The 144179-nt window shown below is 35.4% G+C and overlaps 7 protein-coding genes across 8 annotated transcripts in view; 5 read left to right on the forward strand and 2 right to left on the reverse strand.

Moving 5' to 3' along the window:
* Positions 1 to 18941: 18941 nt before the first annotated feature.
* LOC133304687 (uncharacterized) lies at positions 18942 to 19559 on the forward strand. The gene has a single exon (XM_061504748.1). The coding sequence runs from the start codon at positions 18942 to 18944 to the stop codon at positions 19557 to 19559; it is 618 nt and encodes a 205-aa protein (XP_061360732.1).
* A 15707-nt stretch (positions 19560 to 35266) lies between these two features.
* LOC133304671 (protein translation factor SUI1 homolog) lies at positions 35267 to 38158 on the forward strand. 2 transcript variants are annotated; one of them, XM_061504727.1, is made up of 5 exons: positions 35267 to 35407; positions 37128 to 37226; positions 37359 to 37564; positions 37776 to 37829; positions 37924 to 38158. In XM_061504727.1, exons 2-5 carry the CDS (start codon positions 37190 to 37192, stop codon positions 37966 to 37968), a joined length of 342 nt encoding a protein of 113 aa, XP_061360711.1. In that variant the 5' UTR covers positions 35267 to 35407; positions 37128 to 37189; the 3' UTR covers positions 37969 to 38158. The 2 variants fall into 2 exon arrangements, with proteins under 2 accessions (XP_061360711.1, XP_061360720.1); XM_061504736.1 differs by having other exon boundaries at positions 35292 to 35312.
* A 6425-nt stretch (positions 38159 to 44583) lies between these two features.
* On the forward strand, positions 44584 to 45590 carry LOC133304733 (transcription factor CPC-like). The gene is made up of 3 exons (XM_061504785.1): positions 44584 to 44694; positions 45020 to 45104; positions 45210 to 45590. Exons 1-3 carry the CDS (start codon positions 44646 to 44648, stop codon positions 45307 to 45309), a joined length of 234 nt encoding a protein of 77 aa, XP_061360769.1. The 5' UTR covers positions 44584 to 44645; the 3' UTR covers positions 45310 to 45590.
* A 10862-nt stretch (positions 45591 to 56452) lies between these two features.
* Positions 56453 to 59413, forward strand: LOC133304739 (isocitrate lyase 2). Its single transcript, XM_061504799.1, has 3 exons — positions 56453 to 56482; positions 57602 to 59204; positions 59319 to 59413. Exons 1-3 carry the CDS (start codon positions 56453 to 56455, stop codon positions 59411 to 59413), a joined length of 1728 nt encoding a protein of 575 aa, XP_061360783.1.
* A 19635-nt stretch (positions 59414 to 79048) lies between these two features.
* LOC133304708 (secreted RxLR effector protein 161-like) lies at positions 79049 to 79771 on the forward strand. The gene has a single exon (XM_061504761.1). It carries the CDS (start codon positions 79049 to 79051, stop codon positions 79769 to 79771), a length of 723 nt encoding a protein of 240 aa, XP_061360745.1.
* An 11663-nt stretch (positions 79772 to 91434) lies between these two features.
* Positions 91435 to 92376, reverse strand: LOC133304749 (vascular-related unknown protein 1-like). Its single transcript, XM_061504807.1, has 3 exons — positions 91996 to 92376; positions 91783 to 91851; positions 91435 to 91670 (listed from the first exon to the last, which is right to left on the reverse strand). The coding sequence occupies exons 1-3, from the start codon at positions 92314 to 92316 to the stop codon at positions 91530 to 91532; spliced, it is 531 nt and encodes a 176-aa protein (XP_061360791.1). The 5' UTR covers positions 92317 to 92376; the 3' UTR covers positions 91435 to 91529.
* Positions 92377 to 140858: 48482 nt separating this feature from the next.
* Positions 140859 to 144179, reverse strand: part of LOC133304723 (uncharacterized) — a 3809-nt gene continuing 488 nt past the window's right edge. The window contains exons 2-4 of the mRNA XM_061504774.1: positions 143579 to 144114; positions 141703 to 143470; positions 140859 to 141613 (exon numbers count right to left, since the gene is read on the reverse strand). Coding sequence (XP_061360758.1) covers positions 140859 to 141613; positions 141703 to 143470; positions 143579 to 144114 — 3059 coding nt within the window. The remainder of the gene's footprint in view (positions 141614 to 141702; positions 143471 to 143578; positions 144115 to 144179) is intronic.

A 144179-nucleotide genomic window follows, 5' to 3' on the forward strand; every position in this document is an offset into this window, starting at 1 on the left:
GATAAAAAGAACACTGGAAATGGATTCAGAATGAAAAATTGAGTGGATAGAGAAGTTTTAGAAAAATCAGTGAATAATGTTTTTACTGAGTAAAATATATCGCGGTACAGTTGCACTGTAAACGTGTCGATTGAGTTTTGAGCTCTAGGTTTTGAATATGAGTTATAAATGGTCTATAGAACTAGGAAATATGATTTCTGATAAAATTTGATGGAAGTAAGTTAGTTTAGGGAAGCATGCCAACAGCGCGCAACAGCTTAAAACTGCAGTATTTCTGAATAACCGGAAAACTCAGGATTCATCTGATCAAGTGTAATTGAAGGACAATGGTTAATGTTAAAAATTAGAGTTTCTAAATAGGTTATAAATTTACGGACGTTAAGTGGATTAAACGAGAGTTAAATCACTTTGAAAACGCGTGAGGTGGCGGTGGGACCCACCCCACTTAAACCACATAAGCCTAAGACACTATTCATCATCACTTCCCTCCTCTCCTCCAAGCCAAACCCGCGGCTCCACCTCCCCATTACACATTTCCCTTTCAAATTTTCTTTTCCTTATAACTCCACCAAATCCAACAAAGTTTAACTTGAATGTTGTTGGAAATTGTCCTCTAAAGCCATTGGTGGTACCCTTGGACCATGAAAGCGACTAGATTTTGAGGTATTTCTCCCCAAAGGTCGCGGCTCACATAGGTAGATGTGTTCATGTTGCTTCTAGATGCTCCAATGGTGGAGTATGTTTAGGAGGAGTCTTGTGCCAAGCATTTGGGTGAGTTTCCTTGCATTTTAACTACTTAATCATGTGATTGAATTCATGAACCCTAAAGGGGGATTTTGTGATTGATGTGTTTAGAGAGCTCAATTGGCAAATGTGTATTAGATGATAATGTCTTAGAATGATGTGTTAGAGCTAGAAATGCCATGAAAATTATTGATGAAAATTGTGAAATTTTAACTTAGAAATTTTTAGGGTGTCATGACCTTGAGTTTTGAAATTGTTGTTAGGATTGTATAATGGGATTGTGGTATGGTTGTATGATGATATAATAGGATTTTATGTATAACACCTCGCATTTCTAAGTTTAAATATTAAAATATTATATGAGAATTAAAGAGAAGGATTAGTGAAAATCCTAAAAGTAAAGCCAAAATACAAAGAAAGGGCAAAGTGGTAATTAGCCAACACGCAACCCTAGGAAGATAAAAATTGAGTAGAAGGCATCAGATGGTAAAAATAACCCTGGAAATGGATTCAGAATGAAAAATTGAGTGGATAGGCAAGTTTCAGAAAAAATCAGTAGATAGTGTTATAACCGGGTAAAAGTACTGCGGTACGATTGCACCGTAAAATGTGCCGATTGAGTTTTGAGCTCTAGGTTTTAAATATAAGTTATAAATGTTCTATAGAATTAGGAAATATGATCTCTGATCAAATTTGATGGAAATAAGTTAGTTTGGAGGAGCGTGCCAACAGCGCGCGCAACAGCTTAAAACAGCGTTTTCTCCGAATAACCGGAAAACTCAGGATTCATCTGATCAAGTATAATTAAAAGACAATGGTTAAGGTTAAAAATTAGAGTTTCTAAATATGTTGTGAATTTACGGACGTTTAGTGAAAGTTCAGATTAGTTTTAAATCGCGTGAGGTGGCAGTGGGACCCACCCCACTCAAATCCACTTAAGCCACATCTTCTCCCCTCACTATTCATCATCATCTCTCTCTTCTCTCTCCCTTGAAGCCATACCAACCTCCTTCCCCATTGTTCTTCACGCAAGTTTTGGTTCAAAACTTGTCTCCCTCCTAACTTCATCATTTCTCCACCAAAACAAGCAAGATTTGTGTTGAAATTTGTTAGAAACGGCCTTCCAAACACATTGGTACTAGTTTCAAGCCTTGAATCCAGCTGTATTTTGCGAAAATTCCTCCCCAAGGCCGCGGCTCACTGGCTTAGATCTTGGAGCTTCTAAGTGCTCCAATGGTGGAGTATGTTTAGGAGGAGCCTTGTGCCTTGCATTTAGGTGAGTTTCCTTGTATTTACGCGGTTGAATCATGTGAATTGATTTATGAACCCTAAAGAGGGCTTAGTTGATTGATGTGTTTAGAGAGTTCAATTGGAAAATGTTTGTACATGAATGTGTCTTAGAATAATGTGTATTAGCTATAAAAGCAATAAAAAATTTTGAGGAAAAATGTGGATTTTTAACTTGGAGAAATTTTAGGTTGTCATGACTTTGGATTTTGGAAATGTGTTAGGATTGGATTGGCGAGTTGTTGCATGATTGGATGTTGATATAATGAGATTGTATGAGGTATGGAGTGATTAAAATTGAGTGAAAATCCTTTGGAATTACCTAGTTTACAATTCGGCCATGTAGGGAATTTTAGGGATTTGATGTTGTTGGCATGGATTTGTTGATGTATCATGTGTTAAATGCTATTTAGATGGGTTGTGTGGTGGTTCGAAGGTAGAAGAATCGAAGAAAAATAATTGATGGTGTTAAATGTCATAAAGGATCCTAGAGTAAAATATTAGGCAAAACGTTGTTTAAAAGACGTAAAGTGAAAAACGGCACTTGGTATGGCCTTTTGGCAACCTAAGGAGGTATAATAAAATGAGAAAGAAAATTTAGAAAAATAAAATGTGAAATAAGCCTAAGAAGGCCGAACCTACAAGGTGTAGTGGTGATTTTTGGTGTTTTTCGTATTTTGATCGAATTACCGTGTACTGATGATTCGTACATGGTATTGTAGGTTGTCGTACGTCGATTTGAACCCCGAACCATGAGTCGGTGGATTGCCCTTGGTCTAGGACCAAGTGGGATTGAGGTAAGTGATTGAATCATGCTTGTATAATTGTTAACTAGCATATATTCGTATGAGTTTTGAGTAATTGGGAATGCCCTCTGTGTAGGCATTCTGTTGAGTGACGAGCACGGAGAGTATACTGTTGTGGAGCTAAGTGGAGGAACTTATTAAGGTAATCTCTTGGCACTGAGGCTTGTTCCCCTTGTGTGTTTCACCATACCCGTTGAGGGTGATGGTAGAAAGTGTATATGAGTAGAGTAGAATAACATGATCATGCATGTAGTATGTATGTTGGTACGTAGGTACCGAGTCTCTGGCCAGTAGATGGTTTTTGCCTTCGGGCGTTTCGGACTTCCACTGGATAGGTTTCCGAGAGGGAGTTCTAGTTGACCCAGGGTCGTGGTGTGTGATCCGAATAGGAGCACACTAGGAAGTCTCAGGTGTATGCGGATGGGAGGGGTACCTTGGTTAGTTGTTCTTGGAACACGCCTTGGATGAGACCCGTAGGCTTATATGTCAAGCCATTAGGCAAGGCGTTGCGTGGTATTGGTAGCTACTATTCCAGCTTCGTCGTATTTTGTATTCCTATATTCCCCAGTTTCTCTAAATCCCTTGTTTTATCCCATTTTTAAAGAGGTTATTGTATATTATTTATATGCATCAAAGTGAGCCATTGGGCTGAGTTTTCTCCAGAACCTCTGGGTTACTGAGATATATTTGTATATCTCACCCCGTCTTGGGGGCTTTATTTCAGGAGGTAGCAGTGGCACAGGAGTGGCGGGCAAGAGGCCCGTAAGATGAGTGTTGGAGAGCATTTCTACTTTTTACATTTTGATGGCCATGGGGCCTAGGATAGACTTAGGGCATGAACATCCCATATGTATGTAGGATGAGTTTCATGTCATATTTGTTCATGCTAGTTTGCCTAAGTCTAGGTACATGTTGTATATGTTATTTTATGCTTTATGTTTCAAGTTGTAATTTAAAGTTATGAATTTGTAAGTTGTAATATGTAATTGAGATGTTGTAATTGTACAATGAGTACTTGATGTAATATGATGGAAGGGCTTTAGGCAAATTTTAGGATTATAATTATGTGTATGGTTAGAAGATGCATGTAAATGGACATTGGTGATTGAAATAAGTTAAGGATTAATAAAGTGAGCAATATGATATGAATTGTGTAATAACTATAAACTGAGTTGGGTTGTAAGTTCTCCAAGGCATTTTTGGTCCTTGTGTGTGCCACCCATTGGTTATTAGGTACATTTGAGGTATTAGAAAGCATTTGCAAACTTTGGGATTTTGTAAAAACAAAGGAAACTCTGGCGAATTTTCTGTAGAATTGGCAGAATTTAGGTGAACTTCGGGAGAGCATATCTCCCTCCACAGAGGTCCGATAGGGACATGTCATACGCCATTTTGAAGGTTGTGATGTCCTCTAACTTATGGTAAAATCTGAGAGAATCCTGGGTTGGACGCCCACCTGGAGAAGGCAGAGAGTGCAGACTGCCCAATTGCTCATTGCACTTGTGGCACATCTGGACCAGTTTTGGGAAATTAATTCCCGCTTTGTTTCTAGGTCAAACTAAGTGTATCATATATCAAATTGAAGATTGATGTGTCTAGTTTATTGTATAATAATTTAAGAGCAATTGGTTTAGTGGAATTTCTGCATTATTTCGTGGAGTGAAGGATGTTTGGAGCTATTTTGGGGTTGGTTGGCAGTTTTGCTTCTCCAACTTCAAACGGCGATATCCAGAGTAAACGAGATCGAAATGACTCGTGTGATGGCTAATTGGAAAGGTATTTAAGTAAGAAAAAAGATAGGTAGAGATGAAGGACTGGTTTTGTGCGGTGTGTCCGCAGAAAAATAATAATCGGACCATGTTCGGAAGGGTAGAAAACGTAAAAGTGAGAATTATGCTAAGTGAGTTTATGGGAACCCCTTAGTGACTTGTAATAAGTAAAATAAGTTACAAAATTAGTTTAATTAAGTATTTCGCAAAGAGATTACAGTTACGGTCACAACTTTTAATTATTACGCTTTTTATTGTTTTAAATGCTCGCGTAATAACGGAAAAAGTTTTCTCGCATTTTTATAAATGAATTGTTGTGATTGTAACTACGCTTCATATCATAATTAATGTTAACAATATCAATGTACAACGGGCTGTTACAGTATGATGTGTGGAGTAGTTAGAATTGATGGAAATTCCTTGGAATTACACCATTGTGCAATTCGACCATAGACAAAAAAAGGGGAATTTATGTTGTTGAAATTGATTGGATGATATATTATGTGTTATATGATAATTAGATGGGTTGTGTGGTGGTTGGAAGGTTGGAGAATCAATGAAAAATAATAAATGGTGTTGAGAGTCATAAAGGATCCTAGAGTGAAATATTAAGCAAAACGACGTTTAAAAGATGTAAAATGAAAAACGGCACTTGATATGGCCTTTTAGCAACCTAAGGATGCTTAGTGTAACACCCTCTCTTGTAGGCCTCCAAGAGAGTTGTTTGCTAAGCGGAATTAGAGTTCTTTAATAGTATTTTAGAGACTAAAAAAATTTTGCTTTTACATTGCCAATTAAAACTAAAGAGGGGATCTGGTTAATTACAAAAATCAGAGTACACAGAATTTCTTAAACTTATTAAAAATATAAATTTCCTGATAGACCTTGCTGTCTTTAAAAATTCGTATAAAATCCAGTTCAACGATTCAAAAATATATTCTTTCTAATCTGGAAACTAGACATCTGGGTCTTCACGTTCATATAAAATAATAGTGATTTGGAGTTCGTTTTCCCCTTGAAACATAACTCCCAAAATAAGAGAGAAAACAGTGGAAATATCACAAACGTCCTGGCTGGTAAAATTCATAATAAATCGAGTTTTCAGAATTTCTTTGCAAGGTTTATATATAATGAAACTAGACACCTGGGGCTACGCGTGCATATAAATTACAAGAAAATCGGAGGTTCGTAGCCCCAGTACGACAACTTACAAAGTGCTCGCAAAGACTTTTCAAAACTCAGCATTTAGATAACATATCAAAATCCTTTTCGCAAACGTTTCAACATTTGTTTCCAAAATACTTGCTGGTCATAAAATCGTAATGCAATAATAAAATCATAGTTCACAGTAATAAAAGCTTCTCAATTTCATACAGTCATCCATAAAATATCACATCAATAGCAGCATGCCCAAACAGTAGAAGCCAACAGCAAATATCCAAGTCCTCAAAAGCTTTTACGTCCTCCTGCCATTTTGTAAAAATAGCAGCCCCAAAGGGGTGAGAGAAAATCCCAGTAGTGTGGCAACAAAATCATAATGCAACAATATTAAACTAGGCACAAAATCATAAACAGTCGCTTCAAACATAAAAGCCTTTTCATCATTTATCATTTTCATCATATATCATATTGCGTATATAACGCCTTCATCACGCTCATAGCACCGTCGTGCGCGTGCATACACAGTGGAAATTTCATGCAACAGCACCCTCATTTATTGAATCCCACTGTGACCTATGTGGACGGATGTCAAGTGTCCCATACCCTGGTACTGAGGGATGCCTATATGATGCGTGCTCATCCACATGATCCTGTATATAACTATTCTACAATTTCAAAGCCTACTTGGATCTAATGCATACATGCCACGAAATGCGGTCACACACCAAACAGAAAAATGCATCATGATGTAAAAATGCATACACATATCATTATCATCATTTCATGTTCTTACCGTTGCCATATCATCATGATACAACAGTGGATCAGGAGCCCAAGTCAAGGAGAGTAGCAGGGGCCCCTTCTTGGGCCAAGGACTTTTGTGCTTACTAGGCCCATTAGCTAAATGACTATGTTGATGAGTTGTTGTAAATTTGTAAGTTTGCCTACGTGGCTTAAGAGGGGAACGATGGGTGTATTGGGATCAGGGTATTATAATGTGAGTCAAAAAACCAGAAGTATTCATTCAAAGAAATAGATTCAGATTTGTTCTCTTGTTTTTCCCTGATTTCCACTGTTTTCCCAATTGATTTCCATTGAAGGGGTTCGCGTCCCTTATCATTGGTGCTTTCATCAATTTCGGGCTCAACAAGTGATTCACCATGCGTGTTCAAGATCTTGCTGAGGAGTTTGGCTCATTTCAACTTCGCATTGATCGAAGTTTGGAGGAGATGCAATCGAAGTTTGATCAGCGTTTTCAGGAACATCAGAGCCAGTTCGCTGGGCTCAATACGCAACTCCAGCAGATACATGCTGCGGTTGTTGGAGTGGAGAATCGTCATGGTGACCCTAATCAAATACGTGGTACGAATTCGTCTTCCTCTTCTGATTCTTCTGGAACACATCTATCACGATTGGATCCTCATGATCCAAGGGTTTTATTGAAATCAATTCGTATGGAGCTTCCTATTTTCAACGGCACAAACCCTAATACTTGGATTTTTCGTACGGAGTTATACTTTGGCTTACAACAAGTTCCTGAGGCGGTTAAGGTGCGGTTAGCTGGAATGAAAATGGAGGGCGTAGCAGCACCATGGTTCCAGTGGTTGTTTAATGGTGGCTCTATTCATTCTTGGGAGAAATTGAAGGTTGCGGTTAATCAAAGGTTTGGGGGAACGGCGTATCAAGATTTACGAGGAGTTTTATCCAAGTTGAAACAGGAAGGTCAGCTCAGTGATTATATTAGGGATTTTGAGGCATTGATCAACCGAGTAACGGAGTTTTCGGATGAGGTTCTCATGTGCTTCTTTGTCTCCGGTTTGCTACCTGATTTGAGGAGGGCTATTCAGTTGCATTCTCCCAACATCAACTACATAGACTTAGAATCTAGTCATCAACACCACAAAAGCATGGAATCCCAACATGCAATATGTTCATGATCTAAGTCCAATTTGCTAAATGTGATACTATGTGCATTAAATAAACTCCTCCAAAATGTCATGCTATCCATATGCACCTCATGATCTAACTCCACCACTAAGCGGACCTCTTGCCCAAAGCTCCTCCATGCTCGCTATAGCCTAAAATGATGTCCCCCAATGCGGGGTGAGATATACAAATATATCTTAGTAAACCAAGGGTACTAGAGGATTACTCCACCCCATGGATCACTCAATGTGCAACAATAACATCATGTAAAATGCATAACATACAAAATTACAACAACTGGGCACAAATCCAAGAACATCCACTAAAGGATTCCGATCAAGACCCCATCATATAACTCCTGGGAAGCTTCCTGGTGCCTCACCCATGGATGAGACAACCCCATGGAAAAACCTAACTGGAAATCCTCATGAGCCCTATCCAGCGGAAGTCAAATGTTTGGATCATCTTGGTGCTGCTCCCAGAGTCGGCCCTACGGCAAAACCCGATCGGAATCTCCAAAGGATATCTCTAGCGGAAGTCCAAACCACACACATCTACTGACCATAGATCACAAAATTTCACACACAACATGCTCCAAGCATGTCGCACAATCAAGCAATAATGCATGAACATACATATTCACACAATGTAAAAAACACAAAATCCAACCACAACCTTCCACTAGGTGTGGTGGAGCACACAAGGGATTAAAACCCAAGTTACAAAAGTTTACCTCAACTCCAAGCACAATGCTCCAAAATGTATGCTCCAAGTTTAATCCTCCTCTATTGGTTCCGTGAGAGGCAACCTATATGATCAACAACAACGACCATCAATCAATTGCAAACAATTCATCAATTTCACAAGACTTATAACCAATTTTAGCCATTTAGGCCTAATGGCCCTCTCACCATTAATTCAACTATCTCAACCACTTGAATCATCAAACTTACTCACCTACCCAATAATTATACACTAAAACATCAACCATTGATTAAACCATAATTTCCCATCAACTTTTCCTTACATTCTCCTTATGGTTCGAATTCTTCCAAGAGGCATACACCAAGGTTTTCAATTCAATTTAACACTCAAACACATCTTTTAATCCTATAATTAATTCATACCAATGGTCCACAACTCAATTATTCAATTCCATACTCATGCCAATTCATAAAGTCTTGAAACTCATCATAAAATTGCCTAAATTAAACTTCCCAATTCACAATAATTTGTATTACATCCATCATCATCATTTATCATTCTAAGCATTTAATTCCAAAGGAGACATACCATTTAATGCTCCTAACTACCATAACTCAATTTACAACTTCAAACCCTCATCCAATTTATGATCTTATGGAAAACTAAATGAGAATGTGAAATCTTACCACCAATAGCCTCCAATGGTCCAAGGGAGTGATCTCCAACCAATGGTTCAACACAAAAGCCCCAAAAATTCTCCAAAAACCTTCAAAATTTGTGGCTGAAATAGGGCATTATCTCCCTCCACAAAGCTCACCACAAGGTGCACTCTATATGAAAGTCACTCACAATCTCAAGGGGAACAACTTTGTAGTTGAGAGTTTTTCCTAAAAGTGGCTAGAAATGAAAGTTGTGGTTCAAAAAGCTCTCTTGCCCTTCAATGGAGAAAACTCACGATGGAGGAGAAGGAAATAGGAGAGAGAAGATCAGATTTTTCTAAACAAAAGAGTCACTCTCTTAAACCCATAGGTGGGTCCCAAATGCGAATTAACTTTAATAAGTCACCTAATTTAACCCACAAATTCATAACTTACATATTTTTCTCGTTCGCGCCATATTTTTACTTCCTAAAAATACTGATCATATTTCACGCTTATCGATACAATTATACGGCAGTATTTTACACTGGTAAAATCATTATTCATCAAATTTTCCGACACTTGCCTATCCACTCGATTTTTCGTCCTGAATTCATTTTCGGCATTATTTTTATCATTTGAGACCTTCTACTCAATTTTTTATGCCTAGAGATATGTGTTTAGTAAATTACCATTTTACCCTTTTTACGTATTTTGACTCTAATTTCAGGATTTTCACTAATCTTACCTTTTTAATCAACATTACCATATATAGTTATACATTTAGAAATACGAGGTGTTATATTAATAGTGAGGCCACTAGTTCTTAGCCTAACTTGATTCTTAGGAGATTGAGAAATCATGTTGAAATACCATGAAATATAATTTTGTAACCATAATTAGTCTCAATTTGAGACCATAAACTCATCATATCATCCATTCTTATTTTTAAAGTGAAAATGTCATAATTAAGCTTTTGACAAGTTTGAAGTTTGAATGACCGCTCATCAAAACCTTCCTGCAATATGAGACATGGCAGGAGCTTTATATCTTTAGCTACCCCTTATTTAGCTTAAGATGTCTACTTATAAATCCTAATATTGATTTTCATTTGTTATCTTATGACAAATAGAACATTGTTCCAATTTTCATCCTTTGATGTTCAGCTCATGATTTGATTTGGAGAGTCCTGATTGTAGGTATTTTGTGAGATTTGAAGACCCTAATTTTAACTTGTAACTGTTGAGATTTTCTTTTGATTTCTATTCTCATTTATATTTCTGTTCTCTTAGAAAACCGCAAATAATCTCTTGTGATTTTGCTGCAGCCTATACACAAACCCAAACACACTCAAGACCCAAGAGCCCCACAAAGCTACCAAATTATCTCAAGAATTACTGGCTTAATGTGCTTTAGTGTAACACCCTGTGTGCACTCGATGTATTATCTCATTATGGTTTTAAGCGCAACATTAATAATTTTGAATCAATAGTGAAATTGTCTTACTTCGTTACTTATACTTGTAACTTAGTCAATTATTCATTTTATGAAATATGAGTAATTTTTTTCTTCGGGATTAAACACCTTTGGTTTAGCTTTACATGGTTTCAAGCCTCACTCAATTTGGAGCTCTATAGCTTAAACAGTCACCCTAACAAAAGTTAAGGTTTCACGACAAATAGTGTAAATAGAATTCTGGTAGTTTTGGTTCCTCCTCAAACTGGGAACGCATTTGTTACCCAAAAATTCTCAAACTTGGATACATGATTCTAGACTTCTGTGCTTTAAAATGATATATAACATGTCCCGTTTGGTTAAGGGGCGAATGAGATATGGCCTTTATAAAAACTGACCTAGTATAAAATATGAATTTGAATAGCACCTACTCTTTCAAAAACTGGGAATGACTTAGTAACAAGTAAATTCTATAATTTTAGGAGGCTTCAAACTATTCCCAAATTCACATCAACACATCCATCTAACTATTCATAAGCTTAAAACATATAATTCATCCATGGATTCATTAAAATGAGGCTTCTAGCCATGCATTTAAACATCAACTAAATGAATTCTAACGCATGATTCTCAATAGGAAATAACGTAAGTCGCATGTACATGTCATTTGGGCACTTGAATGACAAAACATAGTGCTTCATTCAAATGAAATTACATATTCATCATAATCTCATACATATCCATCATTAAACATTAAAATTACATAAATCATACTTGTGCTCCTACTATCAAATATACATCAAAGATTTACAAAAGGTGTATGGCCATATACAAATCTCTCAAAATACATCATATTTCCAAAATAATTCCTAACATATGATTACATGTATATCAAAATGGTAATCATTATCCACATGCTAAATAATCATAATCTAAGCTAGTTTCTTGCCATGTGAAGATCCAACCCCACCTAAAATGTAATCTCCAACATGGGGTGAGATAAAATATCAGTAAACTAAAGGTCCTTGGAAGAATAGTCTACCATTAAGTTCACTTCTTGTGCATCAATAGTAAAATAATCATAGTATATCATACATCATATAACCCATGTAACACTTCCAAAAGGGATCCTCATAAGGCTGTTCCTCTCAGGTATATATACCACAAGGAGATCCTTATAAGGCTATTTCCAATGGAAGTTCACACTAATATAGTACTTTCAAGAGAGATCCTCAAAGGGTTATTTCTCTCATGTGTTAACCACAAGGAGTTTCTCATAGGGCTAGTCCAAGGAAAGACTATATATATATATATATATATATATATATATATATATATATATATATATATACATTCTACTGGCCAAAGAAACATTCAATCATCCATTCATATTATTCATCATTTGTCAATCAATGCATTATACTATGTTCTAATACTACGATGCATAATCATTCACATGAACCATTACTCCAATGAAGTATGGTAGAACAACAAAGGGGACTAACCTTAAAGTCTAGAAGTTTACCTCTTGGAGTAATGTGCTATAGTCCTTTCCTTATCCAAGCTTTCCTTTATAACCAAGAAGTCCAGGCTATCAATTTTCCACACAAGTCCAACTATTTCAAGGATGTGAGCTCAATCAACATCACATTATACATATAACACATCAAACTAGTAATCATATTTTTGCCAAAAGTTCAAGTTCAACAACTTACCCTATACTTGAAATATTCAAGAGACTATAACTTGGTCAAATGGGTGTTCCAAGGGTTGATTCTCCACCAAGATGTCACTAGGCTCAATACTACATCATTAAACACAAATAAAAATACTATCAAAATATATTTCAAAGCCTTAAATCATAATAACTCTCCACTTTGTTCATGACCAATATTTCAAAGTGAGTAGAATGGTGGTTTCTATGCTTTTTCCTTATCAAGAATAACTCTCTAGCACACCTTACAAAGGAACTTATATCCATGTCAACACTCATTCATTAAAACCATGAAAACCCTCTCTCTCTTTTTTTGGTACATTGCCAGGAGGTATCCCCATTCAACCTTCTCCGGCCACCATGCCCTCGGGGTACGGCCCGTTTGGGCTAGCCCTTCATTGTAACAGTGGGTGCACTAAGCTTCACAACCGGAGAAAGGACGAGACTAATCCCCCAACCGAAGATTTTTTGGCTTATCCTCTGGCCCCCAAAGATTTTCCAAGCAACTGCTTGAGGCAGGGTTTGATCCCTGCACCAAGCAATCCCTTGGGAGCTCAGCTGCCAACTTAGCTACCCTTGGGGGTTATACCTAAACTATGAAATATTCTGTTATAAAAAAAAAACAAAAAACTATGAAATATTCATGAAAATCAAAGGCATTTGAACTGCATTACCCTAGAGGCTTCAACCAAGCTAAAATGAGGGACTTTCATGCTTTAACAACACTTTCCATGGCCATCCATGGGGAAATCTTAAAATAGGTATTTCTTAGATGTTTTCTCTCTCAAATACAAGCTTCTAAGATGGATGTGGTGTGTGGGTTTCACTCACAAGGAAATTTGGTAGAGATGATGAAAATTTTTCAACAATTTTTCCTTGCCTTTGTCTATGGATATTCAAGCAAATGGGGAAGGGAAGTTTTCGGCCAAAAAAAAGAGAAAGAAAAGAGATTGCCGAGGGAGAGAGAGTTCGTGTGAGAGGAAAGAGAAAATGAAAGGTAAGTGAAATACTTGACTTGTTAAATTAGGAAAATATCTAAGTGGTCAAATACTCTTTCATTCTTCATGACCTACTCACACAACCACTAACTTAGTGTATTTTTTGTTCATAAAATTTATGGAGCGGTTCCCACTACATTATTTCTAAGTTCCGAGTAATTTTGTCTGATTGCATTTTTACCCCAAAACTTTCACTATTCACACTTTTACCCTGGAAAGTGATTTAATTTTAATAATTATATTTTTCATCTAATTATCCTATTTTAACCATTAAATAACACTTAATGATTTAATCTAATTATTTGGGCTATTATACTTTTGTGCCCAGAAACGTGCTTTAGCACATATTTTTCCTAGCACGCTGTAACGCGCTTAATAGGTATTTCCATCTTAATTAAAGCGCACTGTAGAGCGATCAAATAAAGAGAAATGTTCCTAGCGCATTTTAGCGCTCACTAACGCGCTCTAATGCGCTCGAGTGAGCCTTTTTGTGATTCCCAAGCATGCTTAGTCTCTCTCCTACGCTGTAGCACGCTTAACCAGAGGGAAAAGTCCTAGAGCATTTTATCGTGTTAAGTTTGAACTTGAAAGGTTCCATTTGATGTCTTAGACCTCTTCCTAGGACTTAGACCCCCTTCATTCACCTAATAGACCATACCATCAATGTTTACAAATAATCAACCTCAAATACATCCATTTCATCCATCAATCATTATCTTTGGCATAAAGCCATTAAATTAAACATCACATAGAACCTTATACATGAATTCTAATGGAATATGTCATACATTTCATATACATAGCATTTGAGCAATTGAATTACAAATTATGAATATTAAACTTGAATACCATTACATATGCCATAATTACAAGCTTTGAACTAAAAGAATACAAGCTTCTAAAAATATATGGCTTTACAAAATGTTCTCCAAAATACAAAATAACACCATAAGATACTCCACGGGGATTATGCATGCTTATTTTCCCTATTGGTACTAGCTCCTCCTCCTTGAGGTCCTGAAACATATTCCCAAAAAAGGGTGAGATAAAAATCTTAGTAAACTAAGGGTCCTTGGAGAATTACTCCACCTTTAAGTTCATTTTCTTGTATGAAGGGTTAGATCACATGGCATAATAACAACATATATCTAGAGGCAAAATAGAAATGATTGAACTTGTGCACCCATAACATTAGGATCACTCAAATGAGCCGTCTCTCAAAGTGAGTGTCTGTATGGAACTTCCAAGAGTCGTCATTCTTAGGATAAATCATGATGGGAAGTCTATACAAGAGTTCAATTGGCCAAATAACTAAACAATCAAATCATCACATAAGTTTTTAATTGCATATTAGTTTGTCTACTAATCCTAGCTCAATGGTTGTTCCAACTCAGATTCGATACACCCAACAACAGTCATACACATAATACTAAGGATTCAAGTATTAATTTCATCCTTAAGCTCATTTTCTTGTATGAAGGGTTAGATCACATGGCATAATGACAACATATATCTAGAGGCAAAATAGAAATGATTGAACTTGTGCACCCAGAACATTAGGATCACTCAAATGAGCTGTCTCTCAAAGTGAGTGTCCGTATGGAACTTCCAAGAGTCGTCATTCTTAGGATAAATCCTCATGGGAAGTCTATACAAGAGTTCCATTGGCCAAATAACTAAACAATCAAATTATCACATAAGTTTTTAATTGCATATTAGTCTGTCTACTAATCCTAGCACAATGGTTGTTCCAACTAAGATTCGCTACACCCAACAACAGTCCTACACATAATACTAAGGATTCAAGTATTAATTTCATCCTTAAGTTCATTTTCTTGTATGAAGGGTTAGATCACATGGCATAATAACAACATATATCTAGAGGGAAAATAGAAATGATTGAACTTGTGCACCCAGAACATTAGGATCACTCAAATGAGTCGTCTCTCAAAGTGAGTGTCCGTATGGAACTTCCAAGAGCCGTCCCTTTTAGGATAAATCCTCAAGGGAAGTCTATACAAGAGTTCAATTGGCCAATGAACTAAACAATCAAATCATCACATAAGTTTTCAATTGCATATTAGTCCGTCTACTAATCCTAGCTCAATGGCTGTTCCAAGCTAGTTTCGCTACACCCAACAACAGTTCTACACATAATACTAAGGATTCAAGTATTAATTTCCTCATTCAATCGCTCGTTCATAAAACCCTAATTTTCCATGAAAACCTAACTTATATACTCATGAAAACCAACAAAACCCCAAAATAAACCATAGAAACTTACCTCAAATACTTTACAATTGGAAGGAACTAAAATCCCAAGCATCAAAGTGGAGAAACTCCATCTTTCCCTTCCTTGAAGGTGGCACACATCAGTGGAGAAGGAGAGGGATTAGGTTTCTTCTTGGTTTCCTACTAAGTCGGCTATGTGAAGGTGAAGTAAGGAAAGTTATGGATGATTGATGGTGTAAGGTGGTGGCTTACTTTAAGCTTCAAGAAGGAAAAATGAAATTTTCATGGGGTGAGAGGGAGGGAGTGTCACTAGTTTTGGAAGAGAAATGAGAGAGATAAGACTAGGGGTGCTAAACGAACCAGGGGCCTTTCAGGAGCCTTTGACTCGGCTCGTGAAAGCCTGAGCTTATATGTCTAAAATTGGTAGTTGGCACCAGGCTTGAACTTGTATAAAAGCTCATTTAATAAAAAGGCCTTAGGCTCCAATTTAAAAGCTCAGCTTTAGAGCCTCTCAGGCTGACCTAGTATATTATTTTTTATTTTTTTTTTTATTTTTTACACTACTTGTAATAACCCTTTCTTTCTTCCCAATCCATTTCACCATATTTTATTGGTTAAACAGAATTTCTGGATTATTTTGTTCTATATTATGCTGTTTGGATATACATTGAATTTATGAATATTTATAGAATTACTAGTGTTGTTGATTGTATATTTTGTTTTGATAAATTTTTGTTATCTTACTTTTTTAAAACAGGCTAACAGGCTTAAACCAGTCTTTTAATTTTTGTAAATAAGTCAGGTCACAAGCTGATAATTATATTTATAACAGGTAACAAACTTGGTCAGACTGACACATTTAAACACAGACTTAGCCTTTTAAGATCAAAGCTCGGCTCGGCTCGTTAACACCCCTAGATAAGACTCAAGGGAAAAGTGAGGGACGAGAGAGTGCTTCAACTTTTACAAAATATCTCTTGGGATGAAATGATCGTTTTGCCCTTTAGCTTCCCTTCCTTTTACAACTCTACCACTCACTCACTTAATCATTAATTTTAACATTAATTATGATTATTGGATTAGTGTGCAGTGTATCACAAATATTTAATTCTATATGGGACAGTTTTTACATAATTACAATTTTACCCCTAATTAATTTAGCCCCAAAATCAATTTTTTTTTTTTTGGTAAATCAATATTTTTTATTTAATTAGCCCTCTAATGCCCATTTACTAGTTTTAATTACTTGGGTTATTATAATTTGCAAGTTTAGAATGCAAACATCCTATTGAAATAGAAGTTGATGTCATGACTAACACAAACAAACTCGAATCAACATCAAGAATTCTAAATGAACATAAGGCAATTGATATAGTTTGTGAGAATCTCAAGCTTTTCCATCCAATTCAATACAAACAGACAATATAAAGCCTGTATACAGTTAATGGACTAAATTTAAAACATGTGAACTCTTTAAAAATAAAATAAAATTAGTTTCACAGAAATCTAATCCAAACATGCATTTTAAGCAAGAAATTCATTACGTATAGAATTTTTTTTGAAAAACTCTAACTAATGAGGAGGGAAAAGGGTTGTAGATTGGTGGGTTTAACCAAGAAAAACATCTGGCCAAGTGAACAAAAAATGATCATTAGAATCATCTTCAACAGGATTAAAGAAAAGGTAAATGTGGGACCCATCTTGGACACCACAATCAACAAGAGATGCCTTTTCTTCCTCTTTGCTCATCAAAGGCCTACAATCAGCATCAAGAACAAGGATCAGACGATCACAAGGGAGTTTCTGCTGGGCCTCAATTTCCCTCTTAAGATCTTCGACCGTGGCATCATTTCCCACTTGCACATAGAAGAGTGTTCCTGTCAAATTCTCCACCACCACCTTCATGGTCCTATACACCAACAACAACTATATATTACTAATGCTAATTCATCTCTAAGATGTTTATACTTTGAACTTAAAAAACAAATGGATTTGAATATGGAAGGGGGAGTTACAGTTGAAGTTGCACACAAATGCTGAAGGGTGTTCATGTGTGCTGCATTCTCGGAAGTTAGTTTATCCGCATTGAATTGAATGAATGCATACTAAACTTGGAATGGCAAAATTGTCCATTTATCATTTTTTTTCATCTTAATAATATTATTATTTTTTAAACATTAATATAATATCCAAATCATAAATCTTTTGAGTAAGTATAAGTTGAGCTACAAATTAAGCTCATTGGCTTTTCCATGCAAATATTTATCCTCTAACCATCCGGATAAATAAATTTAAATTTTTTTAATCTTAAACTTAACTTTTAATCAAAAATAAAGTTAACTAACACGAATGAAAAAAAAAAATTTGTATCTATTATTGTAATTGATTAAAGGGTCAACTCAGATTTGACCGTGTGTGCAAGTTAAAATTAGGGCATGTGTTTCTTTGAAATTCTCTTTTACTTTTTCATCAAACTTTTTTGCCCCGTCTATGCTAAGAAAAAGGATCTTTAACTCTCTTGGATCCGATATATATGATCGCTTATATATAATTTTAGAAGGCTAAAAAACCAAATAAGAAAAAAAAAAGAAATTACTAAAAGATATAAAAAGAATAATATACTAAAGTGAAGATGTTTTGCGCATACGAACCTATCATATATGTAAAACATTATTTTACATGGCGTCTTCGCATTGTGTGACGTGAAATGGTGTTGATCTTTTCAAATAAAATTTACTATATCTCAAAAAAAAAAAATATATATTACTATGAGTGTCACGTGGTAGCATAAGAGAATACGCTACTCTATCTACATATTATAAAATGCCAGCACTATCAAATGGTGATAGCTCAATTGGCGTATGAGAGTTGAGTAAGTATGGGTGAGAATATGTGTTCGATCATTCTCAGTATCATCATTGAGAGGGATTTAAAGCCTTAATTCTAAACCTGTTCCAAATCAGACTAGTTACGAAGCGATGAATCGATTAGAATATTTCTTAAAAAAAAAATGTCGGCACTCCTATGGCATCATTATTGAAAGTGGGTTGGGCTATCTTTTGAAAGAGGGTTAAATAAGCCGACTTTTTTTATGGCAAGATATTAATCCATTGAATACATATAAGCAAGATATAGATCCATGTGACTTCTCATAAAATGCATATGGACCAATGTCTTACCCAAACACAATCCGCATGGCACTATAGCAATTTTTTAAAGGGTTATCTTTATCTTATTAGAATATACAATTTTATTATTTTTAATAGTTAGTTGCTGATGTATGGTGTTCTGTTATTAGGCCCATGTGCCATACGCACCACACACACTCTTTAGTGCAGTTTGTTATCTTTTCTCTTTCTTTTCTCTTACACAGTGAGTGATATAAGAGCCCTGCTCCATATACAGATACATATGAGATTTTCAGAATGAAATCAGTAACAAATTCTCTCAATATTCTCTTCTAATATGGTATCAGATGAATTTATTTGACCTCCGAGCCTCTCTTCATGGCTCGTGGTGGCAAAAACACCATCCCTACCTCATCCAATTCTTCCGCTACTAACGCCACTCCTTCCTCTACTCCTATGGAGGATTCTGCAAGTCCTTACTACCTTCAGAATGGTGATCATTCTGGTCTTATTCTGGTTACCCACTCCCTTAGTGGTCCCAATTTTAACTCCTGGAATCGAGTAATGCTTATTGCTCTTACTACCAATAACAAAGTGTGTTTCGTTGATGGCAGCCTTCTTCGACCTGAAGCTTCTGAACTTTTATTTGCAGCTTGGAACCAATGCAACTCTATGGTAACATCATGGCTTCTCAATTCTGTCTCAAAAGAGATTGTTGATAGCCTTATGTATTTTTCCACAGCATATGATTTATGGGAGGATCTTCGTGTGAGATTTCATCAAGCCAACGGACCACGAATATTTCAATTAAAGCAGCAAATCTCTTCGTTGCATCAGGGGAGTCTTGATGTCAACACTTATTACACAAAGCTGAAAATTCTCTGGGATGAACTCCAAGATTATTCTCCTAATTTCAATTGCACTTGCGGTGCTTTCGTATTTATCAATCTCCCAACAACAAGATTATGCAATGCAATTTTTAATGGGGTTAAATGACTCATTCTCTTCAATCAGAGCACAGATCTTACTCATGGAACCACTGCCTCCATTGTCTCACGTCTTCTCCTTGGTCATACAAGAGGAACATCAGTGACAAATCACACCCATTTTCCAACCATCTCTTGATACTCCGATGGTGAATACATCATCTAGTGCTCCTGCAAGTTCTGTTATGGCTTCATCGCCAGTCACTGCCGCCGTCTCAGCCCCACGACACTCTCGTCCTTATTGCACTCACTGCCAGAATTGGGCCACGTACGTGATAAATGTTTCAATCTCCATGATTTTCCTCCGGGTTACAAACCCAGAAGCCCTAGACCCCTATCTGGCCCATCCCAACACCAGGCACAAATTCATATGACCACATCCCAACCTATTCATTCTCCACAACACGATCCCATCACTCCCACTCAGTACAACCAACTACTTTCCCTTCTCACAAAATATCCTGATCCCACCACCGCTACATCCTCGTCCGATTTTCCATCTGCTACCTCCTCTACTGCAAATCCCATGATCGCAAGCTTCAGTGGTAAGATTTCCTCCTCCATTTCATCGAATTTTTGGGTACTTGATACTGATGCCATACACCATGTCACCTACCTTTCTTCTCTTCTTTCTCATCGTTCCTTTCCTTCTTCTTCTGCCTTTATTTCTCTTCCTAATGGTTCTAGCATCCCGATTTCTTCTATTGGAGATGTCCCTCTTTCTTCATCGTTAATTTTGCATCATGTTATTTTAGTTCCATCCTTTACACTAAATCTCATCTCTGTTAGTGCTCTTACACGGGATTCTAACATTGTTGCTCTTTTTTTCGGTTCCTTTTGTCTTCTCCGGGATGCTACAACTCACAAGACGATTGGGATTGCTAGGCGCACGGGTGACTTATATTTTTTTGATTCTTGAAACTTTTACCCCATTTCAGATGTCCCCCATCCCCTTTGCTCTTCTACTAATTTTCCTTCTTCTGTACTATGGCACACTCGTTTGGGCCATCCATCCCCTTCCCTTTTACAATCAATGAAAAATACCTTGCATTTTACAGACACTTTATCACATACACCATGTTCTGTTTGTCCTTTATCTAAGCGAAAAAAATTACCATTCATTTTAAATCCTCAAATGTCTTCAAATGCTTTTAGTTTAATACACTGTGATATTTGGGGCCCATTTAACCCCATTTCTGTTTCTGGTGATAAATATTTTCTGACCATCGTTGATGATGCTACACGGTTTTCAAGGGTTCATTTCTTGAAAAATAAATTTTCCACATTTTCCCCTTCTTTTTTTAATTTGATTTTTACTCAGTACTCATCTCCTATAAAGTCCATTCGATGTGATAATGCCCCTGAGTTCAATCTTCCTAAATTTTATTCTTCTAAAGGCATTCAAATATTTCATTCTTGTGTTGAAAGCCCTCAACAAAACTCTGTTGTTGAGTGCAAACATCAACATATTCTTAATGTTGCCCGTGCCCTGCATTTCCAATCCCATATTCCTCTAGCATACTGGTCCGATTGCGTTCTTACTGCGGTTTATCTGATTAACCGTATTTCATCCCCACTTCTTCATAATAAAACTCCTTTTGAACTTCTCTCCCACAAACCTCCATCCTATACTCATCTTCGTAACTTTGGGTGTTTATGTTTTTATTCCACTTTGTCTCGGGTCAGTCACAAGTTTTCTCCTCGCTCTTCTTCTGTTGTCTTCCTGGGATATCCCCCTGGATACAAGGCTTACAAACTTCTTGATTTGTCTACGAATCAAATTGTCATCTCTAGGGATGTTGTATTTCATGAATTAATTTTTCCCTTTGTCTCATCCAAATTTTTTTCCACTCCTTTAACTTCTTTACCTTATGTGTCAAATTCTGATCCTTCAAATATTACTACTGAAGCCTCTGATCATCATCCCACTAGACCATCTCGCACCAAATGGCCTCCACCACATCTCTCAGATTTTGTTTGCTCCACTTCTACCATACATCCCATTTCAGCCCATTTATCATACTCCATAATAAAACCTTCCCACCTTACCTTAATTAACAATATCTCCTCCTATTTTGAACCCTCATCATATGCTGAAGCCTCTCAATTACCCGAATGGTGTGATGCCATGGATGCAGAAATCATTGCTCTTAAAGATAATCAGACCTGGTCCATTGTCTCTCTCCCTGCAGGTAAACATCATGTTGATTGTAAGTGGATGTATCGAGTCAAGTACAACTCTGATGGATCTCTTGAGCGGTATAAAGCTCGTTTGGTTGCTAAAGGATTCACTTAACTAGAAGGCCTAGATTACATGGAGACCTATTCTCCTGTTGTAAAAATTACAACAGTCCGCCTTCTCCTTGCTCTTGTTGCCATACATAATTGGCATCTAATTCAACTAGATGTCTCTGCCACCAGGCTATCCTACACAGGGGGAGCTACTACCATCCAATGTTGTTTGCAAGCTTCACAAGTCACTGTATGGTTTAAAACAGGCTTCTCGCCAATGGTTTGCTAAGTTCTCTTCAATCCTTTTATCCTTTGGTTTTTCTCATTCACAGACTGATCATTCTTTATTCACCAAACATTCAAATGACTCTTTTGTTGCTGTTTTAGTCTATGTTGATGACATACTAGTAGCCTCCAACAATTCTGATCAGGTCCATCATCTTACATCTTTTCTAGACAGCAAATTCAAATTAAAAAATCTAGGTTCCTTGAAATACTTCCTTGGTATTGAAGTTGCTCGATCTTCTGTTGGTATATCCATCTGTCAACGTCATTACACATTACAAATTCTCTCTGATGCTGGCTACCTTGGCTGTAAACCAAAGTCTACACCCATGGAGCCTAATCTCAAGCTATCATCCACCAATGGTGATCTTCTTCCTGATCCATCTCAATATAGAAGACTGATTGGTCGCTTATTGTACTTAACAATAACTCGACCTGATATTTGTTACACGGTTAATCATCTAAGTCAATTCATGTCTGCTCCTAGAGCTCCTCACCTTGCTACTGTTTACAGAGTATTGGCCTATTTAAAGGGTACTCCAGGTCAAGGCTTATTGTTTTCTTCTTCATCAAAAATTCAGTTAAATGCCTTCTTTGATTCAGATTGGGCTTCTTGCCCTGATACCAGAAGATCTGTCTCTGGTTTTTATGTTTTCCTGGGCAATTCACTCATCAGTTGGAAATCAAAAAGAACAAGCTACTGTGTCCAAATCATCAGCTGAATCTGAATATAGGTCCATGGCTGCTGCAACATGTGTACTCATTTGGTTATTCTCCTTACTTAGAGATTTTCACATTAATCATCCTACTGCTGCTCATCTATTTTGTGATAATGTTGCTACCCTCCTTATAGCTGCCAATCTTGTGTTTCATGAAAGAACAAAGCACATTGAAATTGACTGCCACTTGGTTCGACAACAAATTGTTCACGACTGCCTTCAAACCTTTCCAATTGCTTCTGCACAACAGTTGGCTGACATTCTCACTAAAGCATTGCATCCTGCTCAGTGTTCTTCTCTGCTTTCCAAGATGGAAGTGCACAATATCCACTCTCCATCTTGAGGGGGAGTATTAGAATATACAATTTTATTATTTTTAATAGTTAGTTGCTGATGTATAGGTGTTCTGTTATTGGGCCCATGTGCCATATGCACCACACACACCCTTTAGTGCAGTTTGTTATCTTTTCTCTTTCTTTTCTGTTACTCAGTGAGTGATATAAGAGCCCTGCTCCATGTACACATACAGATGAGATTTTCAGAATGAAATTAGTAACAAATTCTCTCAATATTCTCTTCTAATATATCTCATTTTACATAAGATAAATAATATTCCTATACAAACAAAAGGGTTGGGTCCCATAACTCTTTTTTCTCTCTCATCTTATCTGTGGGTTCCACTTGTAATTTTAATTCTACAACATGAGATAATTATTTTTCTACAACATAAGAAAAGTATTTCCCTTTTTTAAAAGGAGAAATGCTATTTCATGTGATGTCATGCAGGGTGCCACGTGGAATAGTATTTTACACACATCTGCAAAACAAGCCCATTTTGGTATATTATATAATTTTGATAATTTTTACTTATTTAGATTTTAGCCATATATAAGAAAGCACAATGGCTTACATGTATGTTTGGCTAATATTTTTTTAAAAAATACGTTTAAAATATTTATTTTTTTATAGATTTTTAAAGAGGTTACTATTTTAAAAAAAAATGAATAATTATAATTAATAAGAATAAAACAATACAATAATTATTATTAAAAATGAATAATTTTAAAGAGGTTACTATTTTAAAAAAAAAAATACGTTTGACACCTTTAGATTTCGTTGTTTGAGAGAGAGAAAAGACCGAATTAAAGTGTAAAGCAAAACATAATTTTCTCTTTTTTCACGTCACATAATTATTATAATTAATAAGAATAAAACAATACAATGAATCAGTATTATTAAAAGTCAAAAAAAAAAAGTTTAAAACAATAGATTACCAAAAAAAAAAAATTAAAACAATACAATGAATCGATATTATTAAATCTGGTTTGGTCATCAACTCAATCAAGATATTAAATGATAGATTATTGATTCAACTAATGAGTTTCACGTTGAAAAAGTTAACTGGTATATATTAAGGAAAAAATATTTGTCCTTTTAAATGATACAATTTGTGTCATTTCACTCTCACAAAGAGGTGGGACCCACACATTTATATTTTTTTATTCACTCTCTCCTCCTTTATCTATCTCTTTCTCTCACTTAAAATGACACAACTTTACATCTTTTAAAATGATACACACTTTTTCTATATACTAATTCATATTATGTTCTCAAAATTCCTTCCGCATAATTTCTATGTTATGCGCCAGAACCCAAAATTATACGTAGCCCCTTCCAAAGGAAGCAAAGAAAAGAAAAAGGGTAGAGCAATAAACTTCAAGGGACTAAATGAGTAGCCAAAATTCCAAACTTAACATCCACAGCCATGATAATGAAACCATATTTGCTTTTGCTGCAATATTATCTGACTCATTATTCCATGTAAAACATAAAATAAAATAAAAAAGCTAAAAAATACCCTAGTATTTAAAATATCAATATGCATTTATGCACAATAGATGCTACATAGTAAACTACATTACCTAAAGGAGGAAATTGTAACACAAACTCAAGCCATGCCTGCCATTAACTTTAAACCAGCCTCCAAATACCTCAAAGAAACAACGTTATAAAGAATCAATTTAATCTATAAACTTTAAGTTATTGAGTGAGATTAATTAATAGTTTTATATTTACCCAACACGCCCCTCACACAAAAATATATTGGATTTGAAGGATTGATGATTTATTAGATCCAATCTACTTGTACTAATAAATTCCATTATATTTAATTTTTTTATTAATAAAATAAAGGCAGTTAGGATCGAACTCATGACCACTTAATTATATCAGCTCTAATAGCATGTAATAAACCATTTTAACCAAAAAATATAAGCTGTTGGGTGAGGTTAATTAATACTTTTATATTTCTCTAACAAACACAAATCTCAAAAGATCAAGTATCAAAACAATTGCAGCCTAAACAAACATTCATCAGCTAATGTTTATTATGTCACCTGTTCGTATATAATATCCAGCTACAAACAAGGTTATTTTTGTTATTCCGGATTATAAGCTGAATAGACTTTTAACTCAAAATATGTTTAATATTCAAAGAACAAAAAGGGAAACCAATAGAGGATCTTACCTATTATGTTGCTGCTCACTCATCTGAAGAAATTTCAAAGCTTTGTTATTTCAACGGAGTAGGCTAAAGCTATAAAGTTCTACGACTTCTTCAGAAGTATTTCACCTATCAAAAATCTCTTCAACGCATTCCTCACCATGGCAAGTGCAACATTACAACATAGCAATATATTAAAGAATGAAAAATAAAAAATCCCAAGGCATGAATGCTTTAAATGCTGAAATGAATGACATGAACATTGGCATGCTTAATAACAAATGGAAATTAAAAGGAAAAATAGGGGTATCGAGCACACAAGTGTAAACTTTATGCCCTTTACGGTGTAAACTTTTGCACATTATAAAATTGAGGATAATATCCATCCAAGCTTTTTATGTCTTAATTAAAATGGTGTAAACTTTTGAAAGTACATAACTTTTGACTCAGTTGTCTGAATTGGAATTTTTTTTTATTTCGCATAACTTTTTGATATCTAAGCGCTGACAAATTTCGAAGGGGATTTAGTCAAAAAAAATTCCAAAAAAATGCTTCCTTTGTGGATTTTGGGAATGACAAAGTAAATAGGCATAAATTTTTAAAAACAATGCCACATGAACATAAATATGTACAAAAAAAACTTAGTTTAGGGTATAAAGAGGGCTATTTGACTATTTTGCCCTTTTTAATTTAAAAATTATCACTTTAACCCCGTTCTAAACTTATACATCAATCTACCCTGGTTTGATCGTTGAGCGACCAATATACTCGAGTATATAACCATATACTTGAGTATATCAAGTCTCATTAACATATACTCGACTATATGACTCCGATACTCGAGTATTTGCTGTTTACGAGCATGTACTCGAGTATATATTCAAAAAAAATTCTACAATTTTTTTTCAACACGTAGCTCTCGAAAAGTTATGTGAAATAAAAAAAAATACCTAATTCGAACACCCGAGTCAAAAGTTATGGCCTTTCGAATTTTTATTAAAAAATTTCGAAAATTTTATAATACCAATAAGTTTTGTGATACCCACAAAGCTCCTTCTTATCTTATGAAAATATTTTTAAAAAAAAAAAAGTTTTAATGCATTAAAAAATAAAAGATCCTTGGCCTTGGAAAGGTATGAAGCTCAAAGATTTAGGTCCATAAGAGTGATATTATTATTATTATTATTATTATTATTATTATTATTATTATTATTTTTGAAGAAAAACTACACAAATTAAATAATTTAAGTACCTAAATTCTGCATATCCTTTGTAAAGAACCTTGGATACACCACCCCAAAAGCTAGCTCAAAGGGTGGGAGTGCCCAAGGGTCTTATAAAGGCCACATTAGTTGCTCATACAACCAATGTGGGACTATGTATCTCAACACGCCCCCTCACACGAGAAATCATTGAGCTTGAAGAGTGGACAATGCACAGGCCCACCTACCTGTGCGAAGAAAGAAATTCCACTTGAAAGAAAGTGGGGGGCGACGAGGATTGAACCCGGGACACGACACGAGACTCTGATACCATGTAAAGAACCTTGGGATAACCGGGACACGAAGGCTCTGATACCATGTAAAGAACCTTGGGATAATGTAAAGAACCAATTCAACCCAAAAGCTTAAGCTATTGGGTGAGGTTATATTAATGATTTTATATATCTCAACACGCCTCCTCACACGAGAGCCCACTGGGCTTGAAGAGTGGACAATGCATAGGCCCACCTACCTGTGCGAACAAAGAAATTCCACTTGAAAGAAAGTGAGGGGCGGCGAGGAACGAACCCGGGACACGAGGCTTTGATACATGTAAAGAACCTTGGGATACACCACCTCAAAAGCTAGCTCAAAGGGTGGGAGTTCCCAAGGCCTTATAAACTCCACATTAGTTGCTCATACAACCAATGTGGGACTATATATTTCAACACGCCCCCTCACACAAGAGTGGATGATGCAACAGGCCCAGCCTACCTGTGCTAAAGAAATTCCACTAGAGAAAGTGGGGGCGGCGAGGATCGAACCCGGGACACGAGACTTTGATACCATGTAAAGAACCTTGGGATACACCACCCCAAAAGCTACCTCAAAGGGTGGGAGTGCTCAAGGCCTTATAAACTCCACATGGGACTATATATCTCAACACGCCCCCTCACACGAGAGCCCATTGGGCTTGAAGAGTGGATGATGCAACAGGCCCAGCCTATCTGTGCTAAAAAATTCAACAAGAGAAAGTGGGGGGGCGAGGTTCAAACCCAGGACATGTGGCTCTAATACCATGTAAAGAACCTTGGATACACCGCCCTAAAAGCTAGCTCAAAGGGTGGGAGTGCGCAAGGGTCTTATAAAGGCCACATTAGTTGCTCATACAACCAATGTTGGACTATATATCTTAACATCCTCATTTGTTATTAGGAGAGGTTGTTTTTAATTTCTCAAATCACCCCCTTTTTCAATAATAGGGAGGTAAATTGATTGTAGCACAGTGTCCTAAAATTCCTTTTATTTGTCTACTTAAAAAAAATTCCTTTTAATTCGACAAATATACGTTAGCATATTTGTTATAGTGATGCTTGTTAATTTTGGTGGCTAGAAAAAATGGATATAAATTATTTAAGAAATTACAAAATAGTATTATTTTAAGGGATAGAATATTGTAACAACCAATTAGTGTTACTATCAATGTTACTACCAATCAATTTCAATGTTAGATCGATTATGTTAATCCAACGGTTATATTTATTTCTTTTTTTTTGGTAAATGGTTATATTTATTTCCATCTTTGTATGGTTATGATTCCCCATATTTAATGTGAAAGCATTAAATAGGAGAATCATAACCATATAAAGGTAAAAATAAATATTAAATATCAGAAATCATATTACAAAGATGGAAATAAATATAACCGTTGGATCAACATAATCGATCTAACGATAAGATTGATTGGTATTAATATTAATAATAACACTATTTGGTTGTTGTTATAGACCCATATAATGGGCTCATTAAGTGGTAAGCCTAACAAGGGGCAATCCAAGATACAGATTGATATTAACAAGGGATAGATATCCATCAAGGATACTAATCCTAATACGACAGCATAGCAAGCAGGCATAGGCCCTCACCAGAGGCACCAAAGGCCCATCCACACTACCCATAGGTAACCTCTATAAATACAAGGTAAACCCTAAAGGTACGGGAGGCTCTCTCTCTCTCTTACTGTTATGCTGTCACTGTGTAACATCCCACGTAACAAAGAAAAATACATAAAATACGATAAGGCATAAGATTGCATGTGTGGAAATTCGAATTATATATATATATATATATATATATATATATTAATTGTTGGACTTCGATTTGCATGGTTACTAGTAGGGAATTAATTTTGAGTTAGGAAATTATGTGAATTATTAGAATAAGTGAGAAATTATTTTAGGCGTGTGAGACCTTCGTTGGAAGAGGTAGAAACAAATTAATAATGATATATTTAAAGATTTAAAAATATTTGAAAGGCTCGGGAAACCATTATTTTATGGGTGAGTGCTTAAGTTAGCAACATTTGGGCTTGTATATTTTTGATCTCCCAAGTCTACTTGGCCGAACCTTTCGGGCCTTAGGGAGTATCCATAAGTCAGCCCAAGCTCCTTTGCACCATGCCCTAATCTTACCTTCTCCTAGTGATCCAACAAGGCAGTTCTCAATTGGGTAGAAATTACACATGGCAAACAACTCAGCCCTTATCTTCCTTGTACAATGCGCTGCCTTGGGCAGAAAAGAGGGCTGATGACTTGTTACTTTTATAACCCATTCAGCTTTAATTCAAATTTACTCAACTTTAAGACATGCATCCTATAGGAGTAGAGGGATGCAGTTGCATGTTATGTTATTGGCTGAAAATATCTCACTCATTCTCACCCTCTCATGCGCTGGAGAGAGAAGAAAGACTTAGACATTTTCTGATTTGCTTAGCCTTTAAATCAGCTCTTTAACCCCTCACCCGTTCATTCTATATGCGCTGATGTTGTAGAAGAGATAGGTTGAACTTGGAATATTGAAACAGAGACAGAACCCTTACAGCCACTTTTATTCCTACTCATCTTCTTCCCTTGTGCACACTCTTGAAGAAGAAGAAGAACAACCTTGAACCCTGATTCCCCTTTTTGAAATAAGACTCAGCCACATGTTTTTCCCCTCATCTCCTTAAAACTGTAACCCTCACCATACAGCAACCCCAACCGAGTTGTGTTGCCATTTCCCATTCCTTTCCCTCATCTTAGTAGAACCGTGTGCTACTTGAGTAAGGAACGAAATTATTCAAACATCTTCTCTTTGTTCTTTGGTTCAGCCGAAGGTTCACATAAGAAGGTGAGCTATTTTTCTTGTATCGTATCCCTCTCTTCACTCGAATCAGTCCTCATGGATGGTTATGTCGATTGACTAAGGTTTTGTTCGGTTGAGTCAGCCCTCCGTTGAATACGCGTGGGTTAGGAACTTTGGAACGTTGGAGAGGAAGGATAGACCCCCCCTTTTGGCTGATTGAGAGCTTTGGTGTTTAGAACCAAGAACAGTAACTAATTTTCCCTTCCTTGGTGTCTTTGTTGTACGGTCCTAGAGAATTTTTAGGAGAGCTTGATTATCCTCTTGTTTTGTTAGAAGCCTTGACCTTCTACTGTATGCACCTCTCTTAGCAAGTTGTGTTTGGAAAATATAACTCTTGAAAATTTTGTCTTAATAAATCACTAGACTCTAGATTGAAAGCTTGAGAAATAAACTTATGAATGTTCTCTTAATAAATTTTGGGGTTGTTGGTTGTGATATAAATCAAATTAATAAAACAGCATGCCTAGACCCCATTTTTGTAGCGCACCATGCATGGGCTAGGAGAGTTCTTGAAATAAATTATCCTTGGTGTTTGGTGTAGATAAACTTGATTCTGACTTGGTAAATATTGTTATGAACTAAGCCTTATTTAAATTAAGTGCATAGTATAAGCTTAGGTTTCCTCCACGTACACTTGGTCTTGTCGAACAAAATTTCGAATAAATGTCTTGAGCCAATATATACTTAAAACAAATTCTGTTTTGAGCCCAGATGTGTACTAAGTCTCAATTAATTTATATAGACAGCATGGTAATAGGTTCTCTTTGCGCACATTTGAGTAGCAAAGTAAAAATTGCATAATTTATTCGTGAGGATCCTTTATGTGCTAAAAACCGATTCTGTTTGGGTTGATTAAGTCATTGTTCAACGTTAGAAAATTGTTATTGAAATTAGAATGTTGTTGGTAAAAGAGCCTTGGAAAACCAATTGGGTTTTGGGGTAGAAAGGAGTAAAAACGTTACTGTGTATAAGTCTTTATGCAGCAAACGATTCTGATTAATAATGCCTCTGTTTAGGTGCGCATATTTTGTGAGACTTTGGACCATCTTAGTTGCTGCCTGGTAACTTATTTTGTGACGAGCGAGGTAAGTGTTAGGTGGTATTACCTAATATGACTATTAACTAGTGTATAAAATTGTGACATGTTGCCACATGTGCCTAACAATTCTTCTGCCATTTATGATGAAAGTATTCTGCCTATGTCTTGATCGTAATTTTGTTATGAGGTTAAACTGTTATATGGCAGCTTGAAGAATATGTTATGATACTGATGATTTAGTCGTGCACAATTACATCATACCGTATCCGTTTTTCTGTTGACGTGTGAAAGCATAGCATGGCATACGTGCATAAATTTCATGTTGCATTGGCTAATAATAATATCTATATAAATATGCATTCGTTTGAGCACGCATCATATAGGCATCCCTTCGATACCAGGGTATGGGACACTTGGGTTCCGTCCGCATAGGCCACAGTTGTAATTCACCTTTGAGGGAGCCATTATGGAATATCCACTGTGTATGTTGTACGTGCACGATGGTGCTATGACGTACTTTATGATGGCGTTATATACGCACTATGAAATGTTAAGATTTATCAGGAAAATAAAATGTTGATGCGACTGTTTTATAATTGTGTGCTTAATTTAATACTGTTGCATTATTGGTTTTGCTATCACACTACTGGAATTTTTCTCACCCCTTTGGGGCTGCAATTTTTGTAAAATTGCACGAGGACGCAAAAGCATTTGAGGACAAGATTTTATGGATATTTGTTGTTATGTGCTGCTGTTTGGACTTTTGTTGTTGCTGTTTATTTGATGGATCACTGTATTAATTTGAGAAGTTTGGATTACTGTGGAACTATGATTTTATTACTGTTTTCAGACTTTTATGATCAGCAAGTACCTTGGAAACAAGTTCTAGAAACGTTTTGCGAAAATAATTTCTGACGTTTTATTAAGTGCTGATTTTCAAACAGTTTTGCGAGCACTTTGCGAGTTACGTTACAAGGGGCAAACGAACTCCGATTTACTATTATTTTATATGCACGCGAAGCCCCAGACGTGCTCTTTCTAGATTATATGGAATATTTTTTTGAATCATCAAAACTGATTTTATACGATTTTTTAAAGACAACAAGGTCTGCCAGGAAAATAATATTTTCAGCAACTTAAGAAATATACTCTGATTTTTTGTAAGGAACTTGGTTTCAACTAATAGCTTTTATTAGGAACATTAAAATGATGTAAAAAACTCTAATTCCTCTTAGCAAACAACTCTCTTGGATGCATACAAGGGAGGGTGTTACACACTGTGCGCACACACACCTCATTGGCTAACGCTGTTATAGTATTCTGTGCACAATAATCTGCTTGACTCAAGGGTATCTCATTAATAAATACTTTGGAGAGGGCACTAGATCCAAGATAAACCTACCAGCCTATTGGGCTGGACATCTCTGTCTCAAGGACAGAATAGTTGTTATATTATCTTTCTCTTATTTTAATTCTAAACTACAGCAGTTTTCCTAATTTTCAATTAGTCAATGATGTTGTGGGTAGCATCGCCTAACTATAAATTAATTTATTTGCTAAAAGATGCACATTGTGCATAGAAATGCATGCTTTGACGTTTTAAAGTGTTAAAAATGGTACCTTGGATGGATATCTTCGTGAATGCAGAAGCTGCTGTCTGTCGCGAAATATCCGGATATGGATATCCGGATATGATATCCGGATATGGATATCCGGATATGTCCCCGACAAATATCTGGATATTCTGGGATTTCGGAGAACAGTAGCTGCACTGTTCATGCAGTAGGCTATTGGGGGTTTGTGGACTCTAGATTGATGAAGTTGAACTTCTGTAATAGTTGAACTAAGACGTAAAACGTAAAGTAAAGGCGTTGTCTTTATGATGTATGCTTGTAGAGTATGTTTGTTGATATATTACTGGTCCATAACAGATTGTGATACTGTTGTGTTTGGGCTTTGAGACTCTTGACATTGGATTGTTAGCTTGCAAGGTAAGCTTTCATGTCCTCAGTTTAGCCATTATTTGGTTCCACCATTTCCCACGGGGGGATGGTTGTATGCATGATGTGTTTTCATGAACTGTTTTATTGAAATGTTATGGAGCTGTTAAGTGCAATTGCTTATGATATGTATGTAGTGTTACGCCTACAGGAGGCCAGGGGGCGATCCTGTGGGCGGGTGCAGCGAATGGCTAGTACCGTGTGGGTTTATGGATTCCTACACTTCTTTAATCAGTAGAATAGTTAACACACATGTCATGATTATATGCTGCATTTCACTATTTTGGAAATTATATTGTTAAACTGCTTTTGAACTTATATTGCACATGTAAGTGAGCTTGGGGTGAAAGATCCTTGAGGACCCCTTGTTTTACTGAGATTTCTTCTTTAGAGATATCACCCCACGTTCGTTTGGGGACGCTTATTTCAGGTTCAGGTAATTCGGGGGCTGATGCCTCTGGCGGCAGGAGGGCGGAGCTGAGTTAGATTATGCTGTTATCATGTTATTATGTTGTATGCTGACATGATGTGGACTTGGTTGTTGTTTATGTTCCCTGTCATTTATGATTATTGAGTTGAGACTGCTGTTGGGCTTGTGCCTTATATGGGGAGCATATGGTTTGTCCATGCCACTTTGATTTCCGTTTTGTTTAAGTTTATCTGTGTTGTATAAACTACTAGATGGTTCGGCCTACGTGTTGTAGTTCCGTGACTAGAGACATATTTATGATATTAATTAATGAGGTATTTCAGTTAGCTGTCTTTTGCAATATTCATACAGGCGATGTTTTTATGAAAATGGTTAAGTAATCAACTTGGCTAAGTATAATGACGTCATAATTGAACAGAAAAAGATATTCTGCATATTTAATTAAGCGTGGCTTAATACGATGGCATGTTAACAAACCGGGTATACACGGGGTGTTACAATAACCGTACAAAGATGGATCAATGGTGATAAAGGAAGAGAGAGAAAAAGGGAATCATAACCATTCAAAGGGTGAATCAATTAATATAAGAAAATAAATAAATAAAACGACGTAGTTTTGGGGTAGCTGAAGATAAACTTATCTCAAGCTGTTTGAGAAATGTTTTTCACACACACACACACACATATATATAGGGAAAAGTGTTTGTCATTTTAAATGACATAAAGTTATGTCATTTTAGGAGAGAGATAGACACAGAATAAATTTTTTTATTTAAAATTTAAATTAAAAAACTCGCTCACTTTCTCTCTCCCATGATTTCCATTTTCTATGTCTATCTCTCTACTAAAATGACATAACTTATGTCATTTGAAATGACAAACATCAAGCCCATATATATATATATATATATATATATATATATAGAGAAATATTTCTGCAGTTATTTTAGATAAGTTATCTGCATTTACTTCCAAAATGACGTCATTTTGGGATTGAAAGATTAGAAAATTATAATTATAAAGACTATAATAACTCTGAAATAAATTAAAATTACAAAAATACCATGATTTCCGTTCCAAAACGATGTCATATTGGGCTTACTGCAGATAACTTATTTGCAATAACTGCAGAAAAAACGAACCCATATATATATGGGTTTGGTGTTTGTCATTTTAAATGACATAAGTTATGTCATTTTAGGAGAGAAATAGACACAAAAAATGGAACTCATGGGAGAGAGAAAGTGAGTTTTTTTTAATTTAAATTTTAAATAAAAAAAATTATTTTGTGTCTATCTCTCTATTAAAATGACATAACTTTATGTCATTTAAAATGACAAGCATTTTTTCCTATATATATATATATATATATATATATATATATATATATATATATATAGGGAAGATTATACTTACAACCTATTTTCGTTTATAACTTCTTACAACCATATCTTAACCGTTGATTTCCGTCAATCAACGGTTAAGATTTTCGCAAATCAAATTTTTTAATTAATTATTAATTCACAATAAATGACAACCATTGATTGACGAAAATCAACGGTTAAAATATAGTTGTCAGAGTTTGTAAACTATTTGGGTTGTAAATATAACCCTCCCTGTTATCAAAAAAAAAATATATATATAACCCTCCCATATATATATATATATATATATGGGTTTTATAAGAGTTATGTTGTAGAAAAAGTGATTCTGTAATGTTATAGAGATTCGTTTTGCGTACCTTAATTTTTTTTTTTGCTTTAAAAAGTACAGGTCCCACAAAATATTGTGCGTGTAGAAAAAAAAAATTTGTGTAATGTGACATGATAGATACAAATTCATATATATATATATATATATATATATATATATATATATATATATGAGGTAGGATAATCATACTTCCTAATTTTTTTACTACCACTTCACTACCATTCTAATCACCATTGGATTAGAGAAAAAGTTGAATGAAGAGAGAGAAAAGAAAAACAACTTTTGAATCCAATAGTGATTAAAGTGATAATGAAGTAGCAGTAGAAAAATTAAATAGTATGAATATCCTAGCTCTATATATATATATATATATATAGACACACAAGGGAATTGCCGGAAGTTGTGTGGTTGGGAGTGCTTTTCTGACCGCCTTATATATAAACTTGACCCAGTTGAGGTTCGTATTTTTCTCACTTCATCGTCATTTGACTCATTTCATTCATCCATTGTTCGTTCTTCTCCTTCTTTCTCTTCCCCCTTCCCAAGTGTGAGGTATTTTCACTATTCTCCCGGTTTCTTTTATTTTTTTTATTTATGAATTTCTTGTTTTGATTGCTTTAGCTGCGTATTTTTTTTATTTTTTTTATTTGGTCTTTCCTTTGTGAGTTTCCTTGCATTCAAAATGAGGTATACGTAATAAAGATTGTAACTTTAACCCCTCGATTCTTGTGAATGACGATTTTCTTTGATGCCCAGTTATTAATTTTTATGTTGTGGGTGCAATTCGTTCATTGTTAGCATAATAGTGCTTTTTAGATTTTGAACATTATTCTCTTGTATTTTCACTTTGCAGAAAAATTTCTGTTTCAATCTCTTACTGAATTTTGATGAATCATGATTTCTTTTCTTTTAATTTGGGGTTCAATTTATTTTTGGCGTTTATTTTATGGTCGTGCAATTTTCATTTGGGGGTTTATTCTCTCTGCTGATATGCTCTTTAGGCTTTAGGTGAATGAGATGGCTGACGAATCGTGTCTCTTTGTGGTCAATTTGTTGGATTTGAAAGTTCAATCGTTGTTATTTCGTTCCCGTATTTATTCTTTTTTGTTTTTGGGTTAGGAGCGGGTTAGGTTTATCTTTAGTTCCATGGATTCCTTGTAGATTTGTTTCAAATACGTATAAGATCCCATTTGAGTATAGTATAACGTAATTAACTTTTCCGTGATTGAATATATTCGAACAACTGTGATGGGGTGACTAGTGAGGGAATCAGATTATGCATTTTCTTTTATTTTTTGGGAATGTACTGATTATGTACAAGGAGAGGGGGTTGTCGTAATTATTGGACACAACATTTGAACATGTATGTGGTAGGCTTTGTGTTTTGATGTCAAGAAATGGGATAAATCAAAATTCTGTGCACGATATGATGCAAATCTCATAATTCCTCCTCCCCCTTAGTGGCCCCTACATTTTCTTTTAATGACAATTGAACTGTTGATGATGGTGGAAATGGGAAATTTTGTGTTTTTAGATGCAATAGTTTTGTACTCAGCATATCTAAGTTTGAGACCATGTAAATTTGAGGAGTCTAAGGTGCTGTGGAAAAGTAATTGTTGCAGTCAAATTTTGTGTCCATGTGTAATAAAACAATTGGTCTAGTTGTGAGGAGGAGTGTACATATGGGGCAGATGTTTGGAAAGAATATTACTGAGGCCTCATGTAATTGCTGTTGTTAGAGATATGAAATCATTCATGAGCCTTCACCTTACAGCATAAGTTTTAGAAGAGTTGGTCGTTGACGGCTATAAGGATAACTTGGATTTTTTGTTTGGCATCATGTTATTGTTGTGTCATTTTTGACTGACCAAAAACAAAAGCATGTCGTAAAGGAGAATTAGGTTCCTATTTATTATAACTGCAGGAAATGTTGACCTTTTGAAATATTTTAGTGTATGGCAAAATATTGATGTTAAATATGGTTTTAATCAATATGAATGGCTGCTGTAATTTTAAAACTGCGGAGGATCTTGATCCCATAATGGGATGACTAAGTTTCTAAATCACTGTGTATGCCTTTGTTCAATAAAATCTCATGTGCATCAGACATTTCCTATTTTTGTAGAACAATTTCTGTTTTTTCTGTTTCAGTTCATATTTTCACATATAAAGAAATAGGGAGTATAATTTAGATAACAGTAACATCTTTGGAATGTCAATTGGTACCCGTACTTCTCATATCTGACTCGGTATATATTTGATTTCTTTCCAGTGCTTAGTGGTTGATTGCATCAGAAGGACTTTGTTTGTTACAAGTTACCAAGGGCAAGTTTCATGTCTGAATTCGACACAAACATCCCAACTACTTTTGGTGGGTGTCTAATCTCCGTATTCATATATTTTTGTGGTATCCAAAAATTCAATTAGATCGAACCAAGACATTTAATAATTTCTTGTCAACAATTTATCATTGATTACTGAATGTGGTTTGGTAATTGAATAGATCCCTTTGCTGAGGCAAATGCTGAGGACTCAGGTGCTGGGACGAAAGAGTACGTTCATGTGCGTGTACAACAGCGTAATGGAAGGAAAAGCCTAACAACTGTTCAAGGATTAAAGAAAGAGTACAGCTATAGCAAGATACTCAAGGACCTGAAGAAAGAATTTTGCTGTAATGGTACTGTGGTCCAGGATCCTGAGTTGGGCCAGGTTTGTGTTCTGTTCTCAATAAGTAATGTATTATTAATAATTTTATTTGTGAGTGTAGGAAAAGGAAATAACATGATATTTATCATCCAGTGGATTGCCCCCCATCCCCAGCACATGGACATTCTCATTTTTTGTGATTTTCAACAGATGTGTCACTGGGTGCATCTTTTTTCTCAATGAAAGCCTAAACATAAATTTTGTATGGATGCAGGTCATACAGCTTCAGGGAGATCAAAGAAAGAATGTTTCTACTTTCCTTGTGCAGGTAAACATTATGTTGATAGTGTTATAATGTAGCTATTGTTCTTACTATAAAATTGTAATGTGATTTCTAAATTCCTCTGTGCTGTTATAAACAGGCTGGCATAGTAAAGAAGGAACATATCAAGCTTCATGGTTTCTAAGGCCTAACCAATAGTGTGAAATTTAGCTTCATGTTTAATGTATAGCCTGCAGACTACAGTCAATAGCAGTAGCTTATAAATCTGAATTCAAGCAGTCAATCGCAGCAAATTCTGTTATATTGTAGCCAAGTGTTCTATGTAATTTACTGTATACTTGTTTTGGATCGTTATTTACTGGGTTATGTGGTAAGGATTGTATGTCTGCTTCTATGAGAGCTATCTTGAATAAATTTGTCATTATTCCTCCATGTGCAAGTCGTAACTTATGTTGATTGCTTTTTGTTTTGGGCCTTTGAAATCCACAACTTTTAAGTGCTTTGTGAACTATTAAGTGTGCGAAAATATGAGATTGAGGCCAACCTAGGTGATTATTTATTGGAAAGGATAGTGTTAAATACCAACAGTTCTGGTGTTCAGTTTAATTTTTGAATTGAATTATCAGAATGAAAAGTTATTTAGTCCTTATTATACTTGAAATTTCTTGACTGGTTTGTTGGTATTATTCTCTGAGATTTTATATCCTAATTGGTCCTCGGTCCCTTTTTGATTTATGAAATCAGGACTAAAAGTTCTTAGTTGACCATGCCTCACATTAAAGTTAACAAATTATTATATTATCCTTGAAATATAATGAAAAAGAGAAAATAAATCGTATACGGTTGAGGATTAAACTTAGTACATATGAGCAGATAAAATCAAAATCATGAAACCGCCTGTTTGACCTTTATAAAATTGTCCTAATCGTTCACATGATTCTGTCATTTGAGCTAAATAATGTTACATCCAATGCTTTAAAATTTATTGATTAGCGTTATCATAATCGGACATATATTTATAATGTGGAGATAAATTGCATATTTCATTGTGGTTCATCTATATATATGTATGTATTCACACATGCACACACCCTAATATGAAATGCAATTACTAAATTATATGTCAAATAAATCGTGCAGATATTATCCTGTTTGTTGTGAATGTTCGCTAATGGGTAATGATGATGCAACCGGGGAAGTCAAATTAGATGAGTGAACATTAGAATCAAAATCATCATCAACTTGAGTGTCAGACAACTCATATATGGAATTTCGCCTTCATATGACAAATGTTGCACAAGCACACAAGTAACATTGAACTACCAATAATGTCGATGTTCCCATATAGCTTAAGTATTGCCATAAAAGATTGCTCAAAAGCGTTGATCACGCACTCAACATTTTCATTATTACATACTTGTAATGTATCATTATAAAAAATCTACATGTCGGCTTGACATAATTTGGTTGGTTTAACGAATTATTATCAGATAATTTTTTTCTTCATAAGATTATAATGAATACCACATTTTATTTAAATTGGTCTCATGTCACCTTCGAACCCAAAGCCTTGTCATCTTTCAAATATCATGCATTTAATAGGAAAAAACAATAAATTAACTCAAAATAAATATAGAAACAAGCATAATAAAGAACTAATATAACTTTGTAATAGGTTAAAGCATAGTATAAAAGAACGCAAAAGCAAGAACACGAGCAGGTCAGCTCTATTTGATTATTGTTTTCAAAAACAGTTTTTAGTTTTTTAGTTTTCAGAACAAAAAAATTAAAAAACTCGTTTGGTAACACATGTTTTGTAAAAAATGTTTTGAAAACTATAACTATTTTTTTGTTTTTAGAATCAAATTTAGAGAATATATCTGAGTTATTTTTGTTTTCTGTTTTAGTTTTTAACTTTAAAAAAAATATATATATATATATATAGAAAACAACTGTTTCCATAACTATTTTTCAAAACAATTTTAAAAACAAAAAAATCAGAACACAATCAAATAGAGCCTATGTTTGAAATGAATGGCATGAGACTTGCCTTTAGATAACATCACGCCGGTGCCATTAGTCCATGTGACTATACGGCACCAACATGGGATCTCATATATTACGTTATTACGATACCAATGATCATATAGACTAACACCACTTAGTATGATACTATGTCACTGAATTTTCTTTTTTAACAATGTAATTCTATGTGATGACAAATATAACGTGTAAGTGACAAAAAAAATAAATAAAGAAGAAGCTGGTAGCACTCTAAAGGAGTAGTTAATATTCAGCATTTTGGTAAACCCTTCTAAAAAAGGTCCCAATTGGTCAAAATTAACGCTTTCGTAGGGAAAAACATTTTTTCAAATTTTTTTATTTCAGAAAAGAGGCATTTTTTTATTTCAAAATCTGATGATAAGTGGTCTTTTGTGTATTCATCAAAAGGAATAATTCTTTCGAATCTTAACAATTGTTTTTTTATTATTTCTTTCTATTTGTGGAGCAAAGTTAGTGTGCTCAACAAAAGTTTGGTGGAACTAAAGTGAGAGAAAGAGAGAAAAAGTTGAGGAGAGAGGAGAGAGGAGAGAGAAGAAAAAAAAAATTAATGTAAGTGTCAAATTTTTAATGAAGAAACCATGATAATCCTGGACCGTATTACAAATTTTTCTATTTGTGCAATGTGGATGGAATCAGATTCGTAAAGAACCAATACTCATTAAATATTGTTTATAGCAAAACTTTTTAATTTTACTATTATTTATATTCTTCTAGAAGCACTATGCCATCAAATGAACATGATTCAATAGTCAATGGTCTTGCCAGGCTTACAAGTACGGAATCCAGGGATTATTTTTTATTTAGTAAATTTTTATTATTATAAAATTGAAAATTAAATAAATATTTAGTAAAGAACCTATACTCATTAAATATTGTTTATAGCAAAACTTTTTAATTTAACTATTATTTATTTTCTTCTAGAAGCACTGTGCCATCAAATGAACATGATTCAATAGTCAATGGTTTTGCTAGGCTATTTACCACTGATATCGACACTGGACACGTGACACGACACGACACGATACTCTGATACGTTAATTTTAAAAAATGTTAGATTTTCGATACGTTAGGACACATTTTAATATTAAATAATATTTTTAATTTATGTAGTGTATATTATATTTAAGAAGAAGGATCCGTTTACAAATTTTTTAAATTTTTTTTAATAAATTACACTATGTTCTCCCGGGAGAACATAATGAAATTAGTGTTCTCACGGGAGGAGATAGTGTAGTTTGTAAGAGTTTGTAAACAAAAAAGTTTGTAAATATAACCTGCCCCTATATTTAATATTCAATAATTTAACAAAAAAATGAAACTAAACTTAAAATATTCATCAATTTTGCAAAGAAACATAAGATATCTCAAATATTTATATTAAACTCAATAAAATGGTAATTGTAATTCAATAAATCTAATAGTTGGAACTAAAAACTCAACGCAATGCAACCTTTGAACTTTCTTTTGAATTTCTATAACACGTGTTGGAGGGTCGGGGAGTGTCGGAGAGTGTCAGGAAGTGTCGGACACGACACGTCAAATTTTTTGAAATGTCGATGCTTCATAGTTGCCCTACAAGTACGGAATCCAGGGATTATTTTTTATTTAGTAATTTTTTTATTATAAAATTGAAAATTAAATAAATAAATATTTAGTAAAGAACCAATACTCATTAAATATTGTTTATAGCAAAACTTTTTAATTTTACTATTATTTATATTCTTCTAGAAGCAGTATGCCATCAAATGAACATGATTCAATAGTTAATGGTCTTGCCCGGCTTACAAGTACGGAATCCAGGGATTATTTTTTATTTAGTAATTTTTTTTTATAAATTTGAAAATTAAATAAATAAAATGAAATATTATTATATAAGTTCTTAAGTTATTTTTTTTATTCATGAATTTTATAATTTAAGAAATTGATTTATTTCCTTTTAATTTTTTTCAGTTTAAACATATCCGTAGGGCACAAATATCTCAAAATCAATCAATATTTGATAATTCAGACGATACTCATGAGGCTATTATAACAACTTTTAGTTTTAGAATATGATTTAATTAAGTGTTTATTGTTTCTTATATTATATAAGAGAAATTTATCTCTTATATATAAATAAAAATATATGAGGATCGTATTTTTTTCTTTCTTCTTTTTATATGAGCTCCATATATATTTATGAGGAGAGATATTCTCACTATCAAAAATTTTCACTACCAATTTACTACTCATCTAATCACCATTAGATTAACATTTTCTCTCTTTTCAAAAACTTTTTAACATTCTCTCTCTTTGATCCAATGATGATGTGATGGGTAGTAAGAATTTTTGGTAGTTAGAATATCCTCACTCTATATTTATTATATGTAAGAGATAAAATTTATTTCCTACTACATAAGAAATATTAAATCTTTAATTAAATGTTATTTTGTTGAAAAAAAAAACAACAAACTATTGACTTTTCTAAGCTGCTTCTAGACGCAAGGCTTAAAGGCATCAAATAAATTATTTATTTGACAAAAATAAACTAGGACTTGAGTGGGACCATTGGTTGTAATTACGAAGCATCGACACGTCAAAAATTCTGACGTGTCTGTCTTGTCTGACACTTCTCGACAATCACCGACACTCCGACACTTTTCGACACTCCAATACTCGTTGCAAAGACTCAAAAAAGGTTCAAGGGTTACGTTGAGTTGCATTTTAAGTTCCAACTATTAGATTCGTCAGATTACGTTTACGATTTTATGGAGTTTAATATAAACATTTGGTATATCTTATGTTTCTTTGTAAAATTGATGGGTATTAAATGTTTAGATTTACTTTTTTATTAAATTATTGAATACTAAATATAATATTAACTACATAAATTAAAAATATTATATAATATCAAGATGTGTCCTAACGTGTTAAAATTTAACATTTTTTAAAATTAACGTATCGAAGTATCGTGTCGTGTCACATTCCATGTCCCGTATCGATATCGGTGCAATATCCTAGGTTGTAACTTGTAAGAACTTTGCAGCTGTTGTTCTGGCAGTGTCACGGTGTTCTTATCCCTTTAAAAGATGAGTCACCACCATCTGGCGCTATGTATTCTTACATTGCACTAGAAAACAAAACAAAGCAAAATTTTGTTTGATTCTATTTGTGTTTGATTATGTTTTTTAAAATTTATTTTTATAATGTTATTTTTACATACAAATAATTTTTTCTAAATTAATTCTATCAAAATGTAATACAATCCAAAATGATAATAAATCTAGTCAAGGGCGTTGAACTAAATGCCAAGTCTTTTTTAATTCTTACCCAAGCTCCTAAACTTTATCAACATTCAACCAAATTAATTCCGTGTTGAACCATAAAATTGATTTTAGATTCTTTCAAATTTCGAATCGAACTCTCACGTCTAATAAAAATAAGCGTGCTGTCTGAGTTGATTCAACGAAGGCACATTTTTAAATTGAAATCAATATAATTTAACTAAATTTCAGATAAAATCAACATTATTTTTCTCATTTTTGTTAAATAACAAGAGACAAAAGGAATTGTAAAATACTCAATAGTCTTGAATTGATACAAGAGGTACAATATATAGATACATTAATGAGTTTAGTTCAGACGTTACTCAAATCCTACTAAAATAAAAAAAATAGATATTTACAGATATACAAAAGACATTCTTTCTAACAATTTTATTCTAAAGAAAAATTACTCAAATGAAAATTTAAAAAATAAATAAAAACAGAAGAATACATCCTCTAAAGCAATATAATAATGATTTTTCTCTAGTAACGATAATAAAAGCATAACAATCAGATTACCAAAAAAAAAAAAAAAAAAAAAAAACCCATAACAATCTAAAAAAAAATCATAAAATATAATAACGTATTAATCAAATTTTTAAGCTAATCGGGCGTAGATAATATATCAAATAGAGAGTATCAGTCCAGGTCTTATCTGGTTTTCTAGAAGCATGATTAATATATTAATTTCCTTTTTGTGGTCAATATTTGACATTAAATGTGTCCACGAAATCCTTTATTTATTTGGGCATTTTATCAATTATTAGAGAAACAGACAACATAATCTACCAGCTACCCCTATCTCATCAACTACTTCGCATTAAAATTTGCCTGAAATTTTAAAGGGCTAAACTACATTTACTGCTTTAACCAAAAAAAAAAAAAAAAATAGAACATATTTACGCCAAACAGAACATACTATGTGAAATCTCAATGCGATGCTTTACATTTTATTATAAAATACATATTCATATATTATCATCCATATTTTTTTAGCCAACCTAAAAATTAATGTTCTCTTTTTGCTCTTCTACTTCTACCCATCATTCATTGAGATTATTTTTGTCTAACTGATCCTTCCAAACATAGTTACATTAAATTCAAAATCACAAGAAGATGAATTTGTTCACAATCCATGACTGGAGTTACTTAAACAACGTTATCATTTGTAGTTACAACTTTTTTTTTTTTTTTTCATGGATATTTGTGTGAATGAACAACAACACCGACATTAAGATTTGTTATCTACAAAATTCCACTCCAACTAACACGTAAGTGCCCAACTACCAACCATGTGTTCAACTACCAGTCTTCTCTCTATTTCGCTTTCACCCTCTTTTTTTTTTTTTTTTTTTTTTTTTCAATTGTAGGCTTCCACTGTCCTAGGAATTGACTTGTTCCTATTAATACCACTCAATCATTTCCTTATTTTCTGCAAACTCAATATACAGGACTGAAAAACTTCACTACTCTTTTGAACTTTGCTATTGCAATGGCTGACATAGATCGCTCCTCTGATGGTGTTTCTGCAGATATTACAGGTACCCTTTTAGAATCCTCCATGTCTTGTTATAGATAAGTAGATTTTAAGATTAGTTCTTGATGTGTCTTGAATCATGCTCTGCTATCATACGCCAAAAACTTGAGACTACACTTTTCAGTCTTTTTTATGCCATTACATGGTCACATTTTGAGTATATACTTTCTGAATCCTATTCTTATGGTCCCTTGTCTTGTTGAGATCACCTTGATATCATTATTTCAGATATTGATAGCTTTTCTTTGTTTATATAGTAATGTTTTTGTTATTTTTGAATTAAATAAGACCCTACATTTAGATTCAGAGAAGTGACTTGTGTTATGCAGAGCAATCCAGCCAAGCTTCAAAGGTTGAATTTTCTGAAGATGAGGAAATCCTTATTACTATGGTATATAACCTAGTTGGGGAGAGGTAATTTTGTTTTTCTTTTTACCACTTTTCACTTTCATCCAAAACTTCCATTTTTTTAAATACCATTTGAAGATGATTCTTATGAAATAATATATTTATTCTTAGATGGTCTTTGATTGCTGGAAGAATTCCTGGAAGAATTCCTGGAAGAACAGCAGAAGAAATAGAGAAGTATTGGACTTCAAGATACTCGACTAGCGAATGAAATGCCAGAGAATGAAGCAAGATATTAAATTTTTGTGCCTGCAGAAGTTGCAATAGTGACTCTGTGGGATATATAAAGAAAGTAAAGTTTATTATGGGTGCTTGTGTTTGCAGTTTGCGATGACCATATGGGGCATGCCATTTTAAAATTAAGCCCGTGTATGTAATGTTACTTCATCTTGTAATGTTACATGGTGTTATAGAAAATCTATTATTTACTATTTTCAAGTAAGCAAGAGCAGGTTGATTGCAGGCTACCCTGCCTTATATATATATATATATATGTGTGTGTGTGTGTAACACAAATTTATCTCAAACAATAACATCGTTTCTGACAAATTTCATTGGCCTTAATGTGTTACTCACCAACAAAACTTGAACTTGGATAGTTGAAATCCCAAATGAATGTAAACTATATGAGCTTAACGGCTTAACCAATGTTTACACAATATGAGCTTAACCAATGTTTACACAGAACTTCAAAATGACCAAAAAGTTTAATTTGGCAAGAGTTTGTTCACTCAACATCAAGATGACCAAAAGTTTAAATTGGCATGAAGTAAGCACAAAGAAATTTCTCTGCCAAACCTGGTGTTGCCGTATACCATCTTAATTGAAAGCACAAAATGCAATACATAACACGGTTGCTTTTCTAATCCGGTTCAGGTTTCTTAGTATTCAAACTCGAGAAACAGGATGATAAAGAATTCCATGAAGAAAAATTCCTGAGCCTGTGATCCAAATACTGTCTTTAATTGGTAATAGGAAAATGAAAATGGAAAAGGAGTAAACACCAGGACTTCTACGGCAGAACTGAGTCGTGTTTGTTTTCTTTCTGGACTCATATTTCTAAATGTTTTGTCTTATTGGGGGGGTTCCAACTTCCAACAACTGCCTACTCTTTAGTACTTCCATTGCAATACCACAAGAAGTGCCAGCAGTTGAAGCAGCCCTGGGAAATAGGATTACTGAATATTACTGGTAAAGGCGTAAAGATGCATTGCTAAAAGTGAATTGCCATGTTTGGTTTAAGTTAACAAAATCATTTTCCTAGTAACCTTCGTTTATTAGTAATCTGATTTACAAAGAAAACGAGGATTTCAGATTAGCACAAATTATATGGTATTTGTGAATCCAACATCAAGGGAAATCATCAAAAAAATATGTGAGACAAAAATACTCAGCTCACATCAAAACTTAGGTTTTCCAGTAATATATTACCATTAATATATGTGAAAAGTTAAGGTTACTTTATTAAAATCATCATATATTACCAGTAATATTTTATTATCAACTAAACATATATTCAATAAAATTATTAAATATTCTTGTAACACCCCGTATATATCTGGTAGTGTTATCATTACATCGTATTAAGCTACGCTTAATCAAAAATGCGGAATATTCTTTTTCTTTTCAATTATGACGTCATTATCAATTACCAACTTGATTACTTAATCAATTTCATAAAATATCGCCTGAATATAAATTACAATAAGACATCTACTGAAATACCTCAATATATCATAAAGTGAGTATCTAAGTCAAGGCATTACATCACGTAATCCGGACAATATCCTAATACATTGATACAACTCTACTTAAAACAAGACTTAACAAGTCTACGTGGCATGGACAATCTCCATGCTTACCAAATCAACAGCGTCTCAACAGGATAATCCAAAATCATAAAATGAAGCTAAAAGCATATAAGCAGCAAGCATATCCAGCATCCAACAAGTCAGCATATAATATCATCAATATCTAACTCAGCTCCAGCCTCCTGCTGCCTGGGGCCTCAACCCCAACATTACCTGATCCTGAAATAAGCATTTCCCAAACGTGGGGTGAGATCTCTAAACCAGAAATCTCAGTAAGACAAGGGGTCTTCAAGGATCTTCCACCCCAAGCTCACTTACATGTGCATTATAAGTTCTAAAAGCATTTATATCAATATCAGTTCCAAAACTATTCAGTGCAACAGATATTCATGCCATGTGTGTTTATCACTATTCTACTGGCCAGAGAAATGCAGGAATACGTCTATACCTACATGTAGTACAAGGAACACCGCTTGCACCTCACCCACAACCTCACCATCTTGTATGTACCACATACTCAGGCTTACCGTATAGGTGGAACACCACATGCATATCATAAAGGCACTAGCATATAACAGCTCAATAGCATTTTCAAAACATCAAAAGCATGTAACACAACATGCATATAACCATACCCCCATGGGACATGGTGGAACCACAACATGGCTAAATCGAGAACACGAAAGCTTACCTTGTAAGCTCACTATCCAATGCCAAGAGTCCTCACAGCTCAAGTCCAACACACAGCAAATCACAATCTGATTTAGGACCAGCAAGTGTATCAACATACATAGCTCAAAAGCATTAACATAAAGACTACGTTCTCTTTTTATGATTTACGTCTTAAGGCTTCCAACAAAGCCACAAGCCCTTAATCACATGATTCTGACTTAGTTCATTAATTACAGAAGTTCAACTTCATCAATCTAGGGTCCACAAATCCCCAATAGCCTACTGTACACACAGCACAACTATTGTTCTTCGAAATCCCAGAATATCCGGATATTCCTCGGGGCATATTCGGATATACAATATCCGGATATCAATATTCGGATATCCAAATCCCCATACCAGATATCAATATCCGGATATTTCACGAGCAAATGTCCGGATATTTCGCAACAGAATGCAATTTCTGCATTTCGCGAAGATATCCTTCAAAGGTTGGGTTTTTACCGATTTTAGACACTAACACATGCATTTCTAGGTGTGTTAAGCATTACCCAACATTAGGTTATTATCTTTTAACCATTACATGCATCAAGGTTCCATTTTTACACACTTAAACTCAAGTTCAAGGTTGATGATCATACCACAAGCTTAAACTCAGCAAGAATGACTCAAGGAGCTCACCAACAACCCTTCCAAGTACTGTTTCTACAGGTACACGAAAATGGACCAACAAGATGAGTTCTTTCCCCACCAAGGAAGCTACTTGGAGCTTTAAACCACCAAGAACAAGATGACTCTCCTCCAAACTCTCAAACTCAGAATAAGAACCTCCCAAACAACAGCTTATACACTCAGAAAAGTGACTCTTTTCTGCTCACAAGACTCGCACCCTCAAGACCAAGTGTTTAGGAAGAGGTATCATGGAGGTAGAAGGTCACAAGGCTTACACAAAGGGAAGAAAGCACCAATACAGAGAAAAACTGATCAGCCCCCACAAGAACCCACACATAGAGTCAGTTTTCTAGGGCTTTGTGTCCTTAATAAGGGTATATATAGGCACTTAAGCATTAAACACACAGTATTAACTTTAACTGCTACGCTTAGCATTTTAATTCAAAACTTTGGATTCTTAACCTACACAATTTTACAAGAATTATCATATTTTTATTATATTTTTCGGAGCACCCTTCTGGTACGCGCTTTTCGTAGCCAGTATCAATTTCTGGCACCAGTTCTCATTATTTGGACTTGAAACTCATTTTACAAGTCCTATATTATTCTAGTAATTATCATGCACTTATTATAATTTTCAGGGATACTTTTTCGATACGCATTTATACCGACTAGCAGAACCGGTATCTGCATTTTTTTTCCGACAAGCGACTTTCAGCATTCTTAATCACTTATCATAATTATTAAAGCCTCTTAATAAATATTAGGGTCAATTATGGAATCATTTCCTAATTTAACATAATTAATCAGTTAAATTCCTTATTTAACGGTGTAGGTTCTTACATTCACCCCACCTTTTTATGATTTTGTCCTCAAAATCAGAAAACATACCTGATCGAAACTCGGGGTACTGCCGGAGAAGCTTGTCCTCTCGCTCCCAAGTACACTCCTCAGGAGTTCTTCCGGTCCATTTCACTTTAACCATTGGAATGATCTTGCTCCTCAGCTGCTTCTCGCCACGATCGAGAATCTTTAGTGGTCCGACAGGAGTCTTCAGGTTCTCCCGAACCTCCACATCATCCGGTTGCACCACGTGCGACAGATCTGCTATGTACTTCCAAAGATGAGACACGTGAAACAAGTCGTGGATGTTGGCCAAGTTCAGAGGAAAGGCAACATGTCCTACTCTACCAAGGATCTGATATGGCCCAATATATCGCGGGCTCAACTTCCTCACTCTGAGTGCCCGAAGATCACGCGTGGCCTTTGCCACAAATTCCAAGTGTTACACACTCAGTTTCTCTGAAGAGAATTTCACATTCTCACATAGAGCACCATCACACTTAAGTAATGGCGTAAAGCATCTTGCCTCAAAAATAACATAACCGGTGCTTCCCAAGGGGACACGCTCGGTCGGATGAAGTCTTTCACCGAAAGACCCTCAGAACGCTACTTCAACTCAGCCAACTCTGGTGGCGACATCCGGTATGGAGCTAATAACAAGCCCCACACCAGGCAGCGATTCAATAAAGAAGTCTATCTCCCTCTGAGGCGGAAAATCAGGAATATCCTCCGGAAATACTCCGAGAAATTCCCTCACCACAGGAATGCCAGTGATATCCTTCTGTGTCCCACTCACCAAACCTCCCAACATGACATAACCAATGTCCCTGCTTACAAGGCTCTCCTAGCCCGTAGCAATAAAAGGCGAGGAACTGGTTGTGGAATCACACGGAGGCATCACCACTCGATAGGCACAACAATCAATCATAACACAGTACTTGGACAACCAATCCATGCCAAGGATGATTTCCAAATTAGCCATCGGCAATCCTATCAGATCTACCGAGAAGTCACGACCATCCCACTGAAACACGACATCTCGATGTACAGTGATAGCATCACACTTTTCTCCGGTGGTGGTAGTCACCCGCAACGGTGGAGAAAGCACAGCAATGGGCAACTCAAGCCCCAAAGCAATCGGGGTTGCAATAAAAGAATGCGTAGCCCCGTAATCAAACAAAACATCAACAGATGAAACACCAAAAGACACAGTACCTCTGACAAGGTTCGGAGCTCTATCCGACTGCTGGCGATCCAACGTGTACACACGTCCAGTAGCAGGTGGCACTGCAGGTGCCGAAGTAGATGCCAAGGGAACCATCTGCAAAGGAACTGCCTAAACAGCTGCAGCTCTCGCCATCGACGACAGCGAAAGAAGATCAACTGACCGGTAGCACAACGTCCTACATGCTCCTTTCCGTACCCCGAACATCTCGGAGTGGAAGGAGGCCTCGCAAAACTTTCCTACTGTGTAGAAGTCGTCCTCTTGAACTAACCAGACGCCTGCCTAGTCGCAAACTGTTTTCCTTTTCCTTTCGGACCGAACTTTTTGTCTCGCCAGGAAGTGGAAGTGGAACTACCATTCCCCTTCGTCTCCTCAATCTTGACCTTCTTAGCCTTACTCGAGTTGCAAAAATCCTCGATGTCCCAGCACTGCTGCACCAGTGTCCTGAAGTCTCTCGAAGCAGAACCAGCGAGGTAACCAACAATATCCTCACTAAGTCCCCTGCGGAACTTAGCTGCCAAGAAGATCGGAGTAGGCACTGCCATCCGAAAATGTGCAAACTTCACAATCTCATTAAACTTGGCCAGGTACTCGTCAACCGACCACGAGCCCTGCACCAACCTGTCGAACTCCCCCTGCTTCCTCTCATGTGCATCATAGGGAAAATACCGACCCAGAAAACAATCCTCGAAGAATGGCCATGTGATCACATGACCCTGCATCTCAAAAGCATGAGAGGTGTTCGTCCATCACTCATGGGCATCGCCCTCCAACATGAAGGTTGCAAACATCAGCTTCTGCGGGTCTGTGCACTGCATGACCCGGAAGATCTTGTCTAACGCCTGTAGCCATCTCGCTGCAGCAATAGGATCATAAGACCCATCAAAGGAAGGTGGCTTATACTTTCGGAAAGCATTCAACCGATGGTCGATCACGTCACGGTCCTCAGCAGGCTCAAAGTAGGGTTCCAACACCCCAGTGACATAAGTAGCACTACCAACGTGATTTAGGCTCTCATCCTGAACACTAGGTGGAGGCGGCGGCGTTGGTGGTGGAGGTGGTGGCGGAAGGGACTGACCAACAGTAGGACCAGCTCTCAACTCCTCCAACATAACCCGCATCATGGTCATGTTCGCCAGCCGATTCGCCTCAAGAGCATCCTCCGTGGCCTTCTGGTTCACCTCTCAAGCAACGTCCATCATTTCCACGTTGACCAATCTAGTGGCCTCCTGCATCTCAGCCAATGCAGTCAGGATTGGGTCGGGTTGACCCTCAACAGTCTCGCGGGTTCTCCTGGGTATTACCATAACTCTGCACAAGTTACACAAAATCATGAGTTGATCAGGCCCATGCAGTGTGATCACATATGCATCATCATAATAACACTCAATGAAGCAAACACACAAGACAGACACAACCAAGCATCCTAGTTATTGCAATATACAAGCTTTTTCCTCGAACCATTGCTCTGATACCGTAAAATGTAACACCCCGTATATATCCGGTATGTTATCATATCATCGTATTAAGCTGCGCTTAATTAAAATACAGAATATCTTTTTCTTTTTAATTATGATGTCATTAATTATTACCAACTTGCTTACTTAATCATTTAATAAAACATTGCCTGTATGTAAATTGCAAAAGACAGCTAACTAAAATACCTCATTAATTAAACAACATAAATATGTCTCTAGTCACGGAACTACAACACGTAGACCGGACAACCCTGATAGTTTATACAACTCAGTTAAACTAAAACATAATAGAAACCAAAGTGGCATGGACAAACCCCATGCTCACCCAAGTAAGGCACAATGCCCAACAACAGTCTCAACAGCAGCAACAAAATAAAAGCAAGCTATCCAGCATCCAACCATGTCAACATATAAACAGTAATATCATCAACTAAGCTCTGGCCTCCTGCCGCCAGAGGCATCAGCCCCCAAGTTACCTGATCCTGAAATAAGCGTCCCAAACGTGGGGTGGGATCTCTAAACAAGAAATCTCAGTAAGACAAGGGGTCCTCAAGGATCTTCCACCCCAAGCTCACTTACATGTGCAATATAAGTTCAAAAAGCATTAACTCAATATAAGTTCCAAAACTATGCAGTGCAACAGATATTCATATCATGCGTGTTTAACTATTCTACTGGCCAGAGAAATGCAAAAATACGTCTATCACCTACATTTAGTACAAGGAGCACCGCTTTCACCTCACCCACAACCTCACCATATTGTATGTACTACATACTCAGGCTTACCGTATAGGTGGAACACCACATGCATATCCAAAAGACACTGGCATATAACGGCTCAAAAGTATTTCCAAAACATCAAAAGCATGTAACACAGCATGCATATAACCATACCCCCATGGGACATGATGGAACCACAACATGGCTAAACCGAGGACACGAAAGCTTACCTTGCAAGCTAGCTATCCAAGCCAAGATTCCACACAATCTCAAAGTCCAAACACAACAGTATCACAATCTGTTATGGACCAATAATATATCATTAATCATACTCTACAAGCATACAACTTAAAGACAATGCCTTTTCTTTACGTTTTACGTCTTAAGGCTTCTCTCCAAGCCATAAGCCCTTAATCACTTGATTCTGACTTAGTTCAATTATTACAGAAGTTCCACTTCATCAATCTAGGGTCCACAAACCCCCAATAGCCTACTGTATGAACAGTGCAGCTACTGTTCTTCGAAATCCCAGAATATCCAGATATATGTCGGGGACATATCCGGATATCAATATCCGGATATGCATATCCGGATATCCATATTCGGATATCAGAAAACCCCATATCCGGATATCAATATCCGGATATTCACAACCAAATATCCGGATATTTCGCGACAGAACCCAGATTCTGCATTTTGTGAAAATCTAAACCAAAGGTCCAACTTTTACCGATTACAGAAGCTTAAACATGCATTTCTAAGTGTGTTAAGCATTACCCAACGTTAGGTTATCATCTTTAGCTCATTACATGCATCAAGGTTCCATTTTTAACCACTTAGACTCATGATCAAAGGTGATGAAGCTTACCCAAGCTTAAACTCAGCAAATAAACACTCTTAGAGCTTCCCACCAAGTCCTCACAGTTCTGACTATGAAGAGAAAAGAAAATAACACACCTCCAAGGTTCTTTCTTTACAAAGATTGCTCCTTGAAGCCTCACAAGCAAGGAACAAAGCCCCTCAACACCCAACCCAGCAAGTCAGCAACCATACCTCCCTCACACTGACTCTTAAACTCAGAAACAAGACCACCACCCCTTACCAAGGATGACTTTCACTCTCACCAAGTATTTGGAGAAGAATTTGTGAAAGAAATGGTCTCAACGCTCAAGAATGGAGAATAAATGCAATGGAACAGTAGAAAGGAGAGCTGACCAGCCACCACACCCACGTAGAAGAGGTATTATGGCCTAGAGTTTTGCGCTAAGTTAGTATATATAACCACTTTAAAATGAAACACGCAGTATTAAATTTAATTGCTACGCTTAGCATTTTAATCCCAAAACTCAGATTCTTAACCTACTCAACTTTACAAGAGTTATCATTTTTTTATTTTTATTTTTCGGAGCACCTTTCCGGTACGCGCTTTTCATAGCCAGTATCAGTTTCTGGCACCATTTCTCAATATTTTAACTTGAAACTTGTTTTACAAGTCCTATATATTATTCTAGGAATTATCATGCACTTATTATAATTTTCCGGGATACTTTATCGATACGCATTTATACCAACTAGCAGAACTGGTATCTGCATTTTTCTTCCAAAAAGCGACTTTCAGCATTCTTACTCACTTACTATAATTATTAGAGCCTCATAATAATTATTAAGGTCAATTATGAAATTATTTCCTAATTCTCATATTTAATTAATTGATTTCTTTAATTAACGGTGCAGGTTCTTACAAGTTGCATGTTCAACCATCAACATTAGTTTGCATGTTTGAACTGATTTTAAACTCTTTTGAAACCGGCCATAAATCATGAATTGTTTTGTACCATGAATCGATTCTGAATCAGTTTCGAAATCATTTGAAAAAAAAAACAATTTAAGTAAAATAAAATATTTTAATTCTTTGAATTGAATCAGTTTAAACCCATTTAGTTTGGTTCAGAAAAAACCGATTCCAAATGGAACGGCTAGTCCCATATACATGATTTTGGCTGCAGTTGCAAAAAAAACTCCTAAATATTGGGATAATTCAACTGATTCAACTTAGCTGAAGTATCTTAGAAACCATCTTGCTGATATATTATTATCTAAAACACAATTCTAATATACCTCTCTATTTTTACTCCTAAATGGACATGAGCTATATTGAGCTGAAATAGTAGTGCACTTCAAATAAGAAATCTGTCTAATAAAATGGCATCCCATTATTGCCAAGTTTGCCTATATAGAAAGCTCCCCACACACACAATGGCATCCCATAAAATGTCATGTCACCCATGACAAAGAGAAGAATAAGATAGTAGGAATGGTCTTCAAAGTCCATATGATATGACCAATCCTCGTTCGAATTTGGTAGTAAAAGGCCTAAAAGATAGGTATGTCGGGGTGAGAAAAAGGGCAACGTTAGAATAAAAAATGTTACCACTTTTGGGGTAAGGATATCTATGGAAGGAGTAAGGGCCGGAGTTCAAACTCACCAAGAAACGTGGAAACATGACTGTCTCGAAATGCTCAAAACCTCATCTTTGCTACATCATCCCTATCAGCAATTATGGACCACCCTTATAATTGATCAAATATACGATACAATTCTTGTGTTCTCTTCTCTCTCAATCATTTATTTAGGAACTAAACCTATTATCATTAAATGTTGCGAATCCCTAGAAGAAAAGAGTATAGTGGATCATATATATCATCCACTACCTGATCCACCAGTTCCTTTCAACAATAGTCCCATACCTATTTTTATCCCTTTTACATTCAGCAAACTACAGTCCAAAATTCAACTCTTACGAACGAATTCACGTACTCTAGCAGAGTCTTACCAATCCACGGAACAAGACCAATAATAATAGTAATAATGGAAGCCACGGATCAATTCTTTTTCTTTAAACAAACTTTAATTTTAATATTTCAAAATTACATATAATATTATTCAGTCTTTCTAAAAAAAAGTTGACCGGACTATCAATCATTAAAAAAAACATTAATTTAGTCCCTTGCTCATATAAAATTACATTAATTTAATTCCTAAATCAGTGGTTCCATCAACAGTATTCTCAACGTTCTAAAACACTGACTTTGATGTCACTTTTTATAATTGAGTAATTAAATTAGTATAATTAGAAAACGAAAATGAGTTACAATTTATTTTTCATCGGTTCATCAATTACTTGATTAATATAAAAAAAATAAAAAAATAACAGCCGTACGTGTTTCTAAAAATTTGAATTTAAGACCACTATTTAAGCTTGTAAGTTAGTCTTATTTTGAAAGTTTGTCTGACTCTGCCATTGCATCTAACAGAGACAAGAAAATTAGGCTAATAATAATAAGGGTTTAATATTGGCTAATAATAATAAAGATTTAATGTTTCTCATATTATTGGAGATAAATTTATCTCCTATACACATAATAGTATATGGAGTCCATATGGATTCATATGGGAAACTTTTTTCTAAAGAAAAAATATGAATATTACATACTTTTATGTATGTGTAGAAGATAAATTTATCTGACATGTGAAACATTAAATTCTAATAATAATAATAATTTAAAGTAGAATTAGTTACTTAGTTAGCTTTTGCAGTATAGTGGTGACATCATACTAAATGAAAGATGACAAAAAGAGTGGCACAGGAAAGTTAGCGAAGTGCCACCACCATACGTGCCTGCAAATGAATGCAGCTTTCGTGCGCCATGTTTCGCAATTTTCCTGAGGATAACAATTCCGACATATTCAATGAGAGAAGATAAAACTTTTGGTTTTTTGTTTGTTTCTCTTATCCACAATGTCATCTAATTTACCATTCTTACGAGGGGCATGATCACCCTTCCGTTTATAAATTGAGGGGCTTGAAGGAACTTTAAGCATTAGCTTCTCATAGTTGAAGTAACATTATTAAAAAGAAAAGAGTTCTGACCATGGCTGCATCATTCTTAGTGCCTTCATCCGTAAGCTCAATACCCTGCACTCTTGTTTTGCTTTCTTCTCAGTTTATTGGTTTTTCTTAGTTCTTGAACTTGTGCAACAGCTAGATTTATGTACTTAATATTTATGGTCTATTGGAAATTTATTGAATTAGTTCTTTGAGTGTTAATGCCAAGCTCAAAATAATAGTTCTTTGAGTTCGGAATATGCAGCTGTGTTAAAAATTTATTTGGGAGAACTTTGTCGCGGTCTTACCCGACTCAATCGGATTAGTCGAGTTAATCGATAAATTAATAGAGAAATTTTTTAAAAAAAGAAGAAAATGTTGTTCATATACAACACTTATTTTGCGTTTGAATTTTGGCCATAATTTATATGATTTATGTTTTATAAGTTGAATGGCCCCAACTCCAGGAATTGTTCATGTTACATTGTGCTGGTGGCAGGAAAAAAAAGGACTCCAATTAATTTAACTTCTGTGATTCGTTTTTTATTTTACTCTTGATTGTATATGTCTGAACCTTATAGTACACAAACCCACATCCTAAGTTGTCAGCAATCCTATTGGGCATTATGCTTTCATTATTATTTTCTTTGGTTGATCCGTAATCAGTGATGGTAAAAAATAAAAGCTCAAGCATTTTTATGCATGGAAAATGTGGTAATTATGTCTAATTGATTATATTAATAATTATTGGATTAGGATTATACGAATATCAATGATTGAAAATACAAAATTATTGTTCTACATAACCTCGTTCATTTTAGTTTTTTTTCAATCACAAATTTTGTTTTCCATTTTTGTCTAGCAGTTGAAGAATATATATTGCAATTATAGCTTGTTTGATTTTTGAAGAACATTCTTTTTACAGATTTCTGATTATGCAATCATGGACAAAAAGAAGAAAAGTTTTAGGATTGTCTTTTTAAGAGAGGAAATGATTGATTCCTCTATCTGTGATTTCTATACTTGAGAGATTAAAATGGTCCTAAAAGCTATGACATACAAGAAAAGTATTATAATAATAGCATGATACTTTGTGTACAATAAGTGTCAACTCAACCTGTGAAATTTAACTTATAAAAAATGAATCATATTGGTTTCATGGTTTAGTAAATGTTAACTCAAATTAAATGAACAGATAATTGAAGAAGAAGCAAGGTTTGAAGCCGAAGTGGCAGAGGTGCAAGCATGGTGGAACTCAGAGAGGTTCAGGCTAACACAAAGATCATACTCAGCTAGAGATGTGGTGGCCCTACGAGGCAACCTCAGACAAACCTATGGTTCAAATGAGGTGGCTAAAAAGCTCTGGAGAACTCTCAAGACCCACCAAGCCAATGGCACTGCCTCAAGGACTTTTGGTGCACTTGACCCCGTTCAGGTCACCCAAATGGCTAAGCACTTGGACACCATTTATGTCTCTGGGTGGCAATGCTCTTCCACTCACACCACAACCAATGAACCTGGTCCTGACCTTGCTGATTACCCTTATGACACTGTCCCCAACAAGGTTGAACACCTATTCTTTGCTCAGCAATACCATGATAGGAAACAAAGAGAGGAGAGAATGAGCATGAGCAGGGAAGAGAGAGCAAGAACCCCTTATATTGATTACTTGAGACCAATCATAGCAGATGGTGACACTGGTTTTGGTGGCACCACAGCAACTGTTAAGCTTTGTAAGCTCTTTGTGGAGCGTGGTGCTGCTGGTATCCACATTGAGGACCAATCTTCTGTGACAAAAAAATGTGGCCACATGGCAGGGAAAGTGCTAGTTGCCATCAGTGAGCATATCAATAGGCTTGTGGCTGCAAGGTTGCAATTTGATGTTATGGGGGTGGAAACAGTTTTGGTGGCTCGAACTGATGCAGATGCTGCTACTTTGATTCAATCCAATATTGACACACGGGACCATCAGTTCATCTTGGGTGTGACCAACCCAAGCCTTAAGGGGAAGAGCTTGGCAACTCTTATGGCTCAAGGCATGGCTGCTGGCAAGAGTGGTGCTGAGCTTCAAGCTTTGGAGGATCAGTGGCTATCAATGGCACAGTTGAAGACTCTCTCAGAAGCAGTTGCGGATGCAATTAAGAAACAGAACATTGGAGGGGAAGAGAAAAGGAGGATGTTGAATGAGTGGATGCACTATTCAAGTTATGACAAGTGTCTTTCCAATGAGGATGGTAGAGACATTGCTGAAAGATTAGGGGTAAGAAACCTCTTCTGGGACTGGGACTTGCCTAGAACAAGAGAAGGGTTTTACAGGTTCAAAGGGTCTGTGAATGCAGCAGTTGTTCGTGGCTGTGCTTTTGCTTCACATGCTGATCTTGTATGGATGGAAACAGCAAGTCCCAATATGGCTGAATGCACAGAGTTTTCTGAGGGGATTAGATCAAAGCACCCTCAGATGATGCTAGGATACAATCTTTCTCCATCTTTCAACTGGGATGCTTCTGGCATGACTGATGAACAAATGAGAGACTTCATTCCAAGGATTGCAAAGTTGGGATATGTCTGGCAATTCATCACAGTGGGTGGTCTACACTCTAATGCACTCATCACTTCAACATTTGCAAGGGATTTTGCAAATAGGGGAATGTTGGCTTATGTGGAAAGGATTCAGAGAGAAGAGAGAAACAATGGGGTTGACACACTTGCTCATCAGAAATGGGCTGGTGCTAACTACTATGACAGGTACCTAAAGACTGTCCAAGGAGGTGTAGCATCAACTGCTGCAATGGGAAAAGGCAAGTCATGCATACACACCAACATTACCATGCTTTCTTTATGTAAACTTAAGTGAAAAGATTGAAAGTTTTTGATTAATATTTTTTTTGCCACCTTATATGTTTGTTTTGCAGGAGTAACTGAAGAGCAATTTAAAGAAACATGGACTAGGCCAGGAACTGTTGACATTGATAGAGGCAGTATGGTGGTTGCTAAGGCCAGAATGTAAAAGAGTTACTTCTGCTGAACTATGCTGCTGAATGAGGAACTTGGGGAAAATAAACCAATTCCTGTATTGGATTGGAATAAATGTCCACCATAATTAAATAGGCCATTGAATCATTCTGCTATTTTTTGGCTGCATAATTTCTTTTATTTCTTACTTGTTCAGACTCTTATGCCTGGTGGGTAAGAGGAATAAAGAAAACTTGTTTGTGTGTTATGTAATTTGTTTTACTCCTACTGTTAAACATATTTTACTTTGTCCGCTTCTCCCTTCTTATTTTTTCTTGCACACTCTTGAATCCAATAAATGTACAAGAATCAAAATATTTCGTACAGGGATGAGACTAGAGTAATGTAAAGAGATCAAAATTTTAATTTAACCTAAAAAACAATTGCACTAAATATTAGATATCACTTAAAAACACGTGTCATAAATTAGTTAACAAGAGTGTTTTATATTTTTTTTATTGAAAAATATTCTTTTAGAAAATCCATATTAAATTAAGACTTATTGGTCTTTGAATGATAAAATGAGCTTAAGGAGGAGGTACAATGATCTTTCGAAGTGATCAAGAGGCAAAAGCTACAATCTAGCAGTGTTGGGACTTGTGAGTGGATTGGAGGATGGCTGAAGTATAATGGCTAAGCCTAGTGCCAATGACAATGATTACGGACTTTACCTTAATAGGTGCTTCTTAATTGGCCCATCTTTCCTTTTGGACTGGCCTTTCTATTGAGGAATAGACATCATTTTTATTATCTCTCTTCTCCACCAAGCATTTAACTAGAAGCACAAAAAATAAGAAAAATTAAAAAAAAATATTTTAAAAATTACTCTTAGCTATGGCTTTCCAAGAGCCTTATCGACTTTCTTTTCGAATTTTGTTATTTTTAGGATTATATTTTTTTAATTGAAGAAAACACATAGATATTTTTGGTTTTTTATGAGCATTTTTTCAAATACATTTTCGAGATAGTAAAAGTTATTTTGAAAAATGAGCTATTTAATCAAGTTTAAGTTTTCTCATTTTTAAATATTATAAATTCTTAACTCTAAACAAATCCATTTAACTATAATAATTTTTTTGGCAGTTCCATATATATACTCATAATGTTTCGTGATAAATATAGACTTTTTTAATTAATATGCAATTTACACTATAGATTTTGTTGCTTTTTACCAAATAATATTTTAAACAGTCTTCCATAGTAAAAGTAATCTTTAAAAATTTACATCATCCTTGAACGGTGCTTTACCATGAAATTGATAAAGAAAACATGGGATTTCAATTAGATATATTGTAAGAGAATAATATGTTATCTATTTGTGTGAGTGTTTTTTCTTTATTTTGTTTTCAACATTTTTTTAATTGTGGTGGTATCTTTAGATTTCCGCTATTTTCGTGTTGACCTAGGGGATGATAATCGCAATTCATTTTCTGAAGGTGGAATCTGGCATTCTACTACAATAAAATATTAATGTGAACAGTATTCGAATCATCATTCTAAAATACCAAATTAAGGCTAGCTAGCGGGTGCCTAGCACACCATTTAGTCTACCCTGATTAAGACAAATACCAGAGCTTTAATAACTAATATTATTTTTTAACTAACTTTTCAAGAGAATGGTTATATTGATAATTTTTTTTTACAAATTACACTATGTCTGATCGATAATACTCTACTCAATAGTATATTACCAGTAAGACATAATATAGTTTGTAAGAATTTATAAATATAACTTTTTCCACTTTTCAAATACTAATATTATTATTCAGTTCATGTTCCGAAACTTAGTTTGGTGCAAATAAAGTCATCTTTGGAATCAGATTCATCGAATCTTTTTGAAATCATATAGATACAAATCAATTAATAAATTCTTTTAAAAAAATGCAATAAACCCAACATACATGATTAGTCTCTCTTTTTTTTTTGTTCAATGTATAATCGTAGTTCATTATAGATCATACATGTATTGACATAGGAATGATTATTCTTCCAAGCTCAACGTGATGACCACAGAAGCCTGAAAATCTGATCCGATTGCAGTTAGTCATTGGCACTGCTCTAAATGCAGCATGTTTTAGGAGAAACGTGAAGCTCGTGAAGCCTTGAAAATCTTTCTGGTTCAATTTTGGAAACAAAGTGAGGAAAATCTACCGAAAGAAATTTATTGAAATATTGAAACTTATGTTGGGTTGCTATTTATAGCAATAGCAATTAATTCAACTCTATTTATAATAACTACAAGCAATAAGCCAAAAAAGATTATATTAGTCATGAGAAGTTTTAGTAGTTTTCCAAAAGGATTTTGCAAGGACACAATCCTATGGATCAGTGGTGGACTCAGGAAATTTTTTGTATGTATGCACACTTAATGTGGGAGTTTGGGGGCAGTGCTCCCGAAGATTTTTTTAAAGAAAATTTTAAATGTATTAAAAAATATATAAACAAGAAAAGAAAAGAAAAGAAAACTTTAACTTAACATAAAAAAATATAATAATCAAGAGTCAAATAAGCTGTTACAATAAAAAATAAAATAAATATAGAAAGTTATCTTTCATTGAGACTTGTCGAATTATTACGAACCCACAATTTTTTATCCTCCTTCAGATTTTAGGTAAGATCCCGATTTTAACTACCATGGTTGGGCCTATGTTTACTTTTTTCTTTTCAATCTTCCTAAATCTTTTTTTTTTACTTGACCTAAATCACCCACCCCTTTGAAAAAAAAAATCTCAAATTTTTGTGTCTGCATGTGCAAACACAGGCAACAGCGTCAATCCGCCTCTGCTATGGATATAGTCAATTACTCAATATCCCATGGTAAACGAGATGAAGAGTCCAGTTTAATAATAGTCCAAAAGTCTCAAAGACAAAGAAAACTTACTCAATAATTAGTCTCATGACTATCGGCTGTGAGGATACCTGGATGTAATCCAAAAAAGACTTAATCAATAAGAAAACTTGCATATCATGAATACACGCAATGACGCGAATGCATAACTGAAATAACAACAACTCAAGACTCATGAGCCTCTTTAATAACCAATGCCTAAAGATCATGCACAGCTAAACTTATGTATCATGGCCCTCCACTACAAAAAAATGGGTGATTATTGGAGGTTTTTTAGTGGAGGTTAAGAAAACCTCCACTAAATAATGTAATCTTTGGCAGGTTTTAAACCTCCGCAAATTGATATTATGTTTTGCTATTTTAAATTGCTTAAAAATGCATAATAGTTTTTTTTTTATAATTTATATTCTCTTTCTACATTTTATGAAATGCAAAAAGGTGTTTTAAAAAATTTATACTTTTTTTTTAAAAAGAAAATTTGTGTACAGCAACGTAGCACTAACTCCACTAAGCAGCTACAAAGTCTCCTCCCCCTTATTCAGAACTTCAACATTCATTATCAGATTTCTCTCTTCACAGATAACTTCATTTTCCTATGCTTCGAAACCCAGAGTCATTGGAGTTATGGTAACTCACTCGGCTTCAATTTCTTATTGTTTACTACTTAGACTTTTGAATTTTACATATCTCCTTTTTCAGATTCAAAATTTTCAAATTCATGTTTCAAATTTGAAATTGCTCCAACCTGGTCCTCGCTTTTCTCACCATCGCTAATATCCAGTGAGATCGTGAAGCTGAAGATGATTGTGAAATGATATTTGAGCCACCTGCTCGATGGAATTAGCAAGTGCTCGACATGCCATGGGTGCTTCGCGCATTAAGAGTGAGCTATCTTTGTTTTCTTATCGTTCTCATAATGCTTGTTAAACACATTTCATTCTTCTTCTTCTTCTTTATTTTTTAGTAATTTCCTAAGTTTATTCATTTATTTTTGCAGATTCTCAGGAAGTTTTCAAGCAATGGGAGTTACTGGGAGTTTCTCTTCTTCTTCTTATTTCTCTTATGTAATTGTGTTTTGCGAATGAGGTGTTCGATGAATTGACTCAATGAGATTTACTGTGATTTTGTGATTGTTTGTGTTCAGGAAAGAGGCGAGTGGACCATCACTTATGTGGACCATCAGTTATGTCTTGCACGATGCCACTGCCGTCGTGAGTCCCTATCTTCTTACCTGTGATTAGAATATATAAATGTTGATATTCGTTTCACCATTTATGATGATGTATGAGTGAATAAGAGAAGAAGAGAAGAAGAGAAGAGGGTTCTCTGTTTCATAATTCATTTGGGATGTTTCAAGACAGTGAATGTGAGAGGGAATGGATGAGAAGAAGAGTATAAAAAAAATGAGATTGCATGAGGTAGGGTGTGAGTTTGAACTGCATTAATTTGGAGTCTATTGTTTATGTCTCTTGCAAGTTTTTTAGTCTTAGGATGATAGTCCAGTTGTGCTTCCTTACCATATATTAGACCGTTGAAAGAACAAAGGACATCTTCGATGACTTCAATTCCACCACCGACACCGTGTTTGAATTAGGTTATTTGATTATACTGTATTTCATTCTTGTTCAGTGCATTGGTTGATACTATTGAAATTTTGATTCGTAATATTGATGTTGTGAAATTATTTCTTTAAAATTATTTATTTCGAAAAATATTATAACTTGATTGCTTTGTTTCTTATAGTTGAAATGTATATTGTTATGGACGAGAACTTGAGCTATACTGTACATATCCTGTGACAATGGACATAAATGCTGAATTATTGGATAAGAAATAAAGATGGGGATTTTGATTTGATCATTTTGATTGATTGCTACTTTCGTCCATTTTTTTAACTTGGTTGCATACGAAAATTGTCTTATGTTGTTTGGTAAACTAGGCTTCTCCTAAATCTGATGCATTTAAATTTCAGTTCATATTATTAGGTGTTGTTCCATTTCCTATTGATGTTCCTCGCTTGAAGGTCATCACATTGAATGAGTCATATGTGACTTTGGTTCCAACCACATTATATTATGTGAGTATCCTTTCTTTGCTACTTATATTATTAGGTACTGTACTCTACTCACACATATAATATACTTAATTTCTTAATTTTTTAATTTTCTTATTTTCTTAATTTCTTAATTAAGAGATTAAGAAATTACAGATATAGCCGTCAACTTCACAGGTCAGGAATTTAATCAAACACTTGTTTTATGTATTCTATTCTATTATATTCTCTCTCTAATTCAAAAGTGCAGATGGCATGTTTAAGGGAATCTATAACGGCAAGCAATGTCACGTCGCAGATATACCAACGGTTTTGAGCAGGGCTTGGGCTGCTGGTGTCCACCGAATTATTGTATACCCTTTTCCTCTTTCGTAATATATAAATTACTTGTCTATTTGTCGAGGAAGCTTTGAAATCCATAATGTGAATTTTTAATTATGAGGGTTCATTATTGTGCTTTAATTATTAATTGAGAAGATTAAGTGAAATTCAGGCTTGAAAGTTAGTTTATGAAATTAAAAGTTGAAACCCTATTATCCTATAGAACTTCAAGCACCAATTAACACGATTTATTCTTCTGTGATTTAAGGCAATGAATATGAATTCTTGTGCTAAAAAAGTGCCAGAGCCTGAAGGGGTGATTCCCTTGTACAGAGGCGGTATAAAATGATAATTCTGCTCAAAATGAAGGCATTTGTTTCTGTTTGTTTGTATAAAGTTATCAACTTGATCCCATAAATGTAAATTGTGTTCTATGTGTGGGTGGTTTACGGTCAGGACTTGCTATTTGTGTTGCAGGTAACTGGTGGGTCACTTGAGGAATCAAGAGAAGCGCTTGCAATTGCAGAAACAGATGGTTTGTCATGTTATTGTCATTTTCTCTATATGACTTTCAAATGCAGATTGTGGCTTTTCAGTAATTTGATGATTTATTGTTTTTTTTATAGGACGACTTTTCTGCACAGTGGGTGTGCATCCAACACGTTGCAAGGTTGCTTTTCTCCTTTGGGAGCTCTTCTTCAAAGCATTTGTTTGGATGGAATTGTTTGTAACTATGATTTACTGAATTGATTCAGGAATTTGAGGAGAGTGGAGATCCAGAAAAGCATTTTCAGGCTCTTTTGTCATTAGCTATATATTGTGGAGGCTTTATAACCTTTTGAATGGGAACTTACAAGATTTAAAGTATAATTTTTTTCAAATAACAAATAAATTTATACTTGAAATTGATGTCTTTTATTATTTAAATAAAATCATTTCTCGTAAGCTCATTTTTTTTTTAAATATAATAAACAAATTGTGGAGGTCTATGCCCTCCAAGAAGTGATCAATATTGTGGGGGTCTATGGGTGACAGAAAGTTAAATATATTGTGGAGGTCTTAAACCTCTAGAAAGTGCAATATTTGTGGGGGTCTCGAATCTCCAAAAAAATATTTGTGGGGGTCTCGAACCTCCAAAAAATATTTTAACAAATTGTGGCACTGCACACAAAACCCCCACAAACTATGTTGTGGCGAAGGTAGAACTGGGGGTTTGGGTGAATGCCACAAATGTCTTTTGTGGGGGTTAAAGACCTCCACAATATGAGAATATGACCTCCACAAATAACCTGAATTTTTGTAGTGCTCCAAAGGCATCCCGCATACAGAATATACTGACAAAGCCTTCACAATCCACCAATAAGAATGCATACTAAGTTGGCATAAGCAGGTCATGTCGCTACTATAAAAAAGAGACTCAAAATCCAAGTGTGATCACTTTCTTCCAGTTTACTTAAGCTCATCGCTTCTATATTGACTTGAGCATCGAAGTGCATTGCAAGTACCTACCCCTATATGTTCCGGACAACCGGATTTCTCCAGCATCAAAACCATTATCTCAAAGATATCAATCCTGCGTAGTAAGACAACAGATCCAGTTGCAATCCTCATTCAATCATCACTATGATCATGTTCAACTGTGTGTGGTCAGACCCAACTTCTCTTGAACTTATCAAGGGTCATAAACTCTCGGATTAATTATCGTCACGAGATATTGGTTGATGAATCACCGATTCAATGATGGATTGCTGATTTGAATTAAATATATACAATAATATATAATAAAATTAAAAGTATCACAACCAATAAATAGAGTTGGTCTTTTGGTAAACATTGCAAGCTTCAGTCATAATATCCCAGGTCTAATTCCTCAGTTTGGGATCCGGTTTAGATGTGAACCGGTCAACCCGATTTTCATAATATTGACCTACATAAGCTTGTGATAGGAAGAAGAAAAGGACCAGGGATATGTCAAAGACTGTTACGATCAAGTGAACCCTCCAAGCTTGAACCTGGCAACTAGATACAAGTATTTAAGAAATGGAGAAAAGAAGCAATAAGATAAAAGAGGATAAAGACGTACCTTTGGCGTGTGCTTTTAGTATGAGTTAATGAGTATTTGATATTTTTTTTATTTAATAATTTTTATATTTTAAGTATTAAATATTTTTAAGTTTATCGCTAATATATTTAATGAGTTACGTTTTATTCAATACTTTTATTTTGTTTCCTTAACTACCCAAAGTATTCATTAGCAAATTTTGAATAACTATTAGAAGAATAATTTTAGAATTTTATATTTCAGCTTGAATGTGTTCTCTTAATTTATTTAATTATTTAGAAAAAAAAAGTCAGATGTTTTTTTTTTATGTTTTTAAGATATCATATGCTTTAAATTTTTATTTATTTAACACTCTTTATTTTTATAATTAAAAGAATATTTGGGTGTTGTAACAATATGGCAAATCTTATTTTTCTAATAAACTTTTTTTACTTATTATTTTATTTAATTGGAAAAGAAAATCTTAAATACTTTTTTTAATTTCCTAAGAAAGTAAATATGTATAATTTTTATTTTATATTTACAATCAATATTATTATATAAAACAATATTTTTACATCATGAGTCCAATGTTGGGTGTCATCTTGGAATTCTTTTTTTTTCAAAATCAACATCATTTATAAGTTTTTTTCTCTCAATTAAACTCTTTAAAATGAAAAAAATAGTAATTAATGGTTAATCTAAATATTAGTACAATATTCTCAATTATTTAAAATACAATAAATTATAAATAATATAATATATCGTTTGATTCGATCAATTTAAATTTCATAGTTAATTTCAAAATTTCGAATTATAATTTCTATTATACTTGATCGATAGTATCTTATAATACAACACGAAAATGTATAAATAGGTTGAATGGTAATGAGTTATTATATTTATTGGGATGCAAGAAAATGATTTTCACATATGGCTTCTTCGATAAAAGCATGAGTTATTTTTATATTTTATTTATTAATTTCATTAATATAATTAAAATTTAGCATGTTATATTTTGTTTTATTAAATTAAGACTCTTAAGTCCTTTGAATTCACCTCACATATTACTAGCACCATCATAGTCTTGACTGTGACATTTAGACAAACTTAAACTAAGTTTAGAAAATAGTCCATCAATCGCTGCTTTTAGTGATTGTGCAGTAGTATCTGAAACATGAATTATGCCAATAAAACATCTAACAATGGACCGCTTTTTGTTTACATACCATCATGTGTTCTTTAATTGCAACATCACGAGTTTCATCAACTAGCAAGGATAAATAATCATCGTCGAGATCACTAATTATTGCTTTAATAGTCAAATCAGCACAAGCTTGAACAAGATCTTTCTGAATTTTTGGTGAAGTCAATTTGTGATTATTTGGGGCATTTTGCAAGACCACATGACCTATCTCTTTATTTGGCCTAGTATAGAACTTTAGAGCTTCAAGAAATAAATGTTGTTAATTTGAACTTTCAGATTCATCATGACCCCGAAAAGGCTTACCATTTTGTAATAGGTATCTAGCACAATCTAAAGAAGCTTTCAGACGAATACGATAATCAATTCTTTGTTGTTCAGAAATATTTGAAAAGGCAATATCAATATGTTGCTTTTGCTTCATCAAATCTTGACCAGCTTGATGACATCTATTGTGAATACTCCTATGATCTTCAACGTGAACTTTGATTCTATCATTCTTCTGCCAATTTTTTAACCCCACATCGACAAATGCTTCCTGACCACTAACTCCAACCTGCCTATCAAATAGATAACAATACAGGCAAAAATAAGCATGTTGTGTGATAACTCTCTAGTTGACAGTTATTTTTAGTCTTTATTAACATGATTTGGTGTTATATTATATCATAATTCCCTTAGAATTGTATGATATTAGCATCAATCTTATCTCTTTATGATTTGATTGAGAAATGTGCTAAGTGTTGATATTTCATATTATTTCGAGTGCTAAAGAAATTCACTGTCTTTGTTATTTTTGTTGCAGATCAAAGCTGTAACTCTAAATAACAAAGCTGTAGCAATCATGCTTAAGTGAAACTGTGCATTGCTAGTGCAAGAAGTAACTAACTTTTGAAATTCAAATCCTAATATAAAGATAAGAACTCTGCAGCACTGAGTCAGGATCAAGAAAGTGTGGAAGATAAAGGATAAGTACATATCACTTCAAATCCCAAGATCTTAGCTAACAAGAAGTTCAAATCAAGAAGTTGTGCAAGATAAAGGATAAGTACATATCAATTCAAATCCCAAGATCTTAGCTAACAAGAAGATCAAATCAAGAAGTTATGCAAGATTAAAGGATAAACATTTATCCATTCAGAAGCTAATTGTTAGGGATTAACTACTTGAAGCCCAAGTCCACATTGCCTATAAAAAGAAGAGCCTACACACGTCCAAAGAGAGCTTAAAAGCGCTGAAACACTTAGAGGATTTGGAGGCCGAGTTGAGAGATATCCAACGAAGCGAACGGTGAGGCTAGGGTTTAGTAAAGAGATCACTAAATTCGGTTGATCCTTACTCTACTCTGATGGCAGAGTTACGGTGGATGGTGGCGGAGCCCAAGGTTGCTGTGAGAGCATAGCAACGACAACGTCCCTGTTTATTTTATCTTCGTTCAATGGAGTCTTTATCGTTCTTTGTTGTTTCTTGTTATTCAAGTATGAGCCAAATTGTGTTTGATTAGGTGAAAGAGTACCCATATTGTGATGTAATCAGTTTGCCTAGACTTTGCTGTGTAGTTTTCCATTAAGTTGTATAATAAAATGTTAAATTATCTCAATCTTATAAACTCATTATAATACCCCATAATGATTAAAATTGCATTAATTAAAGAAATAATATATATAACTGATATGTTAAATTACATAGGAGCCCAATTATAGACTAAGAGTGTAAAGTGAAGGGGGATGACTATGTAATAAGTGAAAGGACCAAGGGGTAAAAGAGTAAGTTCACAATAAGATATAATTATATCATAAAAATTTGCCTCTCTCCTCTCCATTCTTCTTCCCTATCGTGCTTCTCATCTCCTTCTCCCCTTTCATTTTTTTCTTTGTCTAAATTCCACCATAAGAGTCAAGGAGGAGCTTGCTTTGCACTTGGTTCACTCTCATAAACCCATTTCCTCACTCTTACCCTCTTTAACCACTAAGAAGCCAAGATTTGAGAGCTAGAGATCCACCATTCTTGTGCCATTTTCGTGGGTCTTGAGGAGGGTAGCCATTGTTGGGAACTTGAGCTTTTGGAATGTTGGAAATCAACTTGAGTGAAGCCTTGAGGTAAGCTATAACCATGGTAGGTTGTTTTTCTTGAGTTTGTGGTGTATTCCATAATTGGGGTTAGGGTTTTGAAGCAAAATTGGGGATTTCAAGATTTATGAATTAATAATGGTGTTCATGCTTGAACCATTGTTGTTTGATATAGGAATATTGATCCTATGGTTGAGTGCATGTGAAAATCACCATGGAAACCTATTGGGGGTTAATATTTCACTGTTGGAATTGACGACTTATAGGTTGGACAATTATAATTGGTATATTGTGAGGATGGTGCCAAGAGGAAGCTAAAGGATAAGCCTACACAGAGGTAAACTCTTGGATTTTGGGGACTTTACCCCTTGTTGTTCCACCACACCCTGTGTGGGTAGTTGTGGTTTGTATAGCATATGTGTACATTGGTGTGAAAATTGGGTGTATATACATGTTTTGTATTGTGGTTGGTCTTGTGCTTATGCTTGACTGGATTATGGTTGGTCTTGTGCTTATGCTTGACTAGATGGTTCTCTGGCTAGTAGAATCGCTATATGTTGAATGTTATATGCTATTTTGATGCTTGTATAACATGTAAGTGAGCTCAGGGTTGGAGGGGTCTCCAAAGCCCTTGAGTTTACTGAGATTATCTCTCACCCCTTGTGGGACTTATTTTCAGGATCTATAGATAGCACAGGAGACGAACCTCAAGGCGGGAGGCCCGAGCAGTGATGCATACTTTCACATACATTTTGAATATCTTGACATGCTTGCATACTTGTATCAATTGATGAAGGCTCTAGCCAGTATTTTGATTATGCATGCACTTATGTCAAGATGAATATATTTTGTGGAAAAGAATGGTGAGACTTGAGATGTAATTGAGTTATCATGGATATGTATTTTGAGTACCATATGTGTAACATCCCGTGTATACCTGGTTTGTTATCATGTCATCGTATCAAGCCACCGTTAATTAAAAATGCGAAATATCTTTTTCTTTTCAATTATGACGTCATTATCATTACCAAGTTGATTATTAAATCCTTTTTCAAAACATTGCCTATATGTAATTGCAAATAGACAGCTATATACATTGAATAACTTCATAATATAAAAAAGTGAGTATCTAAGTTACGGATCTACAACACGTAGTCCGGACACTAATCCTGATACATTAATATGACTCAGACTCAAAATAAGACATAGTCAATCAATGTGGCATGGACAACCCCCATGCTCACCAAATAAGGCAACAATAGTCTCAACAATAGCAACAGAATCTTAAAGATAGCAGAAAACATGCTAGCATCCAATCATAACAATAAAAGTAGCAATGTCTAACTCAGCTTCGGCCTCCTGCCGCCCGAGGTCTCAACCCCCGAGTTACCTGAACCTGAAATATGTGCCCAAACGTGGGGTGAGATCTCTAAACAAAAATTTCAGTAAGGCGAGGGGTCTCAAGGATTTCTCCACCCCAAGCTCACTTACATGTGCAATATAAGTTCAAAAAACAATATACAATATCAGTTCCAAAATCAGTGCAATGCAGCATATCATCATGTCATGTGTGTTAACTATTCTACTGGCCAGAGGAATGCAGGATGTACGTACGTCTACAACCCACAATAGTACACGCCAACGCTGTACCTGCCCACAAGATCATAATCCCTCTAGGCGAACATCACATACATATCATAGGCATTTGCACTTTACAGCTCAAAAGTATTTCAATAAATCAATACATGAAAACACATCATGCATATAAATCATTCCCCCATGGGGTATGGTGGAACCAACAATGGCTAAACCGAGGACACGAAAACTTACCTCTAAGCAATCAATCCAATCCAAGGTCCACGCCAACTCAAAGTCCACACACAGCACAATCACAATCTGTTTGGACCAATAATCATATCAATATTCTTACTCTACAAGCATATGACATAAGGACAACGCCTTCCTTTACGTTTTATGTCTTTAGGCTTCTCACAAAGCCATAAGCCCTTAATCACTTAGATTCTGACTTAGATTAATTATTACAGAAGTTCACAATGACCAATCATGGGTCCACAAACCCAAGATGCCATTCTGTATGAACAGTACAGCTACTGTCTTGAAATTTCCAGAATATCTGGATATATATCGGGGCCATATCCGGATATGCATATCCAGATATCCATATTCGGATATCACAAGACCCCATATCCGGATATCAATATCCGGATATTTCGTGGCAGAATGCAGTTCTGCATTTTCGCGAAGATATCACTCAAAGGTTCAACTTTTAACCCATTACTACGTCCAAGCATGCATTTTTATACCCTATTAGGTTCATATTCACGTTAGTTACTTAAACAACTCATTAAATATGCAAAGACTCCACTTTTAACCAATGAAACTCATGATCAAAGGTGGTGAAGCTTACCCAAGCTCAAGAGGTATAATGGCTCTTTGAGCTCTCACAACAGCTCCTCAAGTTCTAACTTCACAAAGACACGAAAATGCCAAGCAAACAAGGTCCTTTCTTCACAAAGATTGCTTCTTGGAGCTTCCACAACCCAAGGGAGGACTCCTAAACCACACAACTCAGAAACAACCCCTTCCCAACAGACACACAACACCCTCAACTCAGAAGATGATACCTTTCACACTCACCAATGCTCACACCCAAGTGTTTACTTGTTTAGAGATGAAGAAATCAAAGAAAAGAGGTGGCTTGGAGGGTTTCTCATGCAATTGTGACCAAGGGAGGAGGAGGCAGCAGCAAGGTTCAGCCACACTCACGTAGAACACAAGGATTCTGACCTAGGATCATGTGCCAAGGCCTTATATAGGCCACTTAAGTTTTAAAAGCATTGTATTAGCGCTAATAGCTACGCTTAGTATTTTAATCCCAAACTTAGGATTCTGAACCTACTTATTTTTCTAAGATTTTTCATATTTTTATTTTATTTTTCGCAGCACCTTTCTGGTAGGCGCTTTTACATAGCCAGTATCAGTTCTGGCACCAGTTCTCATTATTTTGACTTAAAACTTGTTATGCCAGTCCTATATATTATTCTAGTGACATATACATACTTTCATAATTTTTCGGGATACTTCATCGATACACATTTATAACGTGGAGCAGAATCGGTATCTGCACTTTTCGTCAGAAAAGGGACTTTCAGCATTCTTAATCACTTACCATAATTATTTAAGCCTTCTTTTAATTATCAGGGTCAATTATGGAATTATCTCATTAATCACATAATTACTTAATTAATTTCCTTAATTAATGGTGCGGGTTCTTACAATATGGATATACCATTGAGACTTTAACATATTGATGAATATGTAGTTATTTTCTTTTTTATTTTGATTTGCATGATGAATTGGTAAAGTGTTTGTGGAATGTGGATGCCACATGGTGTGTGACCATGGTGAGCCTTTCATTGTCTATTAGGTGTTATGGCTCTTGAAGAATGAAAAGGGAATGGAATTTCCCCAAGAAATTCACCAAAAACAGGGGAGACCAAGTCTGCCCCAGGTGTTGGGCGCTCAAGCGCGCTATATACGTGAAAAAGAGTGAAATCCCCTACCTCTTGGCACTCAAGCGCGGATTTGGGCGCTCAAGCGCGCTGGTACATGCCTAAGCGCGCTGAAAAACCTAACGATGACAAAATTCTTCGCCGATGGGCACTCAAGCGCTCCATTTGAGCGCTCGGGCGCGCATCCCGAAACAGCACCAACCTAGTTTACTAAAATGATCATAATTTGAGCTGCAGATCTCCGATTTGAGCGCAGTTTGAACTCACGCAAAGCTAACTGATAGATCTATAACATAGTGTGAGATGAGAACTATAAAGTAAGTATAGAAATTCCAATTTAATAAAAAGTGAAGAGAGTTTAGTATTGAACTCGAACAAAATAACAATATGATGTTAAGTTTAGTTTCGATTATTTCGCAAGGTAATAAGGTTATGGTCACGCAATTGGTTATTTTAAACTCGGCGTTGTTAAAAAGGAAAAGCAAGTGAGTTTTACAAAGAAAACGAAAAATTTGTCCGGGTTTTTAATCGAACCAATGTGATTGTAATTGCGCTTAATGTCATAAAGGAGTGTTAACAAACCAGTTCTAGAACGGGGTGTTACACTCATCGAGAAAGAGTTGAGAGTAACATGGGGTTTGCACTATAGAGATATAGAACAGCCTTGAAAGTTATTAAATATTGTGGTTTAGCTAATTAAAATTAGTTAATAGTGGGTAGAGAGATTATTCACACCACAAAATCTCAAAGAACTTGCACTTAATGGAGTTATAACTATGAAGCATATAGATATGGGGATTAGTATACATGTATTATTGGTGAGAGCCCTTGCATGCATGAATGTTCTAATTACTGACTGGATAATTGCTATAGTATCGTTACTGCATTATGGTGAAGTTACAATATTGAGGAAATTGATCTCAATCTATCTTTTGAATACTTGAAACCTATCTTTTATTTTATTTTCTAATTAATCAGTAGTTTTACCTTAGTTTAAAAATTTTGTAATAGTTTAGTTGTTAGTTAATCCTTAAATATTATTGTTACTCTTATTGCTTCACATATAGCCGTAGTTTTACTCAGTCTCCATGGGTACGATACTTGGACTCACGCATCCACTATATTGCTTGTGACACGAGCACTGGCGTACTTTTGTGATTGATCTATATAATTGATTGTGAATTTTCATAATATTGTGATACACTTATACTCCAACCAAGAACCAAATTCTTCATACCACTTAGGATTGAATCTACTCATTTTTTCATACATTTCCGTTTGATGGAATGGTTTAAGAATTGTTTAGTTGACCCTTTGAGCAAATAAACTCTTTGAATATCCTCTCATCGATAGGATTTTATGTCTTTGAATAAGTTGAAGGTCTTTTCCCAAATCCACCTCAAGATTTTCTATATTAACATTTTGTCTCTGAGGTTGATAGGATTCTTGGACAATTGGAACTGAAATACTATTTGAAACGTGTTCACTTTGAGATCCGGGTTCTGTATTTGTGGGTTTTAGACGCTTGAAATAATATACTCATTATGTTATTGAAACAATTACAACCTAAAAATCCAAAAGTAAATATCAATTATATCGTTTGTTGCTATTAAAACAGTTATAACAAATAAATAAATGTAAAAAGTTACCTTTCATTGAGGCTTGTCGAATTACTACGAACCCACAATTGTTTGTGCTCTCAATGTTTCAACATCATGATCCAATTTTTGCACCCACTTCAAAAGTAAAGCTTTGGAGAATCAACCAAAGTTATCCTATATTACAATCAAACATAAATCAATTAGAGAATCAACAACCAATCATGATTAAAACATTTATAGATGCACCCAGTGGAATTGAAAATTCTGAAATAACTCCAACTAACTAGCAGACCAAAGGCCCCTTGCCCATTTGGTCATTGTAAAATAAAATGTTCCTTAACAATGAAAAAGATAAAATCCTCTAACCATTTATGCAACTAGCTTTCCAAGCAATGACTTTTGAAACTTCGTACTTCAAATAGACCTTCCATGCTTCTACAAACCTTGCCCCCTCCAAAATTCACTCATCCAAGAACATAAAACTTACTAAGAGCTCAATTTGAGATCTCAATTCATCGAATTTGAAGGGGAAAAATTGATTTTTATGGAATAGTGCCATAGGAAAAGGCTATCAATATTAATGTTTCATATCTCAAAATTCAGCACCCCAAATTATAATATATTAGTAAATACCATAAAGAACAAGACAGATGAAATAGATGAACTCTAAGACAATCACCTTCTGTTATCTCTCATAACATCTCCTTGTGTCCAAAAACCCAATACAGTCACACACACAACGCAACTAAGAAACATTCACATTCATTGGATTGCAAAATTTGATTTCCCAGTGTTGAATTATAGTGATTTAGTTGTTGATTGTAAAAACAAAACAGTAAGAAAATATAGAAATAGGAAATGAATAAGGAAGATGAAAATTGAATAAAGTGGAGAAAGAAATAACCTTCCTAAGAAAAAGAAACCATTTAGGAGGAAACACTGTCCAGTTCGCACCAAAAGCTTCCTCGACCTAAGACATAGAACAAGAACGCGATGAAGGCAATAAGCCTCTTTGAAACCCTACAACCATAGAAGACATGCTACCTTCACCCCTTCTATTTCTGGAGAAGGGGAGAATCAGAGAGAGAGAAATCTCACATTCGCCGGTTGATGATGTGAAGATAATGAGGAGAACTGGAGAAGGAAAAGCATGGATGGTTTACAGAAGGAAGAGTGTCTTCGTGTTTTTTTTTTCACCTTTGATATTTCACCTTCAGCTAATTATCCCCTCTGTAAAATATAAAAAAAAATTAATTACTTGCAAAAGTTATTATCTGCATTTGCGATCAGTGACAACAATGTTGGTCCTTACATTGTGCTCTCACTCTCACAGTCATTGATCTGGATAAACCACAAATAGCCCCACAAAGGGATAAAGCCCATAATAGGCCCAAAACATACAAGCCCTATGAAATGCGCAATGTCTCCATCGTGCATAAAGACCCGAAGGCGCAATGGCCTCATTGCGCCTAACCGCCATATATGACTTGAGAACTAAGGAAGGATCCTGTAACAAACAAAGATGAGCAAGCATTAAAGGCTTCTACCGATACTCGTTCCAACAATTTTCAAGGAAGAGGTAGAGGCAGAGGTAGAGACAGAGGTAGAGACAGAGGCAGAGGCAGAGGAAGGTCCACTAATTTCAGAGCCAATAATGATCAATTTCAAGGCAGTGGCAGAGGAGGAGCCCCTGATAAATACAAGGTAGAATGTTTCAGGTGTCATAAATTTGGTCATTATCAATCTGAATGTTATACTAAGCTGCCAAATAGCAAAGAAAAAGGAGAAAGTTCAAACTTTGCAGAAAAGGAGGAAGGTGAAACCTTATTGATGGTTGCTAAAGATGAAAAGCAAATTGAGCCAGATGTTTGGTATGTGGATACTGGCTGTAGCAACCACATGAGTGGTAGTAAGTCTTCTTTCTCTCATCTGAATGAAAATTTTCAATCTACTGTGAGTTTTGGTGATCATTCTACTGTGAAAGTAATGGGAAAAGGTGACATTAAAATAAAAACCAAGAATGGTTTTGTGGAAACAATATCTAATGTATTGTATGTTCCTGATTTGAAAAGTAATTTATTGAGTGCTGGCCAATTACAAGAAAAGGGTTATGTGATCACTATTAAAAATGGTGTTTGTGAAATATATGATTCTGTTAGAGGTGCTATTGTCGTTATTCAGATGAGTTCAAACAGATTGTTTCCATTAAAGATTGAAGGAATCCAATCTAGTTTAATGGCTGAAATGAAAGATCCTTCATGGTTGTGGCATTTTCGCTATGGCCATTTGAGCTTTGGTGGGTTGAAGACACTCCAACAGAAAAATATGGTGACAGGCCTCCCTCAAATCACAATTCCTCATTCCTTAGTATGTGAAGAATGTGTTGTTAGCAAACAACATCGTTCTGAATTTGCAAAAGGGAACTCATGGAGAGCAAAGGGAATTTTGCAATTGGTGCATTCAGATATTTGTGGTCCAATAAATCCAATTTCTAATGGAGGTAAAAAATATTTAATTACCTTCATTGATGATTTTTCTAGAAAAACGTGGGTTTATTTTTTACAGGAAAAGTCAGAAGCTTTCTCTACATTTAAAAATTTCAAAGCTCGTGTGGAGAATGAGACAGGAAGGATGATTCAGACACTTCGCACAGATCGTGGTGGTGAATATTGCTCAAAAGAATTTGAAGTTTTTTGTGAAGAACATGGCATCCGAAAAGAGCTTACAACTGCGTATACACCACAACAAAATGGTGTATCAGAGAGGAAGAATAGAACCATCCTCAACATGGTTAGAAGCTTGTTGGTAAGAGGAAGAGTTCCAAAGACGTTTTGGCCAGAAGCAGTAAACTGGTGTATTCATGTCTTGAACAGAAGTCCAACCTTCGCAGTTCGAAATATGACGCCAGAAGAGGCTTGGAGTGGGAGAAAACCAAATGTGGATCACTTTAGAATTTTTGGATGCATTGCATATGCTCATGTCCCGGAACAGAAAAGAAAAAAACTTGATGACAAGGCTGAAAAATGTGTCTTTCTAGGTGTAAGTGATACATCTAAAGCATATAAATTATTTAATCCACTGACGAAAAAAATTGTGGTTAGCAGGGATGTTGTTTTTTATGAATAAAACACTTGGGATTGGAATATGCAGCAGCCTACCGAAGTTCTTTGTGATATTGATTCTGAACAAGAGCAAATTTCAGCATCTAGTATGCCTGAAAATTCGTCCATTGCAACTTCTTCAGCTAGTCAATCCTCACCAACAGTAGTTGGAGTTAACGAAGAAGAAATTCAATCTCTTCGTCGTGTTATAAGAAGGCCTGCTTGGATGGAAGATTATGAGGTAACTGGAATTGAAGATCCAATTACTCACTTTGCTTTGTTTTCAGAATGTGATCCCGTGACTTTTGAGAGTGCTGTCAAAGAAGAAAAATGGCGAAAAGCAATGGATGCTGAAATTGATGCAATTGAGAGGAATGATACTTGGGAGTTAACTGATCTTCCAAATGGACACAAAATCATTGGTGTGAAGTGGGTGTTTAAAACAAAGTTAAAGGAAAATTGTGAAATTGACAAGCACAAAGCACGCTTGGTTGTCAAGGGGTACAAGCAACAATATGGGATTGATTATACAGAAGTTTTTTCTCCTGTTGCGAGACATGATACCATCAGGATGGTGGTTGCATTGGCTGCACAAAATTCTTGGCCTATTTTCCAGCTAGATGTCAAATCGGCATTCTTGCATGGGTACTTAGAGGAACAAATATTTATTGAACAACCCCCTGGTTATGAGAAAGTTGGAAATGAGCATAAAGTTTACAAATTGAAAAAGGAACTTTATGGACTAAAACAAGCCCCTCGAGCTTGGTAAAGTCGCATTGAGTCTTATTTTCTTAAGGCTGGTTTTATAAATTGTCCTTATGAACATACACTCTTTGTTAAGATTGGTGATGAAGGAAAAATGCTTATTGTTTGCTTATATGTAGATGATCTTATATTCACTGGAAATTGTGATGTTATGTTTGAAGAATTTAAGAAGTCTATGATGAATGAGTTTGAAATGACTGATCTTGGTATGATGCATTACTTTCTTGGCATAAGTGTAGCACAATCAAGTGATGGAATTTTTATTTCTCAAAATAAATATGTGGAAGATATTCTAGACAGGTTTCAAATGAAGGATTGTAATCCTGTGCACACTCCAGTTGAATGTGGCTTGAAGTTACATAAAGATCATGGAGGAAAAAAGGTTGACAGCACCTTCTACAAACAAATTGTGGGAAATTTGATGTATCTCACTGCAACAAGACCAGACATAATGTATTCTGTGAGTTTAATTAGCAGGTATATGGAAAATCCTACAGAAATACATTTGTTGGCTGCCAAGAGAATCCTTCGCTACTTGCAAGGAACAAGAACTTTCGGGATATTTTACAAGAAGGGTGTAAAATCTGATTTAGTGGGATTTACTGACAGTGATTATGCAGGAGATCAAGATGACAGGAAGAGCACATCAGGTTATGTTTTTATGATTGGTACAGGTGCTATTTCTTGGGCATCGAAGAAGCAACCAATTTTCACTTTGTCAAGCACAGAAGCTAAATTTGTTGCTGCTACAGCTTGTGCATGCCAAGCCATTTGGCTAAGGAGAATTCTTGAAGAACTTCACTTCAAGCAAGAATGAGCAACTTTAATTTATTGTGACAATAATTCTGCAATTAAATTGTCAAAGAATCCAATTTTACATGGGAGAAGCAAGCATATAGATGTGAAGTATCATTTCTCAAGGGATCTTACAAAGGCTGGTATAATTGATCTTAATTTTTGTAGAAGTGAGGATCAAGTTGCTGATTTGTTTACGAAGCCTCTTAAATATGTTGCGTTTCAAAAGCTCAGGGGATTACTTGACATATGTTCCATGGAGAAAGTCAAAGGATTTGGAGTAAACTAAATTTTTCAAGAACATCAGTTTAAGGGAGGGAATGTTAGAGTCTCTTTGTTTTTTGTCCGTTAGAAAATTCAATGGTCTTTTAAGTTTGATGTAATGGCCATGTGCTGCACTAAAGTTGTTTGATGAGTCTTAACGGTATCACAATGGGTTTTGGACTCCCCCGTACCATTCTTAACAGTGGTATCAGAGCCAAAGGTTTGGCTGGGCTGGGTATTTAGAGATGGTGATGTTTCAAGGCCTCCGCAGAAGGCTAGTGTGACTCCAATACTTAAAGAAAAAAGACTTCCGCAGAAGTTGCCCTTAAGGGGGAGCATAATGTTGGGTCTTATACTTGAGGGGAGGATGTTGGAAATAATCAAGTATGAGTTGTAAAGAAGTACCACATAGGCTAGATATAGACCAAGTGATGACTATATAAGTAAAAAAAGACCCATAAACCTACAGTCTTAAGGTTTTGGGTTGAGATGTGGTGTCGGCCCACTTATTATGGTTTGTCATTTGGCCCATTGGTGGATGTACCCTTTGCAAAAGGTTTTGGGCTCCCTCGTTCTATTCCCAACAACAGAAGTTCATGCTTGCTCTGATACCATTGTTGGGAATAGAACGAGGGAGCCCAAAACCCTTTGCAAATGGTACATCCACCAATGGGCCAAATGACAAACCATAATAAGTGGGCCGACACCACATCTCAACCCAAAACCTTAAGACTGTAGGTTTATGGGTCTTTTTTCACTTATATAGTCATCACTTGGTCTATGTCTAGCCTATGTGGTACTTCTTTACAACTCATACTTGATTATTTCCAACAGATCCACCGCGCCATAAGCCAATACACGAAAGACAGCTTCAGCTTGCCACCACTCTATGAAGGCAGCCCATCATATAGGGTTATAGCCAGAAAGGCACCAGCTGAGATAAGATAAGTCTGTAGCCCATGAACAGCCAATCAGAAGACATACCACCTACCAAAGGTGGCATAAGACTTGCTATATAAACAAAGGGTACACACCCAGATATGATTATCTAATTCCAGTAAGAATATAACTTAAGCCTAGCATTGATACTGACTTGAGCGTCAGACTGTCATTGCAAGTACCTCCTAGCCAGAGCCATCGCGCCAAGGGAGCTCAACACCAATTCACCGCATAGCATACATCATCAGCCCACGAAGCACTTCACCTAACCCAAATTCTTCTCTCTTCGACCGTGTGTGATTTGACTCTGTCCATATTGACCAGCCCATAGTGTAGTGGACACATCAGTTACAAAATCTATTTGGTGAGTACTGAAATTGGCATTTGCATTAAAATATGCATATATTGAGTTACATTATGGTGGAAAAGTGTAAGTGTTGAAGAAATGGCCAAAAAGAGAAGAGAATGTGGTCCAAATCCCAAAACTAATTAAGCCCCCTTTTCGCCGCCCCAAAAGATACGTGATTGGAGCTTGATGGATTTTGTTCTCATTATATTCCCAAAATGTTCTCTTGTTTATGCATACTGCATAGGTTGTTAGTTGCCGGCCATTAAGAATTGACACTCAGAATGTTCGCAGCCAAATATAATGTATATATATTAAGTTTTAGAGTAATGTTATTTAACTACTTAAAATTTAATCAGAAAAATATATATTTCTTTTACATATTATTGAGTTTTTAATAATTAATATATATAGAGAGAGGGGGGAGATAGATAGAGAAATATTTCTCTTGCCATAAAAGATAAAATTATCTTCAACAATTTTAAAATTACATCATTTTGGGGATTGAGATGATTAATGAAAGATATTTTAGGAATTTTATTTGTTATTTTGTATATGAATTTCATCAAAACTCTCTTTATTAATTCTCTCAACCCTCAAAATTATATAATTTTAAGATTGTTGAAAAATGATAAATCCATATATATATATATATATATATATATATATATATATATATATATATATATATATATATATATATATATTGTTTAAGTTATTGAACAAGTAATGCTCGTAGATTAGGGTTATTTGATTTCGTCATCCATTTTTAGGTCAATTGAAACTTGTTTCTATGGCCTTTAAAAAATGAAAAGTTGTATTTGAAAAATCAATTATGCGATCATTTAAACTAAGTTGATTTGTTCAAAGCGACAATCAATTTTAATGCCTAATAATTCATATGATAAAATAGATGTGTCATTAGATCAAGAATATATATTATAGTCAAGTAAATAATGAATGCGTTTGTCATCATACGCAAGGGTGAGATTAGAAAATCTTAAGTAGTGGAGTACTATCTTAAAAAAATAGATGAAACTTGTTTAAATTTTACGAAAATATCTACCTAAAAAATTATGTATTTACTCAAATATTTTTTGGGAGGCTTTAATTGTATTATTGCTCCTCACCCCTACACAATTAAGTGTGATCGTGACCGTAAGTGAATTAATAACTTTATTTGTTAATAAAAATTGATTTAATTAGTAAGCTTAAAAAATGTCAATAAAAAATTTGAGTTTGAGTTTTGCTCGTATAGTTTTTCATTAATATGCTATCTGTAAATATAATTCATAATTGTCAGCCTTAATCAAAAATTGTGTCATGTTTGTAAGAATCAACACAATTACATACACAATCAACAATAGAGAAAAGAACAAGGGAAGAAAAGCAGAAGATACAATTTACTCTGATTTAGCTCAATATAGGGCTACGTCCAGTGGCGGAGCCGGGATTGGAGGAAAGCGGGGACGAAAATTAATTTTTTGTTTTGTATAATATTAATATTTTCTTTACATATTGACCTCATATCTTCATGAAACTCATTTAGATAATTTTTTACCAAAATATTGACATTTAACAATATTTTGAAGATTAAAAAAATGTACTGTTGGCCGGGTCGAACAAACATAAAAAGTAGTTTAAAGCAATAATTAAAATAAAAAAAGAGTGCATTAACTAATACAATATTTTTAACTACACGTTTTTGTTTTTACAAAAAAATAAAATAAAAGACTGCAATCAAGTTATCCCAAAAAGTGAATCTTTTTTTTTTTTTTTTTGATAACAAAAAAGTGAATCTTTAGTAGAACAAATTCATTTTCTCTATACGAAACCACTACACAAAAAAAAAACACAACAATGCCAATGAAAAGAAAAGAGAGCAAAAGAGTGGCAAAAAGACCAAAATTTTCATTAAACGAAACATAGCATATGAAAATAAAATAAAAAATGCAGAAAATGTTACACATAGATTAGGTGAAATAGAGGTAGATTTCAACTTGAATCTCAAACCAGAACTTCTAGAAAAAACACGTTTAATAATAACATCAGTATCATGTTTAGCCTTCAACTGCATTAATTTTTTTTTTCAACTTTTTTTTGGGAGGGGGGCGACTGCCCACCCTAGCGTCCCCTTGTCTCCGCCCCTGGCTACGTCCAGCATGTTTATCACTATATTATTCTTATCTGACTTGTTATAATGCACTCAATTACAAGATAATATATAAAAATAAATTTAGAAAATCATGCATGTAACTGCATTAACTATTATTGAGCCTAAACCTAAATTATTAAAGAAAAAATTATAAAGAAACTCAGGGTTTATATCAATATAGGCCTCTACGAGAACGAAGGCGTTGCCCCTGCATCCTCCTTCGTCCGCTGGGATGACACCTCAAACCCTTATTAACTTTATCTACGTCAAGGGTACATCAGTTATTGACCAGATGCTAAGCTGGAATCATACTTAACAATGTTATAATATTGAATGAGATTTTTTTTCCCTAAAATTGTTTTATACAAATAATTACCACTTTATCTTGACGTTATATATATAAACAGGCCCATTCACTGGACCAAGTTTTTATTTTTGTCTAAAATTATGTGAATATGATATCCGATTAATAAAAGTTAACTTTGAAAACTAATTCATGTAAATTAATTAAAATTGTACTATTAATAAACTAAATATCAATATATCGGTTACCTTCAAAAGAAAATACTACAAATAAACTAAAAGACACGAATGAGAAAGTGTAACATGAATTTACAAAAAAAAAAAAAGTGTAACATGACATATAGATATTCTTTATGCGAGTTTTTGACGTTTGAGCAGCATTTTTCGTATATCAATGTTTGCAAATTGCATAAAAAGTAAGATAGAGTTCAATCTAAGCAACGTACCGTGTCGATTAATTGCCGCAACTTTTCCATTCACGGGGCTAAAATGAGCATGGTGTTATTCTTGTCACGGGGGCAAAAGAAACATGTTTTCTACGGAAGTCAAAACCATACACATCACCAAGCAATACAAAATTACAAACACAAATTCAGAAGCGAATGAACTAGGCCTAAGTGTCAAAGGGTGGCACATGGTGGTTGTTAACTAAAGTATAATTACTTCGGTGGGGGAGGTATAATTTGAAAAAGAATGCGTTTCTTTTCCTTGTCTGGTTTTTGTTTCAATGACCTCGTCTACGCTTCGCTTTCTAAGTGGTTCGGCGGCCATGGACCGAAAATCACGCGGACACATGTCATAGCTTATATACCACAACACAATGCTCAATCATTTGCTATTTTAATATGAAAACAATTTTCTATATACCATGTATTTTCCAGCCTTGTCATTATCAATGGTAAAATCACGAAGGGATTAAGAGATGATCTACCCTCCCTCAAATTCATATAAACCTTTCTTTCAGCGGTAGGATATATTTATAATTTTTTTTTTACAAACTACACTATATTACACATGTCGTACATGCTCAAGTAGTATGTACTATCCGTAGTACATACTGTAATTTATAAACAAAAAGTTTGTTAATATATCACTGCTATTCTTTTGGATCTCATTCAGATTTAAGAGAAAAAATGTTATAAAGTTCACCCCCTTTAAGCTCAGTTTTCCAGCTTTCGTCTTTATTGTTTCTCATATACGAAAAATATTTGAAGAGTTCTTCAAATATATATTGGATCATTATCGTGTTATCATGGCCAGTTAATGTGAATTTTGCTTTCTTCGCCCCCTTTAACAAAATGTTATGACTCTGTCTTTGCTTATGGAGTGGCAATTCGGGCGAGTTGTGTTTGGATCGACATGAACGTGAATACCTTCAATAGGAGCACGACATGAATAATTATTTATGTCAAAACCTTCAATATTAACATGACCCGTTTAGTACATATGTTAACATTAAATGATACGAATAACTCTTCACTTTTACTTTTTGAATGAAAATTACTCAAGTAACCTCAAATTAATAAATAAAAATAGGGTAAGTGAGAATAAATATGTAATTATATAATTATTCAATTTAAACAGATTGACACGAACACAAATACAAAAAATTGTATGTTATGTACATGTCATGTTCAAAATTATCTCCCATCTTCTCGTGCTTTCGGGCTAAAGTATATATTAGGAAAGGAAAATCTATTTGTCCTTTTAAAAGATATAAACTTGATAAATCAGTTTGTCATGTTGCAGAAATGACACTACTGTTTCTTCCTGCAACAAGGACCCGGTTTCGTATCCTGAGGATCCGATTCTGGATCTTGACTCTCTCTTTTTTAAGTGTGGGTCTCACACTTGATTTGTGTGTGCAGGTCAAAAAGTCTTGTCATATGACATGACAAAAAGCGAACCCTATAAACTTATATTCTTTCACCTCCTTATAACTATGTATTCTGGGAATACATAGTTATAATATTAAAGTTATTTTTTTTCTCTCTTCATAAACTTTTCAAAGAAGAAAAAAACAAAAGTAACTTTTATATTATAACTATGTATTCTTCAGAGTACATAGTTATAAGGGGTGAAATGACATAAGGGGGCGTTTGGTATAAGAGATATATTTTTTATCGAAAACAAGATTTTCAGGAATATGGTGGGAAATATTTTTTTTTCGGGTAAGTTACGAAAAAGTGTTTGGTAGGTCAAAATTTTACCAGAAAGTTGGGTTAATTTTACTTATGTTATGTTTGGTTGGTGGTAAAATATTGATGGAAATCTGAACCAAAACGACAAAACTACCCATCATTTTGACACATGTTATTGTCTTATCAGGCATTTACCAAATGAAAACACGTTTCTCGGTGTGGGAAAAAACAATCCCATGGGTAATGTGGGATTTTTTCTTGCCAATGTGTAGTTCAAAACCAGATTGATGGGAAACAAATTATACCAATATTTTTTTTCTCTTACTCATACCAAATATGGTAAACAAATTTTTCCTACCCCACTTTCTGGTCATTTCACCCAAAATCTTTATAACAAATAGCCCTTAAACTTATATTCTTTAAAAAGATACACACTAAACCCATTGAAAAATTCGTTATTAGGAATTCCATTATATATATAAATATTTATTTATATTCAAGACCATGTTACATGTTAAATTAAAATAATTCTTTAAATATAAAAAAATAGTATTCTACAAAGTAACATTTACTTTTAAAAGAGAGAAATGTTTTAAAGTCTCTCAAAGTTTGATCCATTCACAATCAGCCATGTAAATTATAAAACCTTTTCATTTAATCGTTTTTTGTTTGTAGAATTTTCGTTTAATTTTTTTTATACCAATTTTAATTACCTCAAAGAGGTAGGATTCCCCTAATATCTCTATAAACTTAGACTCTTTGAGCTAGATATTTTCGTTTAATCTTGAAACTATAATAATTTTTACAATGAATTTTTCATTAACTTTCCGTTAAAGTGTTTAACGAAGGAAGGACGTAATATGGTTAGAATCCTCCATCTACCTACATTTTTGTTCGGTCACATTAAATTAATTTTTATTCTTTTATATATTTATTATTTCATTATAAATTAAGAAAAAAAAATCTTCAAATTTTGTATTGTCAAATGGTACCAAACCTCTTCCATGGTGTCAACAGAGCCGCCCGAAGTGAGTTCTACTGAGAACCTTATTTTTTTATTTCTATTATTAGTATATTTTTTATTTTTGAAAATTAAATAGTTAACTAAAAAATGGAAATGATGAAGATCAAAATAGGTGGCTGGGATATATTGTTACGTCAGCAAATCGTTAAATACAATAACGTGACTCTCACAACCATTAGCAAATTTATGGCTTTTTTACCCTTATAACCCTTTATTATTAATTAATTACCGATTTGACCTTGATTATAAACTATTTCAAAAATTTAACCCCCTTAAAAAACATAACACCAATCTGCCCCTGTTTGACCGTTGACCACCAAGCCTACCCGGGTACACCCCTCTGTACCCGGGTATTTTTTGAAAATTTTTGTCTACCCGGGTAGGGAGGCGTGTACCCGGGTATTGTTCTTCGCACCTGAGAAATTGCTTGAATTATTTACCCGGGTAGAGAGGGGTGTACCCGGGTAAATCTTCAACCACCCGGTATGATTACTCTTTGGATCTCCCATGCACTCTTCTTCTCCAAGCTTTGAATATGGAGGCATCACGTGCTCTGCCTCTGCAACTTTTTTGGGTCTGTAAAGCACACAAATATTTTTCAATGATTATTTCAGAAAGAGAATTCTCAGTTAACAGTATAAATCCACAACCACAAACCTTGTCTCATGCATGTCTTCCCTGAACGTGATAATTCGTCATTTACCAGTAAAATGAAAAGCTGCATGCTCACACTAAATTTCTGTACCATGAACCCTGTCTTTATTTTCTTTCCGTCTCACTCTCCCCAATAGACTCGGTACCACATTTATATATAGGAGCGCGATTTTGACGTACATAAAAGTAGACCCCATCATAATCGATACGAACAGGGACCGCTTTGATGAGCAGTAAAGTGTTGATGTATGGAAATTCCAAATCCATTCTCAAAGCTAAAAGCTCTTCAAATTGGTTAGGCATGCTTAACTTGATAATACTGATCTATCTCATTAGCTGTAAAAAAGAGAGAAAAAATACCAAATGGGTGGTCGAAGATTTACCCGGGTACACCCCTCTCTACCCGGGTAAATAATTCAAGCAATTTTTCAGGTACGAAGAACAATACCCGGGTACACGCCTCCCTACCCGGGTAGACAAAATTTTTCAAAAAATACCCGGGTACAGAGGGGTGTACCCGGGTAGGCTTGGTGGTCAACGGTCAAACAGGGGCATATTGGTGTTATGTTTTCTGAGGGGGTAAATTTTTGAAATAGTTTATAATCAAGGTCAAATCGGTAATTAATTAATAATAAAGGGTTATAAGGGTCAAAAAGCCGCAAATTTATAGAAATTGAATGGAAGTATTTAATTGTAGTCATAATTGTTATAATTTAGGAATTAAATAGAAATATTTTATAGTTTAGGTGACTATTTCCAAACAGGTTATAGTTTAAGAGCTCAGGATGCATCTTTCCCTAAATTTTGTAAGAGAGAGAGTGAACGCATACACCAACGAACTCATTAAGGCTACGTAGATGCTTAAGGGAGGTGTTTTTTTCTGCTCCAAGAACATGTCTTAGGTGGGTAGAAAAAGATAAAAAAAAAAAAAAAAAAAACTACTTCAATCGAGGAATTAAAAAATAAAAAATAAAACTACTTCTATTCTTGAATGCAAAATAATAATATCATTGAAGCTTTCAATACTCTTTTTAAAATTGTTTTTTTTTAGGTTATATCCGTAAGCCACTAGGATTGATTTAGTGTTAGGAATTTGGGTAATTTGTATTAGGTTGTGTATTCAATTTTCACCAATGTATATAAAAAAAAGGTTACATCTGCTAAAACCGTTTTACATTATTACTCTTCAATTTCACGTATATGGTTTCATAGATACATGCAACGATTAAGTAAGTACTATAATTTCACTGTAATTAAGTTAGATATAATAGTGGGCTGAAGGGATTGACGATTGATCGCCATGACTTATACTAGTCTTAAGTGATGGATATTCTTGTAGAATGTATATGATCATAAAAGGTGAAGTTGATCCTCGATTGTCGGTTTTAAGCTTTGAGATAGACCTTTGATCCACCACCCCCATAACACAAATCACATCATTAGTGGTTGTGAACTATTTGATTGGTTACCTAACGTGAGATGTTAACTAAAGTTTAGCCAAGTGGTTCAGACTAATTGTCTTTTCAAACCACTAGTAAGTTCTATCCAATATTAATTGAAGAGCCTCATATAACTATTTGACGTAATGCATTTGAGTTTTCTTTGTCAATTATTAGTCTAATCTCCAACCACATCTCATGTGAAAAACTTTGGTATTATAGTACTCTCTGATTGAGACTGGCGAATTAATACACAAATTAACCATGTATATATCATTCGTTGGCAAATGTAATCTTGAGCTTAAGCATTGGATTGCATACACGTATTGATTTATTTAGAAGCTTTAGGCAATAACTTGTTGACCAAATGGGCGAGGCTAAATGTGATCACCATTCCCATGTACGCAAAGCTAATAAAAATGAAAATAAAAAGTAATCGTAGGTTGTAGAAGAATAATGGAGGGTTCAAGAAAACATATTATGGTTGAATTTGCAAGTAAATGTGCTTATACATAAATAATACGTGCTCTTCACCAAAAACAAATAATAATAATACGTGCAATCTTCCGTTCTCACCCGTTTTAAATGCTTGAGCACATGGAGGGGTCTTTGTTTCTAAATTTTCTTTATTAAATGAATGGCCAGCAGGAGGGAGGAACGAATTAATAATATTTAAACTTATCAATCTACTGTTTCCTTTTAATTAAATAATTTTGATGTTATATCCTATATATAAATTAAACACTTTTGAGGGTACAAAGGTGACTTGCATATTGCATATATCTTTCGCGGTTCTGTTGTGGTTTCCTTTCTTGTTTGAATAAACTATACGTAATACTAAGTATAAGTGTAATATAAATAATTAGCATATTCGCATAACCATATATATATATATATATATATATATATATATATATATATATATATATATATATATATATATATATCCTGTAGCTTCTATTAAGTGTCTGATTCCCCTGAACATTGGTCTCCCGTGGTATCTTCATTGACACACTCATAATAAACAATATATATATATATATATATATATATATATATATGGAATTAAAAATGCATAGGTTGCTATTTACCAAAAAAAAATGCATAGGTTGCTAGTATTTTGCCGGTTTTATTTTATTTTATTATATTGTTTTTTGTAATTCACCTAATGCAAGGTACTTTTATCAAGAGGTAAAGATAATGATATTTAATTTTAGTGTCAAAATAAAAAATCTTTATATAAATAGGGTACTGGGCTTTCGACACAGTATACAGAAATGTATTCACCTAACATGAGTTGGCCCAGCGGTAGTTGGCTAAGTCTCAAGATGTACCTATGTCAATGAAGTGGAAAAGATTTGATACTTGTAATCGTCTATTTGGAGAGAGGTATCACCATTAACAAACGCACATCGTGAAATGATTGCACATTATTTTCACCATTTTATTAAAATAAAAGAAAAAGTAATATATCTACCAACTTGTTCGTACTTTTTTTTTTCTAGCCTATTAAAATAGTTGTCATTGTTTTGAATATTTTCCTTTCTAATTCTATAATCTGTCATAAAGATTAGTATTAAATATTAATGCCTATCGAATATCTCACATTATGTGCCAAGAGTTTAAGCAATTAAAAAAAAATGAATTTAGTTGATATTCAATTACTTACAAAAGGGTATAAGACTGTTATTTGAGAATGTGATTACAAGCATTAAATTCATTTTTAAAAAGTTTATTGACTAAAAACAAATAAACATTTTATCGGAAGCTAATATTTCCTACTAAATGCAAACTACTTAAAAATTTGCTCTAGGCAGCATGTATACAGCTACTTTGCCTTAAGTTTTAACTCAACATTGGCAGTGGTAGCTAGCATCAAATTTCATTATTAAGTGTCATCACTGATCACCCTCTTCTCATTCAAAACAAAAGTACTACCTTACTATTTATGGCTATTACACTCTGACACTTCATACAATTTTTTAACTGAAAAGATTGACCAACTTAAACCTTTTGACCAACCTGGTTCACTTCGACTACTATACCAATTCTTTGTCCTTTTTTACCTGTACCCATTATACCAATTGCAGCATTAACAGCTCTTCTCTCCCTTTTGCATTAATTTATCAGAATCCACATTTAGTTTATTAATTTCAAATTTATATATAGTAATGTCATCCACATGTTTGCTGAACTTTATTTTAATAATGTTATCTTATACCCTTTTTATTATTCCTTTTATACTGCATATTGAGCAATTAATCTCCATGGATAAAACTAAAACCCTATCTAATTAAGTTTCATTTCATGAACAAATTAATAAACACAAATTTATCAACATGTTAACTAGGATTGGTATAATACAGATTGTCACAGTCATTGATCATATTCTGTGTATAGTTCCATAACTTGAGCCACATAGAAAAACACAAAGAAAAGGAGACAAAGAGAGGCACAGAGAGAGAGAGAGAGAGAGAGAGAGAGAAGCTATGGACAAAAGTATCAGTCAGACTAGTCACCCCAAATAATTAACCAACAAGGACAAAGGAACCAGGCAGAGCCCTTTTTTCTTCAAGTCTGTGCAATCAATTTTCTTTCCATTAAAATTTACTTCATGCTTATTTGAATAATTCTCTGATGATGTGAATTCCTTACCCTACACAATCATGATCATGAACCATAGAACTTGGTTAGGGTTGACAACAAAATTTATTAATTTCTTCTTTTCATAAATGTTTTCATAAGCCAATATATTCCAACTGGTTTACCATAGAACCTTCTTGTTGATCATCATCAATCTTACTAGAAATGATTTCAGTTGTATCCAAGTCTCTTACCTACACATAATAAGGATTAATAACAAGACAAGGGGAAAAAAAAAGAAAAAGAAAAAAAATCTAACCATCAATGGTGAAAGAGGGTAGAAGAAATTAAAATCAGATCACACAAAAAGGTGAAGAAAAAATTACTCTTTTAAATACCTTGGGGCTATTGAGAGGAGAACTAGCAGTGTCTTCCAAAGGGTCATCCTCTGATATCTGTTTGGCTCTTATTGCTTTCTTGAAACAAAGTTTCTTAGGTGTATTTGGTGGTGCACCCTGAAAATGATTGTGATGAGAAAATTTCCATGCAGCAGAAGAAGCAGCATCTGAGACCAAAGAGGAGCCACCAAAACTGGAACAGTGACTTGGCTCTATGTCTTTTGAGAAATCTTCAAAGTATGATGTCCATCCACTTTCCTCAGGACCACTTAGGTTTTTGTTGGATTTGCATCTAGATGAATTCTGAGAATTATGATCCATATTAGTAGTCTTAACAAGAAGAGCTTAGAGTACTATAGCACAATGATATATAGTACTAGTGTTTGGGCAGAGGTTGAGAAAACCTTTTTCTAGAGGCATTTATAACCGAAAGGTATGAGTTAAGAATGGAGAAAAAGGGAACCCATATTGTAGAATCTTGGGGGTGGGCCATAGGAAGTTATAGTTGAAAACTGCAACGGAAAACTAAGGCTAGAGAGAGGAGAGAGGCAGAGAGAGAAAACGTGCTGAGAACAAAAAAGAAAAAGAAAAAAGAAAATAGTGAGACAGAGAGAGATGGGATTGACCTTAATTTGTGGTTCAGAAGAGGTTTTGTTTTAAAATTGGTGGGCATATTCCTTATCAAGACTCGCCTTTCAATCAAATACAATTAAACAGGAGATAGATTCTTGTTTGCCTTCCTAATCAGACGAAGTTTTTGTTGTGAATCAACCACTTCAGTTATCCGTTACGATGATTACTATTTTACTTTACTAACACTTTTATATTATGATTAACGTATTATGAATATTCTCATTTTTCGCAATTGGGTTAAGAATTGAGTATTTATAAATCATTTTAAAAATTAAAATTGTTTTTTTCTAAATTAATTTAATAATTGTTTGATCTAAGAGGATCGTACTCAATGTGGAATCTCGTAATAAGCGATTTCTATGAAGGAGATGCCGGTAAGAGTGGCACATCATTGATAGAGTATGCAAGAGATTTAAAGTCAAGGGAGTGGCCGAGGTGCGTGCGTAGTGACAATGAGAGACTAGAGTTTCAGAAGTGTGTACTTATAGATTGAGATCCTTTCATGTGGAGTTTTCGCATGATCATGTCATTTAATTAATTCCAACCATTTATTATTTTTAATAATAAATCACATTTTATCTTATTATCTTTCATTTCCCTTCTATTTATCTATTATTTCTCTCTCTTTAATTTACCTTCTCACATTTTTAGCTATTATACTATGGATTCTTTATTGCGTTTGAAACAAGGGGAAGGTGAGCCATGCCCTGATCCTACTGCTTATAGATGGTTAGTAGGACGTCTATTATATTTGACTAATACAAGACCAGACATTTCATTTTTTGGAAATCAAAGAAACAAAGCACTGTTTCCAGATCTTCTGGAAAAGCCGAATATAGAGCCCTTGCAACCATCACTGTGAGCTTCAATGGTTGTCTTACTTGCTTCATGTAACACCCGGCCGCTTCAAGAATCAACGACTATCCCCACATACTAACACGAGACTTTTCAGTGTGTTTTTTCCTCACTCGCACACTTTCTGGGAAAACTTCCCAGGAGGTCACCCATCCCAGAATTGCTCCAAGTCAAGCACGCTTAATTGTGGAGTTCTTCCGTTTCGGGCTACCGAATAGCAGATGCATCTTGTTAGCATAGGTAGTACCAATTAATTCTTATAAGCTATCTCAAACTGTGCAGTCTTATACCTGCACAACCTTTGAAATCCCTCTCTTTCGGGGGTCGATTCGATTCATTCATGCATGTAACCCCGCACTTGAAGCCTGTCAGGAGCCGCTCCTTATCCGTGCCTCTTTGCACCGGCGATCACTCCCTGCCCTCGTCAGTGCTCGGGATGTTACATGCCCACCAGCTTCCGCCTGGTTCGTCTTCGAGCCACACCGTACTGGATAAGAGGCCCTGCTCTGATACCACTTGTAACGCTCGACCACTTGCAAGAATCAATGACTGTCCCCACACACTAACACGAGACTTTTCAGTGTGCTTTGTCCTCACTCGCACACTTCCCGTGAAAACTTCCCAGGAGGTCACCCATCCCAGAATTGCTCCAAGTCAAGCACGCTTAACTGTGGAGTTCTTCCGATCTGGGCTACCGAAAAGCAGATGCATCTTGTTAGCATAGGTAGTACCAATTAATTCTTATAATCTATCACAAACTGTGCAGTCTTATACCCGCACAGCCTTTGGAATCCCTCTCTTTCGGGTGTCGATTCGATTCATTCATGCATGTAACCCCGCACTGGAAGCCTGTCAGGAGCCGCTCCTTGTCCGTGCCTCTTTGCACCGGCGATCACTCCCCGCCCTCGTCAATGCTCGGGATGTTACACTTCATGATCTTCAGGTTCTAATATCCAAGGCTGCTAATGTCTATTGTGATAAACAAGCTGCAATACACTTGGCTCATAATCCCTCCTTTCATGAGCGTAGCAAACACATTGAACTCGATTGTCACATAACTAGAGAAAAAATTTTGGCTGGCTTGATTCATTTGCTGCCCATTTCCACAACCAAGCAACTTGCTGATGCTTTTACAAAAGCCCTTCAACCTGCTCCCTCTCATGCTTTCATTTCCAAGTTGGGGCTCCTTGACATCCACTTTTCAACTTGAGGGGGGGTGATATAGAATATAATTATTCTTTTGTAATTACTTTTCATTAGCTTTTGTTTATCCTTTGTATATTAAGTTAACAGTTAGTTAGTCTGTTAGTTACAAGCACATGGGTTAGTCACGTGGGCTAGTTAGTCTTTCACTTTCACTCTCTTTTAGTTTTCCCTTCTTAGTTTTTCTGCTTAGTTACTGACTGGTCTATATATATAGATCTGCTACATAGATGTACGATTACTATTCATATTGTTAGCCTTTTCATAATGAGAGTGCTGCATATTTCTTCATATTACAAGAAAACTCATTCAGAATAAAAAAATCAATTTCTCCTCATCTCCACATCTGCTTCTCACCTCTTATGTTAAATCCAGGCCATTTTTTTAGTGAAGTTTCAAAAGATTGCTCAAGTTGAAGTGGTATTTCTTCTATCTTTTGTGGTCAAGCTTTTGAAGCCAAAAGATTCAAGCTTTTGGGCCTTGCGATGCAGAGGGCAGTGATACTAACTTCGACTTTTATAATATTCTTGCTGCTTGATCTAAAGAAAACATTGGGTCAACAAGAAAAAATTGCCACCGAAGCTCAAACTTACATACTTTATTCTCTTCCTCATCTTATAGCACAATCAATGCTACATTCTTCCCACCCCATCAATTATTTCCTTATCTTTGTACTATAGCTTGGAATCAAAGGCATCACTTTAGGAGTTGTTTGGACAAAATTCAATTATTTCCTTGCAGCACTTGTGGGACTCTATTTAAGTTTCATTTTGGGATTCTTCGTGTTATTCTTTTGCCAAACTTGAAGTATTAATTCTAAACCAGAAAAAAAAAACTCAACATGTGGAGGTGGTGCCTTTTGCCATGTAAACAAGTTTAATTCTCTACAGCTTTATTTTTTAAAACAAAATTAATGAGTTTCTTTTGTTTCTTTGTGCCTTACCATATAAGTATCCTATTATATCATCCTTGAATGGTGTACCTCCATTCTTCACTTGATTAGAATGAAATCTATTGCTTCTTTTTTAGAAACTCATGTATCTCTTTCAATTATTTCTGTATCCATATGTGCTATATGCTAAGAAACTGCACTTTAGATACTAGATTCGGTTTGTGACTCAAAACAGGCATATTCTTTTTTATCCTTTTTTTTTTTGTAAAGATGCATTCTTTTCACTTAAACTTAAACATCTGCACAACATAATTGTAAGCTCTTTTTGCATTACAAATGGTATAATGGCTATAACAACCCACATATCTAAATGTTGAATAACGATGAAACCTACTACAATATTTTTATAACATGCTATAGCGGTGTTGGAAAACATATACTGACAAGTAAGTGATTGAGATATATGAAAAGTGAAACCTTAGAATTGTGAGATTTTTAGTTGATTGAGAGTTATAACACCTCACATTTCTAAAACATATATTAGTATATTAAATGTGGATTAAAAGGAAGGATTAGTGAAAATCTTGAAAATTAGGTCAAAATACAAAGGAAAGGATAAAACGGTAATTAGCCAAACACGTAACCCTAGGAGAGTAAAATGGAGTAGGTCTCAAATGATAAAAATAACCCTGGAAATGGATTCAGAATGAAAAATTGAATGATTAGGCAAGTTTCTGAAAATTCGGTGAATAGTATTTTTACTGGATAAAAATCTTGCGGTACAGTTGCACCGTAAAACATGCTGATTGAATTTTGAGCTCTAGGTTTGGATATAAGTTATAAATGGTATATGGGACTAGGAAATATGATTTCCGATGAAAAATGATGGAAATTAGTGAGTTTAGGGAAGCGTGCCCACAGCGAGCAAAACAACTTAAAACTGCAATTTCTCCGAACGACCGAAAAACTCCGAATTCATCTGATCTAGGGTAATTAAAGGATAATGGTTAATGTTAAAAATTAGAATTTCTAAATAGGTTATGAAATTATGGACGTTTAGTGGAATAAGCGGGAGATTTGAATTAGTTTGAAATCGCGTGAGGTGGCGGTGAGGCCCACCTCACCTAAATGACTTAAGTCCACTTGGCACATCATTATTCATCATCACCCTCATCCCCTCTCTCTCTCTCTCTCCTAAAACCGTGGAACCCCCCCTTCCCTTGGTCATTTTTGTTTCAAATCTTCTCTTCCTCATAACTCCTTCAATACTACTCCGAATCAAGAAAAGTTTGTGAGCAAAGTTGTTGAAAGTCATCACCCGAACACATCCCACCGATTAGTTTTCCTTGAAACCCTCTCATTTGTGAGAAAAAGGGCAAAGTCAGCCACGAAATTGAAGGGAATTTTGGGATTTTTTGGAGTTGTTTGCTCAAGTCATTGCTTGGGGATCACTTGGAGGAGTCTTGTGACTTGATTGTGGGTAAGTTTCAACACCTTTTAGTGGTTAATTTCGTAGATCATATTTCATGAAACCTAGAGCATGTTTGTGTGATTGATGTAGTTGGAGAACTCAAATTGAAAATGTGTATTAGATAAAAGTGGCTTAGAATGATGTTTTAGAGTGATAAATGCCATAAAAATTATTGAGGAAATATATGCATAACTTGGGAAATTTTGAAGTGGAAATCCAATACTTTGTGAAATTGATTGATTTTAGGATTGTGTAATTGAGTTGTTGAGTGTTTGTATGGGTTGATGGTGATATTGTATGATGGTTGGGAATGTTGAATTGGATGGGATAACCATTGGTTGGAGGCCATGCACATTTCGACCATAGAGAGGAAATTAGGGATTTGACGTTGTGAAATTATGTGATTGATGTGTTGTAGTGTTAAATGGTATTTAGAGATGTTGTGTAATGAGTGGCTGCATGGAAAAATCTAAAGAAAAATATTTGGATTGTATGGATTTTGCAATTGGACCTAGAGTAGAATAAATGGAAAAATGGTGTTGTTGTAGCACTATGATGCTAAAGAAAAATAAAAAGAAAATTTAGGAAAATATTTTGGAAATTAACACCTATATGGCCGAACCTACCATTGTGTAGGGGAGGATTTTGAAGTTTTGTAATCTTGGTTGATTGCACTCTGTATTGATGATCCTTGTGTGATCATTGCAGGTTGCCTCCTGCGGAATTGAACCCTGAACCGTGAGCTTGGTGGGTTGCCCTTGGTCCGGACCAAACGGATTGTGGTAAGCACTCTTGAACCATGCATGTATGCTTGATAACTTGCATGTATTTGGTGAATGGAAATTGAATTGGGAATGTCCTATGTGTAGGCATTTCTATTTGTACCTAGCTCGGGAACGTATTGCATTGGAGCTTTGAGAAGGAAATTATTCAGGTAATCCCTTGGTACTGGGGTTTGATCCCCGTGTGTGCTCAACCATGCCCATTGAGGGTAATGGTAGGAAATGTATATGAATAATATAGGATAACATGTTCATGCATATTGTATGTGTTGTGGTACATAGGATGTACCATATCTCTGGCCAGTAGACTGTTGCCTTTGGGCGTTATAGAGTTCCATTGGATAGGTCTCTGGGAGGGAGTTCCAGTTGACCTGGGGTCGTGGTGTGTGATCCGTAGAGGAGCACACTAGGAAGTCTCGGGTGGTTATGGATGGAGGGTGCCTTGGTTGATGTTATGGGAACACTCATTGGTTTGAAACCCGTAGGCTATATGTCAAGGCCAATAGGCTGGACGTTGCGTGGTTTTGGCATGGACCATTCCAGCTTTGTCGTATTTTGTTTCCCTACGCTCCCCTACTTCACTAAATCCCTTGCTTTATCCCGTTTTTAATGTTATGCTATATTGTTTATATGCATCGAAGTGAGCCATAGGGCGGAGTATTCTCCAGAACCTCTGGGTTACTGAGATATATCCGTATATCTTACCCCGCTTTGGGGACTTTATTTCAGGTTGTGGCTGTGGTGCTGGAGCGGCGAGCAAGAGGCTCGTAGGTTGAGCATGAGGACTTATGTTTATTTTGCATTTTGGGGCCATGGGGCCTAGGCTAGACTTAGGACTTGAACATCATATTGAATTAGGATTATGCATTGTATCATTGATGTTCATGTCATATTTTGTCAAAGTTTAGCCTATATTATTAAATTTCATTTTGGAGGTTTTACATTGTAATATTTTTAATTCAAGTTGTAAATTGTAATATGTTCATTGGAGACTTGATGTAATAGTGATGCATGTATATGATGAAAGGGCAATAGGCCTATTCTAGGATTTGATTATGTCAAAGAATTGCATGCAAAGAAATTAATGTGATTGAAACAGTTTAAGATTTGGTAAAAAGAAGATTGAATGAAAAAGTAAGCTAATTGATATAAATTGTGAAGGGTTGTAAGAGCACTAAGGCATTGCTGGTCCTTGAGTGCCACCCTTGTCTATTAGGTACATTTGAGGTTAGATAACACACCTTTACAGGTGGGATTTATTAGAAAAATAAAGAGACTCTGGCAAAATTTCTAGAAATTAACTGAATTTACGTGAACTTTGGGAGAGCATATCTCCCTCCACAGAAGTCCAATGGGGACGTTCCATACGCCATTTTAAAATTGTGATGTACTCTACCTTGTGTTAATATTTGGGAATTTTCTGGGTTTCACGCAGCCCTGTGGAAGCCCGAGAGTTGGGACTGTCCAGAACGCACCTGTGCAGGGGCTGTTTCTGGCAGTTTTTAGGAATTTTATTCCAGCTTTGTGTCTTGGTCAAATTAGGTGCATGATATGTCAAATTGAAGATGGAGGTGTTTAGTTTACTGTATAAAAATTTGAGAGTAATTGGTTGAGTGGAGTTTCTATAATAATTGATAGAGTGAAGGCTGTTTGGAGCCGGGTTGAGGTTGGCTGGCAGATTTGCTTGTCCAACCTCAAACGGTGATATCCGGAGCAAACGAGAACTTTATAACTCGCGTGATAGCTAGTTAGAAAAATAATTGAGTGTAGAATAACATACTAAAAGATGAGGAGCGCGCGTCATGTGGTTTATCCACAGTAATTTAATTACCGAACCATGTTCAGATAGGTAGAAATCGTAAAGTGAGATCTAGGCTAGGTGGGTTTATGGGAACCCTTAGTGACTTGAGAGAGGTAATATATGATATGTAAGTAGTTTAAATAATTATTCCGCAAAGAGTTTTCAGTTACGGTCACAGCTTTTATTTATTACGCTTTATTATTGTTTTAAATGCTCGCGTAATAAAAAGGAAAAAGTTTACTCGCATTTTTATAAATGAATTGCTGTGATTGTAAGTGGTGTACAACGGGCTGTTACAAGAGTCTAATCATTGTTCATACGATTTATGTAGTGAAAATCATGAATTACAGGTTAAAAAACCCTGTCACAGGTAAAATGATAATTTGGCAGAACAGCCCAGTTTTGGGATAATCCGATAAAATGGACTCTGCTTAAGTTTATAGAATGAGAAATTTGGATTAATTATAAAATTTGGAGAATTTTGATGATTTTTGGAGAATCGTGTGAATAGTGTATAACTAGGGATAAAATCATAATCTTACCAAATTACTAGATAATTTGAGATTAATCAGTTAAGTGACAAATAATGGACTTTGGTAAATGTTAAAATTTTGATTAGATGATTGATTCATGGATTAAGTGAAGGTTAGTTAGGTAATTGACCAGGTTAAGTAAGGGCTAAATGAGTAATTTGAAGGACCTCCTAAATTCAAGTAGATTGTGCCTAAATGGTTTTGATGATGACAAAGTATGAAGAACTCAATTCAAAGATGCTAAAGTTTCGGGTTAGATAATTTTCAGATTCCTTGTAACACATTAAATATATCACTAAGTATGATTCCAAGCTCCATTGCATATCATTACATTTCATTGCATAACATGTATTTACCTATGTTGAGTGACTTATTAAAAATGATTAAATAAACAGGTCTTTAAAAATAAAATCGAAGTCAATTAAAAATATGTTTGAATAAAAAAAACTTATCTTTTCCAATTTACAAAAACAAAAACAATCAGGTTCAGTACTTTAAAACAATTTATGGTCACGTAGGTTTGTTATATTAAATAGAATATAAAATTAATTTTAGTCTTAAGTTTTGTTTCTATTAAAATAAAATAACAATATAAAACCCATCAAAAGTAGCTTTTAGAAGATGTTAGTAATCAATATATAGAATCTACAGGTTACGTAGGTTATTACTTTTGTAAAATTAAATCAAACAAATAATAAAATTAAATCAAATAAATAATAAAATTAAATCAAATAATTTTTTTAACACATATGAACCATCTAACGTGTAGATATGGTCTGGGTAAGATAAGTTAGCTTTTTGTTGGTAAAGCATTTATATATTAGTATAATAAGTGGCAAAAACCGAGAAAAGCTCTGTACAAGAAATCGAAAAACAAATTCAGTTCATTTTCTGATATCCCTTTCATCTTCTTCGTTCATTCACGCTAAGATCGTTCTACAGAAATCTAGCTTCTTCGACCTGCAAAATATACAGCACCTATTATGAGCGAAAATTTTCATTGAGATCAAGTCTTATAAGCTACCTTGTGTGAGAGTGATCTGTTGTGTTCTTCTGATCTTTGTAACAGCCCGTTGTACACTGGTATTATTAACATTAACTACGATATTAAGCGCAGTTACAATTACAACAATTCATTTATAAAAATGCGAGTAAACTTTTTCCGTTATTACGCGAGTATTTAAAGCAATAAAAAGCGTAATAATTAAAAGCTGTGACCGTAACTGTAAACTCTTTGCGGAATACTTATTTAGACTACTTTTATAACTTATTTTAATTACTACAAGTCACTAAGGGGTTCCCATAAACCCACTTAGCTAATTTCTCAATTTTACGTTTTCTACCTATCCGAACATGGTTCAGTCTTTAATTTTGTGTGTACAAAAAGAATTTTACAAGCCTCCCATCTTTTGATATGTTATTCTAAACTCAATTACCTTTCTAGGAAGCTATCACACGATTTATTTAGAGTTCGTTTGCTCCGGATATCGCCGTTTGAAGTTGGACAAGCAAAACTGCCAACCAACACCAAAACAGCTCCAAACATCTTTCACTCCACGAATTACTGCAGAAAATCTGTTCAACCAATTGCTCTCAAATTTTTGTACAACAAACTAGACACCTCAATATTCAATTTTATATATCATACACCTAATCTTACCAAGAAACAAAGCGGGAATAAATTTCCCAAAATCGGTCCAGAACTGCCACAAGTGCAGTGAGCAAATGGATAGTCTTCACTCCCTTCCTTATACAGGCCGACGTACAACCCATAATTCTACCAAATTTTATCACGAGATAGAGTACATTTAAAGCTTCAAAATTCCGTATGGCACGTCCCTATCGGACCCTTGTGGACGGAGATATGCTCTCCCGAAGTTCGCCTAAATTATGCCAATTTCTAAAAATTTTGCCAGAGTTTCCTTTGTTTTTACAACAATCCCCAATTTTGCTAATGTCATCTAGGACCACAAATGTACCTAATAATCATTGGGTGGCACACACAAGGACCAACAACACCTTGGGGCACTTACAACCCATCACAGTTTATCTTACTTACATAATACGTATCACATTGCTTACTTTATTAATTCTCAATACGTTTCAATCATCAAAGTCCAATTGCATGCATTTACTAATCATACACATATTCATAATTCTAAAATAGGCCTAAGGCCCTTCCATCATATTATGAGTACTTCATAATTACATCAACTCATACATAATTTACAAGGCTTCACATGACATATTACACTTACAACTTAAATCTCCAAATAATACATGATAAAGAAACTTCCAAATGACATAATCCAAATACAACTAAGCTTAGGCAAAAATAACATGTAAAAATATGACTATAACTCTCATCCTATCAACATTTACATGTTCATGCCCTAAGTCTAGCCTAGGCCCAATGGCCATCAAAATGCAAAGTGTATAAAATCCTCTAACGACTCATCCTACGGGCTTCTTGCCCGCCGCTCCTGCACCACTGCTACCTCCTGAAATAAAGCCCCCATGACGGGGTGAGATATACGAATATATCTCAGTAACCCAGAGGTTCCGGAGAAAACTCTGCCCAATGGCTCACTTTGATGCATATAAATAATATAAAATAACATCTTGAAAAACGGGATATAGCAAGGGATTTAGTGAAACTGGGGAACATAGGAATACAAAATACGACGAAGCTGGAATGGTCGCTACCAATACCACGCGACGCCCTACCTAATGGCTTGGCATATAAGCCTACGGGTCTCATCCAAGGCGTGTTCCAAGAACATCCAACCAAGGTACCCCTCCCATCCATATACACCCGAGACTTCCTAGTGTGCTTCTATCCGGATCACACACCACGACCCTAGGTCAATTGGAACTCCCTCTCGGAGACCTATCCAGTGGAAGTCTGAAACGCCCGAAGGCAAAACTGTCTACTTGCCAGAGACTCGGTACATCCAGTGTACCACTAACATACATAATAAATGCATGATCATGTTATTCTACATTACTTACATACACTTCCTACCATCACCCTCAACGGGCATGGTGAAACACACAAGGAGATCAAGTCCCAGTACCAAGAGGTTACCTTAATAAGCCTCTCCACTTAGCTCCAAAGCAGTATATTCTCCGAGCTCATTACTCAACAAAAATGCCTACACATAGGACATTTCCAATTACTTAAAACTCATACGAACACATGCAAGTTATCAATTATACAAGCATTGTTCCAATCACTTACCTCAATCCCACTTGGTCCAGGACCAAGGGAAATCCACCGACTCACGGTTCGAGATTCAAATCAATGTACGGTAACCTACAACAACCATGTACGAATCATCAGTACACGACAATTCTATCACAATACAAAAAACATCAAAAACCTCCCCTACCCCTTGTAGGTTCGGCCAAACATGTGTTATTTTACATTTTATTTTTCTAAATTTTATTTATCATTTTCTTAGGCATCCTTAGGTTACCAAAAGGCCACATCAAGTGCCACTTTTCATTTTACGTCTTTTAAACGTCGTTTTGCCCAATATTTCACTCTAGGTCCAATGAACCACTTAACACTCAACTTTTTTCCATTGGTTCTCCAACCTTCCAACCACCACACAACCTATCTAATTACCATTTAATTACACAACACATCATCCAAATAATTTTTTCAACATAAATCCCTCACTTTTCCCTAAATGGCCGAATTGCACCATGGCAATTCCCAAGAGATTTTCAATCCAATTTCATTATTCCACATCTCATACAATCCTATTATAACATCATACAACTACACAACAACTCCCAACACACTTCTAACACATTTCCAAAACTCAAAGTCATGACACCATCAAATTTTTCTAAGTTAAAAACCATATTTTTAACCAATAATTTTTATTGCATTTATAGCTCTAACACATCATTCTAAGACATTATCATCTAATACACATTTTCCATTTGAGCTCTCTAACCACACAAATCACAAAATCCCCTTTTAGGGTTCATGAAATCAATCCAACAATTAAACCATGGAAATGATGAAGAAACTTACCACAAAGCTAGGCACAAGGCTTCTCCAAGACACCCTAAACCATTGGAGCTCCAAACAACTCCATGAACACCAAAATCCTCAAGAAATTCGTGGCTGACTTGGCTTGTTTCTCACAAATGATAGGGTTTCAAGGCTAATGGATACCACCAATGTGTTTGGAAGGTGATTTCCACCAAATTTCAAGACAAGAATCAATGGATTTAGTGCTTAAATGACTAAGTTAGGAGCAAATGAAAAATTCAAAGGAAATGGCTGTGGTGGGGGGGAAGGGGGGGGGGGGGGGGGCAGTCCACAGTTTTGAAGAGGAAAGGAGAGAGAGAAGATGATGAATAGTCTCATAGGCTTATATGGCTTAAGTGGTTTAAGTGGGGTGGGTCCTACCGCCACCTCACGCGATTTCAAACTAATTTGAATTTTCCTCCGATTCCACTAAACGTCCATAAATTCACAACCTACTTAGAAACTCTAATTTTTAACATTAACCATTGTCCTTTAATTATACTTGATCAGATGAATCCGGAGTTTTTCGGTCGTTCGGAGAAAATGTTGTTTTAAGCTGTTGCGCGCGCCGTAGGCACGCTTCCCCAAACTTACTAATTTCTGTCAAATTTCATTAGAAATCATATTCCCTAGTTCTATAAACCATTTATAACTTGTATTCAAAACCTAGAGCTCAAAACTCAATCGGCACGCTTTACGGTGCAACTGTACTGCGATATATTTTACCCGGTAAAAATACTATTCACTGAATTTTCTGAAACTTGCCTAGCCACTCAATTTTTCATTATGAATCCATTTCCAGGGTTATTTTTATCATCTGAGACCTTCTACTCAATTTTTATCTTCCTAGGGTTGTGTGTTGGCTAATTACCGTTTTACCCTTTCTTTGTAATCCTCCCTTTTAATCCTCATTTAATATTTTAATATATAATTTAGAATTACGAGGCGTTATAATCTTCCTCCCAAAAAATCCCCAAATTTCCATCAATAAAGTTTCTATTCTTAAATCATAAACAAAGTGCATCATTGTTGATGAGTCTCTTGATCGATTTCTGAGTCAAGATTGGGTGATTTGGAGTGCTGTTCATGATTCTACAAGTTTGGAAGGATTTAATTCAAGGTTCTTGGAACTAAGGTTGAAGAACCCTAACCACATTTTCTGTTTTACTTTGGTGAAAATTTGAGATCTCTTGAGGTAATATCTTAAACCTTGTTTTGAGCATCCTTTGGTATACTCTTGATTGTTGATATTGTTGATTTTATTTTCAGTTTTCTTTTTGATATATTGTGAGCATTCTGATTTCTCTGTTTTGATTTTAAGTGAATATTATAGAAATCTTGATGCTCTTTGTGTAAGATTTGTGTTTCTAATTTTTGTGAAATATTGATTAAAAATATCAAATTTGAAATTGTTTTTACACCTTGTTATACATTGTGTTAATTCAGATTTTTGTGTGAGATTCACTATTTAGAAGCCTAATCTTGAATTGTTCTGAAAATTTTATTATTGGAATATTAAATCTGAATTTTCTGTTTTAATTGAGGTATATGGTGCTTAAAATTCAGATTTCTTGTGGTTTATTACTAAAAGATTTATCTATAACTAATTCTGAATTTTTGTGAAATTTTGAGAGAAATTACAAATCTAATTTTTCTGGATATAGTGTGATAGTTTCTGTTTAAATCAGAATTTTTCGTGTCCATCATTTAGATACTAGATATTAATAAATACAAGTTCCTTATTACTGAAAATTTGCAGTTTGTGATACATATATTTGTGCTCTAAATTTTCTGCTTACATCATATCATTTTGGAGCTTGTTGTTGTGCCTTATTTGATATATCAAGTGTGATAGGACATTGTAATAAGTTGATAAATTTTTTGTTATAAATCTGAGATATTGTATTGCTTTTTTAAAGTGAAGCGCGCGTGTGTTAAAAATCTGTCCTAGGTGTGTGGGTGCAACCGTGTGGGTTGGTGACCTTGTGCTTAGCTTGAGAGTGTGTCTCAAGTCCTAGAGCCTCAAGAATCCACTGGGAAGAGTGGAGGTCTTGTGTGAGAGGAGTTGGTGAACTCCGTAGGTTCGGCTTGAGAGATTTCGTAGAGCTTGGAGCAGTGTAGGCACTAGGAAGTTTTTTGATATTTTGTTTGATAGCTTGTATGACGTGTGTTTGTAAAACAGGTACACTTTTAATAAATAAAATATCTACAGCGACTTCAATCTTGACGTAGCATCCTACTTAGGCTTAGCGGGTGTGAACCAGGATATATCGTGTGTCTCTTATCTCTTTGATTTAATTTCTGAATATTTTGTTTAGAGACTTAAAGTAATACTGATTTCTAGTTTGAAAGTGCTATACCTGTTTTCTGGTGACATATTAAAGCTGCTGTAGCAGAATTAATATTTTTCTAATTTGTTTAAGAAAATTACATTGTTGCGTTTATACTCTATAAATTGCTAAGGTACGCATTCTGTTACTACATTGTTCTTAGCATTGTGAAAAATTATTTTGGCATATAGGGACTGAAGAAAAATTGTGTGATTGTTTACTGAATTGAAATAGTAATATAAATTGATTTCTGTCAACTAGTTAGTTGGTGTGGTGATTGAGCTTAATTGTTCAACTTTGTCTAGACTTTACAGATTTAAAGATCTATTAAGAAAAAGTTTTTGAAAAAGTTTAGAACACCTGTTCACCCCCACCCCCTCTAGGTGTTCCGTAAGCGTCCTGTGTAAGAAGCCACTTGCCCAGCATAATTTTCCATGGATAACTCACACCACTTAAGTGAAACATTAAGCATATGTGAAAGAACCCAAAAGCTATTCACCCACGGCCTCCTTCCCTTTCAAACTCGTGGAGAACCATTGTTGGTGGCTTGGAAAAGCTTGAAAACACTACTTCCATTTAGAGACACTTATAGTTAAAACTTTAGTCATGAAAGTTGTTCACCTTGAGCTTGTGATCAATTTCCATCTTGAGTGCATTTGTTGAAAGTCATTGTGTGAAGAGCTTTCTCCTCTTGAAAATGTCAACCTAAAAGGGAGTTCTTAGGCTTGGAAGGTCACATTAGTTGCTTGGATGCTTGTAGATCACTCCCTTGGACCCTAGGAGTTGATTTGTGGTAAGCTTTTCCACTTCCTCTTGAGTTTTCTTATAGATCGAAATCTTGAAGTTGTTTTTGAATATTTTGTTGGTGGGGTCTGTTGGAGGGGTGTTAAGGCCTTGATCTTTTTGAATATAATGTTTTCATTGATGAATAATTGGTGGAAATCAAATAAAAAACTATGGCTTTGTGTCGCTAACTTTTGGAACAAAATAAGGATGGAAAAATGGTGAAAATTGTGATGTAAATTAAACTGAGATGATGAATGGATATTATGATATGTTGGTGGTTGTGATTGGGGAGATCAAACATTAATTGGAGCATATAAATAATGAAACAATTCTTTGGAGAAATTGGCAAAACTAGAGGGAAATGTTGTAGATGTGTGATGGCATGGATGGATGGTGTGGTGTGTTAGTTGACATCATTGGTGAGGTTGAACAATGATTTAGAAACATAGAAATGAATGAAAATTCCCTTGGACCCTTTAAGGTGTGTTCTCGGCCTTAAGGGGAAATTGGTGAATGATTGTTGTAAAATGTGTTAAGGCTTGAATGATGGAGTAATTGGTAATGTGACATGTAGATGGAGTTGTATGGTTGGTAGAATGAAATAAAAACCAACAATGTAGGTGTTTTGAACGTGAAGGCTAAACCTATGTATGAATTGGGTAGTAATGTCATGTTTTTCTTGACTTGTATGACAAGTTTTATTATGATCATTGTGTATGATCATGTAGGTTAAAGCCTTTGAATGCTATGTTGGAGGATTGAACTTGGACATCTCACATTGGAAGCCTTTGATCCTTGATCTCGAGATTTTGGTAAGTATGAACTTATGTTCATAAATGCTTGAATTGAATGGATAACCATTGATTAATGGTTTATGTGACTCTAACTAGAGTTGGAAATTATCTTGTATAGGCTATTGTGTATAAAGTGTGTTATGGACTTGTTGTGGCATTGGAGAGCTTAGCAAGGAGGAGTTTGCATTGAGATAAACTTCTGGTCTTGGGGTTAAACCCCTTGTGTGTCCACCAAGTCCCATTGAGGGGTAATGATAGGAAAGAGTGATTGATGATAAGGGTTGATATAGTATGATCAGGCATTATGAATTTGATTGTGTGATATATATCTATGTTTCTCTAGCCAGTAGAATTATGTTGAGGGTCTTCCACTGGATAAGTCTCCATGAGGGAGTTCCAATTAGTCTAATACCTTAGAGTTGTTATGCACTGGGAGCACTCTAGGAATTTTCAAGAGTTATATGATGGGGTCCTTGAACGATATCCCTAATGGATGTTCTTGGATTGTTGCCCAGTGATTGTGATTGATGTAACACCCCGTATGCATCCGGTTTGTTAACATATCATCGTATTAAGCCACGCTTAATTTAAAAATGCGGAATATCTTTTTCTTTTCAATTATGACGTCATTATACTTAGCCAAGTTGATTACTTAATCATTTTCATAAAAACATATCTTGTATAATATTGCAAGAGACAACTAACTGAAATACCTCATAATATAAATAACAGTGAGTATCTAAAATCACGGAACTACAACATGTAGTCCGGACATAATCATGATACATTATTACAGCTCCAATCTAAACTAAGACATGGTCAATCAATGTGGCATGGACAATCCCCATGCTCACCAAATAAGGCAACAAGCCAACAACATCTCAACAACTACAACATAATCATAAAGCTAACAGTAAAACAGCAACAGACATAATCCAACATCCAATATATAATCATAACAGCAATCATCTAACTCAGCTCTGGCCTCCTGCTGCTGGAGGTCTCAACCCCCGCATTACTTGAACCTGAAAATGGTGCCCCAAACGTGAGGTGAGATCTCTAAAAAGAAATCTCAGTAAGACAAGGGGTCTTCAAGGATCTTCCACCCCAAGATCACTTACATGTGCAAATATAAGTTCAAAAGCATTTATTCAATACAAGTTCCAAAATAGTGCAATGCAGCAGATAATCATGTCATGTGTGTTCTAACAGTTCTACTGATCAGAGAAGTGCAGGAATACGTCTATTACCCACACAATACCAGCCTATGCTGCACACCCCCCCCAAAGGACCACCCCATGGCTTCCCTTTAAGGCATACACTACATAAATATCATACAGCAATTGCACTTAAGAGCTCCATAGCATTTCAATAAACAATACATGAAAACCACATCATGCATATAAACCATCCCCCCATGGGAAATGGTGGAACCAATAATGGCTAAACCGAGGACACAAAAGCTTACCTTGTAAACTAGCTATGCAAACCAAGAGTCCACATAAGCTCAAGACTCACAAACATCACAATCATAATCTGCCCACACCATAATTAATCATCAATAATCATAGCACAGATTACACTAATTGATTAAGTCTTTCTTACTCTTTTTAACTCATTTCATGTTGTTTCTGCAGGAGGTATTCGAATACTCCCCGATTAGTATTCGAATACTCCAGCTCTCCAGAAAGTATTCGATTACTTTCATTTAAGTATTCGAATACTACCAAGTATCAGAATACTTTCGCCCCAGTATCCGAATACCACAGTATTCGAATACCAAACCCCACTGTATTCGAATACTTTCCAGTATTCGAATACTTCTTCAAAGGTATCCGAATACTTTTCTTCCCAGAAAAGTATTCCAATACTCCTGCAAGGGGTATTTGACTACCAAATCAAAACTACCATTGCAAATCTTTACCAAATACTCTAAGAATTTACTATGTTAAACTAGACACCTCAAGCTTTCCAACGACATATCTTATGTCTCAATCAGAATTGTATAACTTCGGTTATGATTTTTGCAAAGTTCCTACAACAAGCTGAATTTCCAGCAATAGGGTCTCGACTTCAAACATACACTGAGAGAAATCCACTTATCAAATGGATCTGAAAATTTACAGGGTTGTATCCCTATGCGTGATATAACTGAATGCCCATGCACTCAGGGCCCTCCTAGCCAGCAATAATGATATAGGTAAGGTGAGGAACTGGCTGTGGAATCACGCGGAGACATCACCACTCGCTAGGCACAACAGTCAACAATCAATCAATCAATCAATCGTCACAACCCTATTGGACAATCCATCCACGCCAAGGATGATTTCTAAATTAGCCATCGGTAATCCCATCTAATCCACCGAGAACTCACGACAATCCCACTGTAACACGACATCTCGATGTACAGTGGTAGTATCACACTTTTCTTCGGTGGCGGTAATCACCCGCAATGGGCAACTCACGCCCCACAACAATCGGGGTTGCAATAAAAAGTGCGTCTCCCCGGGATCAAACAAAACATCAACAACAATTCCCCAAAGAGTACATTCTCTCAGACAAGGTTTGGAGCTCGGTCCGACAACTGACGATCCTTAGTGTAAACTCGCCCCGTGGCAGGTGGCACATCTGGTGCCGCTGTAGGTGGAAGGGGAACCATCTGAAGTGGAACTACCTGAACTGCTGCAGCTCTCGCCATCGATGACGGACACTCTCTAGCATAGTGGTCCTCCTTGCCACACTGGAAACATATGGTCTGGCCGGTAGCACACGGCCCCAGATGAACCCTCCCACATCCCGTGCATCAGAGATTAGGAAGTCTCGCTGCACTCCCCTGTGTCGATGTCCCCTTGAACTGACTAGGCGCCTGCCTAGCAGCCAACTGCTTCCCTTTCCTTTTCCAGCAAACTTCTTGTCTTTCCAGGAAGTGGAACTTCCAGCTCCTTTCGTCTCAGCAATCTTGGCCCTCTTGGCCTTACTCGAGTTGCAGAAGTCCTCGATGTGCTGACACTGCTGCACCAGTGTCCCGAAGTCTCTCGAAGCCGAACCAGCGAGGTAATCAGCAATATCGTCATTAAGTCCCCTGCGGAACTTAGCAGCTAAGAAGATCGGAGTAGGCCTCTCCATCCGAAAGTGAACGAACTTAACCAACTGATTGAACTTGGCCAGGTACTCATCAACAGACAACGAGCCCTGTACCAACCTGTCGAACTCCCCTTGTTTCCTCTCCTGTGCATCATAAGGGAAATACCGACCCAAAAAGCAATCCTCGAAGAATGGCCATGTCATGACATGACCCTGCATCTCAAAAGCGTGAGAGGTGTTCATCCACCATTCATGGGCATCGCCCTCCAGCATGTAGGTTGAAAACATCAACTTCTGCGGGTCAGTACACTGCATAACCCGGAAGATCTTGTCCAGCGCTTGTAGCCATCTAGCCGCAGCAATAGGATCATAAGACCCAACAAAGGAAGGTGGCTTATGCTTGCGGAAAGCATTAAGTCGGCGATCAATCACATCTCTATCTTCAGTAGGCTCCACAAAGGGTTCCATCACCCCAATAGCATGACCAGTGCCCACAACGTGGCTCTGGCTCTCCTCCTGCAAACTAGGTGGAGGTGGAGGCGGTGGTGGCGGTGGAGGTGGTGATGGAGGGAACTGACCAACAGCAGGACCAGCCCTCATCTCCTCCAACATGACCCTCATCATGGTCATGTTCGCCAGCCTGTTTGCCTCGAGGACATCCTCAATGGTCCTCCGATTTATCTCACGAACATCTTCTACGGCTTTTCGGTTCGCCTCGTGAATGGCGTCCATCATTGCCAAGTTGGCCAATCTAGTGGCCTCCTGATCGGCTAATCTAGCCGCCTGCATCTCAGCCAATGCAGCCAGGATAGGATCGGGTTGATCCTCAGCAGTCTCACGATCTCTCCTGGGTCCTACCATGACTCTGCACAAGTTACACAAATTATGAGTTGATCAGGACCACGCATTGTGATAACATATGCATCAACTTAATAAAACCCAACGGATTAAACACACGAGACAGACACACTACCCAACATCCTAAGTTATTGCAATACATACAGGCTTTTCCCTAGAAAGTGCTCTGATACCATAAAATGTAACACCCCGTATGCATCCGGTTTGTTAACATATCATCGTATTAAGCCACGCTTAATTTAAAAATGCGGAATATCTTTTTCTTTTCAATTATGACGTCATTATACTTAGCCAAATTGATTACTTAATCATTTTCATAAAAACATCGCCTGTATGATATTGTAAGAGACAACTAACTGAAATACCTCATAATATAAATAACAGTGAGTATCTAAAATCACGGAACTACAACATGTAGTCCGGACATAATCCTGATACATTATTACAGCTCAAATCTAAACTAAGACATAGTCAATCAATGTGGCATGGACAATCCCCATGCTCACCAAATAAGACAACAAGCCAACAACATCTCAACAGCTACAACATAATCATAAAGCTAACATTAAACACTAATAGAAAAATCCTGTATAGCGAGGGAATTTCTATGCAAATTTCGTCGCTAATCTCATCCTCGCTACTACTTTCCCTCGCAAATTCCCTCGCAAAATCTTGCGAGGGAATTTGCGAGGGAAAGTAGTAGCGAGGATGAGATTAGCGACGAAATTTGCATAGAAATTCCCTCGCTATACAAGATTTTTCTAGTAGTGAAAATAGCAACAGACATAATCCAGCATCCAACATATAATCATAACAACAATCATCTAACTCAGCTCTGGCCTCTTGCCGCTGGAGGTCTCAACCCCCGCATTACCTGAACCTGAAAATGGTGCCCCAAACGTGAGGTGAGATCTATAAAAAGAAATCTCAGTAAGACAAGGGGTCCTCAAGGATCTTCCACCCCAAGCTCACTTACATGTGCAAATATAAGTTCAAAAGCATTTATTCAATATAAGGTCCAAAATAGTGCAATGCAGCAGATAATCATGTCATGTGTGTTCTAACAATTCTACTGATAAGAGAAGTGCAGGAATACGTCTATTACCCACACAATACCAGCCCATGCTGCACACACCCCCAAAGGACCACCCCATGGCTTCCCTTTAAGGCAAACACCACATAAATATCATACAGCAATTGCACTTAAGAGCTCCATAGCATTTCAATAAACAATACATGAAAACCACATCATGCATATAAACCATCCCCCCATGGGAAATGGTGGAACCAACAATGGCTAAACCGAGGACACGAAAGCTTACCTTGTAAACTAGCTATCCAAACCAAGAGTCCACACAAGCTCAAGGCCCACAAAGAGCACAATCAGAATCTGCCCATACCATAATTAATCATCAATAATCATAGCACATATTACACTAAGTGATTAAGTCTTTCTTACTCATTTTAACTCATTTCATGTTGTTTCTACAAGAGGTATTCGAATACTCCCTGATTAGTATTCGAATACTCCAGCTCTCCAGAAAGTATTCGATTACTTTCATTTAAGTATTCGAATACTACCAAGTATCCGAATACTTTCGCCCCAGTATCCGAATACCACAGTATTCGAATACCAAACCCCACTGTATTTGAATACTTTCCAATATTCGAATACTTCTTCAAAGGTATCCGAATACTTTTCTTCCCAGAAAAGTATTCCAATATTCCTGCAAGGGGTATTTGACTACCAAATCAAAACTACCGTTGCAACTCTTTACCAAATACTCTAAGATTTTACTATGTTAAACTAGACATCTCAAGCTTTCCAATCGAAGTTGTATAACTCCGGTTATGATTTTTGTAACGTTCCTACAACAAGCTAAATTTCCAGCAATAGGGTCTCGACTTCAAACATACACTGAGAGAAATCCACTTATCAAATGGATCTGAAAATTTACAGGGTTGTATCCCTATGTGTTAGCTTCACATAAGTCCAAACCTCACTCAATTTAGAGCTCTGTAGCTCAAGATATCCCAATTTTACTAAACTAGGTCGTTGTTGTCTCGCGAAGTATTCGATTACTGCATTTTCTCAGAAAAGTATTCGAATACTGCCCGAAAAGTATCGAATACTTCTTCGACAGAATGCAGAAAACTGAGTTTTAAAGGTAAAATCGACCTCCAATGATCCAAACGTGATCTGGAGTCCAAGAACTCCTAAAACAGATGTTTATTAACATGTTATGAACCCAGAAACACATTCCTTTTATCAAATGGTTCAAGTTACGATTTTTAATTGTTTAAACAAGCTTAAAACATCAAAATGACAAGAGTTATGATCGAGTATACCTCTAATGCACCACAAATCCGAAAATGAGGCACACAAGGGGTCCTCTACACAGCACATAGGTTTTGTCCCACCAAGACTACGAAAGTCAACAACAAGCTTTGACCTTTCACCATCAAAATGGCTTCTTGAAGCCTCAAAGAACAAGAACATGGCTCCCTCCACAAGACTCAACAACTCATCCCTCAACCACCCAAAGGCAGCACCAAACACTCAAAAGGCTACACCACACTCCCTCACAATGCCCAACAAGACAGTGTTTACAACTCCAAACAGGAAGAATCAAAGGAAAGCTGAGACCTTGGGGAGAACCTAAAGAGAAAAATCAAGTTTGAAAGGAGGAGAGGGTGGCTGATTGAGAGCTTCATCAAGTGACTCACGTAGGATAAAATGTGGCCTAGGGTTTTGGGCCAAAGTAAGTATTTATAGCTCACTTAAAATTAAACACACAGTATTAACGAAAATAGCTACGCTTAGCATTTTAATCTCAAACTTTAGATTCTGAACCTACTCATTTTTCTAAGATTTATCATATTTTTATTTTATTTTTTGGAGCACCTTTCCGGTACGCGCTTTTTCATAGCCAATATAAGTTATGGCACCAGTCATCATTATTTTGACTTGAAACTTGTTTTACAAGTCCTATATAATATTATAGGAATATTCATGCACTTTTTATAATTTTCCGAGATACTTCACCGGTACGCATTTATACCGGGTAGCAGAACCGGTATCTGCACTTTTCGTCAGAAAAGTGACTTTCAGCATTATTACTCACTTACTATAATTATTAGAGCCTCATAATAATTATTAGGGTCGATTATGGAATTATTTCTTAATTTCACATAATTAATTTATTAACTTCTTCAATTAACGATTATGAAATTATTTCTTAATTTCACATAATTAATTTATTAACTTCCTTAATTAACGGTGCAGGTTCTTACAATTGATGTATGTTATATTATGCATTTGTTATTGTTTTTGCACATTAAGTGAATCATTGGGTGGAGTGACCCTCCAAGACCCTTGGTTTGCTAAGATTGTTAAATATCATCCTATGTTTGGGGGACCACATTTCATGTATTCTAGTTGAATGAGGTAGGGCCTCATGTGGAGCTTGAGAGGCTCGGATATCTTGGAGTTGGATTATTATGACATGTTGTATCTCTATTGATAAAGCATGATGTATGTGATTATTTTGTATAAGAATGATGATATGTGGTATTTGTAAATACTTGTATATTCATTGAAGATGAGCTTGTAAATGCAATTGTGTTTATATTCCTTTGAATATTTGGATATGTAATATTATGGTAACAATGATGGAAGGGCATGAAGCCTATTGTGAAGTTGGAATGCCTTGATATGATATTATGAGCATGATTGTAGAAACAGTATAATTGGATGAGATGAGAGATGGAGTTGGTAAAAGTGTTAAGTGTTGGTAACTTGTAGTGTGAGTAATCAATGAATGTTACCTTGAGGACTAAGAATGGATCATAAATAATGTTTAATGTTGGATGTAAGTGCATCAAGATTTTTTGGGCCTTTGGATGCCATTCTAAGTCTATTAGGTACATAATTGGTGAATAGACAATTGTTGAAAATGTAAACAATGATGTTGTCCATTTTTTGAAAAACGAATGTACTTCAAAATTTGGAAGTTCATATCTCACTCAATTCTTGGTCAGATTAGTCATGTGAGGTACCAATTCTAAGCTTAGGGTGTCCCCTACATTCTCATAAAATATGGGATAATTCCAAGTAGTAAACAATTCCCAGACTTGGAATAAGTGAAGACTGCCGGAAAACTCAGGTTTGGATTTCGCTACTATCTAGCAGATGGTAAATTCGATATCTCCTTCGTTTCTTATCGAAACAAAAATTATAATACACCAAATTAAAGGTCTAGGTGTCTATTATAACTTGTTTAAATTTGAGATAAAACTGATTAGTATAACGCCCACATTTTCATAAATAGATTGGATACTCAGTTGTCATATTTTTGCCTGTTGACAGTTTTGAGAAATTAACTTACGGCGAGCGTATCTTGAGTTATACAACTCCAAATTATGCTTATGATACTTCATTGGAAAGCTTGTGAAGTCTAGATTAACATAATAAAAGATGATAAATTATGGAAAAGTAGTTTGTGCCTAGTTTGAATAAAACCGAGAGTAACTCAGTGTTAGATTACGTAAAGTTATGAAATTGGCTTTGTTGGTTTATGGGAACCTCTTAGCAACAAATAATGAGCGATATATGATGTGTATGTTGTAGATTTAAATATCCTGCAATGATGTATGAGTTATGATTACAATTTCAGATTGTATTAAATACAGATTATTTTAAATGAAAACGTTATTAAAAAGGAAATTTTTTACCGTATTTTAATTCAACTTCTACGATTGTAATTGCGCTTAATATCATATGTAATGATAATATATCGGTATACAATGAGCTGTTACAATAGCTCAAAAGGATGACAAAGATTGTAACTTCAAATAATGCATCAAGTGCTTCAACATAATAACACCACCCGATGGCTATCAAGCTTTATTGTTACACTAAAGTATTTGATACAATTGCAAATTTATGGATAAAAATATAATATGTGAATCTTATGATCACTGGAATTTCAAAACAATGCAAGAGATATCATCCTTGCTCTCCATGTTAAGTGCTTGCCATGACTCAAGAAAATGCGTAGGAATCTTTTTACCTATTCCCACAGACAGCGCCAAATGTTCTCTATGAACATTAGTATGATTATTGTATGGTTCTTGTTCCCCTTTCGTTAGTTATGGTCTTTGGTATATATAACCCTTCCATAGGTAGTTATTATGAACGTGGGTAGTTATAGAAACCCATCATGTAATCGTGGTAGGTCCCACTTTGGGTTATAGTATTTTGGCTGGCTTCCCTTCCGGGTAAAACCCTATCCGGGTTCTATCAACTCTTCTCCTTGACTATTGATACCCGGATGTATAAACCCGGAACAACTTCTTTCGCGCGTTGCACCACAGTTTTATAACGATGAAGAATTGGCTCTAGTTAAGAGTTGTTTCCAAGAAGAGGATGAAGAGTTGCAACAACAACAACAGCAACTGCAACAAGGAGAGGTGTCAAACACAAAGCCGCCAGAAAAAGAAAAAGAAAAAGAGAAAGAGAAAGAAAAGAAAAGAAGGCGCGAAATGCTTGACGATGAGGAATTGCGCCCCACTCCCTCGTCGCTGCCCTAACTTCAACATCATTTACTCTCCCTCGTCGCTGCCCTAAAATCAATTTCGCCATTTTTACTTTCCGTGATTAATTATAGTTTAGGGGTTTTTCATTTGTCATGTAGTACTAGGGGTGTTCGCGGTCTGGATTGAATCGGTTTTGGAAGCAAAAATTATCCGATCCAATCCCTTCGGTTTCATCCATTCGGTTTGGATTTTTTTTTCAAACCGATCTGATCCAATCCAATATTTTTCGGTTTGGATTGGATCGGTTTTCGGTTTTTTGAAAATTCTGAATTTTTTTTTTAAATTCTGGAATTTATTTCATGGTTATTGTGCTTGTATATATTGGCTTTGTAAACTTTTTTAAAAAAAAATACAAAAGAATCAGTAAACAATAATATAAGTTTATTTTTATGGGCAATGAGATATGAAGCTCTACACAATTAAAATTTTGTTAATGATCAGTAAACGATAATATAATTTTTTTTATGGGCAATTGAGAATGAAGCTCTACATAATTGAAATTTTTTTAATGAGATGTGACTAGATTTTTTCATAGATTTAGATGATGAATTATGGATTTTGGGTTTACAAATTTTTAGGCTTTGATTTGGGAAAGGCCCATGTAGGTAGAGAGAAATTAATATATTGGATCGGTTTGGATTGGATCGGTTTTCATCAATCAATCCGAAAACCGATCCAATCCAATTAAAATTTGCGGTTTTTTTCGGTTTTCGGTTTATTCGGTTTTTGGTTTTTCGGTTCGGTTTATGCGGTTTGAATCGGTTTGGATCGGTTGATGAACACCCCTATGTAGTACGACAAAAGTAAAGTTTTTATATATACATTGTTATTTGTGCTATTTTATTTTTAAATGGTGGACCATATTAGTCGTCTTATTTCCTAATTTAATTCAAGGTAATTAAAATTGAAATTGTATGTGAAATTAAAAAAGAAATAAAAAGTTATAAATTTTAAAATTATAACATAAAGAATAATAAAAAAATCGTAAAATCATTTGAAATATTGGTAAAATTATTTTGATGAATTTTTTTATAAAAACTTAAAATTATAGTGATAAATTGAGATTTTTTTTTTTGGATAGATAAAAGGCCTAAGCCAACACAAACAGAAAAGAAAGCAGCAACAAAGAAAACCTAAAGATTACACACCACATCACGTGGTCTACTAACAGAAGCTAAATCAGCCAGCAGCAAAAGCCTAATGCCAGGAGGAGGATTTGACCAAACCATATTAGAAATCTGCTGTGGAGAATCTAAAATATAGTTGGCCAACCAATCAGCACAAGAATTCCCTTCTCTAAAGGTATGCCTGAGAGACACAGACCAGTTCTTTTGCAACCATATCCGTATACGAGTAATCAGATGACACTCACGGATTGCTACACCAGTATTGGATAGCATAGTGATAATACTAGCAGAATCACTTTCAAGAATTATATTACGGTAACCAGCAGCCCAAGCCAACTCCAAACCCCTCATGACACCCCAAAGCTCAGCTTTAAAAGAATTACAACACCCCAACCTATAAGCAAATCCACCCAACCACTTACCATGGGCATCTCTCATCAAACCACCACATGCTGCAGAACCAAGAATACCACGTGCAGCCCCATCAGTGTTAACCTTTATCATTCCAGGAGGAGGAAAATGCCAAGAAATATCAATGCTCATAGATCTTTTCTTAACAAATCGATTAGGAAGATTACAGCCAGCAACCTTAATATCTTCAATTAAATTTCGAATTATCCTATTTCTATCAGTAACCGAGAGCAAAGAGGACCCATGCAAGACCTCATTGCGCCAATTCCAAGATTTCCAACAAGAGACAAAGAAACATGACAACCAACTAACAGCGCCATTATCATACATTGCCATTTTGAAATTCAAATCTAACCACACATCCAAATCACCAAGAAAGAAACAATGCAAATAATTATATGGCACCATGCAAGACCAGATAGGACGCACCAGCTGACAGTCACGAAGACTATGGATAACAGTCTCTTTTTCCAAACCACACAAAGGACACAAGTCATCACCACTACCCCAATGAGTAGTTTTGGCTTTAGTCAAAAGCCTCCCATGCAAAACCTTCCACATAAAAACTTTGATCTTTTGAGGATCAAACCACTTCCAAAGAGAGGACCAATTACATGTATTATTAGTAACAGCAGTGGTTGGGTGAGTAAGAGAAGCATAAACAGCCTTTACCGAAACTACGCCATCACCATCCAAATTCCAAATTCTCCTATCTGGACCATCCGCACTATTAGGAGGAAGAATGCCCAACAGAATATTAATGATGTTGCTGGGAAGCCATTGCTTAAGAGCAATCCAATCCCACTCCCATCTGAAGTGACCATATCAGCCACCTTGGCATCAAGCCGCAAATTAGACACAGTGGTCACAGAAAAATCAATTAACAGTTGATTCGGAAAAACCCAATTATCTCTCCAAAAATTGATACTAGTACCATCACCAAGATCCCAAATTAATTTATCCTCCATCTCTTTCCAAATCCTCCAAAAAGTGATAAATTGAGATTTTAAGTACCATAACTTTTGTTTTAATATTAAGTTTACTACTTCTTAAATCCCTAAATTTTAAATTAAGTTTCGTCACTGTCCTTTTTTTTTTTTAAGGTGTAATTCCAATAGTTTATTCGCAATTTTTTTTATTTATTAATGCTAAGCTTACGGAATCTTAACATGTTTTTCTTTTAGAAAAATTAAGGATTAGATCATAATGAATAATCATTTCAAGAAAAATGCCGAATATTATGATGGTATATTTTTCTTCTGTGTAGTATCATATCATTCTTAATAATAATTGTGAAAAATGTTTTGTATGAAATAACGTTGCTCATGCTTCAATTCAAGGTTTGGAAGAGTTTCCAATCTCACAAAGTACTTGCAAGGAATTAGTGATCTTAACGTGTTTAACAAAATGTTCTACATGTAAATTTTATAGGTTTAAAAAATAAATTGTATATTTACAAAAAAATAAATAAATAAATAATTTGTATCAATTATCTATTGACATAATATTTTAAAATTAAATATTAATCTTTTGCTTTAAACAATTTCTCAATCTCTTAAATTATTTATAGAAAATCATATATTGATGACTTGCATCACATTTGAGGCAAAAAAATTAATTTAACGCTTTTTAATAAATTAATTACGTATTTATTACAGTTTTAAAAATAATTACACATTTATTGCATATTATGACGCCCAATTTGGGCATTACCAATAACGCCGAAATTGGGCGTCTCTCAAGATGCAATCCGCCTAATTTAGGCGTCACTCATCAGGTGTTGACACGTGTCATACTTTTTTTTTTAAATAATAATAATTTAATCATAAAACTTCTGAAGGTATAACTTTTGATTCGGGTATCCAAATCAGGTAATTCTTTTTTTGATTCCACATAACTTTTCGAGATCTACGCAATGACATCTCATTTGATATATTTTATTTCTCACAAACATAATTTAAATTTGCAAGAATGATATTATAAGAGCGGTTAAACCCAGAAGCCTATGAGTCCTGAATTTGTGATTTAATATAAAAAATAAATAAAGATTTGATTAGTGATTTAAATTAAAATAAATAAATAAAGATTTGATTTGTTATTTGATTCGTAATATGAAATTAATGATGGCTTATAAAATGTTTTTCAAAAATAAAATCCTTCTTCCTTAGAGATTTAGAATATTTATTTAATTATTTTCTTTATTAATACAGATTTTTCAAATTGATTTTTGAGTTTAAATTACAAATCAAATCTTTATTTTGTTTTCCTTATTAATACTAATTGTTATTTTTAATTTAAATTACAAACCAAATTTTTTTATAATAAAAATAAAAAAATTATTATTTTTTTTTAAATCAGTCATCAAATCCTTATTTATTTTTTATATTAAATAACAAACCCAGAGGCTTCTGAGTTTAAAAAGGTGACATGTGTCAACACTTGACACGTCACCAATCACGTCTAAATGGGGTTTAAATCATGAGGCAATCACGCCTAGAGCCGGCAAAACGGGCTCGGCTCGGCAGGCCAACCCTCTAAACGGGGCGGGGCGGGCTGAGTTTTTCAACCCATCTTAAAAGCGGGGCGGGCTCATTTTTTGGCGGGTTGATAGCGAGCATAGACGAGCCGAGGCGGGTCAGTGTAAAATAAGCTCAGGCTGGCGGGCCAACTCGCCCAACACCCCAAACAGGGCGGGGTGGGCTGAGTTTTTGAGCCCAGATTCAAAAGCGGGGCGGGGCGGGCCACCCATTTTGCCACCTCTAATCACGCCTAATTTAGATAATTTTATTTTTGAAAAATATTTATAAGCCAGCATTAATTTCATATCACGAATAATAACCCATAAGCTTATAGCATTAATTATTAATTTCAAAAACAATATCTTTCTTCCTTAGAGATTTAAAATATTTATTTGATTATTTCCTTTATTTCTACGGATTTTTTAAATTGATGTTTTAGTTTAAATCACAAATCAAATCTTTATTTTGTTTTCCTTATTAATAATAATTTTTATTTTTATTTTTAATTTAAATCATAAACCAATTTTTATTATAATAAAAAAATTATTATAAAAAAAAAATTAAATCAGAAATCAAAATTTTATTTATTTTTTATATTAAATCACAAACCCAGAACTCATTGGCTTCTGAGTTTAACCGCTCTTATAATACCATTCTTGTAAATTTAAATTGTGTTTGTGAGAAATATAATATATCAAATGAGATGTCATTGCGTAAATCTCAAAAAGTTATGTGGAACAAAAAAAGAATTACCTAATTTCGATACCCGAGTCAAAAGTCATGGCCTTCAGAAGTTTTATGATTAAATTATTATTTTTTTGGAAAAAAAAATATGACACGTGTCAACACTTAATAAGTGACTCCTAAATTAGGCATGATTGTCTCTTGAGTGACGCCCAATGCAATAAATGTAATTATTTACAAAACTGTAATAAATGCGTAATTAATTTATTAAAAAGCATTAACTTAATTTTTTTGCCTCACGTTTGATACATGAAACATTAAAAAAAAATGGAGGATATGACCATTCCTACTTTTAAAATTAAAAAAAATGTAATAAATCACATTCTATTGTTTAAAATTAAATTAAATTTAAATAACATAAATGTGCTTGTGAGAAAAATAAACAGGATTAATTTTTCTTGCGTATATTTTTTAAATTTAATTTTTGATAACGTTAAAAAAATGTTAGTCATTGAAACAGAGCAGCACTGTTTTATCCAGGAAGAACATTAAGCACCAAATCAAGAAGAAAACTTCTTTTATGAAGCAACTGGGATCACTGGTTCGTTCTTTTTGTCTTTTGATATAAGTAAGACACGTTCAAACTGTTTATGTTTAAACTTTAAAGAAGTATGTGAAGAAGAAAAGAAAAATATAGAAACTAATAAAAATATTAATCATTTTTCATGAATGTTGATCCATAATTAAGAATCAGATCTGTCAGACAACTATATCATGAGAACAATTCACAATAATAACCAATGTTATTATGTAACAATTTCTTCCTCACATTAATTGTCCAATATGGGGTAGCTATAGATGGAAGAATAGCATCAACACCTTGATCTGTAGGGTCTACTGGGGCCGGCACATAAAATAATAACCAATGTTTTTATTTTTTCATTATTTCTGAAAGAATTATAAATAACAAATGAAAGAAATAGTTCATATTTTAATCAAGGCAGCAATGATGGAAGTAAGGTGCCATCAGTGACCTTCCCTGCTGTAAATGGCCTCTATGGATACCACCTAGACCAGCCGTTGCACTAAATTTGGCCCAATTAGTAGCTCTGCTCAACCAATCCTCAAATTTTCAAGGGATAAAAATATTAAGAATGGAAAGCAATTAAACTGCACAGGAAATTGTGCGGATGGGGGGATAAAATGAGAAAGTGAGCTATAATAACTAACCAAAATTGAATCATATAAAAAATATTAACTATAAGCTAGTCAATAAAACTTCCCAACTATCAGAGCCACCATACAAAACAAAAAATTTGAATCCTCCAGACTAAACAATGAGGAAGAAAAGCAAGAACAATTGAACAAAATTATCCAACATTCGGAAAAGACTATGGTTACATACTTACCCAACATTCTCTCGACAATTGCTGCTTACACCTAAATTTCAGAAAAGCAATAAAAAATTAGGGAACTCCAAGAGTTAAGGTACATTCGGATACCTAAACCATAAGAATGATTGTGGCTTACATACTTATCCAACATTGATCTCTCGACAATTGCTTCCAACCTTTAGTCCACATTGATAGATTCACCACTTGACTCTGCTGCCTTAGACTTAAGACTAGTGTATTCATCTATGGCTTTAGCTGAAGATAGAAGAAAATAAACAAAATGTCCATTAGAAATTATTATGTTTTAACTGTAGCTTGAAATTGATTTATATCAACAACATTATTTTTAAGTTTATTAAAATGAAATAAATCAAACCAATAACAAGTAACAACTGAACCAATTTCACCAATCAAAACTGACTTTCATAAAAAAATAAAAAATAAAAGGACGCCCCTGGCAAGGTCTGTAGCTTTATCGGGAGAAAAACCAAATCAGATAATAATTCTCACCAAGAAGAGTATGCACATAGTCAGAATCCTGGGAAACAGCAAACAAAGGACCAGCTCCAAGTGCATAAGATAATGAGTCAGAATATCAACGAGTGCAACAAAATTAGATCATAAAAGACAAACCATGAGACCAACTTTAGTATCTACGAATAACAAATTATGGGAGTGAGAAAACATATCTCCCCTGGTGATGGCTATAGAAGCTGTGTTAAAAATCAAAAGGGGTGAAAGCCAATCTTTATTTCTTAAGTCTCAAAATATAATGAAAAACAATGTTTATTGAAAATTATTAAGGAAATTGTCTTTACTGATATCAAATCAGAAAAGATATGAAAATGTTAATCACTTATTTGGACAGCTATTTATTTGAAAGTTAATTATCTTTACCGATATTAAATCTTTAAATAGCTGAAAGTTAATTATCTTCACCGATATTAAATCTTTAAATATACAAAAAAAATTTAAAAGAAATAAACCGATTTACACATATATTAAAAGATTACCTCCTTATTTAACAAAAAAAGAAAAGAAAAGATTACCTCCAATCTCGGAAGATTCTAATTTTGATCACTATAAATTTAATAGAAGCCCATCACTCTGACCGTGTTACATAAACCTTAAACCAACCATCTTTTGCTTGCTTTGTTCCAAACCCACCGCCGAAACAGAAACCTTGTACGTACGATTCCATTCTTCAACTTGTGCTTTGCCACCATGACTGAGAGGGACAACAAAACTATGTGGGAATTGGTGGGAAAGATTACAGATTGGGAGACGCGTCAAAAGATGTCTTCCAAACCCTTTAGGCCTCACTTTTGTGATATACTTCTTTCGCGCGTTGCACCACAGTTTTATAACGATGAAGAATTGGCTCTGATTAAGAGTTGTTTCCAAGAAGAGGATGAAGAGTTGCAACAGCAACAACAGCAACAACTGCAACAAGGAGAGGCGTCAAAGACAAAGCCGCCAGAAAAAGAAAAAGAAAAAGAGAAAGAGAAAGAAAAGAAAAGAAGGCGCGAAATGCTTGACGACGATGAGGAATGGCGCCCCACTCCCTCGTCGCTAAATAATAAAAAATCAAGAAAGACAACAAAGAATAATGCATCGTCGTCTTCATCACCGCCACAGTCCTCACCAACACCAGTTCTACCTGAGGAATTCAAGAACCATATCAGAGAGCTGAACGGCGGCAGCGACATGTAATTTGTGATGAGCAAGAATCTCTCCAAGACAGATGTGAGCGCCAAGCACAACCGTCTATCGATGCCTAAGTCAGAAATATGTTGGGATTTCTTGACTGAGGCTGAGAAGGCAACCTTGCATAAGAGGGAAAGCTCTAAAGGAAGGCTTCGGGGTGTGGAAGTGAAGGTGTTGGATCCATCTTTAAGGGAACATACTTTGATACTGAAGAGGTGGGAGATGACAAGTACAAGCATTTACTCTCTCAACAAAGAATGGAAAAACGTCGTCTCTCAAAACCGTTTGCAAGAAGGAGACCAACTTCAAATCTGGTCTTGTAGAGTCGATGCCAAATTATTTATTTATTAAATAAAAAAATCTGATCTTGATCATCTGATATCTGATCAACAATTTCAAAGCACAGTGTCTTTAGTGACAAAGACACGCTATTGTCTGTCTGTCTGTCCACGTAACGTAGGTATATTAATATAGGTGAGGTGATTAGTGATTAGTGATTAGTGATACATCAGGGAATGGATTATAGGGGATTACATGGTTTTTGAGATTCTGGGTACGATTGATAGTGTTTTGATTTTTTTGTTTTTAAAACAGTTTTGTAAAATAGTTTATGAAAACTGTTTTTCAGAATAAAATAAGGAAAAAACGACAATATTTCTCTCTCTCTATCTCTCTCTGTTTTTTCTTTTCCGTCCGTTGCTTTTCCATGATCAGTTACAGATATAATAAAACGACAATATTGCTCTCTCTTTTTAATAATTAAAATTTATTATTTGTACATTACTTTTTTTATATTAATCAATAAAAGCAGAAATAAAATATGTTAAAATATATATTTCTTATTTCATTATTTTAAAAAATTTAAAATACATAAATAAATAAATAAATACAAGACAAATGTTAATATGCAAGTTAGGAATTTATTAATACTTTAGGACGAATACCCAATAGAGGATGGGGTTTTCCAATTATATATTTCTTTACCATTTTATTAAGATAATTTTTTATGTGAACCGAATTTTAAAACAAAAGAAATAAATCTTTAGGTAATTTAATTATTAATTTTTTTACTGTCATAAGCAAAAATGTAATTATTATTTTTTTTATTCGATTTTTGTTGGATTTACCTCAATATTGAATATTTTTAATATGTATCTCTTATTTATGTATTTTGTTGTTTCATTTATACTTTTCATGTAACGCCCCAATTTTGATAATCAGATTGTTAACTTATTTATGATGATGTCTTTAAGCGCGTATAATTAAATCCTGAAGCGGAAGACTTAACTTTTACTATCTATGTAATTACCATTCTTAATTTATACTTTTATATTATCTATACAGTCTCATACCTGCATAGAATTTCAATAACTAAGTATCCTATAATATCCCTAATCCATTTAATTAGAAAAAGGTAAATGATTAAATATTTAATCATGCATAAATGGGTTAAATTAAGTAAAAGACCTAATTAAATAAATTAGGGTTACTTTTGAGGTAAAAAGTACAGTCAGTGATATTTTTGTGGTAAAAATGGGTGTAGAAAAAATTGAAATAAATTCCCTTGGGCCACCATATAGGGTTCGGCCATATTGGTCATTTAAGGGTTAGTGTGCAAAAAATTTAATTGCTTAGTTTGTGGAGGATTATATGTATTTGGAAGTGTGAACTTAGTGATTAAATGGAAAGTATAAAAAATAATCCTTTGAAAAACCCTCCACTTTGAATTCGGCCTATAGGGTTATGTGGGGGTTGATATTGTTAAAAATTATTTTGGTGGTATGTTTAGGTTCTAATGCATGGCTTTAGTATGATTTTGAAGTGAAATGGTTCAAGAAATAATGAGAGACATCTTGACTCCTTTGTATGTGTTACATCGGCCTTGTGAAGGAAAAATAAGCAAAGTTTAGGCTTAAATGGTTATATGAATATATGAGTAACTTGGGGTCAAGTATGGGTTCTAGGAACCAATGGTTGCGTAAAAAGAATTGATGAAAATCCCTAGTTTCCTTTGTTATTGGCTTCGGCCATTGTATGATTTTGGAACTAGGAATTGTTAAAAATTGTAAAAGATATTTCGAAAGCTTGGTTGGGTCCTTCAAGGACCCTAGGTAAATATGAACCATGGTGGTTGCTTGTTATGTGAGTAATCATCATTAAAATGGTCTAATAAAGAAGTTTATGGAAGTATGGTCTTTACTTGTGTATTGGCATAGAATTGACATAAATGTAAAGAAATGAAGGTAAACAATAAAGTGTATGTCTGGTTTATAAAAAATTATATACCAAGAATCTATAATCAAATATCAACAACAAACCAAGAAGCATAACAAACAGAATAAAGGAAACAAAAATAGCAACTGAAATCAACAACACAGAAGAAAAAACAACAAATAAAAAAAAATTAACAACCAAATTACTAACATAGACAAGAAATTAAAATAACAGCAGCATATATACGAACATTGTATACAGAAAATTAAATCACAAGACAAATAAAAAGAACAAAAAAAAAAAAAAATCTACAAATAAGAGAAATATACAAAAATTACAGATAAAGGTTAACCAGAAAGGAAAAAAGGAAAATAAGCTAGACTAACAGAAATACTAAAAAAAATCAAAAAATGAAAATAACAAAAACTAATTCAGAACAACAATCACAACATTCTCTCGACAATTGCTGCTTACACCTAAATTTCATAAAAGCAATAAAAAATTAGGGAACTCCAAGAGTTAAGGTACATTCGGATACCTAAACCATAAGAATGATTGTGGCTTACATACTTATCCAACATTCTCTCGACAATTGCTTCCAACCTTTAGTCCACATTGATAGATTCACCACTTGACTCTGCTGCCTTAGACTTAAGACTAGTGTATTCATCTATGGCTTTAGCAGAATATAGAAGAAAATAAACAAAATGTCCATTAGAAATTATTATGTTTTAACTGTAGCTTGAAATTGATTTATATTGTTTCCTTGCTAACAGTTATGCAAGTGTGCGCGCAAGTATACGCAACAACAAGTAATATAGGGCGTATTTGAGACCCTAATATCGTTCCCACAAGGATCTTTGGCGTTTTTCAACTTGACTAAAATTTGCAATTGCAAATCAGAACCAAAAATAAAATAAAATCAAATTAAATGCTACTGCTATTCTAAACTAGTGTACTGAAAATGTTTTTGAGAAAAGTTTCTTTTTCTTTTTGAAAATAATGATTTTAGTTGGTGAAAGAATCTTTACTTACTGACTGTAAAATTAAATAAAATGGAAAACTTGTAAAATTTTTATGATTTTCTTTTAAGTTTTAAAAACAGAAAGTTAATTCAGATTTGGACGAAAATACAAAATGATAACAAAGATGAGTTTTTGAAAACAGAATTTGGAAGCAAGTTGGGTGTCAACTTCCCCTTCCTTCATTTTCCATTAGGCTGTTTTGACAGAAAACAGTTATTGCTTCCAGCTTAACGAAAATACTAAAATAACTATTGTTTCCCAACAACAGTTTTCTTCCAATAACAACAGATGATATATCCCTATGTCATTGTTATCATAGGATCTTGAAGTACCATTTCCTCAAGTTACATGGGGTAACTTCATCCCAGGAGCCATACCCATTGAGAGAGATCTCTCTAAACTTTCCATGTGCTCACAGTGGGGTCTAGTGTGAATTATTTCCCAATACTCTCACACCTCTAGGAGTAGCCTATGTGTGATCATCACATAATAAACTCAGCATATAAAAGCACACAGTAAACAAACTGGAATCAATACTTTAAACTTCAAAACATCACTAATAACAAACGAGTTCCGGGTACTCTTTCAACCCAACTCTAAGGAAATTAGCTCATCACCACAGGTTGATGAGCTAACATACAGCAAAGGTTCATAAAACAGCAAACTACAACCTACAACTAACAAAAATTAAAATGCAGGAACTACCAACAGAAAATAGCCCTGAAGCAGTGCTTGCAAAAAATTACAAATAAAACTACTAAAAATAAAATAAAAGAACAGTAAAATAAAAAAAATATCCAAGAGCAAAATAAACTTAGCGAAGAAGAAGAGAAGAGAGGAGAGTCCTACAAATGCCTTTATCTCCTTCGTTATAGCTGATCCCAAATCACCTCCTCCAACCGCACGTATGCTCCTCGCTCCACTCGATCGTGGGTGTCCCTTGCACGATTAGCAACGCACCACAAAAGCAGCTCCAACCACCACTACTAACAACGTCCAACTCATCAACTTGTTTGGATTTTTCTGTGTCGCACAAAAATCGGGTAGGGTTTGTGTTGTGGGTGGTTCGATTCAAGGAAAGAACCGTGATGGGTTTAGGGTTCTGTGTCTTCGACCGAATTTGAAGGACGGTCTAGATCGGTGAAGGGATTTGGAAGGAGCGGTTGAGATGAGGGTCTAGATGGAGGTGGGTTTGCTTGAGCAGTTTTGCTGTGCTAGGGTTTTCTTTTTCCTTAGTTCACTTTCCACGCTACTGACTCGATTCTTGCATCCCATTCCTTTTTCTTCTTTTCTTTCTTTTCTGACATGGGCTTCTCTCACTTTGCTTCCTTCTTTCTTCAAGTTGGTCTTTTAATCAGCTTTGTTTCTTCTGGCCCATTCTTCCTTTATTAGTTTCTCTTCTTTTGTTTCTTTACTGACTTGTAAGGTAAAGCTTCAGCCCAAGATGCCTTTGTTTCTTGTCTTTTTCATTCTTTTTTTCTTTGCTTGGATAAAATGAGTAGTTGGGCCTGCAATATACAAAAACAGCCCATTAGCACTGAAAATCAGAATATTTCATTTTTATGTAATATTAGGGGTTTATATTAACAAAAGATATCATTTTCATTCCCATTTTAACATCAAACAACATGTTCTAAGTCACAAATCATGGACTTATCACACCCCCAAACTTACATTGTTGCTTGTCCCCAAGGAAAAAATTCACTTCCAATCAGCAAAACAATAAGCATGATTATGTATCAACTATTATCCTCACATGTAACCTCATTTCCAATCAAACAGATTTTTCAAAATAAGTTCAATGACTAAACTCATGACATAATTTCACAAACTTTGTACATGAAAACAGCAGCTATTGAATCAACCAATCAAGCAGCTTGAGTAAACATTCAATTCGTCAAAATCAGTCAGCAAACAGTGTGCAAATCCATATGTAAGAATGTACTCAATGGCTAGTGGGACAACAATCAGAGAAGATCTTGATTTCACTTCTTAACAACAGGGAATAAAATCGTCACAACAAGTAATTGAGAACAGCATAATGGCTCACTTTCTCCTCACATTCTCACTCAGTGTTTCAGGGATCTGTTTCTCTCCATACCTCACTAGGAATAGCCTTGACATAGGCTTGGCAAGATGCTCATGCTTCCTAAGTGCAACAACAAGTGAAGGTTAAATCCAAGGGGCTTTCCATGGTGGTACTTTGGCTGAGGTTTAGGTGGGGTATCTGTGGGAATGCTGGCTAAGTAATTGTGATGAACATAATACAGCACAAATCCGAGGCATCAGTCTAACAGTCTTAATGGCTACTTTTCCTACTGCTGGGTACTTTTTTTTTTTTACAACTGCATCAGAAAAAATGAACACTTAGTTCTAAGTAAATAGCAGTAACTTTACATTTTTCTTTAGCCAACAGCAACTTGCCTCAAGATTTTTTTTTCTTGTTTTTTTTTCTTGTTTTCCATCACAACTACATGGTAAGATGAGACTATGGATGGGTTTCATTATGGCTACACAAAAAAATAAAACAAGGATCAAGCACAAAGGGGTTTCCAATGGTCAATATTTCCAGGATGACTTTTTGGCTTAACAAGGCTACATGAACTGAATGCCCTTATCATCTCAAACCCAAACAAGTGCTACACTTACTCACCTAAGCATCAGGCCAAGTTCTGCCTCATCTACCCAGGTGAATATCTCTAAAAAAAAAATCATCTGTTTAAGCCCAAATCCTCATTGTGTTCAATTAATATCTCAATCACCTATTGATCCAATTTTTCTTCACTGCCTTAGTCCATTAACATTATCACTCTCTTCCTGTTATCTTCCTCTTAATTCTATATTCACACTACTGACAGCTGAGCATTTTCTAAAAAAATTCAAGCTTCTTAATCAGAATCCATCTGCTGTTATTTCATGAACAAGACCAGAAATTCTTTTTTTAACAGCAAATAAAAAAACTACTAACATCACATAAGAACAAGAAACGCAGCAATTAATCAAACTAAAAACAGCAAATCATTTACTAACAACTAATGAAAATCCATATTCACAAAACTTACAACAGCAAATGAATTAATCTCCCCCAAACTCAAATTAAACAGTGTCCTCACTGTTGCAGAAACAGGCTACCCAAAAAAAAAAAAATTAGGAACATGGTAACCTGGGGCCAGAAGAGGTTCTGGCCTACTCATCCTCAAAATTTGAATCTGAACATGCATCATTGTGGCCTTTTTTTTTCATCCTCTTTTTCTGCTTTCTTTTCTTCACCATTCTGCACCATCTTCATTTCACTCATTTTCTTGGTCTATTTCTCTTCTTTGGTGTAGATAGTGTGGGTTTTTTTTATAGCTTAAGGTGCCAATGTTGCAGTTGAAGGGGGAGCACTTGATGGCTGAGCTTGTGGTTATAATTTGCTTCAAAATCAAGCAATCCTCCACTTGAAAAGTGTTGTTCAGTTTCCCCCAAACTCAGAATTGACTCACTACAGTGATGAATCAACTTACTTTCTCATTTGACACCTGTAAAAAAATATCAATGTAAATGGTGAAAATGTTCCATTAAAATCAATTTTTTTTTCTTTTTTTTTCTTTTGAAAGGTATTTTGCAGACTATTCAAACTAACTTTGAGATAATATGCAGCAAACAAAGAAATAAAGGATTCACAGAAAACACACAACAAAAAAGAAAAAAAAAAAAAAATTAACATGCTTAGTTTATAGTCTTTAGCTAGACTTTTTGCTTCCTTTTCCTAATCAGTTTCAATCAGGCTCTCTTGGGAAGATAGACACCTTGTCCCTATCATCTCCCCAGTAATGTTTGACCCTTTTTTCATCAACCTTGATTTTTTCACCATCTAGCTCAACCAGAATTTTCACAGCTTCATGCAAAAAGACTTCAACAACATTAAAAGGGCCTAACCACTTAGACTTTGGCTTCACATAAAATAGCCTTAGTTGTGAATTAAAAGGTATAGACAGTTGCCCTGTATCCCACCACTTCATGACCTCTTTCTGCATGATTGGATTATGTCTTCTTTGTTGCTCAATGATGTTGCTTTTTGGGTCTGACAACAGAATCTCATGCATGCCTAAGGTTGGGTTGATTCCCTTATCATCTACTATGATCCAATTCTTGGTTTTTTTTAAAAATTTTATGCACATTCAGCAGATGTTTTTCCTCAAAAATATTAAGGAAATTAGACACAATGATAGGCAATGTGTCTTTTTTTCTTAAATAGGCATCTTAAGATTGGTGGGCAGAATCTTTAGTTCAATGATTTGTGGGACCTCTATGGATGGCCAAGGGAATTTTAGCTCTTTTTTATTCAGACTTAAGGACACAAACTGTTTTTCTTTCCAAAAACATGCAGGTTGAAATTCCACACAACCTGTACTCTCCTCTAAATTCTCCTTATCAAGCTCACACTCATCTAAAATAGCCACTTCTATTGGGTCCTTGTCATTCTCCTCTTTAAACCTATCTTTCACCTTGTGGTCAACTATACCCATAGGAGAACAGTCCTCCATCTCCCTAGGATACTTTGTGGCCTTCAACACATTAGAGCTGACTTTTTCATTATTTATATTGAAAGGGAATGGAGGGGGAGACCTATTGCTACTGCTTGCTAAATTTGTTTTAAGCAGTGATGTTGCAGATTCTACCCCTGCATGTGGCTTTTCATTGCAAAACTCTTAGGCATAGGAATGGCTGGTTCTTGCTCTTTTTCTTGAGAAGAATTTTCCTGGGCAGCTTGTTGAGGTACAACCAGCTCCTTTTTGACCTCTTCTTCATCTTGAATAACAAGAATTTTAAGTGCACATGGCTTCCCTACAGCTTCAGGTTGGATGACCAACCTGTCATTTCCTAGCTCAAGCCTTTTGTTTTGCTCATTACCCCCTCTCCTAGGTTCTTCAATATTGCTAGGGAAAGTGCCTAGAGGTTCATTATTTATAGCAATGGCTAACTGACCTATTTGAGTCTCTAAACTTCTAAGAGAGGAATATGTACTCTGCATAATAGCCTCCAAGCTATTTTGCTTAGCTTCATTCTTGACCAAAAAATCTCTAAGCAAGATTTCTAAAGATGAAGAAGGTGACTCGACTTGCTGGTTTTGAGAGTATTGGCATGTAGCTGCTGCCTAAGGGGCTGTTGCAGGTAGTTTTGAGAATGAAAAGGAGATACGGGTTGTGTATTAGAGGGGCCATCTTGCTGCCCCTCTCCTTGTGCATAGTGGAAACCAGAATTCTGCATCCAACCTTGGTTAAAATTATTGAAAAAATTATTTTGATTTCTATTGTAGTTTCCTATATAGAAAACAGACTCTGGGTTGGATGGACAACTTTGAAAAAGGTGTGGACCACTACAATAAACACAAGAGACACATGGAATTGGCTGGACAGCTTGGTGTTGGATCATTTTGGCCTCTATGACTTGATTTCTGGTCTTAATCAAAGTTGAGAGTGCATCAAATTTGGCAGAGAGAGTTGTAAAGGAATCTACATCATGCATTTCAGCACTATTATTCGAGCATCCCTTTCACTAGACCATTGAAAATAATTGTGATCCATTTGCTCTAAAAGATTAAGGTCTTCTATGAAACTCAAACAACAGACACTTAATAGAAAAGAAAACTAACAAGCAAGAGGGAATCTAAAAATAAAAAAATAGCAACATTCAAAGAGAAAAAAATTATATACCAGCAAAATCTATAATCGAATATCAACAGCAAACCAATAAGCATAACAAACAGAATAAAAGAAACAAAAATAGCAATTGAAATCAACAGCACAGAAGAAAAAACAACAAATAAAAAAAATTAACAACCAAATTACTAACATAGACTAGAAATTAAAATAACAGCAGCATATATACGAAAATCGTATAGAGAAAATTAGATCACAAGACAAATAAAAAGAACAAAAATAAAAACAAATCTACAAATAAGAGAAATATACAAAAATTACAGATAAAGGCTAACAGAAAGGAAAAAAGGAAAATAAGCTAGACTAACAGAAATACTAAAAAAAATAAAAAAAATGAAAATAACAAAAACTAATTCAGAACAGCAATCACAACATTCTCTCGACAATTGCTGCTTACACCTAAATTTCATAAAAGCAATAAAAAATTAGGGAACTCCAAGAGTTAAGGTACATTCGGATACCTAAACCATAAGAATGATTGTGGCTTACATACTTATCCAACATTCTCTCGACAATTGCTTCCAACCTTTAGTCCACATTGATAGATTCACCACTTGACTCTGCTGCCTTAGACTTAAGCCTAGTGTATTCATCTATGGCTTTAGCAGAAGATAGAAGAAAATAAACAAAATGTCCATTAGAAATTATTATGTTTTAACTGTAGCTTGAAATTGATTTATATTGTTTCCTTGCTAACAGTTATGCAAGTGCGTGTGCAAGTATACGCAACAACAAGTAATATAGGGCGTATTTGAGACCCTAATATCGTTCCCACAAGGATCTTTGGTGTTTTTCAACTTGACTAAAATTTGCAATTGCAAATCAGAACCAAAAATAAAATAAAATCAAATTAAATGCTACTGCTATTCTAAACTAGTGTATTGAAAATGTTTTTGCGAAAAGTTTCTTTTTCTTTTTGAAAATAATGATTTTAGTTGGTGAAAGAATCTTTACTTACTGACTGTAAAATTAAATAAATGGAAAACTAGTAAAAATTTTATGATTTTCTTTTAAGTTTTAAAAAAACTGAAAGTTAATTCAGATTTGGACGAAAATACAAAAGGATAACAAAGATGAGTTTTTGAAAACAGAATTTGGAAGCAAGTTGGGTGTCAATTTCCCCTTCCTTCATTTTCCATTAGGCTGTTTTGACAGAAAATAGTTATTGCTTCCAGCTTAACGAAAATACTAAAAAAACTGTTGTTTCCAACAACAGTTTTCTTCCAATAACAACAGATGACATATCCCTATGTCACTGTTATCATAGGATCTTGAAGTACCAATTCCTCAAGTTACATGGGGTAACTTCATCCCTGGAGCCATACCCATTGAGAGAGATCTCTCTCAACTTTCCATGTGCTCACAGTGGGGTCTAGTGTGAGTTATTTCCCAATAATCTCACACCACTAAGAGTAGCCTATGTGTGATCATCACATAATAAACTCAGCATATAAAAACACACAGTAAACAAACTGGAATCAATACTTTAAACTTCAAAACATCACTAATAACAAACGAGTTCCGGGTACTCTTTCAACCCAACTCTAAGGAAATTAGCTCATCAACACAGGTTGATGAGCTAACATACAACAAAGGTTCATAAAACAGCAAACTACAACCTACAACTAACAAAAATTAAAATGCAAGAACTATCAACAGAAAATAGCCCTGAAGCAGTGCTTACAAAAAATTACAAATAAAACTACTAAAAATAAAATAAAAGAACAGTAAAATAAAAAAAATATCCAAGAGCAAAATAAACTCAGCGAAGAAGAAGAGAAGAGAAGAGAAAAGAGTCCTACAAATGCCTTTATCTCCTTCTTTATAGCTGATCCCAAATCACTTCCTCCAACCGTACGTATGCTCCTCGCTCCACTCGATCGTAGGTGTCCCTTGCACGATTAGCAACGCACCACAAAAGCAGCTCCAGCCACCACTACTAACAACCTCCAACTCATCAACTTGTTTGGATTTTTCTGTGTCGCACAAAAATCGGGTAGGGTTTGTGTTGTGGGTGGTTCGATTCAAGGAAAGAACCGTGATGGGGTTAGGGTTCTGTGTCTTCGACCGAATTCGAAGGACGGTCTAGATCGGTGAAGGGATTTGGAAGGAGCGGTTGAGATGAGGGTCTAGATGGAGGTGGGTTTGCTTGAGCGGTTTTGCTGTGCTAGGGTTTTCTTTTTCCTTAGTTCACTTTCCACGCTACTGACTCGATTCTTGCATCCCATTCCTTTTTCTTCTTTTCTTTCTTTTCTGACTTGGGCTTCTCTCACTTTGCTTCCTTCTTTCTTCAAGTTTGGCTTTTAATCAGCTTTGTTTCTTCTGGACCATTCTTCCTTTGTTAGTTTCTCTTCTTTTGTTTCTTTACTGACTTGTAAGGTAAAGCCTCAGCCCAAGATGCCTTTGTTTCTTGTCTTTTTCATTCTTTTTTTCTTTGCATGGATAAAATGAGTAGTTGGGCCTGCAATATACAAAAACAGCCCATTAGCACTTAAAATCAGAATATTTCATTTTTATGTAATGTTTGGGGTTTATATTAACAAAAGATATCCTTTTCATTCCCATTTTAACATCAAACCACATGTTCTAAGTCACAAATCATGGACTTATCATATATCAACAACATTATTTTTAATTTTTTTAAAATGAAATAAATCAACCAATAACAAGTAACAACTGAACCAATTTCACCAATCAAAACTGACTTTCATAAAAAAATAAAATAAAAGGACGCCCCTAGCAAGGTCTGTAGCTTTATCGGGAGAAAAACCAAATCAGATAATAATTCTCACCAAGAAGAGTATGCACATAGTCAGAATCCTGGGAAACATCAAACAAAGGACCAGCTCCAAGGGCATAAGATAATGAGTCATTAAGTTCACCCAAGTAATAAAAGATCTGAATATCAACGAGTGCAACAAAATTAGATCATAAAAGACAAACCATGAGACCAACTTCAGTATCTACGAATAACAAATTATGGGAGTGAGAAAACATATCTCCCCTGGTGATGGCTATAGAAGCTGAGTTAAAAATCAAAAGGGGTGAAAGCCAATCTTTATTTCTTAAGTCTCAAAATATAATGAGAAACAAACCATGACAACCGATCTACTTGAAGAAAATGATTTCATTAAGCAAAAAATGGCATAACAAGAATTTTTCAATAGAAGATGCTAGTTCAAATAATTAGCAGAACAATAATACCTATGATACAAGAAGTGCAGCAAGTTGCCTTTGATGTTGATATGAAAATTTAATCAAATAAACCGTTAGTTAGTTAGTTATATATTTGGAAATCTATGTTTTTTGAAAATTATTAAGGAAATTGTCTTTACTGATATCAAATCAGAAAAGATATGAAAATAACGGTGTTAGTTAATCACTTATTTGGACAGCTATTTATTTGAAAGTTAATTATCTTTACCGATATTAAATCTTTAAATAGCTGAAAGTTAATTATCTTCACCGATATTAAATCTTTAAAGATACAAAAAAATTTAAAAGAAATAAACCGATTTACACATATATTAAAAGATTACCTCGTTATTTAACAAAAAAAAAAGAAAAGATTACCTCCAATCTCGGAAGATTCTAATTCTGATCACTATAAATTGAACAGAAGCCCATCACTCACTTGACCGTGTTACATAAACCTTAAACCAACCATCTTTTGCTTGCTCTGTTCCAAACCCACCCCCGAAACAGAAACCTTGTACGTACGATTCCATTCTTCAACTTGTGCTTTGCCACCATGACTCAGAGGGACAACAAAACTATGTGGGAATTGGTGGGGAAGATTACAGATTGGGAGACGCGTCAAAAGATGTCTTTCAAACCCTTTAGGCCTCACTTTTGTATACCTGAAGCTCTTCCGGCTACACCATATGCTTCTTCTTCTTCTTCTCAATCTACCACTCCTTCTTCTTTCTTTCTGGATCATGACGGAGCTCCTCGATTCCCTCTCAGTTGGAACCAACATCATTATAGTACACCTGCTAAAGCATTTTTAACTAACTCAAAGAATTTGAGTACTGACGAACTTGAAACTTTTACTTGGTTTCAAAAGCTGACTTCCGAGTTAGCAAAAGAAAATATTTCTATCATTCCTCGGTCTATTTTAACAAATAAAGATTCTCCTGCGTGGATTTGCAAGAAATTAAGTAAGTGACTAACCTCTTGTTGTTATATTATCCTATGTACTTGACTTTTAGCTTTGCACTCGTGTATTGTTTTTAGATAAGACCATCATGGATCCCTCGTTTTTTGCTCGTCAAAAACAAAAGGCTGCTCACCAAGGAGACTCAACTGTATCTGGGGAGAAGATTCACTCCTCGACTTCTGGTGAAAAAGAAGGTTCTCCTACTCCTTCTTCCATTCCGGCTACCTATGCTACTGGTTCCATTCCAAATGAGACTGTGATTTTGGATATGGACCCGCCTGTTGATTATGGAGAACCTCAACCCCGAAAGCGAGTTCGGATTAATGAACCCAGGTCTGAATCACCTACGGAAAAGTCTTTAACTCCTTCGTCTTCTGTTATTTCCACTCCTTTCTCGGATCGTCCATTCATGAAAAAATTACAGCCTTGCTTCACTCCCGGGCTCCGCAAATGGGACAAGTTTTCCTTGGAGCAATTAATTTTCAAGTTTACAGATATCCGAGATAATTCTCTCCGTGAAGCCCCTTACTATGAAATGGCGTTGTTGGCATTGGCAGAACGTCAGCAAATGCTATCGGAACTTAAAGAGTTACAACTCTTGAAAAACAATTTTAAGACTGAACATGCTCGCCTGACTCAAAGGGCCGAAGTCGCCGAGTTTTTCGCGTAGGGGTTTCAACTTAAGCTTAAAGAGTCTAAAAAACTGGCTAAGAAAGCCAATGATGAGCTTACTACTTTGAAACAGGAAAATGACCAGCTGACTGAAGGTCATAAAGTTTTGAAAAAGAACTTTGAGGATTCATACTTCCGGGTAGCCGAGTTGGAACTGGAAGTAGAAACTCTGAAGAAGCAAGTCAGCTCGCTACAACAAGCTACCGAGGACATGAACTCTAAATATGTTGCTTTTGGTCATCAAATTCGTGGTTGGGTTGTCGACCAAGTGAAGTTCTTTCACCCGGATGTGGCCCTTAGTAACTTGGATAAAATCGACACCTTCAACTTTGTTGATAATGGCCGACTATGCACTAATAATGAGAAATGATCTATTACCGTGCTCGCCACCTGTCCTGCCGAGTTCGTGGGTGTGACTTCAAATTCTGATAAGACTACCTCGTAGGACACCCCGAAAGATGCTTGAAGGAGTGGGATGCCACTTTTATTTTGTACTTATTTTAGTTTTTTGCTTAAATGACTTTTGGTGCTGTAATGACTATGTCTGCTGAATCTTTGAATATGTTATTTTACTACTTCTTCAATTACTTGGTATATTTCTATCTTTTTACTTTGATCCGACTACTTTAAGAGCTCGCTATTCTATCAATGCAACTTGGTAAAATTTTGTTTTTGCTATATTTCAATAACAACTTATCTCTTTCAAAACTCTTCTCGATTAATGTTTTAGAATGATTACTCTGAAACTTTTGGCCCTGCTTTCGAGTAGGAAATGAGCAGGTGCCCATGAGGCCATGTAAGGCGGCCTGGGACTTTTCCGAGTAGGAAATGATCAGGTGCCCATGAGGACATGGAAGGCGGCATGGGACTTTTGGCCCTGATTCCGAGTAGGAAATGATCAGGTGCCCACGAGGCCAAGTAAGGCGGTATGGGGCTTTTGGACCTGCTTCCGAGTAGGAAATGAGCAGGTGCCCATGAGGCCATGAAAGGAGGAATGGGACTTTTGGCCCTGATTCCGAGTAGGAAATGATCAGGTGCCCATGAGGCCATGGAAGGCGGCATGAGACTTTTGGCCCTGATTCTGAGTAGGAAATGATCAGGTGCCCATGAGGCCATGGAAGGTGGCATGGGACTTTTGGCCCTGATTCTGAGTAGGAAATGATCAGGTGCCCATGAGGCCATGGAAGGCGGCATAGGACTTTTGGCCTTGCTTCCGAGTAGTAAATGAGCAGGTGCCTATGAGGCCATGGATGGCGGCATGGGACTTTTGGTTTGTTTGACATATACATTTATGAGAATCTTGCTTTATTGGATTCAAAAGTTAAACTACCCAATATCCATCATCTACTGAACATAATATAAACTCTTATACGAAACTTAAATCTTAATTTTCCTAACTTAAACAAAGCTTTAATAATTAACCTAAAATATTACCTACTATACCAACGACTACACATGCTCACTGGTTTCCTTCTTCTGATCATTGGTCTGAATTCTTCAACTGAAATACCTTTTGAGCTTGCCCGCGTTCCAATATCGTGGGATAGCTTTCCCATCCAAATGCTCTATTTGATAAGCTCATGTATTAGTGGCTTTTGTTACTCGGTATGGACCTTCCCAATTGGCTGCTAACTTCCCATCTCTTGCATTCTTATTTCCCACATCTGCCCGCCTGAGCACCAAATCTCCTACTTGAAATGTTCGCTTGACCACTGTTCTGTTGTATCTTGTCGCTGCTCGCTGCTTGGATGCCATTTCAACGATTGCTATTTTGTCTCTTTCTTCCTCCAGCAACTGCATATCAATCTTCATCAACTCACTATTCTCTTTCTCTTTATCTTCTGAACTCAACTTCCTTCTCCATGATGGTTCTCTGACTTCTACAGGTAACATTGTGTCAAACCCGTAAGTCATTTTAAACGGTGTTTCTTGAATACTAAACTGCACAGAAGTTCTATATCCCCATAAAACATTGTCTAGCTCTTCTACCCAACTTCCTTTGCACGCTTCTACTCTTCTTTTTAACCCGTTTGTCAGAATTTTGTTTGCCAAATCCACTTGCCCGTTTGTTTGTGGATGTTCAACTGCTGCAAACTGGTGCTTTATCCCCAAGTCGGCTATTACCTGCCGAAATTTTCTATCAATGAACTGTGTCCCATTATCAGTTATGATTATAGCCGGAATACCAAACCTGCAGATTATTTTCCTAATGAAAAACTTCTGGACTTTCCGAGCAGTTTTGGTGGTGACGGGTTCTGCCTCTATCCACTTGGTGAAGTAATCTGCTGCCACTATCAGATATTTCACTCCTCCGGCTGCTCTAGGAAACGGACCTAGCAGGTCCATTCCTCATTTAAAAAATGGCCATGGAGATGAAATTGTGAACAACTCTTCGGGAGGAGCTTGATATACATTAGAAAACTTCTGACACTGTTCACATCTGCGTACATGTTTTTTAGCATTTTCTCCCATTGTTGGCCAAAAATATCCTGCTTGTATAGCTTTCTAGCTAACGACTTCCCTCCTAGATGATGTCCATTGATCCCCTCGTGTATTTCTTCTAGCACGTATTCCGTGTTCGGTGGAGCTATGCATTTCAACAAAGGAGAATTTATCCCTCTTCTATACAACTGTCCTTCTATCCTGACAAACCAAGCCGCTCTTCTCCTAAGCCGACTTGCTTCCATTTTTTCTCCTGGCTCCTTTCCCTTTTCCAAATACTCTATAATTGGGCTTCTCCAATCCACCTCTTCGACCATCCACACCATACTCGGAGCTCGAATATTTTGCTGTATAATGGTCCTCAAATTTCCTGAGGCTTTAGTGCTCGCCAGCTTTGACAACACATCTTCTCTAACATTATCGTTTCTCCGAATGTGCTCTACTCGGATCTCCTTCAATTCTTTCATCAACTCCTGTACCCTTGCCAAATATTTAATCATAATCTCCCCTCGAGCTTGGTAAACTCCGCTGATTTGCGAAGTTGCTAATTGGAAATCGCTATACACCTCTAGGAGCTCAGCTCCGAGCTCCTTTGCCAAAACCAAACCAGTAACCATTGCTTCATACTCTGCTTGATTATTAGTCGTTGGAAACTCCAATGCCAGCGAATGTTCTACGACCGCTCCTTCCGGGTTCTCTATTATAACCCCTACCCCACTGCCTCTTTTGTTGGACGACCCGTCCACAAACAACTTCCACCAACCATTTTCTTGCTTCCCTTCGGGTTGTGTCATCTCTACCACGAAATCGGCAAAAGCTTGTGCTTTGATCGTGTTGCGCGCTTCAAAATGAATGCCAAATTCAGATAACTCCACTGCCCATGCTACCATCCGACCTGCGAGGTCCGGCTTATGCAACATTTGCCTTATTGGCTGATTAGTCCGAACAACCACTTGATGACATTGGAAATACTGATGAAGCCTCCTTGCTGTAATCAACAGTGTAAATGCAATTTTCTCTACATGCTGATATCTTGTTTCTGCTCCTTGTAACACCTTGCTTATAAAGTATACCGGTTGCTGTTTCCCATCTTTCCCTTCTCGGACGAGAACTGAACTAACAGCCTCCTGTGAAACAGATAAATATAAGTATAACACTTCACCTGGTTCCGGCTTGCCTAGGATTGGCGGCGAAGCCAACATCTCTTTGAAGCGCTGAAATGTTGTCTCACATTCCTCCGTCCATGCAAAATTACTTCCCTTCTTTAGAAGTTGAAATAGTGGCAAAGACACCTGTGCAGACTTGGCCAAAAATCGGGACAAAGCTGTTACTCGCCCGTTCAACTTTTGGGCTTCTTTAATATTCTCTGGGCTTTTCATTTCCATCACTGCTCTACACTTGTCCGTGTTAGCTTTAATTCCCCTTTCTGTTAACAGGAAACCCAAAAAATTTCCGGCTGGAACCCCGAAAGTGCACTTACTTGGGTTTAAGCGCATATTATGCTTCCCGACCTGCTCGAACACCTCCTGCAAGTCTTGTAAATGTGTCTTACCGTCCCCCGACTTCACAATCATATCATTCATGTATACTTCCAACATTCTACCCATTTGTGCCTTAAACACTTTGTTCATCATCCTCATGTACGTTGCTCCTGCATTCTTTAATCCAAATGGCATGACATTATAACAATACACTGCATTATCAGTTATGAACGCTGTTTTTTCTTGATCTTCCTTCCATAACGGTATCTAATTATACCCGGAATATGCATCCATAAATGACAACACTTTGTACCCAGAGGCTCTGTCTACTAAATGATCAATACTTGGTAAAGGAAATGGGTCTTTAGGACAAACTTTATTGAAGTCTGTATAATCTGTACACATTCTCCATTTCCCATCTGGCTTCCTTATCAGCACTGGGTTGGCTAGCCACGTAGCATATTCTATTTCTCTAATAAACCCTGCTTCCAAAAGCTCTTGTGTCTTTTCTTCAATGGCCCTCCTCCTTTCTAAACAAAATCTCCGTTTCTTCTGCGCTACCGGCTTTACTCCTGGGGTCATTGCCAAGCGATGACAAGACAATGCCGGATCCATACCGGGCATATCTGAAGGTTTCCATGCAAACAAATCAGCATTCTTTTTCAACAAATCCTTCAAACTCTCTGCCACCTCAGGCTCCAACTCGAACCCCATCTTAGTACACTGTTTTGGAGATATCCCTAATTGAACTTCTTCCATTGCACCGGCGGGTTCCGGCCTATCCGCCTTGTCCTCCACCCGAGGATCCATCCCCACCACCATTACCTCTTTTTCTTTCTTTCCTTCTTCTTCTCTTTGTACATTTCCTTCTTTGGCTTGTTGTGGTGGCTCCACAACATTTTTCTCCTTACCTGCTTATGGAACTCGTAGACTCATATTATAACAACTCCGAGCAACCACTTGGTCCGCCTTTATC

Source organism: Gastrolobium bilobum, unplaced genomic scaffold (genome assembly GCF_033153095.1).
Source record: "Gastrolobium bilobum isolate Gb01-03AN ecotype WA unplaced genomic scaffold, APGP_CSIRO_Gbil_v1 utg18295, whole genome shotgun sequence".
Classification (NCBI taxonomy): domain Eukaryota; kingdom Viridiplantae; phylum Streptophyta; class Magnoliopsida; order Fabales; family Fabaceae; genus Gastrolobium; species Gastrolobium bilobum.

Excerpts from the sequence above, each read along its gene's own strand:
- LOC133304687 (XM_061504748.1), top strand. The coding sequence starts at position 18,942 with ATGGCTCGTGGTGGCAAAAACACCATCCCTACCTCATCCAATTCTTCC.
- LOC133304671 (XM_061504727.1), top strand. The coding sequence starts at position 37,190 with ATGTCTGAATTCGACACAAACATCCCAACTACTTTTG. Across the intron at positions 37,227-37,358 it reads AAACATCCCAACTACTTTTG|ATCCCTTTGCTGAGGCAAAT; the intron begins GTGGGTGTCTAA and ends GTAATTGAATAG. Across the intron at positions 37,565-37,775 it reads AGGATCCTGAGTTGGGCCAG|GTCATACAGCTTCAGGGAGA; the intron begins GTTTGTGTTCTG and ends GTATGGATGCAG.
- LOC133304733 (XM_061504785.1), top strand. The coding sequence starts at position 44,646 with ATGGCTGACATAGATCGCTCCTCTGATGGTGTTTCTGCAGATATTACA. Across the intron at positions 44,695-45,019 it reads TGTTTCTGCAGATATTACAG|AGCAATCCAGCCAAGCTTCA; the intron begins GTACCCTTTTAG and ends TGTGTTATGCAG. Across the intron at positions 45,105-45,209 it reads TATAACCTAGTTGGGGAGAG|ATGGTCTTTGATTGCTGGAA; the intron begins GTAATTTTGTTT and ends ATTTATTCTTAG.
- LOC133304739 (XM_061504799.1), top strand. The coding sequence starts at position 56,453 with ATGGCTGCATCATTCTTAGTGCCTTCATCC. Across the intron at positions 56,483-57,601 it reads CATTCTTAGTGCCTTCATCC|ATAATTGAAGAAGAAGCAAG; the intron begins GTAAGCTCAATA and ends TTAAATGAACAG. Across the intron at positions 59,205-59,318 it reads AACTGCTGCAATGGGAAAAG|GAGTAACTGAAGAGCAATTT; the intron begins GCAAGTCATGCA and ends TTTGTTTTGCAG.
- LOC133304708 (XM_061504761.1), top strand. The coding sequence starts at position 79,049 with ATGCTTATTGTTTGCTTATATGTAGATGATCTTATATTCACTGGAAAT.
- LOC133304749 (XM_061504807.1), bottom strand. The coding sequence starts at position 92,316 with ATGGATCATAATTCTCAGAATTCATCTAGATGCAAATCCAACAAAAAC. Across the intron at positions 91,852-91,995 it reads CTCCTCTCAATAGCCCCAAG|GTAAGAGACTTGGATACAAC; the intron begins GTATTTAAAAGA and ends TATTATGTGTAG. Across the intron at positions 91,671-91,782 it reads ATCAACAAGAAGGTTCTATG|GGTAAGGAATTCACATCATC; the intron begins GTAAACCAGTTG and ends ATGATTGTGTAG.